The sequence below is a fragment of the Leuciscus leuciscus genome, assembly GCF_965113295.1.
Source record: "Leuciscus leuciscus genome assembly, chromosome: 25".
Taxonomy (NCBI): domain Eukaryota; kingdom Metazoa; phylum Chordata; class Actinopteri; order Cypriniformes; family Leuciscidae; genus Leuciscus; species Leuciscus leuciscus.
This window is the reverse complement of record NC_138724.1, coordinates 28,933,351-29,077,529: the sequence shown is the minus strand read 5'-3', so window position 1 is coordinate 29,077,529 and position 144,179 is coordinate 28,933,351. Positions and strand designations below refer to the sequence as shown.

General features: G+C 38.7%; 5 protein-coding genes and 4 long non-coding RNA genes across 26 annotated transcripts in view; 3 read left to right on the top strand and 6 right to left on the bottom strand.

Annotated features, from left to right (window-relative positions):
- The window catches only part of LOC309491232 (coronin-2B-like), a gene marked incomplete at its 5' end in the record, with an annotated part of 13,249 nt that extends 1,376 nt beyond the window's left edge, over window positions 1-11,873 (top strand). The window contains 10 exons of the mRNA XM_082160703.1: window positions 2,638-2,754; window positions 3,025-3,174; window positions 3,640-3,804; window positions 4,612-4,728; window positions 4,833-4,937; window positions 5,450-5,546; window positions 7,801-7,913; window positions 8,591-8,681; window positions 8,916-9,049; window positions 10,733-11,873. Of these exons, the coding sequence (XP_082016829.1) occupies window positions 2,638-2,754; window positions 3,025-3,174; window positions 3,640-3,804; window positions 4,612-4,728; window positions 4,833-4,937; window positions 5,450-5,546; window positions 7,801-7,913; window positions 8,591-8,681; window positions 8,916-9,049; window positions 10,733-10,852 (1,209 nt within the window). The 3' untranslated portion in view covers window positions 10,853-11,873. The remainder of the gene's footprint in view (window positions 1-2,637; window positions 2,755-3,024; window positions 3,175-3,639; window positions 3,805-4,611; window positions 4,729-4,832; window positions 4,938-5,449; window positions 5,547-7,800; window positions 7,914-8,590; window positions 8,682-8,915; window positions 9,050-10,732) is intronic.
- Window positions 11,874-29,520: 17,647 nt separating this feature from the next.
- Window positions 29,521-36,246, bottom strand: LOC309491302. The gene is made up of 2 exons (XR_014203004.1): window positions 35,644-36,246; window positions 29,521-33,470 (listed from the first exon to the last, which is right to left on the bottom strand). It is a non-coding gene; the product is annotated as an uncharacterized lncRNA (long non-coding RNA).
- A 760-nt stretch (window positions 36,247-37,006) lies between these two features.
- LOC309491228 (uncharacterized protein) lies at window positions 37,007-41,500 on the bottom strand. Its single transcript, XM_082160699.1, has 3 exons — window positions 41,200-41,500; window positions 41,025-41,111; window positions 37,007-40,883 (listed from the first exon to the last, which is right to left on the bottom strand). The coding sequence occupies exons 2-3, from the start codon at window positions 41,101-41,103 to the stop codon at window positions 39,463-39,465; spliced, it is 1,500 nt and encodes a 499-aa protein (XP_082016825.1). The 5' UTR covers window positions 41,104-41,111; window positions 41,200-41,500; the 3' UTR covers window positions 37,007-39,462.
- Window positions 41,501-42,939: 1,439 nt separating this feature from the next.
- On the bottom strand, window positions 42,940-97,593 carry LOC309491220 (GTPase IMAP family member 7). 12 transcript variants are annotated; one of them, XM_082160681.1, is made up of 4 exons: window positions 97,471-97,593; window positions 97,295-97,381; window positions 92,562-92,570; window positions 42,940-43,829 (listed from the first exon to the last, which is right to left on the bottom strand). In XM_082160681.1, exons 2-4 carry the CDS (start codon window positions 97,371-97,373, stop codon window positions 43,108-43,110), a joined length of 810 nt encoding a protein of 269 aa, XP_082016807.1. In that variant the 5' UTR covers window positions 97,374-97,381; window positions 97,471-97,593; the 3' UTR covers window positions 42,940-43,107. The 12 variants fall into 12 exon arrangements, 11 of the variants coding, with proteins under 11 accessions (XP_082016807.1, XP_082016815.1, XP_082016806.1 ...); XM_082160685.1 differs by lacking the exon at window positions 42,940-43,829 and adding an exon at window positions 77,148-78,677 and having other exon boundaries at window positions 92,559-92,570; window positions 97,471-97,588; XM_082160689.1 differs by having other exon boundaries at window positions 97,295-97,556.
- LOC309491305 lies at window positions 44,315-58,173 on the top strand. The gene is made up of 3 exons (XR_014203009.1): window positions 44,315-44,403; window positions 54,001-56,466; window positions 58,050-58,173. It is a non-coding gene; the product is annotated as an uncharacterized lncRNA (long non-coding RNA).
- On the bottom strand, window positions 47,162-72,188 carry LOC309491219 (craniofacial development protein 2-like). 4 transcript variants are annotated; one of them, XR_014202969.1, is made up of 5 exons: window positions 72,111-72,188; window positions 71,936-72,022; window positions 63,946-69,066; window positions 54,030-54,116; window positions 51,689-53,612 (listed from the first exon to the last, which is right to left on the bottom strand). XR_014202969.1 is itself a non-coding variant. In XM_082160678.1 (3 exons), exon 3 carries the CDS (start codon window positions 48,758-48,760, stop codon window positions 47,453-47,455), a length of 1,308 nt encoding a protein of 435 aa, XP_082016804.1. In that variant the 5' UTR covers window positions 48,761-53,612; window positions 54,030-54,116; window positions 63,946-63,978; the 3' UTR covers window positions 47,162-47,452. The 4 variants fall into 4 exon arrangements, 3 of the variants coding, with proteins under 3 accessions (XP_082016804.1, XP_082016802.1, XP_082016803.1); XM_082160678.1 differs by lacking the exons at window positions 71,936-72,022; window positions 72,111-72,188 and having other exon boundaries at window positions 47,162-53,612; window positions 63,946-63,978; XM_082160676.1 differs by lacking the exons at window positions 71,936-72,022; window positions 72,111-72,188 and having other exon boundaries at window positions 51,381-53,612; window positions 63,946-63,978.
- On the bottom strand, window positions 82,005-85,161 carry LOC309491285. Of its 2 annotated transcripts, XR_014202983.1 has the most exons (5): window positions 84,408-85,161; window positions 83,347-83,427; window positions 82,537-82,702; window positions 82,226-82,281; window positions 82,005-82,125 (listed from the first exon to the last, which is right to left on the bottom strand). It is a non-coding gene; the product is annotated as an uncharacterized lncRNA (long non-coding RNA). The 2 variants fall into 2 exon arrangements; XR_014202984.1 differs by having other exon boundaries at window positions 82,005-82,281; window positions 82,542-82,702.
- A 40,778-nt stretch (window positions 97,594-138,371) lies between the features above and the next one.
- avpr1aa (arginine vasopressin receptor 1Aa) overlaps window positions 138,372-144,179 on the top strand; it is a 43,063-nt gene continuing 37,255 nt past the window's right edge. For all 3 annotated transcript variants that reach the window (XR_014202974.1, XR_014202975.1, XM_082160727.1), the window contains exons 1-2: window positions 138,372-139,548; window positions 141,732-144,179. The exon at window positions 141,732-144,179 is cut by the window's right edge. Coding sequence is in view for 1 of the 3 variants with exons in the window: in XM_082160727.1 (XP_082016853.1) it covers window positions 138,678-139,548; window positions 141,732-142,042 (1,182 nt within the window). In the remaining 2 variants the exon portion in view is untranslated. The remainder of the gene's footprint in view (window positions 139,549-141,731) is intronic.
- Window positions 143,915-144,179, bottom strand: part of LOC309491320 — a 3,260-nt gene continuing 2,995 nt past the window's right edge. The window contains exon 2 of the long non-coding RNA XR_014203025.1: window positions 143,915-144,179. This exon is cut by the window's right edge and continues 518 nt beyond it. This is a non-coding gene — a long non-coding RNA (uncharacterized lncRNA).

The following is a 144,179-nucleotide window of genomic DNA, read 5'->3' as shown; positions in this document are numbered from 1 at the left end:
CCAACTGAAGCATAATCTTACTGTGCATACTAAACTAAAGTGCATACTAAAACTAGTTTAACTAACCAAGTGAAGCATAATCTTACTGTGCATACTAAACTAAAGTGCATACTAAAACTAGTTTAACTAACCAAGTGAAGTATAATCTTACTGTGCATACTAAACTAAAGTGCATACTAAAACTAGTTTAACTAACCAAGTGAAGCATAATCTTACTTTGCATATTAAAACTAACTAGTTTAACCAACCAACTGAAGCATAATCTTACTGTGCATACTAAACTAAAGTGCATACTAAAACTAGTTTAACTAACCAAGTGAAGCATAATCTTACTTTGCATATTAAAACTAACTAGTTTAACCAACCAACTGAAGCATAATCTTACTGTGCATACTAAACTAAAGTGCATACTAAAACTAGTTTAACTAACCAAGTGAAGCATAATCTTACTGTGCATACTAAACTAAAGTGCATACTAAAACTAGTTTAACTAACCAAGTGAAGCATAATCTTACTGTGCATACTAAACTAAAGTGCATACTAAAACTAGTTTAACTAACCAAGTGAAGCATAATCTTACTTTGCATATTAAAACTAACTAGTTTAACCAACCAACTGAAGCATAATCTTACTGTGCATACTAAACTAAAGTGCATACTAAAACTAGTTTAACTAACCAAGTGAAGCATAATCTTACTTTGCATATTAAAACTAACTAGTTTAACCAACCAACTGAAGCATAATCTTACTGTGCATACTAAACTAAAGTGCATACTAAAACTAGTTTAACTAACCAAGTGAAGCATAATCTTACTGTGCATATTAAACTAAAGTGCATACTAAAACTAGTTTAACTAACCAAGTGAAGCATAATCTTACTGTGCATACTAAACTAAAGTGCATACTAAAACTAGTTTAACTAACCAAGTGAAGCATAATCTTACTTTGCATATTAAAACTAACTAGTTTAACCAACCAAGTGAAGCATAATCTTGCTGTGCATACTAAACTAAAGTGCATACTAAAACTAGTTTAACTAACCAAGTGAAGCATAATCTTACTGTGCATACTAAACTAAAGTGCATACTAAAACTAGTTTAACTAACCAAGTGAAGCATAATCATACTGTGCATACTAAAATTAACTAGTCTCTAACCAATCAACTAGAGCATAATCGTACTGTGCATGCTAAAACTAACTACTCTGATCAGCCAAACGAAGCATAATCGTACTTTGCATACTAAAAGTAACTAGTTTGACCAATCAACTGAAGCATAATCATACTGTGCATACTAAAACTAACTAGATTTACCAACCAAGTGAATTATAATCGTACTTTGCATACTAAAAGTAACTAGTTTGACCAATCAACTGAAGCATAATCATACTGTGCATACTAAAACTAACTAGATTTACCAACCAAGTGAATTATAATCGTACTTTGCATACTAAAAGTAACTAGTTTGACCAACCAACTGAAGCATAATCATACTGTGCATACTAAAACTAACTGGTCTGATCAGCCAAATGAAGCATAATCGTACTTTGCATACTAAAACTAACTAGTTTAACCATCCAGCCAATTAAAGCATTACTGTGCCAAGGTTTTGATCTTAGTACCATCACAGTAATGTTGTTTAACCAGAGATCATGTGCAAATGCCACTGGAGAGACAGTAGTAATCCATAAGCGTGTGTGTTCAGACACGTGTGTTCAGCGTTTGGAGGATGTATTGATATCTATGTCAGGCAGGGAGTGAGAGATGGAGACACATGTGACTGGTACAGACACACAATCAGTCCTCTGTTAGAGTTCTGATACTAGTTAGTTCAGTCCTCAAGCATACACAAACTCTACTGAAACAAAAGTCATATCAGAAATGTGTTTTATGGAACTAAAGACGGTGTAGTGAATTAAATGCTTTTATTTTGGGTAGTGTGGCCGCTCAGATTTCTGTAGAACCACAATGGATAGTTTGTTTGTAGCGTCACATTGTGGTAGAAATAAGAACTGCAGCCAAGAACATTTTTATTTAGTTTTACAAGTATTTACATATGTAAATAAAATTGAGGCAAGTTGTTACACTTTTACTAGTGTATAATTTTAAGATATATATATATAATTTATTTGTAAATATGAAATATCAAGCCATCTTGTGCAGCATATGTGTTTTTAAAATATGTTATTGCCAATTAAGTTTTTGACCAAAGTAATCCATAAAACAAAAGCAAAAAAATACTCCTTGAAATATAGAAAAAAAGAAAAACATAGCATGCAAAACTAAATCACACCATTGTTTTGATCAAAAGAAAGTAATGAATAATAATAATGGCTAAATTTACAGCAATTAAAACGTATGTGACAACTTGCCCCGACTGTTATTGAGTGGCTCTTGTCTTAATGTAGGTCAGTGTTGTTTTATGTTCACTTTTTACCCAACAGATAAAAATTCCATATGATGATATTGAGTTTTTGGAGGATAAAATACACAAAAACATATTGTAATTTAAGCCAACTAGGCCTTAACTGTCACCAACATACAAAACCACAGCTAGAGAAAATGTTTGACTCAAAATTCTCATACCTTTTCGGTGTGACAAGTTGCCCCAGTCTAAATATGAGCTCATTTTCTCTCAGCCAGGGCGAATAGACCCTCATCACCCAAAGGTGTGTGGCCACCAGGGCAGCGTGATGGACATCAAGTGGAGTCCGTTCATGGACAACATCATCGCGTCCAGCTCTGAGGACTGTACGGTGAGAAATAACCTGCTTAATCATGCTGATAAATAATGATGCCAATGCAGCCTTGACCAGGGACACATATAACAGGGCAAGGCAAGGTTATTTATATAGCACATTTCATACACTATGGCAATTCAAAGTGCTCATCACAAAATAAAAGCAAGGAAAATTAAAACAGTTATAAAATGAATTAAAAGAGGATACATAGATAAACTTCTCATCTGGCATCTAATAATATCTAATAACACTGAAGTAAACCTTGCCTTGGCTTTTGAACCTCAGGTGAGGATCTGGCAGATTCCTGAGGGCGGTCTGAGGAGGAACATGACCGAAGCTCTGATGATCCTGATTGGCCACAGCCGGAGGGCGGGGCTTATTGAGTGGCACCCCTCCTGTAGCGGGATCCTGCTCAGCGCCGGATACGACTGCAAGGTGACCGAGACCAGTGTTGCGGGAAACGCATTACAAGTACTTGAGTTACGTAATCAGATTACTTTTTCAAGTAACTAGTAAAGTAATGCATTACTTAAGTAAGTAATTGCATTGAGTTACTTTTTCAAATAAGTAATGCAAGTTACCCCCCCCCCCCCCCCCCCCCATTTATTGACTGACAGCTCTCGTCCCAATGTTGCAGTGCAGAGGCGTTGTGTGTGAACATGATGTTTATTGTAGTTCTAGACTAAATGTGTGGAAGTAACGCAAAATTAACGTAATGCATTACTTTTCTTGAAAAGTAACTAAGTAACGCAATTAGTTACTTTTTAAGGGAGTAACGCAATATTGTAATGCATTACTTTTCAAAGTAACTTTCCCCAACACTGACCAAGACAACTGGAACTAACCCACAGAGAACTGAACGACTCAACAATAGTGATATTTTTGTTGTTGACGTAACAGATTCTGATTTGGAATCTGGAAGAGGGCGTGGCTGTGAAGATGATTGACAGCCATCCAGATGTTGTCCTCTGTATGTCCTTCAACACTGATGGAAGTTTACTGGCCACCAGCTGTAAGGATAAAAAACTGCGGATTATTGATCCACGTTCAGGGAAAGTTCTTCAGGTGAGTGCAGATGTCATATATATATATATAAATATATATATATATATATATATATATATATATATATATATATATATATATATATATATTTTATATATATACAATTTTAATTTAAAAAAATATATTTATATTTTATTTTTAGATTATATATTTTAACTGTACATTATATTTAAATGAAAAAAAATTGTTTAATTAAATATATTTTGTTGAAAATAAATGTTATTTTTGCATTGTTCTGATTTGGTGTCGCTGAATTATCATAGGCCTACATATTATTGTTTTTATAATAAATATAAAAAAATATACAGTATCTATATTTTCATTTAAATAAAGAAAAATTCTATTTTTCTATATATTTATATATATTTATATTTTACAAAATGTTTTATAATTTTATAATTTTTTATAATTTTATTTTAGAATTGAATTGGCTTATTTAATATTGAAATATAAATATGAATGTTATATTATAGTATAATTATATATTACTATTATGACTTTTTATTAGAATATTAGAATATTTCCCAATTAATCAAACACTGCTTCAGGTTTTTCGAGATATTATTCATGTAAAAAGAAATTACAATAAAAGAAATGGAACAAATAAAAACACAAACATTTTGATTTTATTTTTGTGCATTTTAAAGAGCACAATTTTTTTTTATAAAATACAAAACTAGCCAAATTAAAAAATTTAACTAATAAATTAATAAAATTATATTTATTTTAAATCTTAAATTTGAACTCTACATTATATTTTAACCGAACCTGTTTGCTTAGATATATATAATTTGTACATCCAAACAGGAAGCAGACTGTAAGAACACGAGAGTGAACCGTGTGGTGTTTCTGGGTAATCTGAAGCGTGTCCTCACCACGGGCGTCTCCAGGTGGAACACCAGACAGATTGCATTATGGGATCAGGTAGGGTCTAACTGGTTGACAGCCTTCCAGTCATCGTCCTCTATGTCTCTAGGCTGATTAGAATAAGTCAACAGATTAATCTGGACATTTGTTTAAATATGTAGGAGGACCTGTCTGCACCCATCATGGAGGAAGAGATCGATGGGCTGTCGGGTGTCCTCTTCCCGTTCTATGATCCCGACACACACATGATCTATCTGGCCGGGAAGGTGAGCGAGCCAAGTGCAAATATTGTTTTTAAAGTGCTTTTAGTGCAGAAGCTATTTACACAAACTCCGCCCACAATCGTCTGAAACCCATCTGAGGGTTTTATTGTGCATAAAAATTAAGAACATTTTCGAAAAGTGGACATAAAGTGCCTAACGGTGCCTGAAAGTGTTTAACGAGACAGGGACAAGTAATGTCCCAATTAAAAAGGATTTTAATTTTATTACTGTTAATAATGTGCGTTTATGTGCGCAGAACAGAAAACAGTGCACTAGTCGTCTCGCGCTTGAAATCACATTTAAAATCACATTAAAATACACACAAAGGAATCAATGAGAGGAATCAACATTTTTATTTTATAACATGTATCCGGTTCCTGACCTCAAGTATTCGATTCTGATTCCCAACCCTATACACTGAGTATATTGCATACTGTTTAATAATGTACTACAGTACACTGAGGTGCAAGAACTGCATGTGTAATCTGACTGTGGAGATGGTCTGGCGTCCACAGGGTGACGGAAACATCCGATATTACGAGGTCAGTCCTGAGAAGCCGTTCCTGCAGTTGCTGATGGAGTTCAGGTCTCCGGCTCCTCAGAAGGGTCTCGGTGAGTTTCTGCATCACCAAACGCAGGACAGGAGGCTCAGACAGCGGCACCGTTCGGGTTACATCGAGAAATGCAATTTTTTTGTTTCAAATAAAGATCACGATTCTGATAAAGTCAGAATTGCGTGATAAACACTCACCTAAAGGATTATTAGGAACACCATACTAATACTGTGTTTGACCCCCTTTCGCCTTCAGAACTGCCTTAATTCTACGTGGCATTGATTCAACAAGGTGCTGAAAGCATTCTTTAGAAATGTTGGCCCATATTGATAGGATAGCATCTTGCAGTTGATGGAGATTTGTGGGATGCACATCCAGGGCACGAAGCTCCCGTTCCACCACATCCCAAAGATGCTCTATTGGGTTGAGATCTGGTGACTGTGGGGGCCATTTTAGTACAGTGAACTCATTGTCATGTTCAAGAAACCAATTTGAAATGATTCGAGCTTTGTGACATGGTGCATTATCCTGCTGGAAGTAGCCATCAGAGGATGGGTACATGGTGGTCATAAAAGGATGGACATGGTCAGAAACAATGCTCAGGTAGGCCGTGGCATTTAAACGATGCCTAATTGGCACTAAGGGGCCTAAAGTGTGCCAAGAAAACATCCCCCACACCATTACACCACCACCACCAGCCTGCACAGTGGTAACAAGGCATGATGGATCCATGTTCTCATTCGGTTTACGCCAAATTCTGACTCTACCATCTGAATGTCTCAACAGAAATCGAGACTCATCAGACCAGGCAACATTTTTCCAGTCTTCAACTGTCCAATTTTGGTGAGCTCGTGCAAATTGTAGCCTCTTTTTCCTATTTGTAGTGGAGATGATTGGTACCCGGTGGGGTCTTCTGCTGTTGTAGCCCATCCGCCTCAAGGTTGTGCGTGTTGTGGCTTCACAAATGCTTTGCTGCATACCTTGGTTGTAACGAGTGGTTATTTCAGTCAAAGTTGCTCTTCTATCAGCTTGAATCAGTCGGCCCATTCTCCTCTGACCTCTAGCATCAACAAGGCATTTTCGCCCACAGGACTGCCGCATACTGGATGTTTTTCCCTTTTCACACCATTCTTTGTAAACCCTAGAAATGGTTGTGCGTGAAAATCCCAGTAACTGAGCAGATTGTGAAATACTCAGACCGGCCCGTCTGGCACTAACAACCATGCCACGCTCAAAATTTCTTAAATCACCTTTCTTCTGACATTCAGTTTGGAGTTCAGGAGATTGTCTTGACCAGGACCACACCCCTAAATGCATTGAAGCAACTGCCATGTGATTGGTTGATTAGATAATTGCATTAATGAGAAATTGAACAGGTGTTCCTAATAATCCTTTAGGTGAGTGTAAAGTCAAAATTGCGAGTTATTAAGTCAGAATTGCTTGATATAGTCGCAATTGCGAGATATAAAGTCAGAATTGCGAGATATAAAGTCTGAGTTATAAAGTCAGAATTGCGAGATATAAAGTCTGAGTTATAAAGTCAGAATTGCAAGATATAAAGTCAGAATTGCAAGATATAAAGTAGCAATTGTGAGATATAAAGTCAGAATTGAGTTAAAGTCAGAATTGCGAGATATAAAGTCTGAGTTATAAAGTCAGAATTGCGAGATATAAAGTCAGAATTGCGAGATATAAAGTCTGAATTGCGAGATATAAAGTCAGAATTGCGAGATATAAAGTCTGAGTTATAAAGTCAGAATTGCAAGATATAAAGTCTGAATTTCGAGTTATAAAGCAGCAATTGTGAGATTAAAAAGTCACAATTATCTTTTAAAATGTTTTATTCTGTGGCGGAAACAAGCTTTACTCACACTATTCTGAACAGACAACTAAACAAAATAACATGTAATTTCTGACTAAATGTTAATTGCTGCAGTCTATTTAAAATGTTTAATTAATCTGAATGAATTATATAAAAAGGTGGGTTGAGTGAATGATTCAATGACTCACTCATAAAGACTTCACTTGTTTCATTACTGGATGAATCAGCGTTTTTAACGAATCTCTTGAGTGAATGATTCAATGACAAATAAATTTTTTAACAGTCACTTGACGCCACCTACTGGTGTAATGATGTAATGGTACAATCGTTATTTGAAGCGACAAGTTATTTTCAAAAGGTGATTTGCTCTATTTTGATCGTGTTTTCCCACCTATAAACTCTTATCCCAGTACTTCTGTGATCATATAAAGGTGGAGGTGATAAGTCACGGGTCGGAGGTGAACGAGTCTGATCTGATGTTTTCCTGCAGGATTGATGCCCAAGCGCGGGGTCGATGTGGGCGAGTGCGAGATCTTCAGGTTTTATAAGCTGGTGACTCTGAAAAATATGGTGGAGCCCATTTCCATGATCGTCCCGCGCAGGGTGAGAGGAGCCACGACTTATAACATGGGTTTATCTTTAACAGACACACACACACACACACACACACACACACACACTCGCACACACTCGCGCACACACACACACACACATGGAAAATTCCATCATCCATGTCTGTGTGCGAGTGTGTGTGTGTGTCTGTGTGCATGTCTGTGTGCATGTCTGTGTGCAAGTGTGTGTGTGTGTGTGTGTGTGTGTGTGTGTGTGTGTGTGTGTGTGTGTGTGTGTGTGTGTGTGAGTGTCTGTGTGCGAGTATGTGTATGTGAGTGAGTGAGTGTGTGTGTGAGTGAGTGAGTGTCTGTGTGCAAGTGTGCAAGTGTGTGTGTGTGTGTGTGTGTGTGTGTGTGTGTGTGTGTGTGTGTGTGTGTGTGTGTGTGTGTGTGTGTGTGTGTGTGTGTGTGTGTGTGTGTGTGTGTGTGTGTGTGTGTGAGCGTATATTTATGACACAACACTTCTCTGCTATTGACGGGATCTGTTCTGTCTTCTGATACACTGCATGTTCAGGCCATGAAAGTTTTGTGAAAATGATCAAAAATGCTGGCGGGGAAATATTCCAAGTCACTGAAATGAAGCCATTACACACTAAAGATCTTCTGTGATGTGTGTGTGTGTGTGTGTGTGTGTGTGTGTGTGTGTGTGTGTGTGTGTGTGTGCTGCAGTCGGAGTCGTTTCAGGAGGATGTGTTCCCGATGACGGCGGGAGCAGAGTCGGCTCTGTCGGCTGAGGAGTGGCTCAGTGGGACCGACAGGGGTGACGTCTCTATCCTCAAATATATCAGGGAATAAATGCAGAAATGAGCATGATCTGAGTTCATTAATGCACAGATGTGTGTGTGTGTGTGTGTGTGTGTGTGTGTGTGTGTGTGTGTGTGTGTGTGTGTGTGTGTGTGTGTGTGTGTGTGTGTGTGTGTGTGTGTGTGTGTGTGTGTGTGTGTGTGTGTGTGTGTGTGTGTGTGTGTGTAAATGCATCTGTGTGTTTGTACAGGGCCAGTGCTGATTTCTCTTAAAGAAGCGTATAAACGTCCAAATCCAGCAGGACTCAGAGCATCGAGACGAGACAGACGCACAGTGAAGGGCATTGACTTACTGCAAAACACTTCTCCAAACACAGACAAAGAGGTGTGTGTGTATGAGTGTGTGTGTGAGTGTGTGTGTGTGTGTGTGTGTGTGTGTGTGTGTGTGTGTGTGCGTATGTGCGTGCGTGTGTGTGTGTGTGTGTGTGTGTGTGTGTGTGTGTGTGTGTGTGTGTGTGTGTGTGTGTGTGTGTGTGTGTGTGTGTGTGTGTGTGTGTGTGTGTGTGTGTGTGTGACCTCAGTGCAGATCATGTAGCCCAATATGAGATTATTGGGGTGTTTTTCCCAGGAGAAACATCTGTCAAGTCAAGTCAAGTCAAGTTTATTTGTATAGCGCTTTTCACAATACAGATTGCATCAAAGCAGCTTCACAGTATTAAATTAAAATAATACAACAAAGTTTGTTTCAAGAGGAATTTATTGATTGATAAAATTAAATTAAATATCCCCAAAATATCCCCAACTGAGCAAGCCAAAGGCAACAGTGGCAAGGAACCGAAAAACTCCATCAAGTGACCTAATGGTGTCCTAAAACTCCATCAGGTGCCTTAATGGAGAAAAAAAAAACCTTGGGAGAACCCAGGCTCAGTCGGGGGCCAGTTCTCCTCTGGCATTGGATAGAGGCCGGATTGTAGTTTGAACTGTAGGATTATATGAATGCCTGGCTGAAGAGATGCGACTTTAATCTAGTTTTAAACTGGGAGAGCGAGTCTGAGCAACGAACAGTATCAGGAAGACTATTCCAGAGTTTTGGAGCCAAATGTGAAAATGCTCTCCCTCCTTTGGTGGTTCTGGATATCCTAGGTATGACCAAAAGCCTTGAATTTAGTGATCTTAAAGAGCGCGATGGATTATAGGGTGATAGAAGATCCGTTAAATAGACTGGAGCTAAGCCGTTTAGGGCTTTATAAGTCAGTAGCAATACCTTGTAATTAATACGGAACTTTATAGGTAACCAATGCAGTGATGATAAAATCGGTGTTATATGATCATATTTTCTTGATCTCGTAAGAACTCTAGCGGCGGCATTTTGGACTAACTGTAGCTTGTTTATTGAGGATGCAGGACAACCAGCTAATAAAGCATTACAGTAATCCAGTCTCGAGGTCATGAATGCATGAACTAACTTTTCTGCATCAGAAACTGATAGCATATTACGTAGCTTAGCAATGTTTCTAAGGTGGAAAAAGGCTGTTTTTGTAACATAAGAAATATGATTTTCAAAAGACAGGTTGCAATCGAGTATAACACCCAGGTCTTTTACTGTAGAGGATAAAGTAACAGGACATCCTATGATGTTAAAGTTGTATTGTGCGAGGTTTTGTGGGCGGTTTTTTGAACCGATAAGTATTACCTCTGTCTTGTCTGGATTTAATAAAAGAAAATTACGCGTCATCCAATCTTTTATATCTTTAACACACTCTGTCAATTTGGAAAATGTAGCGTTTTCATCCGGCCGTGATGAAATATATATTTGAGTGTCATCAGCATAACAATGGAAACTAATTCCATGTTTCCTTATAATATTTCCAAGTGGCATCATATATATTGAAAATAACAGGGGGCCTAATACAGATCCCTGCGGCACTCCATAGTTTACTGGAGTTATGATCGATTTTTCTCCATTTAAATAGACAAAATCTGTGCACTTCTCCACTCTCTGTTTAAGCTTTAGATGTCTAGAAGGGAGAGTGAGAGATCTGAGAGATCGTGTGTGTGTGTTTTCCAGCTGCTGAAGACGGTCCACCGGCAGCAGGACGAGCTGAGGAAACTCAAACATCAACTCGGAGAGAAAGACCAGAGAATCCGACAACTGGAGCTGGAGCTCAAGAACCTGAGGAACACGTGACGACAAAACAGCCGCTATCACGAGCTCTCTGAGGAAATAACTGTTTTATTATGATTTTATGGATTTATTTATACGTTATTGAAGATGGATGTGATTTTTTTGAAGTGCTAGTTCTCCCCAAAAATTTTTTTCGGTCATTATTTACTCACTCGTATGCTGATATTTTTACCCTGCAAAAAATGCTTTTCTTACTCAGTATTTTTGTCTTGTTTCCAGTCCAAATATCTACAAATTCTTAAATCAAGATGCATTTACTAAAGTAGTAAAATAAGCTACCATGTTATGTCTTGTTTTCTGGGGGAAAAAAATCTAAATGAAGTGAGTTTTTGCTTAAAACAAGAAAAAAATTCTGCTAATGCAGTAAGAAAAATAACCTTGTTTCCGTTTGAATTAAGTTTATTTTTCTAACCCCACTGGCAGATCATTCTCATTTCATTTTAATGAAAACAACACAAAAATACTAAGTAAGAAAAGCATTGTTTGCAGTATACCCTGGAATTGATATCTTAGAGTTTTGCTGTATTATTTATTTAGCATCTACTTTAATTATAGGCTATTTTATAATATTATGTTACACATTTTCATTTCTCGTTGTGTTCCACAGAAGAAAGAAACTCATACAGGTTTAAGATGGCATGTTAGTGAGTAAATGATGAATTTATGAATTTCAGATTTTGGTGAACTGTTCCTTTAAGATACAAATGTACAAATGAAGTCTTTGATGTGTCCATTCACAAACATTTGTTAAGAAGCATATGTATTGTATGTTTAATACTTGTATTTGTACAAAATGTATGTTGCTTGAGTACAAAATATATTGTTAAGAAGCAGATTTGCTTATGAAGTTCTGCCAGAAGATGGCGCTAGAGGAAAGCACAAACTGCAAAGACCTTCATCTCAAACTCTCAATCTGCTCTACAAACACATATGTTCATTCTCAATGATTGCGTTTGTCTTTATTGCCGGCGTGTACATATATATTTGTAAGTATGACATGTTTACCCTAAGAAATTAAATATTGCTCAACCACATTATCATGGAGTCTTTTCCTTATTAGTCTACTAGTTGTTTTACTCTCTCCACTAATGATGCAACGTGTTTTTCGACTACTTTTCTGAAAGCTGATTAGTAATGAGTAGTTGTGTAAGCCCAAACCAGGGCTGATTAATGAGATCACATTTCAAATGGTAAACTTAACTATAATCCACATAAACTGCCAAGAAAACAAAACAAATATGTTGAAGTACTAAATCAAGGGGCCACTAATCGAATAAGCATTCGGTTTCTTCAGTACAAACAGTGACTCATTCATGTTTACTACAAATGAGTTCAGGAGAATTTGTACTGCATGTGGGGAGATTTATTTCTTTTTTAAATGATCCGTTAGTAAACTACGACCAGATTGTTAAAGTCCCCCTGTAATCATTTTATCCCTTAAAACTCATCTTTGATCACCAAAATTACACATTTAAATGTTTTTTTCCTTGAAAAAAAATTCTTTATGCCTTAAAATATCTTGAATGTAACTCGACACCCTTGCCTCATTTAGTATGCGCGGTTCTATGAATATGCAAATGAGCCCCGCCTCCACTCACTCACTCAGCTCAGAGATCCACTGGTTGACGATCACACGTTGATCTGATTGGTTACAAGGTCGTTTGTGACGTCAGAAACACCAGCGATTTCAAAGCGTGTGTTTGAGACTGTCTTTGGTTCACTGCAGTTTTAAGGAGAAAATACTCAGCAATGCTGTCGACTTATGAATTTACACATGGTTTGTCTGAAAGCATATTAAAAACACCACATAGACACATAAACAACATTAAAAGCTGGATTTTCACCACAGGGCGACTTTAAAGCTGAGAAGAGAAAATTACTCACTCAAAGAAAAGATCCAAAAGCTCTTATTACCTCCAGGATCCGTGGCCTGAATGTGGATCTCTCACCTCATTTACAATGAATGACAGATCCTCATAAACAGTGATGAAACGTCTGTAACCTCCCACAGCATGTGTCCTGAAAGCCGCTTTGAGAACATCTGCCAAAGATCTGCAGAAATGTCAATGATAGAGCTCCGGTTTCACATAAAACTGTGAAATTTCTGTCATTTGTCTCTCTGTGGCCAGAATGAAATCACCTCCAGTTGAATATTTTGAGGCTGGAATCCAATATCAGAAGATGAACATCAGCAATATCTTTTATTCTCAGAGCTACCATGAGATCAGGGTCATTAAGTAAAGCTAGGAGTGCATTGGGCCTTGGGATATGAAATAAAAATGTTAAAAGTAATGTTTCAATGTGAAATATTTTCCTTACTTTATTTTTGCATTCCTTTTCTCTTTAGAACACAAAAGGATTTGCATGATAAACAGACAGAAATAACTGATAATGGTAATTTGCTGAAGAATAAAGCCTAATGTTACTATTCCTTTTATTTGTGGTGTTATTTTAGCATGTAAACATCCAGAGATTAACGACCTGAGATACATTTCTTTGATAATATTTCCGCAATCATGCCACAGTGAATTTTCTATCCGCTCTTTAGCATTATATATTTAGCAATGCCAGATCGCGAATGAATCACTATTTGGATGTAATCGCATGATGTTTTCTGTGGCTTCTCACAGCATAACATAAGTTAGAAAAAAATTATTTAAGCAGTTTATTAGCCACTCAAAACTCTGTTTTGCATTTATACCGACTGCCTAAAGGGACATGGTGGTAAAATGTGAGGTGGGAGGAATTTTTATGTTTTTGCGTTTGCTCACAAAAGTTTTGCGTTCCACAAAAAAAAAAAAAAAAAACGTTGACTAATTTTTCCTCCCATCTCAGATTTTTCCCCCTTCACCATGCCATTTTAGGTAGTCCGCACATTTTAGGCTATATCCAAATATTCAAAACAGTTAAAAAAACTGTCAAAATGTGCCAAGTACTAAGAAAGCACGATAAGTCGTTTTAACATCATGCCATCAAATTTATTGATGTGGTATATGTGGTAAAAACTGTTTGGTCAATCGACACGAAAATCCATAACTTTTTGCTGGCATGGTCTTAAGATGAAACAATTAGATTTTGGTGCAAATTGGACCAACGGTCTAGTAGGAGTTCAAAAAAGTAGGTTTTTAAAGAACATCAAGATGGCGGACAGGAAGTTTGGTAGGCCTATCTATGTTTTCGGCATAACCCAATCTTTACAATAGGCTAATTTAAATAAAAGTGATCAGTAGCCTATTTTTTGAAATTTCACAATAACTTTTGACCACAAGGTGGCGCTGCCCTGTGTTAGGGGTTAACAGTTTAGGACCCAAGGACCAGATGTTTAAAAGAAGGCCCGGAGTCAGAATTATAATAAATTGAAGAAAAGTTTTACTGAAGATAGTTTGCAGTTTCATCAGCAGAAGTCAGCCTCAAGACACAGCAGTTATACCATTTCCAAGGTCTAAGCTACGCTAAGAAATAGATAAACATAGTAATTTTCCATGCATATACAGATAGACTGAAGCATATCTCCATCGATTATGCAGCTGACACTCGGACCCTGAAGTCAGGCACGTCGTGATTTGGGTTTCTGGGCGCCAGCATGTCCCAAACAACAACTCAGTCAATCTCCAATAATGCTAGTGATTCCTTAACCTGCAACCAAGAAGACTAACACACACACACACACACACACACACACACACACACACACACACACACACACACACACACACACACACACACACACTCACACACACACACACACACACACACACACACGGTTCCAAGGTTGGATTTGGCCAGGCTCTAACTATAAACAGGAGTCTCGTCTCAAAACATCAAGATAACAAGCTCTTTCTCTCCAGGATAGGAAACTTTAGTCTAAATGGAAAATATAGGCTTTAACTGAGAAATAGTCCCTTAAACTATAGACTTCAATGACCCCTTTTTGTTTTAACACGTTGAAGACCTTTCTCAAACACAAAACAAGTCCCTATTTCATTTCTGGAAGCCGGGCTAAATAAGCAAGCACTGTAACTGCATTCAGATATCAAATACAGACATTAGAGAATACATGAGGAGAACATTTCAGTGATCACACTGGTAACTTCTATAACAAAGTAAAATCTCCAGGGAAGTAATTCAACTAATTTGATATTTATAAGGAAAAATATTGATTAATACCTTGATTATAATCACTCATTACATATACATTGAAGCAGCAGTGGATTCCAATCACCTGAGTATCTTCAGGGCATGGTGCCGAAGACACATACAGAGTTTCGTACCGATACGCCAATATATTCAGCATTTTATGACAAAATTCAAAATGGCCGATATAGGAAGATTGGGTATTGTTCAACTCTCTGTATGCTTTTTTCCATATCTCCTGACCACTAGATGGCACTGTGCTGAAACTGTGCAGGTAGCCTACGGTCATAGTTGTCATAACACACACCAAGTTTGGTCAGGATACGCTAAAGCGTTGCCGAGATATAACCTCACGTTAATTTTGGCATGATCTTTGCCAAATTCGTTCGTGCGTTATTCAAGAATCAACTTGAATTCCATAACTTTTTGTCAGCATGGTCTGAAGATGATCTGGTTAAATTTTAGTCAATTTTGCAGGAATGGAATCGTCTTGGGCCACGCAATCAGAGGAAAAAAATATTTTGTTTCTCGCGGTTACGGTTCAAAAGTTATTAATATTAACGTGAGTGCAAGTTTGGACAGTTGGTGGCGCTAGAGAGATTGAGTTAGAGACTCCAAATTTGCTATGGTGTCAGTTCAGACTGTCCTCTATCTGTGCACCAAATTACATTACTTTCCTCCAAGCGATTCAATGGGCTCCCGAGCGGAAGAAGAAGAAGAAGAATAGGAACACTAGCGATTGCAAAAGGTGCCATCACACCTTCAGTGCTTGATCCTTAAATATGGGGGCACTTTTTAATGGGATACTGATGAAAGGCTAGAAACTGGAAGTGTTGCTGCTTTAATATCGTTCAGGCACACATTGTTCTGCTTTCCAGAGTTAATATGATCATTGTCGGCCAAGAAAAGGACACTTACATTGCTGTAATCGATCTTCTTGACTGCAGAAGATGTCATGATGTCTTCGTAATGAGTTAGTGAGCTTTTAGTTATGAGACGGTCTGGATAATGGCTTCATCTGTTCTGAGGGACAAAAAAAAAAAAAAAAACGAAGCCATATTGTTCATGCATAAATGTAGGCAGAGCACTTCATTTTCTGTGAAAAATTATTGAAAATGTGCGATGGCCAGATCGTCGGTGACTTGATCTGCTTACATTCGGCCGGTTTGAAGATTACGTGAATGTTATCAGTGTCATTAGACGTCTGGTAATGGCAGCAATAATGACCAGAGTGACTGACGCATTGCATCATGGGAATCTGTTCAGACCCAGCTAGACAGCATAATTGAAGTAATAAGCTTAAGCAATATCAATCTCAGCGACTGTTGAAGGCGCTGGAGGAAAGATTAATGTCATCTCAGTCTTGGGAATAAAAATTTGCCTCATCAATCTAAAGCGAAAACATACGCATTATATTTATGCAGTTTTTTTTGTTACTTTTTTCTTCTTTAAGTTGCTTTAAAGGACAATTTCTTTCAAATCTATTGCACAAACATTCTTTTCTTGACTTCCACATTCGTTATCATGCGTGTCGTCCTACTATTTCACAAGCATCCAAGAATATGCTAATCTGCATATGAGCCTATAAAGATCATCTCACCGCCTTCAAATTACAAGCTGATGAAATAATGACGGTTGCGCGTCATTTAATTTGATTGTAGTTTGATTCAGATGTTCTCAGAGTTTTCTGATTTGATTAGCCGTGCCATTTCTGAGACGTCGAGTTAAAATGTCATGCGTTTGTTCAACTTGCATTTAAAGTTTATACACTTTCTCGTAACCCCTTGCATTATTAGCAAACCATCTTTAGGTTTATTTGAAGGCCGTTCAGCAGACCTGTCTTAAAAGTGAATATGAGGTGCTTGACACTGTGTAAAATAGTCTATGAGGTGCGAAAAGGTTTTACTGGGAATATTTTCAACAGCCAAGGAAGAATGACAGGTTAAGTCGAGTTCAACAGGCTGTTTGAGGAATTTCTCAGTAGGTTGATACTCTAAGACTAGAGAAATGTTTTGAATTTGATGTTTCTTGGCAACCATCTCTTAACGTTTGGTTGTCCAACAAGTTTATGTGTTGATTCTTGGCTTGTTTTTTTTTTTTACAAAGTTTAAGTTACATAAGCCACATTCTAGGAAAGTCCAAAAGGGGAAGAGAGCACTTCCATGTAAAAACATATAGCTCAACATTTCCTTTAAGAACTTCTCCAGTTTTCCTGTTTATTTGACGGTTTTGAAGCGGTGCATTTTAAAACTTTTTGACATTTTAATTTTTTTGCTGTTGAATTATTATGCATTTTGGTTTATTTACAGACGTGAATTCTCTCACTGGAATTTTAACGTCTTTTAACTTTCTAATCAAGAGGAAATCAGATTCCACATGGAATTCTTGAAGGTCGAGTCGATTCCACAGTGTCGACCTCGTCGTGATGACGTCGGATGAACAGGGAGTGAGGCCTGAAATATCCCTTTTCCAGGCATTGTGCTTGACGGCGTTCGCTTTGAATTCAGGAATGTGTGGAAGGATGTACCTTTAACCAAGTATATACATTCCAAGTTTCAGACACGGATGGACATTGTTGTCCGGTGGCCACTATTGTGTCTTCTACAGTTTGCGCTGTTGAATCGATATCGTCCGTCCTAATAACCTCTCTGAACTTCATTAAGTCCTGAACGGATGTGGCACAGCTTCAAATGCGCTTTCATAACTTTGTTAGATCTCTTTTGTGGCTGGTGGCTCGTCCATAGATGTGCTATTGATTTTAATCAATGTCCAAAGTATAAAATGGCAAAACTCAAGTCTGATGGGAAACGGTGCATTATATGACCTCAGCGTGTTCTTTTTGGGATGTAATATTGCATCATGAGCCGGGAAACATTTCAGAATGTCTGTTAATCTATTTTATATCTATAATTAAATACTAATATTTAATAAAAACGGGGTTTTGGCTGCTGCCAGTGCCAGTTAATTTCTCTAAACATGTCAAGGCTTATTCATTTCAATATTGAAGCAATCAATTATGATGTTCCTGTTCACACTGTACCAGGGACGAGTTGAATTTCAATTAAATAAAAGGGAAGAGAGCACTTTGTGTGTTTAAACACGTCAACATTTCCTTTAAGTAAAATAACTTCTCCGGTTTTCCTGTTTATTTGAAGGTTTTGAAGCTGTGCATTTTAAAAATGCATCAACTTTTGGACATTTTCAGTTTTTACGACGTCACTCAACTGTGTGAATTATTATGCAAACTTCACCAGTTTGGGTTTATAATATTGCAACATGAGCTGGGGAAGTTTTATTGGAACATTTCGGAATGTCTCTGGTAATCTATTTTATATTATCTATAATCAAATACTAATATTTAATAAAAAAAGGGGGTTTTGGCTGCTGCCAGTGCCAGTTACTTTCTCTAAACATGTCAAGGCTTATTCATTTCAATAGTGAAGCAATCAGTTATGATATTCCTGCTCATACTGTACCAGGGACGAGTTGTATTGCATTAAAATATTCAATAATTAAAAAAACATGCCAGCCAATAGTTCATTATTAATATTATTATTATTTATTTGTTTATTTATGAGGGTTAGAAAATGTATAATTAAATTAAATTAATATTTATAATATTTATTATATGTATTGTATTTTGTTTTATTGCCAAGGTCTTAATTTAACTGGAAGGAAGTTTGCAAGTTCAGATTTTTTTTCCTAGTGTGAACTCTTACCTCAAAAGATCAAGGACAAATTGAAAACCTTGTTATATGAAAAAAAGAAGGAAAAAAAAGCCATTTAAATTCATGTTAACTTATGTAAGTGGCATTTAAAATTCACACTTTGCTTTTACACCAGACTCACTGATATATCACGCCATAACAGGAGAACATAATATGATTAGTTTCAGTTGATACCTGCAAAATGAAATAAAGGGAGCCTGGAGCTCCAGCTGTGATTTACGGAGGTGAAGGGGGCCTGTGATTTATTATGCAGGCCACGGAGGAGAAAAGAGCATGCTTTACATGCAGATGCTGTTTTGCAGGGGAGGAAAACGGTGCTGGGCGTAACAGACGAGTTTATCAATCACCACTGTGCCAAAGCGCTGATGAGATCGAGTCTGAAGTGTCCACGAAACACCTGTTATTGCAAAAAAGCCATGTTTGCATTATAATACAGAATCAATGCAGCTTCTGAGGTGAGACATAAACACTAGTGAGGCGACAAACACACAAGCAGTTAAAAATGGATTGAAACTTTTGATACTCTTAGTCTTACTGGTGGCAGAAGTGATTTCAGTGGCTTCTTCGGCATTAGTAAAGTGATGTTGCACAATGTGTTGTAGTAGCTGCCAGTGCCTACATAGGCCGTAAATTAAGGCATTTTAGACCATCAAACAATTAAAAACATGCTGGCCAATTCGATTTGAGTACTCTGGTGCCCCTACGGCTATAAACACTTGTATTTCATGGCACTAAAACATCCAAAGCCATTTTGTAATATTAAAGCAGTCATATTGTGATTTATTTTTATTGTTTTATTATTATTTTATTAGGGTCGGAAAATGTATTGAATATTAATTAAATATTAAAATATAAAATGTATGTACTTAGTCAAGATTTTGGGTCTGAATTTAATTTACAATTTAAGTTAAGTTAGGTTGTACAATTCTTGCCTCATAAGATCAATGAAAACTTGATTCCTCATTATAAGGAAAAATAAATAGGACGAGGACGAAGTGAGATAAATGTTGTTTTGCACCGCACTGTAAAAATTTATTTCGGAAAATTGTGGAAACTAACAATTACATATTGGCTCAATTAATAAATTACTAAATAATATCCCCATACAAAAAGATGATTGTACTAATCATAGCTTAATGTCTTCACTTAACATTTTAAATGTACATTCACCGAAAATATTTAATTGTGCTCCTCAGTCACTCTTTCAAGTCGAAGTGAAAAATCTGTTTGCAGAACAAGTCCTACATCCAAAACATTGTGTAGCGCATGCGCATAATGCGCCAGACGAGGAAAATCGTTGGTGCGGAGAATTCAAATGCGGATGCGCGGGAGCGCGAGTGAAACCGGACCAGCCATGCTGAAGACGGGAAAACATATCGTCTCAAGTTTAAAGACATTATGGTGACTATTGAGCTATATGAGCATTGGAATTATTCAGTAAAGTTTTACTTTAGGACCCGGTATAAAGTTTAAAAGGCATTTTGTAAAAGAGCATTTATGACCAGACATTATTTGAGGATTTATGTCTTTATACATGTTACTTATTCAAAATAAAGGTGTTTTAGCATAACATCTGGTGCAAAAATATGAATGCAGCATCGATTGCCATTGAAAATGACTTTAATTTGAGTCTGAGTATGAATCCAGACTCATAAGACTGAATAAATCCACTTTGAACTTTCATTCTGTGAAAATGGAAAAAAGTTTATAAAAAAAAAAACTGAATACAAGACAGATTTAGTGTCTTGCTTTAAATCTCAGAGATTCCACAGAGATACCACAGAGATGATGTAGACTCGAACCCAAAGTTATAAATACTGACAAATTGTGAGAGACAGAAAGCTGATGTCACGTGTCCTCTCTCAGTCAACCATGAAATCACACAATAAACACTCGTTTCCTCACGCTCTTCTTGTTTTTCTTCTCTGTTTGCGCTTGCTGGCCTCAGTAATGACTATTCTAAGCACGAAACCCCATTCCACGGTGAGGTCAATGTTCCTCAGAGAGGCACTTAGCAACTGCGGCATGCTGGGATACAGTACGTGTGCAGTGAATATTAACAGCTGTGTCTGCTAGTCATGTGGTGTTCTGAGAATGAGGTTCAACAGGCTAAAGTTGTGTACACCAACCTTTGCAGATGTGGTGAAGTCTGCTAACCGGCCACAGATCAACCATGTGACCAACGGCAGGACAGCCAGGTGAGACAGCCAAAGAAAATGAGAGAAAACAATACAAGGGCCAATCACACAGAACACCTCAGCAACCACCCAGAATACCATAGCAACGCCTTGGCAACCATCCACAACACTCTTGCATGATGATGGTAAGTTTTGAATAGGCAAACAGCACTGTTAAAGGGTTAGTTAACCCAAAAATGAAAATTCTGTCAGTAATTACTCACCCTCATGTTGTTCCAACCCCTGAATAGTGGAATAAAGTTGTTATTTTTGTTTTTTTTCTGCGCACAAAAAGTATTCTCGTCGCTTTATAAACTTAAGATTGAGCCACTGGAGTCACTTGGACTATATTAACGATGTCTTTAATGCATTTTCTGGGCCAGCAAGTTATAACGTCTTTAGAAGCCTATGGAGGAGTGAGACAGCTTTCAGATTTAATCAAAAATATCTTAATTTGTGTTCCGAAGATGAACGAAAGTCTTACGGGGTTGGAACAACATGAGGGTGAGTAATTACTGACAGAATTTTCATTTTTGGGTGAACTAACCCTTTAAATGTTTAGATACTTATATCTTACCACGCATGCACTCTTTCATTGTAAAAACTAAAAGTGTTGTGTTGGAATTCATACTCATCTTCAGTGAACATTAAGCCCCGCCTTCTTTGATCTGATTGGTCATTATTTTGACATTGATGAGCACTGATCATTTTTTTATTTTTTTATTTCAAACAAAATAAGTTACATAGTCAACCATTTAAATCTGTATTTACCCGTTCAAAACAAGCGTGCCGCACAAGTGCTGAAAAGTGAATCCAAAGCGTCTAGATCGCCCCCGGTGGCTGGTCCCAGTATAGCTCAAAAACTCCTTATTGTTTTACCTTTTTTGTTAAAGGGCTTTTGTATTAGTCTTCGCACGTTCGCTTTGTAAACAATTGGGCGGTACTTCCGTCTACGTCCAGCGTGACCTTTCCAACGTGATTACGTAATGCCTGGTGCGTCGCAGACCAGCACAAGACGAACAATTGTGGTTAAAAAGTATATACATTTTTATTTTATTTAGAAAATGACTGATCGTTTCGCTAGATAAGACCCTATTTCTCGACTGGGATCATGCAGAGCCCTTTGAAACTGCATTGATTTGGACTTCAACACTTTGGTTGTCATTGAAGTCCATTGTGTGGAGAAAAATCCTGAAATGTTTTCCTCAAAAAACTTGATTTCTTTTCCACTGAAGAAAGACAGACATGAACATCTTGGATGGCATTGGGGCGAGTAAATTATCAGGAAATTTTCATTTTGAGGTGAACTAATCCTTTCATTTCGACTGTTTATTTCACACAGTAAACTTTGTGCTAGCCGTTTCTGTGGGAGTGAGTGCGGACCTTGATATCGCGACTCCACACACACTCACTACTGCGCAGAATCAGGTGCCATATCAGCGCATGATGTCAGCACCATATTAGGGACTTTGGCGGCTTCAATTTTCACCAATGGAAGAGAGTGAAGGATCGTCGTCCATCTTTTTTATGGTTCAAAATGATGTTGGTGTTGATTACAGAACCAAAGACTAAAAGTAACCTAACCTCAAAGTGCAATATGATTACTTATTTATTATTGGCACCAACAATAACAACATATTTCTGGTTGAAATTAAATTAAAAGTACATAATAACCGGTCGCAGTTGCTCAGCAGAAGGAAAGTTGTGCAGATGTTCTCATGCCGGCTGAATGAAATGTGCTGCACATTGACTCATAAATCATGCCGTTCATATACAGCTGCTCGTGTGAAATGTAGCAGGATCATTTTTTAACACGGAGTTTAGGTTTGTTTGTCGAGGTAGTGAGATGGACGTCATATATTACACTGTGAGAAAAATGTGTGTGTGTTTCTTTGAGCGTTATAGCGTAAGTATAACCGAGTTTTCCCCGACTCTGCCTCAAGGTGGACTTTATCATGAGCTTTCTCACGTTGCTTTATGAGACAGCGCATGATAAACGAGAGCTTTCCAAGGGAAACGCAAATCTAATTTATCCCCGACAGGCAATCTGAATGACCGCGAGCCCTTCCGCTGAGTCAGGGTAGACTATCGCTCACAGATTATCAATCAGGTAGTAATAGATTCCCATTTCTCAGAAATACACAGCAGTCTATTTGAGCCTCTCCATGTCATATGCTATAGGCTATTACACAACCATCTCAATGAAGCTTTGAGGATCTGTGCATTAACGTGTTCATTTTTTTGCCTTATTCAATTGCTCATGTTTTCTAGACTTCAGACATTTATGCATTATGATGAAAGCGACCAAAACCAGTGACCTCAGAAGCTTGTTTTTGTTTTACCAACACCTATAAGCACTTGGGTAAATCACATTTGTAATATGAAGCTAAAAAAAAAAGTACTAAAATATGAAAAAGTGGTGATTTCTGTACCTTCTTTTAGGTAATTTGAAAGACAGTGTATTTCTTTATTTATTGTCCTTGCAAAGAGATTGATTCTTCAAAGGTGGAAACTGGACATTGTGCCAATATTATTGAGCATTATTCATATTGAGAAGTTACAATTTATTAACAGTGACAAGCTAGATATATTTTGGAAAATTTGGAAGCCTGTATTTCCACTTGGGAATTTGATAACTTTATACTGGTTTTTATATTGCATTATATTGTAACTCTTGTACGTAACAAATATATGTAACTCTTAATTTATATACCTAACTCTTGGTATCTTGTTATGGTAGTATTTTTATTTCTTTTTATCTTTTATCAGGGATATTTATCTGTATCTAGAGTTCCCTTATTGTTATATATTTGGTATACTGTGCTATTGTTTCCTTTTTGGACCTTTTTTTCAGAAAAAACTAAACAAATGTCGGTAACGCTTTAGATTACAGCCCGGAAAGTACTGCGTAATTAAATTGAAAGTACAGTGTAACTTTTAGTAATTACAGTGTACCTATAAAGTACTTACGTGTAAGTATAGGGGAACAATACGTAAAGTCTTGGAGATAAAGGTGTAACAACCAGGAAAATACTGCGTAATTAAAACAAAATTACAGTGTAACTTTTGGTAATTACAGTGTCCCTATAAAGTACATAGGTGTAAGTATAGGGGAATAATATGTAAAGTTTTGGGAATAAAGGGGTAACAACCAGGAAAATAACAAATTATTTAGGCAAATTATTTAGACTGTAAGTATTATGTAGTTACAGGGTAAGTATGACATTGCGGGCTGTAAATTAAAGTGGTGCTTCTTACCCTCTTGTTTCATGTAGTTACAGGGTAAGTACAGTAAAAACACATGTACACACACACAATCTGACATCACTTGGAAAACCTTTATTTGAAAAACAACTTATTTCAAAACAGATTTACAACATATTACACTTCTTATTCTTTATTATTTTTTTAAAATCAACTTTTCATTTCAAATACTAAAGTCCTGACAGAAAGTAGCATGTTTTGTCCTTTTTTGTTTCTCTTGCATGGCTTCATCCTCCTCTTGGTCCTCCTCTTCTTTTTCTATCGTTCCACTGATTAGCCTAATCTTAAGAAGGAGTCTTTTTCTATTCTGTATTATGTATTAAAAGAAAATACAGTATACCCAGAAATGTTCTCATAATTTACTCATCTTTTCGCTACCGACCAACTGTCACCAGCGAGTGCATGAGAGTCGGCATCACAGGGTCGGCTTGAATGGCTTCGCGTTTGGTGAAGCTTTAAGCGTCCATTGCATCCTCGCGGGAGTTTGATGTGAAACTCGCGCGAGAACTGGTGTCTCTGTTCTTCTGCATGGTTTGTTTTTCATTAGTATTATCTGTTATTGTTTGTATTGTGTTGTGAGCAATAATAAAAACATTAAAAAAATAATAATAATTCGACACTCGGTTTTTCGGTGCGCTTACGTCAAGCTTTAAATTTTCAAGCGTAAACTTACTCAACCCTCTCATGTAGTTGGTGAGGACATTTCTGTACTGTATTTTCTTTTAACAAATAATACAGAATAGCAAGAGACATGTCATGGGATTCCTTCTTAAGATTCATCTGTGGAAAGAAAGAAAAAGAAGAAAAGGAACAAGAGGAGGAGGAAACCATGCAAGAGAAACAAAGTGCTGTAAATCCATTTTGAAATAAGTTGTTTTTCAAATAAAATTGTCCGAGTGATGTCAGATTGTGTGTGTACATGTGTTTTTATTGTACTTACCCTGTAACTACATGAAGCAAGAGGGTAAGAAGCACCACTTTAATTTACAGCCCGCAATGTCATACTTAACCTGTAACTACAGTACATGGAATACTTACAGTCTAAATAATTTGCCTAAATAATTTGTTATTTTCCTGGTTGTTACCCCTTTATTCTCAAAACTTTACATATTATTCCCCTATACTTACACGTACGTACTTTATAGGGACACTGTAATTACCGAAAGTTACACTGTAATTTCGTTTTAATTATGCAGTATTTTCCTGGTTGTTACACCTTTATTCCCAAGACTTTACGTATTGTTCCCCTATACTTACACGTAAGTACTTTATAGGTACACTGTAATTACCGAAAGTTACACTGTACTTTCCTTTTTAATTACACAGTACTTTCCGGGCTGTAATCTAAAGCGTCACCCAAATGTCATATTAGAAAACGAAATAATGTAAAAAAAAAAAAAATATATATATATATTGCCCCCCCCCCCACCATCCGTAGAATATTGCACACCCCTTTGCTCTCATAAACACCCCTAACCTCGATTTGTCATCTAAAACACTAATGCATATGGAAAAACTCATCAAGCACCAGAGCTTGACGTCCCTGGACTCCCAGCAGACATTTCATATGACATTGCAATTTGTCTCCGGGACATGAAGCTAATGGTTGAGCATTTAGCGCTAATATGAGATGATGTTCGGAACAAGCAGGTGCATGAAACGTTCTGCCCTCTGATCACCAAAACAAACCCAGAGCAGATGGCTAATGCCAGACCGAACGAGACTGACACACGAGATCCCATCGTCAATGTAAGTCTGTGGGGTTTTCTTTTTAACGGGTTGCATCTTTTATTTTTTTACCCTGTGATGTGTGATTCAATTCAATTCATATTTATTTGTATAGCACTTTTCACAATACACATCATTTCAAAGCAGCTTTACAGAAAATGCATGAGTCCACATTATAATAGAGTGATCTGTTATCAGAGGTAACTTTCTTAGTTATGCATTTCAGAAATGTACATATATAAAATCACAGTTAGCTAAAAATGTATTAATTTAAACAATGTAATAATTTAAGGCAGAAACAATGAGCTCATTGAGGTAATGGATACTTGTTTGTTAAGAAATGATTGACATTTAGAAAAATGTAGCATTGGTGCATGTTGATTCATCATCTGAAGTCAATAGTATACAGCCATGCTTTTCTTTATATTACTGGGGGAAATTATTAAGGGATGGAAGCTGAGTTTAAACCACTCAATATGTGGAAGATAAACACCACAATAGTGTTTATATAACAAAATATCATTAATATGACCTGACGTCCCCCTTGCATGCATGCAAAACACCCAGGAGACATCTTCACCATTTCCACATGGAAAGAAGTATAAAGTAGGAGCCGCCACATGAGCAAGACATGCACACAGATGGAGGAAAATATGCTCAACAGATGGAAAAAGTCAAAAATGTGTAAAACCGACTGGGAACTGACAGTGTCCCATGAAGCATTTGTACCGCGTCTGAACTTCAAAGAAGCATCTGGATTGGCCCAAACCTCCTCGGAGAAACACGTCCTCAGTGGACGTTTCAGTGTCCAACGTCATGTCCACTGTGCAAAATAAAACATCAGCTTACCAGGGAATGAGCAGCTGAGATGAGGATTTCACATCAGGGGTCAATCTAATAAAGCCTGTCAGGAACATGTTATAGGTTACATTTCAACCCTAGATGAGTTATATTTTGCAACATTTATATAACAATTAACCACATGCAATTTGATGGTAATTAATTGATTGATTGATTACTTTATTGTCCCCATGGGAAATTTTCTGTTACTTGTGTTTCAACATGCGTACACCCAAAGAACCAACAATATACATAAATATAACCCCCCCCAAAAAAAAAGATTCATCAGAAAACTCTACTAAAAACAACAACAACAAAAAAACACTACCTTTCATTTGCGATAAGATTCCAGCGACAAATAATTCCACACTAAATGCGATGCGACTGCAAGATGCGTCAAAATCAATCAAAACCCACAGCCAATCAGAACAGCGTGTGGGCTGAGCCAGCCAATCAGAACAGCCTGTGGGTGGAGTCAGCCAATCAGAACAGCCTGTAGGTGGAGTCAGCCAATCAGAACAGTGTGTGGGCGGAGTCTCGCAGCGAGTGCGCGGCACCAGAGAGTAATCTTGACGGCACTCGCAAGAAAATGTATAAGTAGCTACACAATCAAATGCACAAATATTACACCATTTAAACATTATTAAAAATACATAGGCTACTGAGTTACTAAAACAATCTTTGTGAAAGAATACACTTGTTTGTTCACAGTTTGGACGTTCTTGTTTCCATTTGTTTAATTTCAAGATCTGAGGTGAATTATCCATTGTTGCTTTTACAGCTTCAAAGCTGGAGCACTAAATGATATTCAAAGTCACATGACACGCTTTTAACATTAAATAAAGCACATAAACAGCGCCTGAGATTATCATCGCCACACTTTGTGTTTGTTGTTCCAGCGCGACGTCAGAAAAATTGAAACCGTTTCTAAAATAGAATCGACGCGTGTCGCCTTTTATCGCGGCGCCGCGGCGCGTGTAGTTGGGACACGGTGTAAATCTCTGACCCGATTGTAATCTCTCAAATTTATTAAACAGAGGATGCCATATGATTTTCATAGCTTTACTAAGGCATTTGGTTTGATAAATTTGTTCTAGACCTATTCGAGCGATACCAAGTAGTTTACTTGCAAAACTCAAAGCTAATGCAACGATCAAACAAACAATGTTTGTTCCAGGCTACGTGTCATAGTACGAGTCCTCCAGGGCACTTTTGGTTTTCCCGAAAACAGCTAATCTGAAGTGTACATAATCTCAGAGAGCATCACTGCTTCACTGAAATTAGACATTTGTTTGGTTGATCAAGCATCTCCGCTAACCTAGTTTAGCATCTCATGAGGCTTGATCCGCTCCAGACTGACATTCTGTCAGAGGAGCTTCTGTTTGGGCTCAGATAGGAAAATAAAACATCAAATGTGTTTACAATAAAGTTCTGCCCCGTCGATCACAATAATGAAACCGGAATCTAATTTTCTATAATGCATGATTTTTTTTTTATTAACCATTTTGATACTGTTTTAAGCTGATTGTTTATTTTACTTTGCTCATTTTAGAGTCGATGTGAAATCAATCAACACATTTATGCATCGTTTCATCATTGCTTGCTATTCCAGGAAAGAAATAAACAATTTTTTGTCTTCATAATATTGTCATCAAAATGCAACAACATGCACCGCCTCTGAAAAAACTTTCCTTTTCCAATGATGTAATAAATCTTTCTTAACCACCTTCATAGAGACACTTTGACCATCCAATCAGTTCCTCAAATCAAGTCCCATACTAAATTTTTTTATATTTTCAATATTTCATATTGAGCTCACCGTGAGGTTACTTGAAGAAACCATCGACCACCATCTTATTTTAAATGGTTGTATACATATTTTAAACTAAAATGCAATTTTTCTCAAAGTTACAGTTTGATATTGATCATATTTCAGTCATCAAAATATGTCAACTGCACGTCATGTTTTGTTTTGAAATGGAACGTTTTAAAAACATCATGACGGAGTTATTGTGACGCTCAAATCGTGATTTTAACGGTGAAAGACTGTAAAAATGCTTCAGTTAAAAACTGTTAATTGGTAAATAGAAAGTTTCCTTACTATACACGGTAAACAACTGTGACAGATCTAACGGTACATTTAATGTAATTTTACAGTAAAATACCGTTACATGTACAGTTTTTGGAACGAACAAGTCATTGTATTATTTACAGTGAAAAAACTTAAATTGGCATTCCCACAATTCCCTGCGTGACGCATCACATTTGATGTATTTTTGTTGAAATAATATGTTTCTTCATAGTTTTCTTATTTTTTTCTAATCAGTTATGGCATTAGGGTTTTATGTTAGATTTAATGTTGTTAAATTAATGTTTATTGCATTTTTTTCTAAAATGTCATGTGTGTTACCATGATGGTGATCAGTGTGTGTGTGAATGAGACTGTGCAGCTTCTATATATTAGTATTAACTTTCTTGTGGAAGCGCTGCTTGTGATGAGCTTTATTTCATCATGTGATTATCATCACCCCTGTGATTGGTGGTTGTCAGTGTATTATATAAAATGGGCAATTATATAAAACAGATATTAATATTTCAATTAGTCAGTAAATTAACATTATACCAGATAATTAAATATGGTTTATTACTGTATATTTAAGTAAAGTCTGTATAATCAAACATTTTGCTACCGTATTTTTTACGGTAAATTTCTGGCAACCACAGCTACCAGTTTTTTACCGTAAATTTAACAGATTTTTATTTTTTTTACAGTGTATAGGCAAAACGCACAAACAAATAATTATCTTTGTATAGACTTTAATACGTAACACGAGTTATACAACCACACAACCATAAGACAATAACAGACAAAGGACTAAACTGAACAGGGAGTATACAGTATATGCAGGGGATAATCAAACATTAAATAAGATACAGCTGATGATAATTACAGGAACATAAACACCGAAACTAAACTGGAAACATGAAATAAAGAAATCAGAACAGAATATCAAAATAAGAGTCCATAACTGTGATTTTTACAGCAGTTTTTATCGGGTGGGTTTTGATCCACAAACCTACACAACACAACAGGATTTCTGATCGTAAATATTCACCATTTTGGATATTCACGATTTGAGATTGTGCATCCCCGATGCAATTACTCTTAACACACATTGTGAGGATAATCTGATAAGATAATCAGTAGAACCATCCTAAGGACTGTCGGATTGCCTAAAATCGTCCGATTATCTTGTAGTGTGTGAGTGCCTTGAGCTGATGAAAGGTTGCGTCAAATTCTCTGAACCATTAAACAGAATTATAACCCATGTCCTTCACAGGAATGACCGTAATGCGCTTTGATTTGTGCAGGAACCTGGAATGAATTTGGGAGGTAAAGATTGTAAGAATTAAGAAGCCATATAAAGAAGCACGAGAGCTCGGGCTTCAGCGATGTGTGTGAACATCTGAAGGAAATTCAGTGGGCAATGATACGTTAAACAGGGTTTTGCAGAGTAATCCAACTCTGCATGATGTTCTTAAAGACTTCACATGAGGAGATGATTAGCAGGACGTTATCCGGTATAGATGGAAAACCCAAAGGAATGTTGTTCCCATTCAATGCTGAGAAAACTGGCAAAAACTGTATCTTATTACAAGCTATCATGCTGTAGGTAAAGTACATTCATGTATATATATATATATATATATATATATATATACATACAGTCAAACCAAACTTTATTCAGACACCTTCAACGTTTCTCACATTATCACAGTTTATTCGCTGTAATTTCTAAAATGGTAATTAAATATGAGCAGAACTCAGTTGATATTTGACTGGTTTTGTCCGTCCTTCTGTTAGACTGTCTCACACATGAATTATGTTGAATATCTGTCAGCTGTTAAATTTAACTACACAATTAGATAATACCAGTTTAGCTCAACCAGTGACCAAGCAATGCTTCATTTTGTTCAGTCTGTGTGTAAAAAGAGCATTAGCAATTAAAGACAAAACACTTCAGCAAAACATGATCAGGTCAAAGTGTCTGAATCATTTATGGTCCCAAATTTTAATAAATTTGACAGGTAGTCTCTGTATGAAGAATTATTGTGTATAATATGTCACAGTTTGCTTTATTTTGCTCTCCTCACACATAAATGGACTATAGTGTTCTGCACACACTAGTGAAAAAAAATCATTTTTGGTTTGACTGTATATATATTAACATATAAATGAACTATACATTTACAGCTCGTGTTTGAATCGCTGTGTAAACACAAAGCTATGATTTCCCACCATACGTCTCCTTCTGAGGGTTGGAACTAAAACCCAAAATAAATATAAACACTAAATCAAATTGTGAACAAGCAAAAGCCTGTTGAGGAAAAGCTTGTCAAGGGGGTCAAATAAATCACAATCATCTGTGATTTATGATCAAAACCTCTCAAGAGATATGCGGTTCAATTTCACAAATAAACACCAGAAATCTGATAGTATCAAATGAATTTGCCCAACACATGTTAATGTAGAAAAATACATTATTATTTTGTTGGCTAAAGGCAGGGCTAAAAACTTTTGAGTTACGCTTGGAGTGAGAATTATGGATGGGGGGGGGGGGGGGGGGATTCTGATCTTGATTCAATATGGAAAATAAATTAATTTGGCTAAATATCAGGTACAGTATATTCAAATCTCTGTCAACTAATGCTGTAAACATACAGGGAAACCTGTCAGCTGCTAGTATTATTATTATTAAAGGTTAAAATTTCTCATTCTTATACAATGTGCTTTTTTATAATAATGTTATAATACTTTTTTAATGATATGAGAGTAAAAAATATAAAAAATATGTAATATAGTGCATATATTTAGCAAAATGCTCATCTCTGGAGTTATTTTTCTATCTAACTAACATGCTGTATGGTCAAGGCTTTAAGCAACATTTAAAAGCGCTTTCATTCACGTCTTTCCGCTATTGAAACACTCATTGAACAATGACACATTTCAGTCAGTTTCTTCAACATACCTTCTGATGTTCATTCATGCTTATTTGGTGCTATAACTAGTAGTAATAAAGAGGAACAGAGATTGATTCACGTGCCGCTTGAGGCGCTACAGCGATCTGTCATGCCACATTAAAGAGCGCCAAAACTGTATTTATTGTTAAAATTTTGTAATAAAATTGACAAAATCTGAATTCACCACACTGACCAACAGAAAGCTGCTTTATGTGTGAGCTGAGCTTCATTCATCGTTACACAATGGACCGTTTTTGAACATTAGCAAAGTTCTGCTAGCTAATGACCGCACCTTAAGACACAAAACAGAGCAATTAGTATAGCCAAAATTGCATTTTCAGATCAATTAAATTCTAAACGATTCTGTGTCAGAGGTGAGTGTGTAAGTAACGGCAGTCATAGAGGCTACAACTAAGAGGTTATTATGAGAGTAAGTAAACATCATTTATTCAGTAAAGCAGACACTAAATACAGTGGGGAGAACAAGTATTTGATACACTGCCGATTTTGCAGGTTTTCCCACTTACAAAGCATGTAGAAGTCTGTAATTTTTATCATAGGTACACTTCAACTGTGAGAGACGGAATCTAAAACAAAAATCCAGAAAATCACATTGTATGATTTTTAAATAATTAATTTGCATTTTATTGCATGACATAAGTATTTGATCACCTACCAACCAGTAAGAATTCCGGCTCTCACAGACCTGTTAGTTTTCTTTAAGAAGCCCTCCGGTTCTCCACTCATTACCTGTATTAACTGCACCTGTTTGAACTCGTTACCTGTATAAAAGACACCTGTCCACACACTCAATCAAACAGACTCCAACCTCTCCACAATGGCCAAGACCAGAGAGCGGTGTACAGCTTTCAAGCTGTACATCAGGGATAAAATTGTAGACCTGCACAAGGCTGGGATGGGCTACAGGACAATAGGCAAGCAGCTTGGTGAGAAGGCAACAACTGTTGGCGCAATTATTAGAAAATGGAAGAAGTTCAAGATGACGGTCAATCTCCCTCGGTCTGGGGCACCATGCAAGATCTCACCTCGTGGGGCATCAATGATCATGAGGAAGGTGAGAGATCAGCCCAGAACTACACGGCAGGACCTGGTCAATGACCTGAAGAGAGCTGGGACCACAGTCTCAAAGAAAACCATTAGTAACACACTACGCCGTCATGGATTAAAATCCTGCAGCGCACGCAAGGTCCCCCTGCTCAAGCCAGCGCATGTCCAGGCCCGTCTGAAGTTTGCCAATGACCATCTGGATGATCCAGAGGAGGAATGGGAGAAGGTCATGTGGTCTGATGAGACAAAAATAGAGCTTTTTGGTCTAAACTCCACTTGCCGTGTTTGGAGGAAAAAGAAGGATGAGTACAACCCCAAGAACACCATCCCAACCGTGAAGCATGGAGGTGGAAACATCATTCTTTGGGGATGCTTTTCTGCAAAGGGGACAGGACGACTGCACCGTATTGAGGGGAGGATGGAGGGGACCATTTTATGATAAATTGATTGGATGTTGAAATTGTAGTTAAAAATAAATAAAGAGGTATTGATGAAACAGCTGAAAAGGAAAGTTGTTTTTGGACGATATTATGGAATAACATGCACCGATGAGTCATTCACAATAATAACATGAATTAAATATATTTTCAACAAATATTCAATGAAGAATGTTCTCTGTGATCTTCCGGTCTGAGTTTAGGTTCCTCCATCCGTGCAAATCTTAAAAAAAAAAAACAAACAGAACATTACATTACATCGCTTGAAATAATAATGCATCCTAAGGGAAAGAGTGAATAAAGCTGTGAAGCCCAAAGTAAACATGCAGGAGCTGCTTAGGGACAACAATAAAAACTTGTATCAACAATTAGCTCAATCTGAATATGAAGCTCGGCGCTGCAGCGAAAGATTGATTCCAGATGGAGACTAAAGTTGAGAGTAAGCTTATGGAATATTATATTCCCCAGAACGGTGATGGACAGATATGTAAACACGATGCCTAACACATTTCCAGCTGTGTGGTGTATCCAGAGCGGCTGGCAAATTCCCGTCCGAATTGTTTAGATGAATTCCCGAACCCCCTCTCATCCTAAAGTGTTGGAGATGTTATGTAACCCTGAATTATGACTTCAAAGAAAGGCATAAACTCAAATACACATTCTGAAGAATTCCAAAATATTACACGCATCACTTTTAAATGCGTTCAAAGAAATTTCTCCCATAAATCTTCCAAAATACTTTTTATCCAGACACATATCACATCTCAAACTAAGTTAGAGATTCTAAGTGTGCTTTCAAATCAAAGGTTTTAGGATGAGGCACTGCAGGAAAAATCTCAAATCCTTACTTATAAAGCCTTTCAACAAAATGAAACAATAGTTTTGAATCTGGCTTTATCCAATGTTCAGTGAAAATTATGCAAATTAGTGCATATTTAACTAGATAATGCAGAATTTGCATATTTAAACATAGTATTAATAAAACTTGTAATACAAAAAATGTGTGCAATTTTTTTATGTAATCAATAACCTGAGGAAATATATCAATTTTCTACCTTAAAATGCTAAATTTGAGTATTTTATTATACATTTTGGTTCAAAGCAGCAATAATGTGCATGGTTTAAAAGGCAGACTAACTCCAGAAAGCATTTGAGCTCCACTAAACGTCATGACCGATATTTCCAGACACATTTGTCTTTATGGAATTAGGCTAATCCTGATGTTTATTTGATTTATCCGTAATGTTGCATGGAGACTGTGAGTGAGAGGCTTCTCGCCACGATCATCCCGCGTTTCTGTTTTAATAATCAGAAGCTTCTGGCTCTGGAAGTGGAATAAATTCTTTGCCAAAAGGAACTCAGCAAATTTTATCAAAAAAACGTAAGCAAAGTTACACATCTGCTGTTTAAAGACCTCCTCAAAGATGATATTTTTTTTTCCTACATGAGCACATGTTTGCACAATTAATGCCAAAAGAAATGCATTTAATCAGAATGCACGGCTACTTTTGAATGGCTGTCGATGAAGAAAAAGCTTTGTACATGCATGATAGTGTAGTTACGACATCGACCAGCAGGGGCTCAAAAACATGAGCAAATCTTCAGATCTTCAGATCTAATCTGTTAATCTGTTTCTAATGCGAGATGACTTTAAAATGAACTCCGTCTCCTCAGATTCAAGCAAGTGTTTCCGAGTCATTTCTGTCAGAATGAATCACATGAGATGAAATGATGGAGAAAGATGATCCTGAAGCTAACATCTTACACACATTTGCTACACTCATCTGTTTGGACGGTTGGTGTTTAACGCTCAGGATGGATTGGTGCTTAAAGCAGGAAAACCGAGTAACACGGGAAAAGCAAACACCTGCGGATCAGCTTAAAATAACATGGAAGACACTGATCTGAAGTTTCCACAGAAGACACTGAGATGTTAAACTGGGTATTCAGGGAACATTCAGAAATAACATTTTCATAACTTAATGGGAACGCCTGCAAAACGTTCTTAAGAATAGTTCTTTGAATATGATTTCCATATTCATATGGGATTTTTACTCCAAGGGAACATAGTGTTACCAGGGTAAGTGCAAAAAAAAAACTAGTTTCATTAAATATACCTGAAAATCCCACTGTATTTGTATTACCGGTACTTATGAAATTATAATAAGAACAAGAACATTACACTTTTGTTTCATCTATTTTAAAAACTTCATGACTTTATGTATTAAGCTTAATAGCCCCAATCTGTTTCGCTGCACTGTTGCTCTGGGCCCTGAATGTTACTTTAATGAGTCATTAAAAACATCTCTAATATCTTAAATCTTCAATATTAAAAACGCCTGAAGCACCCGAGACAAAGGAGGGAATAATCTCAGTGTTCACGGTTCGTAGCTCACCTCTGAACATTGGCTTTTTTGCACCGCCTCGACAATCCATTATGGTTTGTGGTTTCTTTCAGAGCGACCTCTCGACCTCAGAAAACGGATCCTGTGTGTGAGAAGAAGTGTTGCTCTCGGGAGCTGAGAGTTTTATAAAAGCCATAGATCTTCATGTGTCTTCTGTAAATCACAGTGTCTATTTAGCGTTTAGCTCAGAGATCTGTGTGAAAACACAAGCATGTGCAGTGAGACAACAGTTCGTAAAAGATGATTGTGCAACAGTTTCCAACTTCCGATTTGGTTAAGGTTCATTGAACTCTTGAGAAAACAGGTTAACCCAAAGTGGTTTGCTGGTTTTACCAGCCAACTTTAGTGCCCTAAACCTCAGCAATACACCAAAACAGATCAGATTAACCAGGCAAGCAATAAACACTTCAGGCTGTTTTTTTCATCACAAAAAATCAATATGACTTCAACAACACACCACAAGACTTTCTTCTTCCACTATGAAGTTTCCCCCTTGAAAAAAAATAGGGTTTTATGTTTGGGGTCGGCAAGAAGTCTCTTCAGCTCACCAAGGCGGCATTTATTTGACAAAAAATATTTTTTTTTTGTTGAAAATGACAGATCGTTTCGCGAGATAAGACCCTTATTTCTCGACTGGGATCGTGTCCAGACTTTGAAGCTGCATTTTGACGGACATTTGAACCTTCATTGAACATAGGTATAGTTGGTTGCCATTGAAGTCCATTCTGTGTAGAAAAATCCTGGAATGTTTTCCTCAAAAACCTTAAATTCTTTTCCACTGAAGAAAGAAAGACATGGATATCTTGGATGACATCGGAGTGAGTAAATTATCAGTAAAAATTTTGTTTGAAAGTGAACTAATCCTTTAATAGACTTTGCAGGTATAGGCCAAGATAAAGGGCATTACCATAATAAGCCCTAGAGGTAACGAGTGCATGGACAAGCCTTTCTGCATCAGCAAATGAAAGAAAAGGCCTAATCCTAGCAATATTCCTGAGATGAAAAAAATGCAGATTTTGAAATCCTCTTGATTTGTGCATCAAGTGCCAAGTGAGAGTCAAAGATAACACCAAGATTGCGAACTTGAGATGATGGGAATACTACATTATTTTCAAGGTGTAACCTGACATTTCTAGCATTACATGCAGCTGCAGGGGAACCAACCAATTATTTTGTGAAATAATATTACAAAGTAAATCAGCTGTTTTCTATGTGATTGTAACAGAGACAGGGATGTACGTGTACCAATTGCCACAAAGAGGCCCCAAAGATGTTCGAGCAGTTGTAGCTCCACTGCTTTGAATATACCGGCCAATGGAGGCGTAAAAAAAAAAAAAATGAAGTGACGTGCTGATGAAGTCAAAAGTTCAGTGTTTATTCCCAAAAAGTGAAAAACAAAGATTTTCCAGTAAAGTGCAAATGATATTTACATATTTACATGAATCAAAAAAAAAAAAAAAAAAAAACTGTTCAAAGTTAACTGCAACCAAAGACCAACCAAAGACCAACCAACTCACTCTACGAGCTCCTTTCAACCAAGCGGCAACATTCTAATCTGAAAAATGAAGCCTACCCGGAAGTGTGAAAAACTGCAATACATCGAAAATCCGCTAGGGGCAGGTCCCAAAAGGGAGCAAATGTCCATACACCCCCATGTTAAAATGTCCGTTTTCACAGCATAAATTCATGTTTTTACAGGTTGGTCCCATGGACTTTTATTGTATTTTTCGATAGTTTCCGAGTGCCTGACAAGTGTGAGGGGGGTGAATTTTTTTCTAACTCGTTAGTTTAGATCGTATTTAGATATAAAATGTATGACAAATAAGGGCGCGATTGACAGCTTGATTGACAGCTGACAACGAGCATAGGCTGCGCCGAGTGGAATTCCTGAAATTTGACGTCTCGGCCATGATCTGACACAACACATCATACCTGTAAGTTATCCTTTCTGAACATTTGTATTGAAATATGGCGGCGCCCATACCCCCCATAAACGGCCTCAAAACCGTTCTTCAGAAGTCTATGGGTGACATCACAGACGCTTTGTCCATATTTTTTACAGTCTATGCTTTCAACACTGAGAGGCCCTCTTAAAAAGGATAAGCCCCTCCCACTTGGACTAAACCATTTAGTAACTAAAGGTAATAAAGAAATTTAAGAATTTTTTTTTTATAAAATTATCTAACAGTAACAAAGACATAAACTGTTAGAATAATACTAAAATATACAAACATTGGAAACAAAACAAACTCAATTATATGTTTAACAATGTGTAACGAAGAATCAAACAGAACATCATCTCCCCCTCAGACATAAGAACAATTAACTGTGCCTTCTATTGGAGGGAAACAGAAATGTAAAAATGGTGGCAGTTACTGTGACCGGGTTTCGTCTGTTTGGTATGGGAAAATGTTCCAGTACGTAAGTATGAAAATTTATATTATGCAAGTGGATAATTGAAAACAATAAACATTTAACATGGTAACCGGTCTTGTTTGAGTTCTTGATACAATACATAAATCAACATAGTGAAATTAATGACTCAGTAAATGTTAAGCTAAAGAAAAAGGAGACGATGAGGACAGGAACAACACTCAACCAATTCACAATCATTGACACACACATATCTGCGTTAACTGGTGTTAAAATTTGCGCAAAACAAATAATGTGTAATGTTAGTATGAAAAGTGTATGTATGCATAGCATGTTCTCAATCTAGTGTCATAATAAAAGTCCTTTCACAAAACAAGAGTCTCTAGTCACGGAGCCCCACTGTGACAGTGAATATATAGTGAAGTGTAATTTATTCCTGTGATCAAAGCTGAATTTTCAGCATCATTACTCCAGTCTTCAGTGTCACATGATCCTTCAGAAATCACTCTAATATGAGGATTTGATGATCAAGAAACATTTCTGATGATTATCAATGTTGAAAATAGCTTAATATTTTTGTTGAAACTGTGATACATTTTATTTTTCAAGATTCTACGATGAATAGAAAGTTCAAAAGAACAGCATTTATTGAAAATTGAAGTATTTTGTAGCATTTAACAATGTCTTTATGGCCACTTTTGACCAATTTAATGCAGTCTTGCTGAATAAAAAAATAAAAAAACATATTTTTGAACGTTAATGTAGTAAAGATGTCAAGCACCATAAAATCTCATCTATAACCATCAAACTGTAACAACTGACCAGAGAGGAAAATCATAACATCAAAGATATTTGCCAAATATAAAGCATATTCATGAAGTATAGTAAAATATTAATAGAGGCCTGTCTAACGGAAAACAAAAATTGTTTACTTATTTTATTTTCCATTGGCCAATTTTTTTCTGCTTGTTTTAAGCATAAATCGAACAAAATCTAATGAAAAAAACTTCCAATGAGGCAAGAATAAATATTAAATAAATATCAAAGGAACGTTACGGGTTCAATACAAGTTAATCTTAAATGATTAAAAGACTTCATTTCAATTCATCTTCATTTATCACTATTTTTGGCACTTCATAGACGGAAACCAAACATTTATGCATAACAAATGAATAATAATTCTGCCTGGCAACAGTTCAAAAAGCATTTTCACATTATGAAACACTTAATCAAAGTGTTTTTAATCAAAAACATTGATCAAATCTGGCGCAGGACCAATTGGACGGACATGGCTTGAAATCTGCCATTTTTGCACATGGGCACTGAGCAGCCAGATTGAGCCAATCGCCTGAGCCGTATACACCATGTGACTAATGACACTGCAGGAGCAACAATGATTGGCTGAATCCACACCTACTGTGTCAGTGGAGAAAGATGCTATTCACAGTTATGTCCAATTATCATTAAAGAACCCCACAGTAATGCTGGATAAAACAAGTACGAAACCAAAAAGTATTCTATACATACTCTAAGAAAACTCAACAACATCTCTAACGGCAGAGCAACTGAAGTAATTAACACACAACCACATGGAAAAAACACTAAAGGTTTAAGTAACTCAACTGCATTCTCCTGCTTGTTGGGATCTAAAGTGTTAGATGCAATTACAATCGTGATTATGATCAGAATTATTGAGAGCATCACTCCAAAAAGAGCGGCGATCACAATCACACACAACATCGTGAGTTCTGCACCAATTGCGCAAAACCAGAACAACAGGAATAATTCTCTGACGTTCATTTTTTTTAGCTCAAATGATAACTTTAGAAATGCAAAAGCGCCAATTGCGACTCCAATAGAAGCAAAGCATGCAATGAAAACATCAGAAAAAGTCCTTATGCTGGCGATTGATCCAAGCGTCACTCCTAAACCCACTGTAAAAAAAAACTCTGTTCGGATTTTTCCCTTGTTATTTAACTTGCGCATCGGTAGATATTTAATAAAGACAGCTGCAACTGTGGAGCACAGAGACAAATTTAGTGCAAAAGCAACATGTGGACCCAAAGCATTTCTAGTAGATGCCATAAATATCACAAGTCCAGCTAAAGTAGCCTGTAATTTTAACATTTCGACCTTCCTTTCAGTAGCCAGAACAACTACAATCATTGAAATGATCAGACTCCATCCGACTACTCCTAAAGTGTCAGACACTGCAGATAAAACCTGATGTTCTTCAAGTTTGCCCCCTATTTCTTTTAGTCTTTTCAAAAGCTCCAGCCTTTTGGATTCTAACTGTTGTTTCTCATTCAATACTGAGTAAAATCGGTGAGCATTGAGCCAAACTAGCTTGTCTATTTCCGCTACAAGAGCTGCTGTTTGAGCAGGTTTGGGTTCAGAGTCTCTGATCATGTGAAATCTGCCTCCACATGCGTTGATCATTTCTCCAGCGATCCCTCTGGACGCTCCTGTCAAACGTTCCTGGTGATTTTGGTGCAGAAGAACAATGCAGTACTGAAGAACTTCTGCTCCCAGCAGCTCCTGGACTCGTTTCACAACATCACACTCTTCTGATTCTTGATCTTCCAGATTCAGGAGCATTAAAACGGCGTGAGGTCCAGGAGACGAGAGAAACAGCGCTGTTGTGAAGCTCTGTCTCGCTGTGTCGTCCTCACAGAGGTTTGGTCCAGTGACCAGCATCATTCTACGACCCTCGTCTGTAATTACTGGAGTCTTTACAATCTCTCTGTCCTCCTGTCCACCGTCTTTCCTTCCTGACAGAATATCTGCAGCGCTGAATCTGGAGTCGCCTCGCATTCCCACTATCAGGATCCTCACTTCATCATCATCATCATGAGAAGCTGAAGAGAAAGTTAAAGATAAAAATATCAGAAAATATGATATGAATTAAAAGTGAATGATCTGCTAACTTTATTTAATAATGCATGCATTAGAACAGTACAGAGCAGATGTACATTTACATGACATCATTTGTACATTACCTTCAACGTGTATAGATGTGATGTGAAGTGCAAGGATCAGTGTGAAGATCCATTTTGGTTCTGTCGTGTTTCGTTTCATTTTTCAACCTGGAGAGTAAAGCCACTGTTAAACTATGAATTTAAAATGTGATCTTACCATATAGCATAACCAAAACTATGAAGCATATTTACTTACAGTATGATCGTTTCATTTAACAGCACTGACAGTGAAGTTGTATCCTATTTTTTTGCTTTCACTTTTGATACTCGCGTGACTCGCCTGAAGTCATATCCTGGACCACTCATAATGAGTAATGATATAATGCAACCAAGGTCGATCAGCTTGGGAGAGATGAGTTTTGAAACAACATTTTTATCGAGTCTATTATACAACACATATCAAAACCGAAGGTACGGGAAGAATAGACTAGTTTTATATACTAAAATCCAATCAGAACATTCATTTCAGCCACACGGCATGTTTCCTAACCAATCATATTTCCTGTTTCAGCTCAAGGGGCGGGGCTTAAGAGTGTCGCTGTCAATCACTGGCGTCCAACTGAACTCTGGACTGTTGAACTCGCGTCAGAAAAATACTGCGGTAACCTGGTAAAATATTACTGAAATACCTTTGTTTGACTATACATTTTGGCGTATTCTGACTGGGGAACACCGTCACTTACAATATTTTGCCAGTGTTGTCGTGTATTTTTTGATACATGTTTATAATCAGAGTAGCGATGAAGATTCGCTAATTAATGACTCTTTGAGTAGTAACGTTAATGATCTGTTTGGTTGGTGATTCAGTCTGAATCATTCGGATTGCTCACTTATGAACCGAATTGTTTGTAACAGGTTCTCAGCTGTAGGACACAAATATAATATTGACCTAATACAATCCAAGCCAGCAATGGGTCTTTTTTTATTTTTATTAAGTTCAACATCTGCAGGTAAAGACATTTTCAAACAAAACAGTTTCAGTTCACAAAAGCATTTAAAATACCATGACTTTACCATGTTTTGGACATATACATAAATACCATGCTATCAGAATAATCAGGTGATCAATTATATCTAACCACAGTATTGCGATCTCTGTACCATATTACAGCCACAGTAAATTGTTTGCTTAATGTCTTTGCTGTCGTCATAAAATTATAACACATCACTATTATTAGCCATATTGTGGTCAATAGTTTTTTTCCTGTTATATTTACGAATGTAAAATATATATGTATTTGTTGTGTCTATATTATAAACACACAGACACACACACACACACACACACACACACACGTTGTCATTTGGTGTTGTTGTTGCGGTTTCTTCTCCAAATTATTAATGCTCCTAAAGATAATGCTGCATAAAACAAGTAAGAACTGACTAAGCTTTCAATAATTACTTTGAAAAAACTCATCATCGGCCCTAAAATAAGAAAGACTGAACCAATGAGCACAGAACCACATGAAATAAACAGTGTAAGAACAGTAAAACCAATCACTTTCTCTAGAGTTTCAGGCTTTAAACGCCAATATGCCACTGTAAGCCCTGATATTAGGAGCATTAATGTCATTGTTACACCAAGTAGAGCAAACACAGTCACAAACCCCATTGAAAGTGTCGCCCCGATGATACAACACAGAAATGACCCGAGCACAAAGACTGGAGATTCACAACTCTTCTTTTCATTGTGAAATATGAATGCATAAGCCCCGGCTGTGACTCCAGGAGCCGCGTGACACGCGATGAGCACATCTGACCACGACCTGACGCTGATGATTGTCCCAAAGACCAGAGATGAACCCAGAACAAATGGTACAGATGTAATTGTTGCTATGCAAAGAAGTATTGGAAAAAAGATCATATATAATACTGAAACCGCTATGGTTTCTGAAAAGTTTAGACCGCTGAGTCGCTGACAATTCTGTCAAAATTAAAATCTTTGATTACTCTGTGGTCTATTGTAAATATAGTTGCAATTGATGTTATCAAGGCCAAATTTAGCGGTACAGCAACATCTGGACTCAGAAAATGGCTTAGATAGACCATAAACAATTCAAGCGCTGCAAATTTTGCCCCAAAATTAAACATTTTGTCATTTCCTTCAGTGTAAAGAGCGGTAATTGAAACTGATTCCAGCCGCTCCTCCTAAAGTGTCATATATTACAGACAAAAGCTGTTTTTCCTCATTTACATTTTGATCGGCCTTTTCTGTAAGGATTTTCTCAATTTCTTCTTGTTTTTTCAAAAGCTCCAGCCTTTCTGAATTTAACTGTTGCGTCTCATTCAATACTGAGTAAAATCGGTGAGCATTGAGCCAGACTAGCTTGTCTATTTCCGCTACGAGAGCTGCTGTTTGAGCAGGTTTGGGTTCAGAGTCTCTGATCATGTGAAATCTGCCTCCACATGCGTTGATCATTTCTCCAGCGATCCCTCTGGACGCTCCTGTCAAACGTTCCTGGTGATTTTGGTGCAGAAGAACAATGCAGTACTGAAGAACTTCTGCTCCCAGCAGCTCCTGGACTCGTTTCACAACATCACACTCTTCTGATTCTTGATCTTCCAGATTCAGGAGCATTAAAACGGCGTGAGGTCCAGGAGACGAGAGAAACAGCGCTGTTGTGAAGCTCTGTCTCGCTGTGTCGTCCTCACAGAGGTTTGGTCCAGTGACCAGCATCATTCTACGACCCTCGTCTGTAATTACTGGAGTCTTTACAATCTCTCTGTCCTCCTGTCCACCGTCTTTCCTTCCTGACAGAACATCTGGAGCGCTGAATCTGGAGTCGCCTCGCATTCCCACTATCAGGATCCTCACTTCATCATCATGAGAAGCTGAAGAGAAAGTTAAAGATGAAAATATCAAATTGAACAATCTACGAACTATACACAGTGTTTGGACTCGCTCTGATATAATGGTTCATGTAAAAAAAATTGGGTTTAACACTCTAATGCATGGTAATTTATTACAATGTTTATTTTTTAAAAGAAAATATTTAGTTACCTACATTTACATTGACTTACTGAACATTACATTACAACCCTAAATGCAACGTGTCCACTACAGTGGTCAGATTTATTTTTAGGTATCGAAAGTAAACTACAACAAGTCTGATAATTATTTTAAAAAACATTATATGCAAGACTAATTATATTGCTGTTTTAAGTAAAAAGAGAGAAATGCATGCATCAGAACAGTATAGCTCCGCATTTGCATTGTACATTACCCTCAACATGTATAGATGTGATGTGAAGTGTAAGGATCAGTGTGAAGAGCCATTTTGGTTCTGTCGTGTTTAGTTTCATTTTTCAACCTGGAGAGTAAAGCCACCGTTAATCTGTGAATTTAAAATGTAATTTTACCATATAGCCTAACCAAAATTATGAAGCATATTTACTTACAGTATGATTGTTTCATTTAACAGCACTGACAGTGAAGTTGAATCCTGTTTCTTTGCTTTCACTTTTGTTATCACACTTCCTATTTCCTGCAATGAACCAGTGTATTGCTACTTCCGATACTATCGCAACGCAGTCAGAACTAGTTCTGCTTTATCTGGGGATGCCCATCCTGAGGCAACTAGAGAGTACATGAGCTCCAGTTCTTTTTCTATTGAAGAATGTTTGTTAAATGGTCTTTTCAAGTATAAATAAATATAGTTTGTACATGTACGTATATGAATTTATAGTGATATTGAGTGTATATAGATAAGTCCCTTTTTAAATAAATAATTATTAAAAAACTCAGTGTGGAGGACATTACCAGTATGAGTGTGTGCATGTTTACATGTTTGAACTTATTGGTTTTTCAGGTAGGTTTCCATACAGTCAAACCAAAAATTATTCAGAAACCAGAAAATTTTATATTTTTTTACTAGTGAGTGCAGGACACTGTGTATACATGTATGTGTGTGTGTATGTGTCTGAGATAGACCAAAAAACAATACAAGTACAGCTAATTTTGCCCCAGAATTCAAATATTTTTGCCTTGCTTTAGTGTAAACTACAACATCACACTCTTCTGATTCTTGATCTTCCAGATTCAGGACCATTAAAACGGCGTGAGGTCACCCTGGATATCACCCTGTAGCCCAAGACTGTTTGCCCACAGAAGCTAAGCAGGGCTGAGCCTGGTCAGTACCTGGATGGGAGACTCCTGGGAAAACCAGGTTGCAGTTGGAGGAGTTGTTGGTGAGGCCAGTAGGGGGCGCTCACCCTGTGGTCTGTGTGGGTCCTAACGCCCCAGTGTAGTGATGGGACACTATACTGTCAAATGAGCACCGTCCTTCTGACGTTAAACCGAGGTCCTGACTCTCTGTGGTCATTAAAAATCCCAGGATGTCCTCTGGAAAAAGAGTAGGGGTGTAACCCCGGCATCCTGGCCAAATTTGCACATTGGCCCCTGTCCATGGTGTTCATTATATATTGTTGGAAACGTGTGTGTGTGTGTATTCTGTGAATTTTAAAAAGAAATTTTAACCAGAAAAATCTAAAATCTATTCCCAAAATCGTGCAGCCCTATAGTTTCTCTTGATATCAGTATGTTCAGTTTTTTCTTTTTTTTTTTTCTTTCAGGGACCAGATGCAACTGCGTCCTGCTGACTTCAACATTCACATGAGTCTCTGTACATGAACATGGTAAAGTGAAAATCAAACACCTTGGAAATGAAAGGTATGTACAATGTTTTTAGGAATGGCACAAAGGTCTCTGTCTTTGGATCATTGGTTTCAATGTGCTCTTTTGTCATTTGTATTTTTGGATTGTGTTGTGTTGTAAATAAATTAGGGCTGGGAATCGATTAAAAAAAATTAACTAATTAATTGCACAATTTCTGTAATTAATTGCAATTAAAGGAGAACTCTGTAACTCTAGCGAACTCTAGTCACTTCTTCGCTGATTTTCCCTTTTGTTGTCGCATGTTTTCCCCACGAGCTCCCTCTACAGCTGTGGGGGGGGGCGTATATTTCACAACACAGTCGTAAAAAACTCACTTGCGGCGGCCTCCTCCCCCTCTCTACCGCTGCTCATGTGCGTTTGTTTTGATCGGAGCAAGCCAACTGTATCGTGTGGAGCTATGTCTACCGAGGTGGGTCATCTGGTAATACATCATACATGCGTGTGTGTTTATGTCGAATTGCCGTAAAGCAATTTGTGGTTCGCGCTCGTTCTCTTCTCGTTCTCGGTTCTCACGAGACTTCCAATTTCACTTTGCCGGGACGGCAGTGCGCAAGTTGCAAGGTTGGTTTTCCGCCTGGGAACGCTGGGGGGAGCGGGGAAAGTCACCAATATCACCAGAACAGGTTGTTTAACCATCCAAATGATTTCTAGACAGTTTTATTAAGTTAAAAAAGTTACCAAGTTCTCCTTTAATTGCGCTTCCCCCAAGCTTGTAATCATCAATATTTAAACTTAGAATCACCTAATTAAACAACACAGGAAAAAAAGGGAACAGAAAATAGCCCTATATTAAAATATTAAACATCAATATATCAATATATTATTCTTTTTCAATAATCAATCAACATAATCAATTTAACAGATTATTATTATTATTATTATTTTATTAATTATTAAAACAAAATATAGTCCTACAAAGCTATTATTACCAGAGCATGTGATCAGAGCAGGTCATTTTACCATTGTTGCCCAGCATGGCTATACCAGCTCAGCAAACAGAAGTCAACAGAGAAATTTCACGTTACTTGAGTGGACTTTACTTTTCCAGTGCTTAGTACATGATTGAAGCCTTTGGGCCGTTAACGACAGAGCCGCCGACACACACACACACACACACACACACATGGAACGGAGAGCTCGCCGCTGCTGGGCCATTAACGACAGAGCGAGCCGACACACACACACACACACGCGCGCGCGGAGCACAGAGCGCGACGCACATACCGAGCGGAAAAGACCCGCTCATGAAAGCTGCCCGAGAATGAAACCTGACCGCCAAACATGGAGGGGCGGGACGGCATATTTCGGCCTTTTTAATAGCAGACGCAACAGGAAATCATTAAAACGAGGCAAAAAAAAAAAGTGCTGCGTCAATTGCGTTATTTTTTTTTAACGCGTTAAACATTTCAAATTAATCGCAAAGATTAACGCGTTAATTCCCCCAGCCCTAAAATAAATCCAAACAATCTAAAAGCCATTCTTTTTTAAATCTCCTCATTCTTTGTGCAAGGTTGCTCTGAATGACAGGGCCTGATCGCTCCTAATAGGGCAGTTAGGGGAGTGTCTTTGTCTTTCTCAGGTGTTAAAGCCTTACATATTCATGAGATGATCACGCCTCTTCGCATATGGCTTTGTCACACAAAACACGTCTTAGAAATTTTAAATCAATATATTGTCTTTTCATACAACATTACCATGTGCGCAGCTTTGACTTGACTTCAGCCATTGTTTCAGACCTCTGTTAAAGCTGATCATGTCTGTCTGCAGTTTTAAGTCAGTGGGCAGAGAGTTCCTCTGTCCCTGAGTTTGCCCCCTCTGATGTGTCCAGCTCGTCGTACAGCTCATCGAGGTGCTTCGCTTTTCGCCGCAGACTTGAGGGTCCTGTATCGGTCGAGGTCAGCGGGCTGTCGTGTTCGGAACCAGTTCTTGTAGGCCATCTTCTTTGCCTTGATCGCCACTTGCACTTCTTCAGTCCACCACCAGACTGCTTTGTCGATAAATCTTCTTTCTGGCTTCGTCTTACCAAGGATCTGAGTGGCAATGGTGTGGATTTGGGTGGTAATATCACTCCACATGGCCTCTGCTGGTTGACAGGGATTGATGTTAAGGCCGCCAAAGGCTGCTGCCAGCTGGCTCTTGTGTTCACTCCACTCCACTTCCACCACTTGATTCGTTCAGGCCCCGTCTTGCGCACCTGGGGTTGCCGCTGTAGGTTAAGGTGCACATCAAGGATGAATGGTCGATGTTGGGGACCAATGTTGTCCGATGGGATCACCTTGGTGTCAGGGGCGAGCTTGAGGTCACGGTGACGGAGCATCCAGTAGTCGATCTGTGTCGCGATTTCACCGCTGTTGTAGGTGGCCAAGTGGGTGGGCCTCTTCTTGAAAAACTTATTGGCGATGGCGAGGTCGTGGGCCTCGGCGCAGTCCAGGATGCGGTGGCCATCGTCGTTACGGGTACCATGCCCCCGTCCACCATGTACTTGTTCGTAGCCATGTCTCACTGATCCTACGTGCCCATTTAGGTCTCCACTGATGAACAAGTACTCCTCTGGTTTCACAATCCGCAGATGTGCATCCAGGTTTTCCCAGAATTCATCCTTGTCCTCGTCGGTGCAGCCAGTTTGGGGGACGTAGCAGCAGATGACACGGATGGTGATTGAGCCGGAGACAATCTTGATGGAAATAATGCGGTCCGAGATGTTCGAGACATCTGTGATCTGGTTCCGGAATTGCTGATTGACGGCCACTGCGACTCCATTTCGCTTCGGGGTAATACCGTAGTAGATGAGTTTGTATCCTTCGCCAATGTCCTTGGCTTTTGCACCCTTCCATTTCGTCTTTTGTATGCACGCGATGTCGATGCGGCAGTTCTTGAGGACGTCAGCCAGTTCGCGGCTACGTGTGAGCAGTGTGCCGATGTTGATGGTGGCCAATCGGATCCTTTGGACTAGCTTCTTTAGCCTGCCCCGTCCATGGGCAGGGAGCCCTAGCTCACTTCCCACGCCATCCAGGCGAAGACGGCGTGCGTCACCTACGGGGAACGCCCTAGCTTGATCGGGTACTCGAGATTGTGCTGCCATTTGATGCGACCAAAATCACCCAGCCGATGTGTCGCTCCATCTGTCGCTGGGACCAGAGCCATTGTTAGCCGAGTGCCGAAGCTCTCGTTTCCAGCCGCCGCCACGTGGAGGAGATGGTTGGATTTTGGCTGGCCCCTGTCCATCATGGCCTCCTAATCATCCCCATATACTGATTGGCTTCATCACTCTATCTCCTCTCCAGCAGTAAGCTGGTGTGTGCGTGTGTATGTGGTGGGCGTTCTGACGCAATATGGCTGCCGTCGCATCATCCAGGTGAAGCTGCACATTGGTGTGGTTGAGGAGATTCCCCCTTCCATGTAAAGCGCTTTGAGTGTCAAGAAAAGCACTAATTAAAAGTAATTAATCAGGATTCTTACATCATCGTCTTGAGAAGCTAGACGGGAAAGGTAAAAATTTAAATATCGGGGGTTAATCATAAAAATGTTTGGATATGTTTGTTTTTTTAATGAGAGGAACGATCATGGTCTTATTGCCATCATCATGGATTTAAAGCAACACTAAAGACCTCTTCGGTCGCCCTACAGGTTGGAAGCAGAATTGTCCATTACCGCTGTCGTAAATAATTTAGCATACCGCAGCCTACCGTCGCACGCACGCTCGCTGTTATCCAGCACCGGCACTGGAATGAACGATGTCCACAGACAAGGTAGAGTATGTTGCATGATTTTACGAAAGTATGATGTATTGCGACATCAGAAACGAAGAAAAACAAAATAATGACTATTGTAACGCTTGCCGTAAAGCAAGTCAAATTTGTAGTTTCTTATGTCTCATTCGAACTACAGAAACGCGACCCGATCTGGCAAACTTGCATAGTGCGGTTATAGCAGATATAGGGCCGCAAAGCCAATGCAGAAGTGCCTTTCACCCTGTTACGACTTGATGAACCACTGATACGATTTTGGAAACATTATTTTAAGGTAAAAAATAATCTTTAGTGTTGCTTTAATTCCCAGAGAACACACAGACTGATTCTTAAAGGATTAGTTCACTTCAGAATTAAAAATTCCTGATAATTTACTCACCCCCCGTCATCCAAGATGTTCATGTCTTTCTTTCTTCAGTCGAAAAGAAATGAAGGTTTTTGAGGAAAATATTCAGGATTTTTCACCATATAGTGACTTCAATGGGGTCCAACGGGCTGAAGGTCCAAATTGCAGTTTCAGTGCAGCTTTAAAGTCTCGACACGATCCCAGCCGAGGAATAAGAGTCTTATCTAGACAAACCATCTGCCATAAAAATACAAACAATTCTATAGTTTTTAACCACAAATGCTCATCTTGCATGTCCATGACTTCACACATTATGTACAGTAATCACATTGTTTATCTCATTTCTTTTGCCATTAATCGTAATAATCCAGTTAGATTTTTGTATGCACAAGGAGTCCGACAACAGCTGGTATGTTCCACTCGGAGATCTGATCTCACCATCATCGAGTCCATCTGGGATTACATGAAGAAACAAACTACTAAATCCAGAAGAACTGCTGGAACGTCTCCAAGACGCTTGGAGAAACCTTCCTGCAAAGCTACCTATTAAACTATGAGGAAGTGTACCTGGACAAAAGCTGTTTTAAAAGCAAAGGGTGGTCATACCAAATATTGATTTGATTTAGTTAATAATAGAAGTTAACTGATAAATAAAATCTATTTATGACATGATTTTGCAAAGCATCCTCATTTTGCAGAATTTTTACACAAGTGCCTAAAACTTTTCACAGCTTTGCAGGAAGGTTTTTTCGAGCGTCTTGGAGACGTTGCCGCAGTTCTTCTGGATTTATTTCTTCATGTAAATCACAGACAGACTCGACGATGGAGAGATCAGTTCACACCGACTGTTGTCACTCCTTGTGCATACAAAAATCTCACTAGATTAGAACAATTAATGGCGAAACGAATGTTTGGAAATGTAAACTGACATTTCCTACTGACACACTACAGCAAAATATAAAAAATAACTGGCTTAAAAACATTTTTTGGGGTGAAAATGTGCCTAAGTAGTGTATATACAGACTTTTGCATGGACACGAGAAACTTTTCCGTGCTTGAGAAACTATTCACGTGTGCACAGGAACTTTTTGCATGTTTACACATAAAAATGTCTAGTTTTATATATACTACAACCTATTTCCTTTGTGCGTCCCTACCATCTTATATGAAGAAAAAGAGAGCCTATGCACATGAATTAATAGAAATCTAGGCCTATTTGCTAAAAATTTAGCTTTCTTTGGTAATACCTCTAATATCATAAACTATCGATCAACCATCACACGAAATGGGCGGATGGCACAATATGGCTGTGTGCATTGTTCTATTTGCCAAGTTCCAGGTCTATAAAAAGACTGGTACTTTAAAAAAAGTGGCCAAAATAAGGCTTTCGTTAGGGCAGTACATCATATTTCAAGACCTTAGTTCTGCTTTAACGCATTTTCTGTGGCGGCCAAGAAACCACACCGCGAATTGGGCTGATGTTGCAATAGGTGACTCAGTGTGCATTGTCTATGCTAAGTTTAAAGGGGTGGTTGATTATGATTTCACTTTTCTAACTTTAGTTAGTGTGTAATGTTGCTGTTTGAGCATAAACAACATCTGCAAAGTTAAGTTTTGAAAAAGTATTTTACTGAGTTTATACAACATATTAAAACCGAAAGGCACGGGCACAATAGACAAGTTTTATATCCTCAAAAACATATCAGAACATTCATTGCAGCCGCGTGGCATATTTCCTAACCAATCATATTTCCTGTTTCAGCTCAAGGGGCGGGGCTTGAGAGTGTCGCTGTCAATCACTGGCGTCCAACTGTTAAGCGCGCGTCAGAAAAATACTGCGGTAATCTGGTAAAATATTACTGAAATAAATAGAATAGACAAATAGAATATTTACCGAATACAATCCAAGCAGCGATGAAGGTCCTAGTTTTATTAAGTTCAACATCTACATGACTATGAATGACTCTTGCAGGTAAAGACATTTTTAAACAAAACAGTTTCAGTTCACAAAAGCATTTAAAATACCATGACATTACCATGTTTTGGACATATACATAATACCATGCTACCAGATTCAGGTAATCAATTATTGCCATCTCTGCCACAGTCTTTTTGAAAGAAATTGTTTGCTTAAAGTCTTTGCTGACATCATAAAATATAGCACATCACTATTAGTAGCCATCTGTGGTCAGTAGCTTTTTTCCTGTTATAAAATACGAATGTAAAATATTTAGGCTTATGTATTTGTGTGTATATTATATAAACACACACACATACACGGTGTCATTTGCTTTTTTTGTTGCTGTTTCTTCTCCAAATTATTAATGCTCCTAAAGATAATGTTACATAAAACAAGAAAAAACTGACTAAGCTTTCAAGAAGTACTTTGAGAAAACTCATCATCAGCCCTAAAATAAGAAAGACTGAACCAATGAGCACACAACCACATGAAATAAACAGTGTAAGAACTGTTAAACCGATCACTTTCTCTAGAGTTTCAGGCTTTAAATGCCAATATGCCACTGTAAGCCCTGATATTGACAGCATTATTGTCATCTTCACACCAAGTAGAGCAAACACAGTCACAAACCCCATTGAAAGTGTCGCCCCAATGATACAACACAGAAATGACCCGAGCACAAAGTCTGGAGATTCATTACTCTTCTTTTCATGGTGAAATATGAATGCATAAGCCCCGGCTGTGACTCCAGGAGCCGCGTGACACGCGATGAGCTCATCTGACCACGACCTGACGCTGATGATTGTCCCAAAGACCAGAGATGAACCCAGAACAAATGGTACAGATGTAATTGCTATGAACACCACTCCTACTATCAAAATACCTGCTATCAAATCCCCTATGGTATTGCTGGAGTTTGGACCGCTGCTACTTTTGCTAACCTTAGAATCTTCGATTACTCTGGGGTTTCTTTTAAATATAGTTGCAAGGGATGTTATCAAGGCCAAATTTAGCGGTATAGCAACATCTGGACTCAGAACATGTCTTAGATAGACCATAAACAACACAAGTGCTGCAAATTTTGCCCCCAAAATCAACATTTTGTTATTTCCTTCAGTGTAAACAACAAGAGCGGTAAATGAAACAAGGGAAATCCATCCTATGATTCCAGCCGCTCCTCCTAAAGTGTCATATATTACAGACAAAAGCTGATTTTCCTCATTTACATTTTGATCTGCCTTTTCTGTAAGAATTTTCTCTATTTCTTGTAGTTTTTTCAAAAGCTCCAGCCTTTCTGAATGTAACTCTTGTTTCTCATTCAATACTGAGTAAAATCGGTGAGCGTTGAGCCGAACTAGCTTGTCTATTTCCGCTACAAGAGCTGCTGTTTGAGCAGGTTTGGGTTCAGAGTCTCTGATCATGTTAAATCTGTCTCCACATGCGTTGATCATTTCTCCAGCGATCCCTCTGGACGCTCCTGTCAAACGTTCCTGGTGATTTTGGTGCAGAAGAACAATGCAGTACTGAAGAACTTCTGCTCCCAGCAGCTCCTGGACTCGTTTCACAACATCACACTCTTCTGATTCTTGATCTTCCAGATTCAGGAGCATTAAAATGGCGTGAGGTCCAGGAGACGAGAGAAACAGCGCTGTTGTGAAGCTCTGTCTCGCTGTGTCGTCCTCACAGAGGTTTGGTCCAGTGACCAGCATCATTCTACGACCCTCGTCTGTAATTACTGGAGTCTTTACAATCTCTCTGTCCTCCTGTCCACCGTCTTTCCTTCCTGACAGAATATCTGCAGCGCTGAATCTGGAGTCGCCTCGCATTCCCACTATCAGGATCCTCACTTCATCATCATCATCATCATCATCATGAGAAGCTGAAGAGAAAGTTAAAGATACAAATATCAGAAAATATTATTTGAATTCAAATTGAACAATCTACGAACTAAACACAGTGTTTGGACTCGCTCTGATATAATGGTTCATGTAAAACATTTTTGGTTTAACACTCTAATGCATGGTAATTTATTACAATGTTTATTTTTTTAAAGAAAATATTTAGTTACCTACACATTTACATTGACTTACTGAACATTACATTAAATGCATGGTGTCCACTACAGTGGTCAGATTTATTTTTAGGTATCGAAAGTAAACTACAACAAATAATTATTGATAATGATAATTATTTAAAAAAACATTATATACAAGACCAATTATACTGTTGTTTTAAGTAAAAAGAGAGAAATGCATGCATCAGAACAGTATAGTTCAGCTTATTCATTGTACATTACCTTCAACATGTATAGATGTGATGTGAAGTGCAAGGATCAGTGTGAAGAGCCATTTTGGTTCTGTCGTGTTTAGTTTCATTTTTCAACCTGGCGAGTAAAGCCACTGTTAATCTGTGAATTTAAAATGTGATCTTACGATATAAGCAAAGCTATGAAGCACATTGACTTAAAGTACGCTCGTTTAATTTAACAGCACTGACAGTGAAGTTAAATCCTGTTTCTATGCACTTCCCATTTCCCGTAATCGAACCAGTGTATTGCTACTTCCGATACTATCGCAACGCAGTCAGAACTAGTTCTGCTTTATCTGGGGATGCCCATCCTGAGGCAACTAGAGAGTACATCAGCTCCAGTTCTTCTTTCTATTGAAGAATGTTTGTTAAATGGTCTTTTCAAGTATAAAATAAGTATAGATTGTACATGTACGTACAGTATATGAATTTCATAGTGACATTTAGTGTATGTCACTTTTTAATATATTTTTTTAAACTCAGCGTGAAGGACATTACAAGTATGAGTGTGTGCATATTTACATGTGTGAACTTATTGGTTTTTAAGGTTTCCAGATATGTATTAAAGCAGCGCTATGCATTTTTGGCAATTTCTTCACTGTTTTCTCACTTTTTGCTCGCGGTTTTCTCTATAGAGCTCCCCCTACAGCTTCGGAATAGATATTTGACAACACTGTCGTCAAAACTCGTTGGCGACTCTCCCCCTCCCTTCTTCTCCCTCTGGTCATGTGCATTTGTTTTCAAAGAAGCCGGCGAACGCACGGAGCCATGTCTACTGAGGTATGTATGATACACAGAAGGCTAGCATATAAATGTTTAGATAGTGAATGTGTGCAGTGCCGTAAAGCAATTTGTTACATCGCGAGACCTGATATCACCAGAGGGGTAATCTTTCAGCCGAAACTGAAGCTTCCCCGGGCGCCACCATTGATTAGCAGATCATCACCTGCTGTTAGTATTCCACTGACTCCCATTCATTTTGGCGTCACTTTGACAGCGAATAACTTTACATCTGAGGCGTTTAAAGACTCCATTTGTCCATTATTTATTTCTAAAGAAACACAAAAATGTATAAAAGGCTCCATTACCTTGTATCTTACGTTATGGCCCCGTAGAAGCAGTTTTTGTAAAAATAGGCTAACGATTGCGTCATAACCACGCGACTCTCTGTCGCACAGTAGAGAGATTACTGTATGGACAGGAGGAGAAGCTCACGGGGAATTGGGGGACGTGGAGGCAAAATGACAAAATAATTAATCAGAATACTTAGCAAAAGTTTCTCCCGCTCCTAGCTCGTGGACACCTCCTACTCACACTCTCCGTTTTTGCAAGATTCGGAAGGGAATGATTCAGATTTCTCTCGGCACAGCTACTAGAAGACAGACGGGTTGCTCACGTCACATCTCATCAAGCTCAGTTTGAGTCTGCGCAGTACGCTCGACCATCAGGAAGTGAGAGCTTCTAATTGACTTCACTTTTCTCCGTTGAATCCAATGGGGTCGCTGTGTCCATTTCTCTTACTGTCTATGGATATCACACGATACTGCCTGACGCTGAGGGTGTTTTTTTCCGCTCACAGGCATTAGGGGGGTGCGAGTAGACCACCATTCAACCCGAAAAAAGTCACATAACCATTCCAATGACTCCGAAGCTGTTCAGTTAAGGTAAAAAAAAAAACCTGCATAGTTCACCTTTAAAAAAAGAAAAGGTCAAGTTTTCCAAGATCAGGGAGTCATCTTGCCACATTCTCTCAACTGTGATGTACCTTTGGGTAGATGTGATAAAATCACACCAAGGCAAACCAGTTGTTGCCAACTGGCATTGAACTTGCCATAAATACTTATGATTTCTTCTCAGTTTAGCCTGACCATTTCTGAATTTAATGTGTGTAGCTTCTGTTATATTGTCAACATTGGGACATTTCACTTCAGCTAACCCAAAGGGATGATCTTCAGTTGGATCATACACTTTAGTGTCAGGGCTAGCACCAAGGTACGGCACATCAGGGTGTGTAACACACCCAGAAGGTAACGCATTTACACTACAAAAGTCACTGTACTGGTGTAGGACTTCTGACTCAAGGTCAATATCCATTTTGATGGCAGATGTTATGGAAGCAGGACTCAGGAGAGGAAGATGGAAGTTAACAGGATGTTTATAGAGAATGAGCGGAATACAAGTAAGTGAGAAGTTTAATGATAATCTGCCGAGCGAGATACTGGCGGTGAACGGGAATGTTCCTTCTCACAGGCATGATGATTGGTAGATGAAGAGATGGATGGCAGAGCTGATGCACACAGGTGGGAACGGAGACACAGAGGAACGCTGGAGAGGGATACAGGGAAGAGAGAGAGACGAGGAAACACTGGAGAGGAGACTGGAAGAAGTTCACTGGAGATATCTATATGATCGCAGGAGGAAACAAGGTAAGTGTCCACTTCGTATAGAAACAAGACCAGACAATGAGCTGGGGTGAAGTGTGTGTATAGTGGGAGTGATGAGGGTGGTGATGAGGTGCAGGTGTGTGTGATCAGTATTCAGGAGAAGGAGTGCGCTGTGATTGGCTGGTATACTTCTCATAGTTAAGCGTGGCTAATGCATTTGCTTCCAGAGTGGATTCTCTAATTTGCTCTCGTGTTCTTCTTAACGATGCATGATAATTCTAGCCTGGAAATCCAGACCTAAATCGTAAAGATTAATGGTCTGGCGTCGACTAATGAAGCTCGGCCAGCTCGAGGGGCGGCACCAAGCATGCAATTGAAAATTTCACAGCACGCAATTGGATAACACTACGACCAATCACAACAAGCCCCATACGCTTAGCTACCAGCGGAGATAACTGGTAGATTAGACTCTCGCCGTATCCGGTCGGAAAAACAGCAAAAACGCCCTTCTTGCAAAGGAAGGATTCGAGCGCCGTCTTCTGTTCCTCTTTTAGATAAAAAGCCAAGTCTAACTCGTTCATTGTAGCGGCCAAAGCCGTTTCAAACAACTGGTGTTCATCCATCTTGCAATATTTACTAATGACTTCGACGTCACAGCGCTGTCGTCATCTCGCCTCTGGCCCGCCTATATCAGATAACCCGATGTGATTGGTGCAGCTCGGATACAAGGGCATATTTAATGAGCATCATTACTCTACGCCAGAGTAAATTCGCTGAGCAAATTCAGCTTGTGCTCTCACGAGAACTTTGGATTTCCAGGGTATGATAGTTCACGAGCGACCACCAAACTCTCAATATGATAATGATAACTGCGGACATAATTTATGTGTCTTTCTAATTTATAGTCATGTAATGGAAGTTGAGGGAATAAGAGGGCTTCAGGATGGATGCAAATTTCTCGAGATACTACATTGATAAGAGAGAACTGAGCCATGAGGAGCTGGACCAAATTTCAAATCCACTAAAGTCATGTTTGAGAGGCCACACAAGATTTTGCAAATACTTAATCTCCAACGGACAGCTGGGTCTGGATGGGGTCCTGATAATACATGATCAAAGGAAGGATCAATTTCAAAGGAAATGTCATTACTGCTGACTGACTAGATTTATTAGAGACACTCAGTATATAAATGCCAAATGACATTTTAGTTTATTAAAGTGTGTGGGTGTGTATATATATGAAGACTTCAGATGCAAAAGCCTCTAAGTGCCATCTGAAATTTTCTTCTAGAATGATCATTTTTATAAAGCTTGTATATTTAAGTTATTTCACTTAAATGACAATTAATAGGTCATTTGCATTGCCATTTAAGTGAAATTATTTAACTTAAATATACGAGCTTGATAAAAATGATCATTCTAGAAGAAAATTTCAGATGGCACTTAGAGGCTTTTGCATCTGAACTCTTCATATATATATATACTGTATATGTATGTGTGTGTGTATGTGTGTGAGATCCAAAAAACAATACAAGTACAGCTAATTTTGCCCCAGAAATCAAATATTTGTGCCTTGCTTTAGTGTAAACTACAACATCACACTCTTCTGATTATTGATCTTCCAGATTCAAGACAACTAAAATGGCGTGAGGTCCAGGAGACGAGAGATTCCCACACTCGAAGGATTCTCACATTCGAACATCATCATCTTGAGAAGCTGGACGGGAAAGGTAAAAATTGAAATATCGGGGTTAATCATAAAAATGTTTGGATATGACTTTAAGGGTGTTTTTTTTTAATGAGAGGTTCATGGTCTTAATGCCATCATCATGGATTTAATTCCCAAAGACCCGTTGGACCCCACTGAAGTCACTATGGAGAAAAATCCTGGTTTGGTAAATCCTTAATTTTTTTTTCGACTGAAGAAAGAAAGACATGAATATCTTGGATGTTGTGGGGGTTCATTCTGAAGTGAACTAATCCTTTAATCTGAATGTATGTCACAATGAATATGTGAATCTAACAGCATTTAGTCATATAAACTTTAAATGAAAGGAAAATTAATAAAAATCACCAAACTACATAGAGGTAAGCTGATACTAACCATCTGAAGATATCATATGAATCGCAAGAATTGATATAAGGAGCAACTTTTGGTTTTGTCGTGGTTAATTTCATTTTGTAACTCAAGGTCTGTTTCACAAAGCAAGTTGAGCTAAAATCATTCCATTGTTTCACAATTCTATGAACATTCTGTAAATTCCGTATTTAACTAACTCGTGAAATATCGATTTAAATACATTAACTCAGCAATAAGGAATATGAGAGGACTGTTTGAAAGAAAATATCTGAATATATAAATGCACTATATTAGTTTGTATAATTCCACAACAAACTTAAAAAACTTGAAATCCTAGTGATTTCAAAGGCTTAAACATCTGAAAACATTGCTTTGTATTATGTGTTTTTAATAAAATATCTAGTTTACATTTTGGCAACTAATAAGCTTAAGATGTTCTTTTATATAAATAAGCTTTAAATATTTGAAATAATATTTGAATATTAATAGATGTTTTGATCCAGAGTTTTAGCAACAATTAAAACTTAGTCACTGTTTGTGACTTGAACTGATGCAGTCTGCCTTCTACAAGTTACTATTAACAGTAATGCTGCATAAAACAAGTAAGAACTGACTAAGCTTTCAAGAAGTACTTTGAGAAAACTCATCATCTGCCCTAAAATAGAAAGACTGAACCAATGAGCACACAACCACATGAAAAAAACAGTGTAAGAACAATCACTTTCTCTAGAGTTTCAGGCTTTAAACGCCAATATGCCATTGTAAGCCCTGATATTAGCAGCATTATTGTCATCTTCACACCAAGTAGAGCAAACACAGTCACAAACCCCATTGAAAGTGTCGCCCCGATGATACAACACAGAAATGACCCGAGCACAAAGTCTGGAGATTCACGACTAATCTTTTCATTGTGAAATATGAATGCATAAGCCCCGGCTGTGACTCCAGGAGCCGCGTGACACGCGATGAGCACATCTGACCACGACCTGACGCTGATGATTGTCCCAAAGACCAGAGATGAACCCAGAACAATTGGTACAGATGTAATTACTGTGCAAAAAAGTATTAGGGGAAAGAAAATATCTGCTATTGAATTTCTGTTTCTGCTCAAATTAAAATCTTCTATTTCTCGGCTGTCTCTTGTAAATATTGTTGCAAGTGATGTTTTCAAGGCCAAATTTAGCGGTATAGCAACATCTGGACTCAGATCATGTCTTAGATAGATCATAAACAACACAAGCGCTGCAAATTTTGCCCCAAAATTCAACATTTTGTAATTTCCTTCAGTGTAAACAACAAGAGCGGTAAATGAAACAAGGGAAATCCATCCTATGATTCCAGCCGCTCCTCCTAAAGTGTAATATTTTACAGACAAGAGCTGTCTTTTCTCTTCATGATCATCATGAGAAGCTGAAAGAGAAAAGGTATAAAGATAAAAATATCAGAAAATATTATTTGAATTAAAAGTGAATGATCTACTAACTATATACAGTGTCTTGACTCGCTCTGATATAATTGCTCATGTAAAACATTGGTTTAGCCTAACTGTACGTTCACACCGCCGCCGACTTGAGCTGCAAAGAAGCTCTGGCCGCCCTGTCAAGGACGCTTGTCAAAAAAGTACGGGGAAGCTTGTTGACGCTTTGGCCGCTCTGAAGTCTGTCTCACACCATGAAATGTAAACAGAAAAAAAACCAAGCAATACATTGACACTAGGAACCTTTTATAATGACAGCATTTGTATAACCGTTTTGGTCCCATTTGGTCGGGGGAAAAAATATTTTGATTAATATGCGCGAGGGAGAGAGAGCAAGACGTATTGTTTGAAGACGTTGAAGGTGAGTGCGCGCGCGCGGCCGGGGCTCTCTCTCTTTTGTAACTGGTCCCTATATGAAAATAACGTCATATCATAAATTATAGGAAACCCAGCAACAGCGAATATCAGTTTCTCCTCCATTTTCTCGGAACTAATGTTTTGGTAGGAACGAAAGTTTACATCGTATGCTTCTCCGGAATCAGCCAGCGCGAAGGACGTCTATATTCCGATTGGTTGCTGGCGTTTGCCGCTGCTTGCCGCTGAACCGCGTCATAGCTCATTACCATAAAGTTGAGATACTTTCAACTTTCTGATTGACGCTCAAAACGCCCAAAACGCGACGCCGATGGATTTGACGCTCCTTGCAGCTGAGAGAAGCCAGCTTCCATTGAAAATGAATGACTTCCGGTAACTTTGGAAGCTCAAGTCGGCGGCGGTGTGAACGTACAGTTACTCTTTAATGAATGATCATTTATTACAATGTTTTTTTGTTTTTTTTTACAAAACATTTGCTTACAAATTTCTACTGACTTACATTAAATCCCCAAATGCATGGTGTCCACTACAGTGGTCAGATTTATTTGTAGTTATTGAAAGTAAACTACAACAAATATGATAATATTTTTAAAATCATCATGTAGGCTACAAGACTAATTATACTGTTGTTTTAAGTAAAAAGACAGTTATGCATGCATCAAAACAGTATAGTTCTGCATTTGCTTGACATTGTACATTACCTTCAACATGTAGCCTATAGATGTGATGTGAAGAGCAAGGATCAGTGTGAAGAGCCATTTTGGTTTTGTCCTGTTTAGTTTCAATCTGGAGAGTAAAGCCACCGTTAATCTGTGAATTTAAAATGTAATCTTACCATAATTCTGAAGCATATTTAATTACAGTAGCCTATGATCGTTTCATTTAACAGCACTGACAGTGAAGTTGAATCCTATGTTTGATTTCACTCTTGATACTGATCGAGTGATTCCCCAGATATATTTACCATTGAGTCGTATGTCCACTTATTCGGTTGTTAAGTCGTGACGTAACCACTCTCCGATAATACTCTTTCCGGGTCCAAAGTCCAGGTCCTCTCTACCTACCTACCGCTTTCGCTAGTGTTTTGGTTATTATTGAGTGTTTTTACAATGCCGCAGTGCTGTGTCCCGTGTCCCGAGCTAACTCACTTCAACCTCGTAAATCTTCTTTTTCATTGATGCCTGGACTCTACCCTTAATTATGCCACCTGAGTGATGAGCTACACTAACCACTCTGTTGGTGTTAAAGGAATTTAAACCCTTTTTGACCGCCAATGGTGCCTCACTAAGAAGGACGTGATCGTAAATAAATTTACAGGTTCCACCGTTGTTATTTCTGGACAAGAGGAGCGCTTGGACCCAAAACGTCACGTGTGACGTCAGACTTAACAATCGGATAATAAGTAATCATATAATGCAACCAAGGTCGAACAGCTTGGAAGAGATGGGTTTTGATACAGTATTTTCAGTGAGTTTAGTTTACAACGCATATCAGAACCGAAGGCACGCACGCACGACAAGTTTTATATACTATATTCAAAAACCAACAAGAACTTTAATTTCAACTGCTCGGCGGTTTCCTAACCAATCATATTTCCTGTTTCAGCAAAATGGGCGGGACTTGAACATGTCGCTGTCAATCACGTCTACTCTGGAGTCTGGACTACGAGCAGAGAGAGCGCCCCGGCCGCGCGCGCGCACTCTCTCACGTCTTCAAACGACACCAGGTCGAGCGCTGTCTTGCTCTCTCTCCCTCGCGCAAAATTTAATCAAAATCAATTGACACGATAGTAAAAGGTCGGAAGACCGCAGTTTCACGTGGAGCATTTCTTACGCAATTGACACTTTTTACACGCTCTCACGCCACACATCCATTTTCTCACGCACAGAAAAATTGCGGAGCAAAGAGGTACTTTTAATATTAAACTAATTATCAGCTCTTAGATTCTGTCAATTTTATTACGAAATTCAGACAAAAATACGTTTGGCGCTTCACCGATCATCTGTTACTTTTTTATTTAAAGATGCAGTACAACTTACCGAATATCGACCAATTAGTGTTTTTCAACCGGAAAGAGGTCAATATATTATAGCAGGAGAACAATTATGTCACATAACATTACATTTACCTCAGGAAAGCCATTAAATGACCATAGCATGTTAATTGAATAGAAAAAAATAGCTAGAGAGGAGATTCTGCTGAGCACTATATTACATATTTATTATATTTTTACTTATGTCATTAAATAATTGTTATTATAACAAAAACTGCATATTTAATTTAATTTGTTATTTTTAACCTTTAATAATACCAGCAGATTGGGCCCTCTATGTTTACAGCATTAGGTGAGATTATTTTTTTTAAATAAAATTTAAAATAAACATGTATCCAAAGTAGTCAATATTGAATCAAAATCGGAATCAAATCACAAGAATGGAATTGAAATCTTGCATTTTTTGGTGCCTCTAGCTTGTCTATTTCCGCTACAAGAGCTGCTGTTTGAGCAGGTTTGGGTTCAGAGTCTCTGATCATGTGAAATCTGCCTCCACATGCGTTGATCATTTCTCCAGCGATCCCTCTGGACGCTCCTGTCAAACATTCCTGGTGATTTTGGTGCAGAAGAACAATGCAGTACTGAAGAACTTCTGCTCCCAGCAGCTCCTGGACTCGTTTCACAACATCACACTCTTCTGATTCTTGATCTTCCAGATTCAGGAGCATTAAAATGGCGTGAGGTCCAGGAGACGAGAGAAACAGCGCTGTTGTGAAGCTCTGTCTCGCTGTGTCGTCCTCACAGAGGTTTGGTCCAGTGACCAGCATCATTCTACGACCCTCGTCTGTAATTACTGGAGTCTTTACAATCTCTCTGTCCTCCTGTCCACCGTCTTTCCTTCCTGACAGAACATCTGGAGCGCTGAATCTGGAGTCGCCTCGCATTCCCACTATCAGGATCCTCACTTCATCATCATCATCATGAGAGGCTGAAAAGAAAGTTAAAGATGAAAATATCAGAAAATATTATATGAATTAAAAGTGAATGATCTACTAACTGTACAGTGGTTGGTCTCTAATATAATTGCTCAAGTAAGCCATTTGTGGTTTAACCCTCTGATGCATGTATTTGTGGTTAAATGGACATATTTGCTTACCTACAAAATGCCATTGACTTACATTAGGCCTACATTACAACCCTGAATGCATGGTGTCCAGTACAGTGGTCAGATTTATTTTTAGTTATCAAAAGTAAACTACAAAAAATGATGATATTATTGAAGAAATGATGCACAATATTTTTTCCCCCAGAAAAAAAAAGAAAAGAAAAAAGAGAGAGAAACGTCTGATTTAATAATGCATGCATTAGAACAGTACAGAGCAGATATACATTTACATGACATCATTTGTACATTACCTTCAACATAGATGTGATGTGAAGTGCAAGGATCAGTGTGAAGAGCCATTTTGGTTGTGTCCTGTTTAGTTTCATTTTGATGATCGTCAACGTTTTTCAACCTGGAGAGTAAAGCCACTGTTAATCTGTGAATTTAAAATGTAATCTTACCATATATCCAAAATTCTGAAGCATATTTACCTACAGTATGATCGTTTCATTTAACAGCACTGAGGCTATAAATTCAGTCCATCGTGCCGTCAAAGTCTTAGGTTAAATCGACTGAAGCGATTCCCTGACCAAAGCACAAGCACGGCGAGTTACGCAATACTCGTTCCCTCATCTCAGGGAACTGAGGTTACGTTAGTAACCGAGACATTCCCTTTCGAGAGGTCTCTCCTATTGCGTAAGTAGCTTACACTATGGGAACCCCCTTTGAAACGCTGTGCGTGCTTGACTTTGCTCTAATAAAGCCTGAGGCAAAAGCCTGAAGCCCTAAAGAGTAAAGTATGAACCAAATAAGCCGGTCAGTGACGGGCTTCATAAGGGAAAAGGGAGGAGTGGGCCTAATGAGGGCCAAACCTTAAATGATATATAAGTAATATATATGATGTATAATATATACAAACTAAGTTCATGTAAACAGGACCGGATAATATCGGGCCCACGTTTCATGGGGTATTGCGATACACATTGCGATAGTCCACACAAAACCATACCGAGCCGTCCATTTTAGGAACTAAAACTATCGGGCTCGCCCAGTCACTGTGGGACTCCTCAATTACTCCCATCTCCAGCATTGCCTCTAATTCCGTCTGAACCACTTTTTTTTTTGTGTTCAGGCAACCTGTACGGCCGGCCGCGAACCACCACGCCCGGCTCTGTCTCAATATGGTGCTGAATCAGATTAGTACGACCAGGCAGGGGCGAAAACACATCTGCAAACTCTGTTTGTAATCTTGTGATGTCAGTGAGCTGCGAGGGCAAGAGGTGATCCCCCCCGGGGCCAGGGTGAGATATTTTCCTTTGATGATCGCTTCTGGCTCGAGATCCTCCTCTCCGCTCACTACCGTCGCAAGCAACACTGACTCCTCCTCACTCCATTTTTTTAGGAGGTTGAGGTGGTAGATTTGCCGTGAATCGTCTCTGTCTGTTCGTATTACCTCATAATTGAGATCTCCTATTCGCTGTGTGACCTCAAAGGGTCCATGCCACTTCGCTAACAATTTGGAGCTGGAGGTTGGTAGTAAAACGAGCACTTTATCTCCCAGTGCAAACTCTCGAAGCTTAGTTCCCCTGTTACACAGCCGGCTTTGTCTGTCCTGAGCCTGAAGCAAATTCTCCATAGAGAGCCCAATGTATGGAGTTTTGCTCTCAGGTCCATGACATACTGAATTTCATTTTTGCTATCTGAGCGTCCGTCCTCCCAAGTTTCTTTTAGGACTTTAGGGGCGGCCGGTGGGTTCACCAACTGACATTCCCGACACGACGCGCACCATCTGCGCACGTTCTCGTGAATGCCCGGCCAAAAGAATCGGATCATTAGACGATTTAACGTAGCTGTCATCCCTAGATGCCCCGCCATCGGATTACAACTCCGTGGTACTAACAATTGGGTTGTATCTTCCTTTGTCTGAGTGTCTTGGGTCACTCGATACAACCTGTCTATAATAGTGGCAAAATAAGGATAGGAGAGCGCACGGTCAGGTTGGAGGATCTGCCCGTCGATGGAACGGACCCGTTCAAAAGCATGTTTGAGCGTCTCATCTTGGGACTGTTCCAGGGGAAAGTCATCGTGACTGGAGAGGTTTAGCCTCGCCAAGCCACTCGGTTCCTCTGGAACAGTCCCGCTGGGTTCAGGCACAGCCTCTCCAACCTGGGCGCTCGCCCCCCTTCCCCGCCTTCTTTTTTTCCCAGAGGCATCCGCTGTTAAACATCCCAATAACTGTTTAAAAGCTGGCCAATTTCGTTCCCAAAATTAACGGATGCCGGATGCGCGGGCTAACTGCCACCTCTACACAATGGTTTTGTCCCCTAAATTTAATGGTGATGGCTTTTAAGGGGTATTCCACTATATCCCCGTGCACACACCTCACCTTAACCATGTGGCCCGTATCCAATGCCCTGGATTGTATCAGGCTTTGATGGATGGAGGTCTGGTTACAACCTGAATCCACCAAGGCCTGATAGGTACCCCCCTTAATACTCACAGGTATCTGGTATAACCCGGCTTGATCGGGGGTATGGTATGGTAACCCTCGTTCCCTGAGTGAGGGAACGGAGACGTCACGTCGGTAGGAGTTACCAACGAATTGGGATCACGCTAGGGAGACCAATTGCCTTCGAGTGAAATTAAAACGAGCCAGACATATGGTAACCCTCGTTCCCTGAGTGAGGGAACGGAGACGTCACGTCCCGTCGCCATGGTTGCTGTACCTTCGCGGAGGACCGGACACCGTTCGGCTCCTCAGCGTAAAACGATTTGTGTATGCGCTCGCTTCCGCCTTAATACCCGCACTGGCAGGCGGGGCGCGGAAAGCAAATGTTGCATGCCAATGTTCATTGGCTCGTTTTAGTTTCACTCGAAGGCAATTGGTCTCCCTAGCGTGATCCCAATTCATTGGTAACTCCTACGAAAAGGGAACTAACATTTCTAGCATTACAGGCAGCTGCAGGGGTACCAACCAATTATTTTGTGAAATAATATTACAATGTAAATGAGCTGTTTTCTATGTGAATATATATTAAAGTGTAATTTATTCCTGTGATCAAAGCTGAATTTTCAGCATCATTACTCCAGTCTTCAGTGTCACATGATCCTTCAGAAATCACTCTAATATGATGATTTGATGCTCAAGAAACATTTATGATTATTATCAAAGTTGAAAACAGCTTAGTATTTTTGTTGAAACTGTGATACATTTTATTTTGCAAGATTCTACAATGAATAGAAAGTTCAAAAGAACAGCATTTATTGAAAATTGAAGTATTTTGTAACATTTATACATGTCTTTATGGCCACTTTTGACCAATTTAATGTAGTCTTGCTGAATTGAAAAACAAAACAAAAAAACAACAACATACTTTTGAATGATTAAAAGAAAGAGACTTCATTTCAATTCATCGTCATTTATCACTATTTTTTAGCCTGGCTAACGTCAGACCTCGTCTCATTGAGACGTGGTCTGGGAACCACATGTTGATTTTCTCGTATTTGAGGCGTGGTTTACGAATGCCCAGAGCCGTTTATTGGGCGCTACGAATGTCTATCAAATGCGCCTGTACGTACCTCATAGCCAATCGTTTCAATTATACCAGATGACGTATGTAGAGCGACAGAAATTCGACGAGGAAGAAGACGAAATAAACTTGCGTTCTAAACTACTTAGAACACTATCTAAGGCTGCATCGAAAGGTAACTTCGCGTCTGATGCCATGTTGGATCCATAGATATAAACAAACTGCTTCGGTGTGTCGCATAGACGTCGTCATCGTCTTGCTGCTCCCTCCCTGTTCTGTGATTGGTTCCCTTTTTGAGGGGAAAATCTAGTCCATGGTGTCCAGGCTGCCTAGCAGCATGAATAAAATCGCGCTGCGCCCAAGGCAGCATGGGGAAACCCAGGCTAACTATTTTTGGTAAAACAGATCAATCCGACAGAAAATCAGAACAGAAAATCCGAGAACACAATAATACCCAGAGAGAAGCGATCCATTCGAGTGTATTCTTCACATTCATCACATCTGGCGCAGGACCAATTGGACGGACATGGCTTGAAATCTGCCATCTTTGCACATGGGCACTGAGCAGCCAGATTGAGCCAATCACCTGAGCCGTATACACCATGTGACTAATGACAATGCAGGAGCAACAATGATTGGCTGAATCCACAGCTACTTTGTCAGTGGAGAAAGATGCTATTCGCAGTTATCGATGTCCCATCCTCATTAAAGAACCCAACAGTAATGCTGGATAAAACAAGTACGAACCCAAAAGGTATTCTATACATACTCTAAGAAAACTCAACAACATCTCTAACGGCAGAACAACTGAACCAATTAACACACAACCACATGGAAAAAACACTAAAGGTTGAAGTAACTCAATTACATTCTCCTTCATGTTGGGATCTAAAGTATTTATGATCAGAATTATTGTGAGCATCACTCCAAAAAGAGCGGCGATCACAATCACACACAACATCGTGAGTTCTGCACCAAGTGCACAAAACAAGAACAACAGGAATAATTCTCTGACGTTAATTTTTTTTAGCTCAACTGATAACTTTAAAAATGCAAAAGCACCGATTGCGACTCCAATAGAAGCAAAGCATGCAATGAAAACATCAGAAAAAGTCCTTATGCTAGCGATTGATCCAAGCGACACTCCTAAACCCACTGTAAAAAAAAACTCTGTTCTGATATTTCCCTTGTTATTTAACTTGCGCATCGGTAGATACTTAATAAAGACAGCTGCAACTGTGGAGCACAGAGACAAATTTAGTGCAAAAGCAACATGTGGACCCAAAGCATTTCTAGTAGATGCCATAAATATCACAAGTCCAGCTAAAGTAGCCTGAAAAATTAACATTTTGACCTTCCTTTCAGTAGCCAGAACAACTACAATCAGTGAAATGATAAGACTCCATCCGACTACTCCTAAAGTGTCAGACACTGCAGATAAAACCTGATTTTCTTCAAGTTTGCCCCCTATTTCTTTTAGTCTTTTCAAAAGCTCCAGCCTTTCGGATTCTAACTGTTGTGTCTCATTCAGTGCTGTGTAAAATCCGTCAGCATTGAGCCAAACTAGCTTGTCTATTTCCGCTACAAGAGCTGCTGTTTGAGCAGGTTTGGGTTCAGAGTCTCTGATCATGTGAAATCTGCCTCCACATGCGTTGATCATTTCTCCAGCGATCCCTCTGGACGCTCCTGTCAAACGTTCCTGGTGATTTTGGTGCAGAAGAACAATGCAGTACTGAAGAACTTCTGCTCCCAGCAGCTCCTGGACTCGTTTCACAACATCACACTCTTCTGATTCTTGATCTTCCAGATTCAGGAGCATTAAAACGGCGTGAGGTCCAGGAGACGAGAGAAACAGCGCTGTTGTGAAGCTCTGTCTCGCTGTGTCGTCCTCACAGAGGTTTGGTCCAGTGACCAGCATCATTCTACGACCCTCGTCTGTAATTACTGGAGTCTTTACAATCTCTCTGTCCTCCTGTCCACCGTCTTTCCTTCCTGACAGAATATCTGCAGCGCTGAATCTGGAGTCGCCTCGCATTCCCACTATCAGGATCCTCACTTCATCATCATCATCATCATGAGAAGCTGAAGAGAAAGTTAAAGATGAAAATATCAGAAAATATGATATGAATTAAAAGCAGTGGTGGACAGTAACGAAGTAAATGTAATTCGTTACTGTACTTAAGTAGCTTTTTTGCGTATCTGTACTTTACTGAAGTATTTAAATTTGGGAAGACTTTTACTTTAACTCCACTACATTTCAAAGTCAAATATCTTACTTTTTACTCTACTACATTTTCAAAATCAGTCGTTCCTTTTTATTTATGAGTGGATAAAAACTTAACTGGTCAAACGAGCCACCTATCACAGTAGCCTACAACGTGCGCGCTTTGTTTTGAACTTGCCTTGGCTGTATCTACTAAGCGCGAGCCGTTAAATATGAGAGTTGCGACCAGACAGTATGAGGTTGCGACACACACGGCTTGTTCGACTTGAACCGGCGCTGCACAGACCGATCAGTTTATGACATCAAAGTATAGAGCGAAATCGCGAGAGTGATTGAAAAGCATACAGAGCCGTCTACTCTCTAATCGCTCTCGCGGTATTTTAATGTCATTCACCGACTGGTCTGTGCAGTGTGCAGCGCCAGTTCAAGTCGAACAAGCCTACTGTGATCTCCCCGCCGCGCGGTCATGTGATTCGTGTAGCTATCAATAGGCTTGTTTGAAATTAGCAAAATCTGCGCAGAATCGATCACTGGTGATCAGCGCGAGATGCATGCCGGTTAGAAATGTGTCCGAGTGCGGTCCGCCTTGCTCTGGTGTCATGCTGACGTATGTTAAAAATCTCTCGCGAGCGCAAGGCGCACCTGTCGGATTCTGCAGTCGAGCGCAGTTGCTCTCCACTGACTGCGCTGATCAAAAGCATGATGGGAAACGACTTGCTGACGACACAGCTTGATGTTCATTGGTTTAAACAACCGTGATGTATTGTTCTCTTTTAAAATGTTTGATTTTGAAACTCTGATATCATGTTTTATGTGTATACGTTATGTGTGAATATTCCCAAACGACCTAACAGTGCAATCACTATGGTTTATGCAATGTAATTTTTATTAAAAATAAAAACAAAAAAACACATGTCTGTATTAAAGAAAAAAAGACTGATAAACATGTATTTGGAATGGAATTAAATAAGTAGGCTACTTTGGGTGTTTTGTTCATTATATTTATTTTCATATAAAAGCAACAGAACTTAAATTCCATCCAATTTATTAGCAACACTGGGCACGAGCGTGAATCCGGTGAATCCCGCGATATCCGTCTTTGATCTCACAGGTGTCAGATCCACTGCGAGAAGAGAGATCTGTCTGGCTTGCCTGCGCTTTTTTCACTCCTCCTCTCACTGCAGCCGCCTACTCTCGCCTACATTTCAGGCGAGGCAAGGCGCATCTCAAACAAGCCTATTAGTTCCAAACAAATCGCGTTGCCAATAATTTTAAGCGGGGCAGAGAGCAGCAGTTATTATTGCAGCAATTATCGGTAAATATTGACGCATAATGAACATTGCTTATTACGTTGACACTAAAATTACTTGCATATAATAGCATTTTTTTTTCTGGGGAGTAGCAGAAGCACTGCATTAATACGTTTTGGTGTTTAATTTGGGAGGGAAATTGGCTGCTCCCATAACGTAGAATATAATATGTGTGTGTGTGTGTGTGTGTGTGTGTGTGTGTGTGTGTGTGTGTGTACCTGTTTTTCTATCCCGGTGGGGACTTCAACCTGAATGCACACAGACTCATGGGGACTCGTGTCACAGTGGGGACCTAAATAGAGGTCCCCATGGGTAAACAAGCTTATAAATCATACAGAATGAGTTTTTTTTGGAAATGTAAAAATGCAGAAAGTGTTCTGTGATGGGTAGGTTTAGGGGTAGGGTTAGTGTAAGGAGATAGAATATACTGTTTGTACAGTATAAAAACCATTAAGTCTATGGAGAGTCCCCACAAAGATAGTAAACCAGACATGTGTGTGTGTGTGTGTGTGTGTGTGTTTATTTAATGGCATTGTGCAGGTTTATGTGAATGTATCATAACATTAGGATGTTTATAATTATGACCATAGACGCTCGTGAAAAATATATACAGTAAATACTGTAAATGTATTATACCTTATGGAAACAGTCCCCTTCCGTCCAAAATTAAACACACAAAAAATATTCAATTCAATAAAAAAAATAATAAAAAAAAAAAAATATATATATATATATATATATATATATAGACTAATTAATGTCATTTTATTAATAGATTGATGTGCCAGGAGTGACATTAGAGTCTTCACGTAGACTGAGTTAAGCAAGAGTCTTGTGACAAAAATTATAATAGGACATTATAGCCATAAAAAAATCATAGTACTTGGATACATAAGTACATTTGAAGGCAAATACTTTTGTTATTTTACTCAAGTGAATGTTTAAAGGCAGCACTTCTACTTTTACTTGAGTAATATTTTACCTTGAGTATCTTTACTTTAACTCAAGTACATGGTATGTGTACTTCGTCCACCACTGATTAAAAGTGAATGATCTACTAACTTTACAGTGGTTGGTCTCTAATATAATTGCTCAAGTAAGCCATTTTTGGTTTAACCCTCTGATGCATGTATTTGTGGTTAAAAGGACACATTTGCTTACCTACAAAATGCCATTAACTTACATTAGGCCTACATTACAACCCTGAATGCATGGTGTCCAGTACAGTGTTCAGATTAATTTTTAGTTATCAAAAGTAAACTACAACAAATGATGATATTATTTAAGAAATGATGCACAATATTTTTTCCCCCAGAAAAAAATCAAAATAAATAAGAGAGACACGCGTGATTAATAATGCATGCATTAGAACAGTACAGAGCAGATATACATTTACATGACATCATTTGTACATTACCTTCAACATGTATAGATGTGATGTGAAGTGCAAGGATCAGTGTGAAGAGCCATTTTGGTTCTGTCGTGTTTAGTTTCATTTTTCAACCTGGAGAGTAAAGCCACTGTTAATCTGTGAATTTAAAATGTAATTTTACCATAAAGCCTAACCAAAACTATGAAGCATATTTACTTACAGTATGATCGTTTCATTTAACAGCACTGACAGTGAAGTTGAATCCTGTTTGTTTGCTTTCACTTTTGATACTCACGTGACTCCCCAGGCATATTTAGCACTGAGTCATATCCTGGACCACTCATAATAAGTAGGGGAGAGCCGGGACAGTTGAAACACTTTTAAGATTAATGTTGTTTTCTAAGATAAGATTTTTTTTGTGATCAACAACTCACATATGTGTTCTCTTAGTATCATGTGTTATTCGGTACAAATATAGAATGATTTAAGTAAAATTTGACTTTGAACGGTAGTTGTGCTTTGCATTCCCACTATCAGGATCCTCATCTTTATCCTCTTGAGAAGCTGGAAGTGAAAGAAGGAATGCAAATGCAAAGAAGTAAAAATGGGGTAATAAAGGTATGCTCTTTGAAAACAAGTCTTATTGTATTGAATTTTGCTTTTATTATGCTTTTGAATTTTGAAATTTATACAGGAAAACAAGACCAATATTCTTATTCAAAAGAAGGAAAGTCAATTAGGTTTGGGAATGACATTAGAGTGAGCAAATGAAGACAGTCGTGGGTTATTATAGATATACTATTTATTAAAAAAATTTGAAACATTAAAGAGAAGGTACATAACCTTCTGCCTGTACAGACATGATGTGAAATGCCAAAATCAGTGTAAAAAGCAACTTGGGTTTTATTCATTTAATTGTACAGCCTAAAGAATACATGTAACCAAATGTAACTTTGAACATCTGTAACTCGGATTACCCAGATCAACGAAACTGGAAATGGCAAGACATTTGTCATATTTTTTACTTACAGTCAGTTTATTTAGAAACACTGTAATTGTAGTTCCCTTTCGTGGTCACTACGAGTTACGTCAGTGACGACGAATGGGGTTTCGCTTAGAAAGCCTATCACCTTCGAGTATATAAAACGAGCCAATGGCAAAGAAATGCCATGGGTCTGCGGAATTTGCATAGCGTAACTCCGCCCCACCTCGTGGGTATATAAGGAAATACGCCGGCAACATGCAGATATGTTTTCGCTTCGGAGCCAAGTATTCACTTCACTCCACAAGCCAAATCTGAGATCTTCTCTTCACTCTTCGAGACGAGCTTCTCTCCAGGTGTTGGTGTGACAGCGAGTTCCAGCAAGTGCACATTCCCTGCTGATCTGTGCAGTGATCTGCCAGTGTTTGTGTGTTCATCTCCCTGGTTGCTTCAACACTCTGCGGAGTCTTTATCCTCTCACAAAAGAGCTCGCATGTGGCACGTCTTTTTAAAGATGCCTCGCCCGTGCACTTCTGGTTGCGGTTGCGTTGTATCCGACTCTGATGGGCACAATCGCTGTCTTGCGTGTCTGGGCATTGACCACGCTAAGGCAGCGTTTGTGGATGAGTCATGTTCCCATTGCGGGAACATGACCATCGCATTGCTTCAGTCAAGACTCAATGATCCCGTTCGAGGGAGAGTCCCCTCATCCACACCCCGATCTACCTCCTCCACGAGAGCTGGTACTTCGGCTGGTGGCCAGGGTGACCTGAGGGTGACGGTGTGGAACAAAGCGCAGACTCTTCCACGCTCCACACCCCCCTCTCAAGCAATGCAACCCGAGAGCGTCCCAACGGAGCCCACGGCATCATCTTTCGGCGTGCTGCGGATCTCTTTTGGCGCTCCAGAGAACGATACAATGTCGATTGCTGCATCACAAGGTGGGCAGGAGTCCTCGGGAGATGACGATTCGGCTGTTCTGCCGCCTTTGGGCATGCCAGCATTGCCCGAGTCTGATCCCGAGCTGACGGCCATGCTTTCCCGGACAGCTGCAGCCATTGGGCACGAGTGGTCCCCGCCACCCGGCCCTGTGCGCTTGCGGCTGGACGATTGGTTTTTGGGTGTGCCTCCACCCAGCCGTCGGCACAGAATCCTCAGTCTGCTCGCCGCCGAGGGCGCCCTCCAGCGGCTCCCGCATGGCCCCAGCAGCAGCCTTCACCCGAGCCGCGTCGTGGAGGAAGCCGCAGGAAAGCGCCACAGCCCTCTCCCGCCCCGGGAGATTTTAGCAGGGCCACTCCTTCCCCCGGTGGGGAACAGCAGTGGTTTTCCCATGACGAGCAGCACCCTAATTTGGTCAAAGAAAGAACTGACACACCCATCTCTGAGCACACAGAGTTCTCGGACGACAGTGCGCGCCGCTCACGTGCCTCGCCACTCTTGTCCCCCTCTGTCGCCAGACCCCTGCCAGAGCACGCCCCCGTGGAACGCTGGTCCTTCCCTGGCCTCCTCTGGCAGGATGCGGCTAATGACCGTGCCCCCACACCGGGTCGCTACGCCGCCCACGTCCGGGCCGGTCATTCCGCCTCGCTGCACCACCGAGGGTATGTCTGGGGTTCGCATGACCCCGCTGGTACAGTTCTTGGGAGCCTGGCTAGAGCTTCCCAGACTGTCCCACTGGGTCGCGAGAACCATCAGGCTTGGCTACGCGATTTAGTTCACGCGTGTCAATTGCCTCGAGTTGCTGGCAGTAGGTCTGGCTCTGCACCGCTTCCATACGTTGCTCAAGAACCAGCACGTACTAGTCCGATCAGACAATACCGCGACAGTAGCGTACATCAACCGACAAGGTGGTCTATGCTCCCGCTGAATGTCGCAACTCGCCCGCCACCTCCTAATATGGAGTCAGAAGCATCTGAGGTCGCTTTGAGCCATTTACATTCCAGGAGACCTGAACTGTGCAGCCGACAAGCTCTCACGGTTTCAGCCTCTCCCTGGAGAATGGAGACTCCATCCCCAGACGGTTCAGCTGATTTGGGATCAGTTCAGGGACGCACAGGTAGACCTGTTTGTCTCTCACGACTCGTCCCATTGCGACCTGTTTTATTCCCTGACCGAGGGCACGCTCAGCACGGATGCACTGGCGTACAGCTGGCCGCGGGGCCTCCGCGAGTATGCGTTTCCCCCAATGAGCCTTCTTGCACAGGCCCTGTGCAAGATCAGGGAGGACGAGGAGCAGGTCATTTTGGTTGCGCCACACTGGCCCACCCGGACCTGGTTCTCCGAACTTGTGCTCCTCGCGACAGCACCTCCCTGGCCAATACCCCTGAGGAAGGACCTTCTTTCTCAGGGACGGGGCACCCTGTGGCACCCTCGTCCCGATCTTTGAAACCTCCATGTGTGGCTCCTGGACGGGACGAGGCAGATTTGAGTACCCTACCACCAACGGTGGTGGCTACCATCACTTCCGCTAGAGCATCGTCCATAAGACATGCCTATGCGTTGAAGTGGAACCTCTTCGTCAACTGGTGTTCTTCCCATTGTGAAGACCCCACGAAATGCCCGATCAGTGTCGTGCTTTCCTTCCTGCAAGAAGAGTTGGAGCGAAGGCTGTCTCCCTCCACCCTGAAAGTGTATGTTGCTGCCATTACCGCACATCACGATGCACTTGAAGGTAAGTCTCTGGGAAAGCACGACCTGATCATCAGGTTCCTGAGAGGAGCGAGGAGACTGAATCCTCCTCGCCCTCCTCTCATACCCTCTTGGGACCTCTCAGTTGTGTTAACTGCCCTGCAGAGTGCTCCCTTTGAGCCTCTGCAATCAGTGGAGCTTAAGTTCCTGTCAATTAAGACAGCGCTCCTGGTTGCATTGGCCTCCATCAAGAGGGTAGGGAACCTGCAGGCATATTTGTTTGACGAAGCGTGCCTGGAATTCGGGCCGGCTAACTCTCACGTGATCCTGAGACCCCGGCCTGGATATGTGTCCAAGGTTCCCACCACTCCCTTTCGAGATCAGGTGGTGAACCTGCAAGCACTGCCTTTGGAGGAGGCAGACCCAGCCTTGGCACTGCTCTGTCCAGTACGCGCCCTCCGTACTTACGTAGACAGAACGCAGTGTTTCAGGACCTCAGACCAGCTCTTTGTCTGTTATGGTGGGAAGCTGAAGGGAAAGGCTCTCTCCAAGCAAAGGTTGTCTCACTGGATAGTGGACACCATTGCTTTGGCATACCAGCAGCAAGGTCGACCATTCCCCCTTGGTGTGAAGGCCCACTCCACCCGGAGTGTGGCCTCCTCTTGTGCTCTAGTGCATGGCGCCTCGCTAACAGACATCTGCAGAGCTGCAGGCTGGGCGACACCTAACACATTCGCGAGATTTTACAATCTCCGAGTGGAGCCAGTTTCTTCTCATGTACTCGCTTCAACCAGCCGGTACTAGATTCTGCTCAGGTGTCTTTGCTTGCTCACCATTCCTCTCCACGGACGGGATACGTGCGATATTCTCCTCAGGTCAGCCTCCCCGGTCAGCCTTTCCCTTGGCAAGCCACCTTGCCACCCCTGGGGTTGAAATATTCCACCTGCGGCTGGACACCCCAGTGATACTCCATATGCAGCCCCCTCCCGGGTCATATGTGTATTCTTAAATGAGGAAAACCGTCGTCACTGACGTAACGTCTCTGTTCCCTACTCAGGGAACGAGGGTTACAAATGTAACCGAGACGTACTGTTCTGTCTTTTGCTTTGCTAAGAATCTTGTACTCGACAATAATGTAAATGTTTGACTAGACACTAAACCAGTATGACAGGTTTTTTATGGGCAAAAGGGTGATCGGTTCTGCACATCTCAAACATTCTGTCAATTCCATGTTTGATATTCCAAATTTGTGACTAACTCTGGATCATGTTCACATGAAGGTGTGATGTTTAAAGAGAACAGCCAATCGAGATGGTGAAACATAATTCAGCTTATTTCAGTTCACTGCTGAAGATCTAGAGATATTTTGAAAAAATATGAAGGATTTAAATGCATTAACTCAGCAAGAAGGAATATGAGAGGACTGTTTGAAAGAAAATATCTGAATATATAAATGCACTATAGTAGATAGTTTGTATAATTCCACAACAAACTTAAAAAACTTGTACTCCTAGTGATTTCAAAGGCTCAATATTCAAATATTATATCAAATATTTTAAAGCTTATTTATATAAAAGAAAATCTTAAGCTTATTAGTTGCTAAAATGTAAACTAGACATTTTATTAAAAACACATAATACAAAGCAATGTTTTCAGATGTTTAATAGATGTTTTGATCAAGAGCTTTAGCAACAATTAAAACTTAGTCACTGTTTGTGACTTGAACTGATGCAGTCTGCCTTCTACAAGTTACTATTAACAGTAATGCTGCATAAAACAAGTAAGAACTGACTAAGCTTTCAAGAAGTACTTTGAGAAAACTCATCATCAGCCCTAAAATAAGAAAGACTGAACCAATGAGCACACAACCACATGAAAAAAACAGTGTAAGAACTGTTAAAGCGATCACTTTTCCTAGAGTTTCAGGCTTTAAATCCCAATATGCCATTGTAAGCCCTGATATTAGCAGCATTATTGTCATCTTCACACCAAGTAGAGCAAACACAGTCACAAACCCCATTGAAAGTGTCGCCCCGATGATACAACACAGAAATGACCCGAGCACAAAGTCTGGAGATTCACGACTAATCTTTTTATTGTGAAATATGAATGCATAAGCCCCGGCTGTGACTCCAGGAGCCGCGTGACACGCGATGAGCACATCTGACCACGACCTGACGCTGATGATTGTCCCAAAGACCAGAGATGAACCCAGAACAAATGGTACAGATATAATTGCTGTGCAAATAAGTATTAGGAGAATGAAAATATTTGCTATCAAATCCCCTATGATATTTCTGGAGTTTGGATCACTGCTACTTCTGCTAAAATTAAAATCTTCTATTTCTCTGCTGTCTCTTGTAAATATAGTTGCAATTGATGTTATCAAGGCCAAATTTAGCGGTATAGCAACATCTGGACTCAGAACATGTCTTAGATAGACCATAAACAATTCAAGCGCTGCAAATTTTGCCCCAAAAATCAACATTTTATCATTTCCTTCAGTGTAAACAACAAGAGCGGTAAATGAAACAACGGAAATCCATCCTATGATTCCAGCCGCTCCTCCTAAAGTGTCATATTTTACAGACAAGAGCTGTCTTGTCTCTTCTGTTTTTAACGTTTGTGTCAATACGGAGTAAAATCGGTGAGCATTGAGCCGAACTAGCTTGTCTATTTCCGCTACGAGAGCTGCTGTTTGAGCAGGTTTGGGTTCAGAGTCTCTGATCATGTGAAATCTGCCTCCACATGCGTTGATCATTTCTCCAGCGATCCCTCTGGACGCTCCTGTCAAACGCTCCTGGTGATTTTGGTGCAGAAGAACAATGCAGTACTGAAGAACTTCTGCTCCCAGCAGCTCCTGGACTCGTTTCACAACATCACACTCTTCTGATTCTTGATCTTCCAGATTCAGGAGCATTAAAACGGCGTGAGGTCCAGGAGACGAGAGAAACAGCGCTGTTGTGAAGCTCTGTCTCGCTGTGTCGTCCTCACAGAGGTTTGGTCCAGTGACCAGCATCATTCTACGACCCTCGTCTGTAATTACTGGAGTCTTTACAATCTCTCTGTCCTCCTGTCCACCATCTTTCCTTCCTGACAGAATATCTGAAGCGCTGAATCTGGAGTCGCCTCGCATTCCCACTATCAGGATCCTCACTTCATCATCATCATCATCATGAGAAGCTGAAGAGAAAGTTAAAGATAAAAATATCAGAAAATATTATTTGAATTAAAAGTGAACTATATACACGGGTTTCTTGTATACAAACAATACCGGATGCGCGCGCATCCAGGAGGCAAAAAACCGCTATCTGTTATGCCGAGTTCTGTAATAAAAGAATAAAATAACATTGTAATTAACGTAGATTTCGCATTGTTTGTAATTTTTTGTTGACTCAATAATAAACTGCAATTTCAGAGTTGGATCTGTTTGTTTGTGTTTCATATTTATAACATTATGTAAAAAGTCCAACTGTTTACGAATCAAAATCCGGACATACTGTGATGCATGTATGAATTATAATGTTAGACTAAGTTAGTAATGTATTAGTCAATGTTAGCAGTGCAGCATCGCCCGAATTTGCTTTTATATAAGTTAACCTTGTTTACGTTACTTTACGACCTGCAACATTTCATGACTTCACACATATAACGTTACTTACTGTAAATCAAAGATTTGACGATGGATTATGTGCTGTCATGAGCACATACTAGAGTTTAACTGCTCAACCAGTTATGAACAGTGAAAAAAATACATGTTTATTTTTTCAAACAGCTATTTAGATCGCAAATTTGACATTTAGTATACCAAGTGTGTAGTATACTACAAGAAAACATTCAAATAAATGCTGTTCTTTTGAATTTTCTATTCATCAAAGAATCCTAAATAAAATATGTCACAAAAATAAGCAGCACAACTGTTTTCAACATTGATAATTATCAGAAATGTTTCTTGAGCATCAAATCATCATATTAGAATGATTTGTGAAGGATCATGTGACACTGAAGACTGGAGTAATGATGCTGAAAATTCAGCTTTAATAAATTACACGTTTTCTTTTTGAATGCATTTTAAAATGTATGTTCCAATAATATTTCATAATATTCCTGTTTTACAGAATTTTTTAGCACAAGAGACTGCTTTCAAAAACATAAAAATCTTACCAACCCCAAACTTTTGAACAGTAGTGTATACATGGATTTCGAATAAAATAATTATATATATCAGGCCATACAATTGCTGGCCACTTGTCATCCACAATCCAAAGATCGTCATGTATTGCGTAGGGATCCGGCAAGATCTCACCATTGCTGAGAGTAAGTTTTTTAATATTATCGCCACGTTATATGTGTGAAGTCATGAAATGTTGCAGGTCGTAAAGTAACGTAAACAAGGTTAACTTATATAAAAGCAAATTCGGGCTCTATAGATTCTGCACTGCTAACATTGGCTGTTACATTACTAACTTAGTCTAACATGATAATTAGCATTTTGACTTAGCGACAACACCACCACTATGCTACTAGCCTACCCTAAACCCTTAACGTTACTCTGGTACGAAGGCCGCGGGTCTTTTCTGCCTCCTGGTTGCGTGCGCATGCAGTGATGACGTCGCCGAGAAATCCATGTATACAGTGTCCTGACTCGCTCTGATATAATTGCTCATGTAAAACATTTTTGGTTTAACACTCTAATGCATGGCAATAACATTATGTTTATTTTATTTTTTTTAATAAAATATTTGCTTACAAATTTCTATTGACTTACATTAAATCCCCAAATGCATGGTGTCCACTACAGTGGTCAGATTTATTTTTAGTTATTGAACGTAAACTACAACAAATATGATAATATTTTTAAAAACATTATGTACAAGACTAATTATACTGTTGTTTTAAGTAAAAAGACAGTAATGCATGCATCAGAACAGTATAGTTCAGTATTTGCTTGACATTGTACATTACCTTCAACATGTATAGATGTGATGTGAAGTGCAAGGATCAGTGTGAAGAGCCATTTTGGTTCTGTCGTGTTTAGTTTCATTTTTCCAACTGGAGAGTAAAGCCACCGTTAATCTGTGAATTTAAAATGTAATCTTACCATATATCCAAAATTCTGAAGCATATTTACCTACAGTATGATCGTTTCATTTAACAGCACTGACAGTGAAGTTGAATTCTATTTGTTTGCTTTCACTTTGTTTTGATGCTGATCGAGTGATTCCCCAGACATATTTACCATTGAGTCGTATGTCCACTTATAATAAGTAATCATAGAATGCAACCAAGGTCGAACAGCTTGGAAGAGATGAGTTTTGAAACAGCATTTTCAGTGAGTTTAGTTTACAACGCATATCAGAACCGAAGGCACGCACGCACGACCAGTTTTATACTATACTTTAAAACCAATCAGAACCTTCATTTTAACCGCGCGGCGGTTTCCTAACCAATCATATTTCCTGTTTCAGCAAAATGGGCGGGACTTGAACGTGTCGCTGTCAATCACGTCTAACTGAACTCTGGACTGTTGAGCGCGCCTCAGAAAAATACTGCTGTACCCTGGTAAAATATTACGGAAATATCCTTTTTTGACGATCAATATTATTGTATACTGACTGGGAAACACAGTCATCTACAATATTTTGTCAGTATTGTCGTGTATTTTCTGACGCATGTTTGTTATCAGAACTAAGTTAGCGATGACGATTCGCTAATGAATGACTCTTTTGAGTCGGTTCTATTGAATATCAGAATGAACTCTTTCGGATGCTGTTGCGGTCTGAATCATTTGGATTGCTCACTCACGAGCTGAATCGTTTGTAACAGGTTCACACTCGGTACATTAACGGGATACTGTAGGTGGAATATTTACCTACTACAATCCATTACAATCCAAGCCAGCGATGAAGGTCTTTATTAGACATTTTCAAACAGAATAGTTTAAGTACACAAAAGCATTTAAAATACCATGACATTAGCATGTTTTAGACAAATACCATGCATATACCAGAATAATCAGGTGATCAATTATATCTACACTGTAAAAAATTTAACGTAAAATCAACAGTAACTTACTGGCAACAAATATCCAGCAAGCTTCAGTATTTTATTCCACGGTAAAATTACTGTAAATCTGACAACAGTACTTCACAGCATACCGTATAATAACTTACAGTATATTTATACTGTAAAATTAATTACAGTTCTTGTTTTTGCACTGTATTTTAAAATACAATAGTTAACAGCATACTGTATAATAACTTACAGCATTTTTATGCTGTAAAATTAATTACAGTGCTTGTTTTTGCACTGTATTTTAAAATACTGTAAAGTTACTATGCAGTATAATTGATTATGGTATTTTTATATACACACAACATATAACCAACTACAATCTGTTACACGCTTAAAAGAATGAAAGCTAAAGGCGTGTATGCAAAAAAAATTCACACAGTTATATTACTGATTATTAGATGTTATGTCAATTATGACAACACACAGAAGTCAGTTTAAAATTCTTTATTAAAATTTAATTCATTAAACTAGAAACACTCCAGACTTGGCGGGGCCAAGCAAAGAGCGAAACTCATCCTCAGCACGCTGCAATCTCGAACAACTGTACACGCTGAAAGAAATGAAAAACATATTCAACACTGCATAGACGTACACAGAGAGATTACTTTTATGAATTTTAGTGCATTATTCAATAACTGAAAATGACTTACCTCTGTTTTTAATGTAGGAGCAAAACTCATCCTCAGCACGCTGAAATCTCGAACAACTGTACACAATGAAAGAAATGAAAAACATATTCAACACTGCATAGACATACACAGAGAGATTACTTTCACAATGAATCTTCTTTCTGAATGACCCTGATTGATACAATTAAGGTAAAAATGCTCCTGATTAAATGTAATGCTGGTATTTCCCATTAAAAGCAAATGAAATATTGAAATTAGACTTTTGTTTGTTGATACCTTAATTACACTGACTAATCTTTTCTCTTTACTGAATAAGTACTTAAAAGTCTTACCTAACTCTAATAATTCTGCCAGTCATAATTGGGGAATTCCTTGATGAAGTTGGCAACATGTGGATTCAGGGCCCTGCTTTTACGTTGCACCATCCTGCCACTGTTATGGCTCTGCTGAAATTTGGCTCTGCATTTTGTGTTCTCTGGATTTATCCTCACCAAAAACCTGTAAATAGAATATTTTTAAATATACTGAAAAAGCCATTTGCTAAAAAAGCCAAGTTTAAACGGATACTCCACTTTAATATGAAAATTCAGTCATCATTTACTCACCCTCATGTTGTTTCAAACCTGTATGAATTTCTCTCTTCTGCTGAACAGAAAGGAAGATATTTAGAAGAATGTCAGTAACCAGACAGTTTCTGGTCCCATTGACTTCCATAGTATTTTTTTTTTTTTTACTACTATGGAAGTCATTGGAGTCCATCAACTGTCTGGTTACTGACATTCTTCTAAATATCTTCCTTTCTGTTCAGCAGAAGAGAGAAATTCATACAGGTTTGAAACAACATGAGGGTGAGTAAATGATGACTGAATTTTCATTTTAAAGTGGAGTATCCCTTTAACACAAACAGTGTTTGCTACATCTCAGCTTTGGAACATAAAAATAAACTTCTAACGCTAGCATGGGTTTGAATGACCATAGTACTTCACTGTAGATAGGGACATCCAATTATAGCATTTGCAAAATCTTGCATGAAAATCAGTCATAAGTTGGTCACACTGGATAAAGTGTTCACTTTTCCAGTACTCAACATGATCTGCTGATGCCAAACAGTATGATTTTTTTATGGATTCACCACCAGTTACCTCTGGATGAATTCCAAGCTTGATAGATGGCAGATGTGAAGTCATCCTGAGGGTTAACTGACTGGATGACCACCTTTCCTTCTAAGCAGAGCAAAAACAAATTTCAAAGATAAAAAATTACAAGCTAACAACTAAATTGCAACTTAAAAATATCAAAAAAGTTAACATATATTTTTTGTAAATGAAATCATTGAATGCTCATATTAATTATTCAATCCGTGCATTTCATTTATTACGTAAAAAGGTGGCTAGCATGAGCATTTTAAGAATATAATTGTTTTACAGCTGATTTCATGTCTCTATGATCTTTGAGTTCAATAGAATTTGAATCTTACATACATATTACATACATTTACATTAGAAAGGAGTATTTTTAGCAACATTTTGTATTTAATGTGATCTTAAAAATTAGAAAAGGTTAGACTTTTTAATTGATTTAAAGAGCTAATAAAAAATCTGATATTTAAAATGTCAATTTGTGCCGTTCTGAAGGACTTGTGGATGCCGAGACGCGGGAATTCATTCGGCGGGACTTTCACTGCCTGTGTATTCACTTTAAGTGTGCATCGCGTACTAACGTTATAAAATGTATAATATGACTAATAACACTGTGGTTGTCCGTTCAATTCGTGTATAACATAACTTACCGGTAGGGTTAGGCCTATGTTATAACGTTAGCAGCTATATGTTAACATATTGTTGTATGAGGCCTCGATCGCGACAGGCAACACGCACACGGTGTAAGTTAGCTAGCCTAAGTTACACACAAGTGTTCAGAAACAAGAACATTTCGATTACTTTGTTCCAAACTTGAAAATAATAACTGACATTAACATCAAACCTTGTGATAACTAGTATTTGGCTAACTGGCTAACGTTAGAATGTTCGTGTTAAAAAGCTAATTAACGTTACCTTAACATTAACGTTACCTTTATATCAAACTCACCACCGATTAGGATACTTAACAGTTAATGGTAAAACGGATATATCTTCACATTTGTAGTGGTGAAACATTTAGAAATACAAATTTTTAAGATTTTGAATACAATTTTACATCTTACCTGGCTAGTTCTTGCTGGTTCTGCGTGCTCCGTCCTCGAAGTCTCAGACACTCAGTCAGGATGAAATGGAAAATTCGAGTGTGACAGCTGACGGTTAGATGATTGGTTGCCAGGTGTATATCCCGTGCGATTTGCTCTTTATGTAATTAAGTGTGTAAATAGAAAGCAAAATAATAATAATAATAATAATAAATCATGGAAATCGATTTTTATCTATTTTACATTGCCTATATTATTGATCATTGGATGGGACTACATCTCCCATCCAAAAAATTTTGTCTATAATAACCTTTGAGATTAGTTGGGTTTGTGACTAAATCTGGCAACCATAAAGAAAAAAAGAAGAAAAAAACACCCAAGCAAATTTAAACTTTTTTTAACTATACTAAATGCCATAATCTATGGGTTACCTTATGAAACGATGTATTATAAAATTCCTAAGATGAAATAACCTCAATAAACCAAAAAATGTCCTCTGTCGGGCTTGTCTGTTGGAATATTACTGTCATCAATTTAACAGGAGTATAAGAATTACTGTACATTTTCTTCCCCCCCACCAAAGAAAAGCATAAATTGACAGCAACTTTACTGTAAATAGTTATACGGTGACAAAGCTGGAAATACAGCAAAAATAATGTAAAAGCTATAAAATTGACAGCAACTTACTGTAAACTGTTTCTACAGTAAACTTTCACTGAAAATACAGCAATAATACTGTGAAAACAACAGAAATCATTTACAGTGTAGGTAAACCACAGTATTGCGATCTCTGTTCCATATTACTGCAACAGTAGTCTTTTTGAAAGAACTTTATATGCTTAATGTCTTTGCTGACGTCATAAAATTATAACATCACTATTATTAACCATTTTGTGGTCAATAGCTTTCATATTATATAGGCTATGTATTTCTGTGTATATTATACAACACATATGCACACAAGCACACAAACACTCATACACACACACACACACACACACACACACACACACACATACACACACAAGCATCAGCCATAAAATAAGAAAGACTGAACCAATGAGCACACAACCAAATGGTAAAACCAGTATAATAACAATTAGGAACTGAGTCAGCGGTTTGTTTTTTAAATTGAAATGTACCATTGTAGATCCTAATGTTAACAGAATTATTGTCATCTTAACACCAAGAAGAGCAAATAACTCATTCGGGTGATTCTCTGAATTGGGTGCCCTTCAAGTCCCCCAAACATACTTCAAAGATTTTCAATTGAAGGAAATCACAAAATGCATTTTAACGCTGTCAATTAATAGAACCAGGTGCCTTAGCATTATAATGCAACACAATGGTTTTTTTTTTTTTTTTTTTTTTTTTTTTTAAAGATAATGAATTGCCTAAGTAGTAGACAACAAGCATGTTTGCATGTCCTCACTAACCATCATTACATTTTCACTGAATATCAAACAAATAAAAAGTGCAATTAATACCAAAATGTTGCTGCTAATATAATCATTATGTTGGTCTACTTTAACTAAAATATACATGTATATATAAAAATACATTAATTATATATGAAATTGCAATATTTATACACGTCCTCCAGTTTGTTTTCAACCCCGTCACGCCATACTATTTACCCCCCTATAAAAATAATGGATCAATCCCTGTGGCATCACACCCAGGCAGTGACATCACACAAGTCTCTTGAAGAACATGCTGCAAATAAAGGCAAGTGTCAGTATCTTTTCTTACCTATATTTCATGTTTTTTTACTGTCAGATTAAGATTGTCAGGCTCAACATTTCAACTCTGTTATATGACTAAATGATGGTAAACAACGGTTCAAGAAGAATTAAATAATAGTTTTGCAAAACATTAACATTTTATGCTGTCCTAAATGTCATGTGGTGCTACTGTCTTAGCTAAGCTAACTGTCTTAGCTACTGTTAGCCAAAAACTTCAACCCCGTCACATTCAACCCCGTCACATTTTTTACTATAGCAGGGTTGAATTGTTGTGACAGGGTTGAATGTTTGACACTTCTCAGTAGATTACTCAATTGTAGACTTCTTGTATTGTGATGTGAACTGTCAGAAATAATCGATTATGGTATTTTATGTTCAATATTTTCAGACATCCCAATGGCAAAAACAGCAGCAGAGAGGCAAAGACAGTACAGAGCAAGAAAGGATTCAGACGCAGAGAGAAGGGAAACATATCTCAGGAGTGAGCGTGAAAGGTGGAAAAGGGACAAAGAGATAGGAAAAAAAAATAAAAATAAGCAATCTGGGTGACAGAGCTAAACGATATAAGCGGAAGATGTGGAGGGATGCTAAAAAAAGACAGAAGAAGAGGGAAGCTTTAAGGAATAGCGACATAGCGACTCTGCTGCTGTTTTTGCCATTGGGATGTCTGAAAATATTGAACATAAAATACCATAATAAATACCATAAGAAACCCTGTAATTGTAGTTCTGTCTTTTGCTTTGCTAAAACTCTTGTGCTCGACAAAGATTTAAATGTTCGACTAGACACTAAACCAGTATGACAGGTGTTTTTGTATGGGCAAAGGGTGATCGGTTCTGCACATATTTTGCTCATCTCAAACGAGTCTATTGATTGGCTGATGACATCACAAGAATGTCATCAGTCCATTTCACAAACTTAACCCCTTCTCCAGCACCACCCATGTTGTCAAGTGGGGCATAAATGACCCAAAATAAAAAAGGTTTCTGTTTATAAATAATTCAGAATAGACACAATTCCAACATATATTTAAAAAGCCAACACTTGAGAGTTCACAGTCCAAGACTCAGAATTGCTCAGTTATTAATATGGAGAAGCTCAAACATAAAAAAAAACTAATAACAATACATATTTTAAATAAAAATGTGATGTGGCCGTAATGTAGCAACTTAGAAACACAATGAAACTGAAGTCACAAGCGTGGTCATGCTCCATTTCAGATCTGAGGATGTTATCTCTAAAACTATGAATTTTATGAAACATTTTCTAAGACCATATCATGTGAGTTTTTAGAGAAGGCTGATAAGATGCTAATCAAATATTTAATTGTCCGGTAAACCCACTTGCACTCTATTATCTAAGGTCTGGTGAGGTGAACTGCCCCATTCATGTTTCTAGAGTTCTCACTCGACAAACCTTTCACACCTCTCACCTAATCTTCATTATTCTTTTGTTTGTTTTCAGCCATTATTAGCATTTATTCTTGCATTACAAGGTTTTCCCATAAAACATTTTGATCCTACTATACATTTTTTCTTAAATATAACTTATTTCTAGAAAAAAAAAAGCATATTCTTGGGACCTTATGTGAATTCTTTGAACAAATTAGTTTATGGAATGGAACAGAAAAGCTCATGGTGCGAATGTGGCATTAGAGCTACAATTTACATCAAGCTACATAACCCAATTTAAAACATTAAAGTCCTCCTGTGGTGAAAATCAAGCTTTTAATGTTTATGTGTCTATGTGGTGTTTTTAATATGTTTTAAGACAAACCATGTGTAAATTCATAAGTCGACACCATTGCTGAGTATTTTCTCCTTAAAACTGCAGTGAACCAAAGACAGTCTCAATCGCTCACAAACTACCCTTGTAACCAATCAGATCATGAGGGGGGCGGAGCTTTAGCATATCATTACTATTCTCCGAAGAAGGAGAGTCTCAAGAGTAGCCAGGTTTTCCCTGTTGATATGAAAAATGGGGTACTTTTAACAATATAGCGAATTCATTATTTATATGATGTATATTATGATGTTATAATGAACTAAATGCCTTTCTCTACTGATGTTCAAAGATTTTCTAAAGATCGCTATTGATTGTTAGAAGGCAGACCGGTTTGGTTTAGTCTTGGTTAATTTCATTTGACAATCTGAAGAGAAAGCCACAGATATAATTTTTTATGGTTGACTAAGATAAACATATTTACGGTATGTAAGATCATAAACTTGTAGAGAAATCTCATTAGGCATTTTATTGCTTTCAGATTTGTTTTACATAGCGGATAAGTTAGTGTGCAGTCATTGTTATGAGCAGGTGATGGAAAAAAATTAAAAATAAAGATCTTGAACTGATTCTGCAGTAGATGATCGAACAATGTTGAATCTCTTCAGTAATTGGATAGTTTATTCTTATGTCTAAAGACCAAGAAACATCTAATTACTTGTGAAGTAATTGTTTACATTATGTATCTATGCTACTTATTATAAATTGATACTCCAAATGTTCCTGCGTTTGGGAGGAACTCTAACACTGTCTTGATATTGTCGTGTATATCGGCTTTAAAAAGACGCTGTATTCTTTGTATACTGTGTTTCATGATATCAACAGTGCTTTTGATGTAATTCTCTCCAAATCAGCCGATTAGCTAAAGCTTCCCATGTTCGTTCTTTTCCACCCTTAGACTAGGAGACTAGGACTGACTTATAATATAAAAATGTATAGTAATGATTGGTTGAAATCATTTGGAAAGTGAAATCTCCATGAGTGGTAGTTTTTTAAGGAATAGGCTAGTTAACCCAAAATGTAAATTTGTTCTTATTTATTCACCCTCATGTTCTTCCAAATATGCACTACTTTCTTTCCTCAGTCGTTTTTTTTTTTTTTTTTTTTTTTTGCTGACATGAACAGTTACGAGAAGCCATTTTATTTAAAACAAAGTCATAAACTCTCAGTTTGTAAACAGTCTTACATTTCTGCACTGTAAAACATAATTAATCTCTGTCACTACTGAGTGAACACTTAATGTACAGCAATATTTTAACTGAGTCTCAGTCTCTGATCAGCTGATTGGTGGGTTTTGATGAGACAACAGTAAACTAATAATATTTGTTAATCGATAAGTGCAAGTTTCATACTGTCTATTTTATATTTATTTACAGTTAAATCTCCAGATGAGGAAATCTGATCTTGAAATCATAACAGCAACATGATCTTAATTATTTTCAGGAAAACTGCATTGGTTTCACTGCAGAAGAAGTAAGTGGTCATTTGTCAGATGTTTTCATCCAGAGCTAAAGGGTCATAGCAACAATTATAACTAAAATATATACATAATAATCTGTTATTCATGATTTAATTGCTGTTTGTGACTTAATCTGATGCAGACTGCCTTCTAAAAATTACTATTAACGAACCAAACAGTAATGCTATATAAAATAGGTAAGAACTAGCCAGTTTTTCTATAATTACCTTGAGAAAACTCATTACCAACTCTAAAATTGACCAAGTGACTGAACCAGTGAGCACACAAGAACATGAAAAAATCTATATAAAATATACAGTTTTGAGCATTTCATTCTTTAAATAGCGATACACTATTGTAAATCCTAATATTAGCAGCATTATTGTCATCCCACCAAGCAGAGCAAACACATTCACAAATGCCACTGAAAGTGTCGCCCCAACGGTACAACATAGAAATTACCAGAGTACGAATAATTTATGGCTAATAATTGTATTGAGACATGAATGCAAAAGCACCGACTGTGACTCCAGGAGCCGCGTAACACGCGATGAGCACATCTGACCACGACCTAGGAGACCAAGGAGACAACACAGATAATACATTTCACAGAAAGGTTTAATGACTGGTGGCAGAGATCGAGTAAAATCATCAGGTGAGTGTTCTGAATGAAGATCGGTTGAATGAACTTAGCTGGCTAGTAATTGTCTCTTTGTATTGCAGGTGCTGAGATCGCAATGGCTGAAGATGATTGGATGATCTGAAGTTGAAGGATGACGAAGGTGAATAGTCTCAAACGTGAGATGAACAGGTAAGAAGCCGGGTAAGTTGACCAGTAGTAAACAACAAGACTAGACGATTGTGTTAGAGGAGACTACATATGTAGTGTGTGCTAATGAGCTGGTGCTGGATTAGTGTTCAGGTGAAGCTGATCGAGTGTGTGGAGCTGAAGGGTCTGGTGATGATGATGGTGTTGCATCCGTGACACTTATAATGTTAGTAAAGGTTTTTTTATTTTCTTCTCACCATAACAGCCATAATTCAGTAATACATTACACTTTACCACCCCGTTTCAGATCATCTGAATGAAAAACTCAGTTTTAGGTGCTGCTTCTCTTTTAAGATATTTACATTAGAAATAAGTATCACCATGCCAAGTCATAGCATGTGCGAGACTGCAGACAATATCTAAATGAGGGAAACAGGAGAATATGTTTGAGCGAATGCAATCATTTACATCAGACAACAAAAACCTCAAAAAAAAAAAAAAACATATCATCCATAACTTATGTGAAGCACATAAGAAACTATTAAACGACTGAAATAACAACGAGAAAACACAGTTTTCTGTAGACTGAAGTAATGGCCATTTAACAGATTTGACATTATCCAGAGTGGCCTTTGTTCATTTGTACAAACTGATGTTTTAGCAGATGTTAGCAGCCGTTCCAAAGAAAAACATGAAGAATTTCAACACAATTAGTTATTGATTAAGAGTTATTCCTCATTATAGTGACTTTGATGTAAAAGGAGTTTGTTTGAGACTTTCAGTAGTAAGTAAATGAGATCTAAACAAAGAGTAAATATTAAGAGAATTTTGTAATTTATGTTTTTATTTATGCAGCATTATGTAGTTAAGTGTCTAAATATATTTTTTAATTGTGTATTTAAACACACACACACACACACACACACACAACAATTCCAACACAGAATACATCATTTGAGATATGGTGTATATGGCATTGTGATATAAATATTTCAAATGTTAACATAAGATCAAAATCAATATCAGCATTAACTTGTTTTGATCCAAAGTCAATCAGATTATTTTGTGATGTAGTCACTAATACCGGCTTCAAATTACTGTAAAAATATATTGAAATGATACACTGCATAAAAATGAAATGAAAGAACCAATAAATACACAACAGCATGGAAAAATCATGAAAAAAATAACAAACTTTACAGATTCTCTCTTTAAATGGGAATACGCTATTGTAAATCCTAATATTAGCAGCATTATTGTCATCTTCACTAAGAACAGAGTAAAAACAGCCGCAAACCCCATTGAGAGCATCACTCCAACTGAACAAAACAGGAATAACTTGAGTGCAAACACTAGAGTTGTCCGAGTCTGCATCTGATCTGGGTTAATGGAATAAATTGTGCATAAATGAGCCCCGAATGTGAGTCCAGGAGCCGCGTGACACGCGATGAGCACGTCTGACCACGACCTGACGCTGGCAACTGTTCCTAGGGTCAGTCCTAGACCTGATATGAACACTATACTGGGAAATGCAAAGATCATGATTAAATACATTATGATTTGATGTCCGTGTCGAGAATTCGATAAGTCATAGTATGTCACTGCAATTGTGAAAGATGAGAACATGATCAAATTAAACGGAACGGCAACATTTGGATTCAGAATGTTTCTTAAAGTGACTGTAAAACTAACAAGTGCACCCAGTATTTCTCTAAAATAAAAATGTTCATGCTGTCCTTTAGAGAAAATAAGTAGAGCATCCAGTAAAATGAGTAAAATCCATCGTGCAATTTCGACTGAATTGTCATATTTTAGTGAAAAGAGCTGATTTTCCTCATGCACATCTTGACTCATCTCTTCTGTTTTTAACGTTTGTGTCAATACTGAGTAAAATCGGTGAGCATTGAGCCGAACTAGCTTGTCTATTTCCGCTACGAGAGCTGCTGTTTGAGCAGGTTTGGGTTCAGAGTCTCTGATCATGTGAAATCTGCCTCCACATGCGTTGATCATTTCTCCAGCGATCCCTCTGGACGCTCCTGTCAAACGCTCCTGGTGATTTTGGTGCAGAAGAACAATGCAGTACTGAAGAACTTCTGCTCCCAGCAGCTCCTGGACTCGTTTCACAACATCACACTCTTCTGATTCTTGATCTTCCAGATTCAGGAGCATTAAAACGGCGTGAGGTCCAGGAGACGAGAGAAACAGCGCTGTTGTGAAGCTCTGTCTCGCTGTGTCGTCCTCACAGAGGTTTGGTCCAGTGACCAGCATCATTCTACGACCCTCGTCTGTAATTACTGGAGTCTTTACAATCTCTCTGTCCTCCTGTCCACCGTCTTTCCTTCCTGACAGAATATCTGCAGCGCTGAATCTGGAGTCGCCTCGCATTCCCACTATCAGGATCCTCACTTCATCATCATCATCATGAGAAGCTGAAGAGAAAGAAGGAACACAAATGCAAAGAAGGAAAAATGGGGTAAGAAAGATATGCTCTTTGAAAACAAGCCTTATCATCGCATTTCATTTTGCTTCTCTTTTTATGGATTTATACAGGAAAACGAGACCAATATTCTGATTCAAAAGAAGGAAAGTCAATTAGGTTTGGGCATGACATTAGAGTGAGCAAATGAAGACAGTCGTGGGTTATTATAAATATACTAATTAAAAAATTTTTTTGAAACATTAAAGAGAAGGTACATAACCTTCTGCCTGTACAGACATGATGTGAAATGCCAAAATCAGTGTAAAAAGCAACTTGGGTTTTGTTCATTTAATCATACAGCCTAAAGAATACATGTAACCAAATGTAATTTTGAACATCTGTAACTCGGATTACCCAGATCAACGAAACTGTAAATGGCAAGATAGATATACACACACCTAAAGGATTATTAGGACCACCATACTTATACTGTGTTTGACCCCCTTTCGCCTTCAGAACTGCCTTAATTCTACGTGGCACTGATTCAACAAGGTGCTGAAAGCATTCTTTAGAAATGTTGGCCCATATTGATAGGATAGCATCTTGCAGTTGATGGAGATTTGTGGGATGCACATCCAGGGCACGAAGCTCCCGTTCCACCACATCCCAAAGATGCTCTATTGGGTTGAGATCTGGTGACTGTGGGGGCCATTTTAGTACAGTGAACTCATTGTCATGTTCAAGAAACCAATTTGAAATGATTCGAGCTTTGTGACATGGTGCATTATCCTGCTGGAAGTAGCCATCAGAGGATGGGTACATGGTGGTTATAAAGGGATGGACATGGTCAGAAACAATGCTCAGGTAGGCCGTGGCATTTAAACGATGCCCAATTGGCACTAAGGGGCCTAAAGTGTGCCAAGAAAACATCCCCCACACCACTACACCACCACCACCAGCCTGCACAGTGGTAACAAGGCATGATGGATCCATGTTCTCATTCTGTTTACGCCAAATTCTGACTCTACCAGCTGAATGTCTCAACAGAAATCGAGACTCATCAGACCAGGCAACATTTTTCCAGTCTTCAACTGTCCAATTTTGGTGAGCTCATGCAAATTGTAGCCTCTTTTTCCTATTTTTAGTGGAGATGATTGGTACCCGGTGGGGTCTTCTGCTGTTGTAGCCCATCCGCCTCAAGGTTGTGCGTGTTGTGGCTTCACAAATGCTTTGCTGCATACCTCGGTTGTAACGAGTGGTTATTTCAGTCAAAGTTGCTCTTCTATCAGCTTGAATCAGTCGGCCCATTCTCCTCTGACCTCTAGCATCAACAAGGCATTTTCGCCCACAGGACTGCCGCATACGGGATGTTTTTCCCTTTTCACACCATTCTTTGTAAACCCTAGAAATGGTTGTGCGTGAAAATCCCAGTAACTGAGCAGATTGTGAAATACTCAGACCGGCCCGTCTGGCACCAACAACCATGCCACGCTCAAAATTGCTTAAATCACCTTTTTTTCCCATTCTGACATTCAGTTTGGAGTTCAGGAGATTGTCTTGACCAGGACCACACCCCTAAATGCATTGAAGCAACTGCCATGTGATCGGTTGATTAGATAATTGCATTAATGAGAAATTGAACAGGTGTTCCTAATAATCCTTTAGGTGAGTGTATATATATATTTTTTTTTACTTACAGTCAGTTTATTTAGAAACACTGTAATTGTAGTTCTGTTCTGTCTTTTGCTTTGCTAAGACTCTTGTACTCGACAATAATGTAAATGTTCGACTAGACACTAAACCAGTATGACAAGTTTTTTATGGGCAAAAGGGTGATCGGTTCTGCACATATTCTGCTCATCTCAAACATTCTGTCAATTCCATGTTTGATATTCCAAATTTGTGACTAACTCTGGATCGTGTTCACATGAAGGTGTGATGTTTAAAGAGAACAGCCAATCGAGATGGTGAAACATAATTCAGCTTATTTCAGTTCACTGCTGAAGATCTAGAGATATTTTGAAAAAAATATGAAGGATTTAAATACATTAACTCAGCAAGAAGGAATATGAGAGGACTGTTTGAAAGAAAATATCTGAATATATAAATGCACTATAGTAGATAGTTTGTATAAGTCCACAACAAACTTAAAAAACTTGTAATCCTAGTGATTTCAAAGGCTTAATATTCAAATATTACATCAAATATTTTAAAGCTTATTTATATAAAAGAACATCTTAAATTTATTAGTTGCTAAAAATGTAAACTAGATATTTTATTAAAAACACATAATACAAAGCAATGTTTTCAGAGGTTTAATAGATGTTTTGATCCCGAGCTTTAGCAACAATTATAACTTAGTCACTGTTTGTGACTTGAAGTGATGCAGTCTGCCTTCTACAAGTTACTATTGACAGTAATGCTGCTTAAAACAAGAACTGACTAAGCTTTCAAGAAGTACTTTGAGAAAACTCATCATCATCCCTAAAATAAGAAAGACTGAACCAATGAGCACACAACCACATGAAATAAACAGTGTAAGAACTGTTAAACCGATCACTTTCTCTAGAGTTTCAGGCTTTAAACGCCAATATGCCACTGTAAGCCCTGATATTAGCAGCATTATTGTCATCTTCACACCAAGTAGAGCAAACACAGTCACAAACCCCATTGAAAGTGTCGCCCCGATGATACAACACAGAAATGACCCGAGCACAAAGTCTGGAGATTCACGACTAATCTTTTCATTGTGAAATATGAATGCATAAGCCCCGGCTGTGACTCCAGGAGCCGCGTGACACGCGATGAGCACATCTGACCACGACCTGACGCTGATGATTGTCCCAAAGACCAGAGATGAACCCAGAACAAATGGTAAGGACATAATTGATATCCACGTAAACAATAGAAGAATGAACATATTTGCTATCAAATCCCCTATGATATTTCTGGAGTTTGGATCACTGCTACTTCTGCTAAAATTTAAATCTTCTATTTCTCTGCCGTCCATTGTAAATATAGTTGCAAGTGATGTTATCAAGGCCAAATTTAGTGGTATAGCAACATCTGGACTCAGAACATGTCTCAGATAGACCATAAACAATTCAAGCGCTGCAAATTTTGCCCCAAAAATCAACATTGTGTTATTTCCTTCAGTGTAAACAACAAGAGCTATAAATGAAACAAGGGAAATCCATCCTATGATTCCAGCCGCTCCTCCTAAAGTGTCATATTTTACAGACAAGAGCTGATTTTCTTTATGCACATCTTGACTCGTCTCTTCTGTTTTTAACGTTTGTGTCAATACTGAGTAAAATCGGTCAGCGTTGAGTCGAACTAGCTTGTCTATTTCCGCTACGAGACCTGCTGTTTGAGCAGGTTTGGGTTCAGAGTCTCTGATCATGTGAAATCTGCCTCCACATGCGTTGATCATTTCTCCAGCGATCCCTCTGGACGCTCCTGTCAAACGCTCCTGGTGATTTTGGTGCAGAAGAACAATGCAGTACTGAAGAACTTCTGCTCCCAGCAGCTCCTGGACTCGTTTCACAACATCACACTCTTCTGATTCTTGATCTTCCAGATTCAGGAGCATTAAAACGGCGTGAGGTCCAGGAGACGAGAGAAACAGCGCTGTTGTGAAGCTCTGTCTCGCTGTGTCGTCCTCACAGAGGTTTGGTCCAGTGACCAGCATCATTCTACGACCCTCGTCTGTAATTACTGGAGTCTTTACAATCTCTCTGTCCTCCTGTCCACCGTCTTTCCTTCCTGACAGAATATCTGCAGCGCTGAATCTGGAGTCGCCTCGCATTCCCACAATCAGGATCCTCACTTCATCATCATGAGAATCTGAAACCATCATGCAAAGAAAAAAATGAGGCAAGAAAGGTTTATTCTTTGAAAACAAGCCTTATGCAATTTTGATTCTCAAGTAAATTGATCTTGTGTAAGGATTTTTTGAGATAAAAATGAGACAAACATACCGATTCAGAAGAAGGAAACTCATATGAGTTTGGAATGACATTAGACTGAGTAAATGAAGACAGTTGTGAGTTATAGGTACAATATTTATTAAAATTGTTTAGTTAAAGGGGTGGTTGATAATGATTTCACTTTTCTAACTGTAGTTAGTGTGTAATGTTGCTGTTTGAGCATAAACAACATCTGCAAAGTTACAACCCTCAAAGTTCAAAGCAAAGGGAGATATTTGCTTTTAAAGAAATTGTTTTTTAAGGACTACAACAAACGGCTGGTAGAGACTACACCACATTCCTGCCGGGTAAGTGACATCACCAACCCTAAAATTTACATAAACCCCGCCCCCTGAACACGATTTATAGATTACCAAGACAGAATATGCTAACCAATGACTAGAAGATAACTCACATAAGCTACATAAATTCATCAACTAACCATTCAGAAATGTCCAGTTGCTTCTACATGTTTCACTTCTTCTTGAGTCTCTCCATCATTGTCTGAATCCGGTTTGAACATAAAAGGCTAAACGTTTTTGAAATGTTCAGTGCATGTCTATGTGAGTGCAGCTGTTGAAGCTCCGCCCCTTGCGCCGGGAGCAGCAGCTCATTTGCATTTAAAGGAACAGACAATACGGTGCGTTTTTGCTCACCCTCAAAAATTGACATGCTATATAAAAATATCTGGGGTATTTTGATCTAAAACTTCACATACACACTCTGGGGACATCAAACAGTAAACAGTAAAGAGCAGGTACATTACCTTCTGCCTGTACAGACATGATGTGCAATGCCTGAATCACCGTAAAAAGCAACTTGGGTTTTACCATGGTTAATTTCATCGTACAACCTAAAGAATACATGTTGCCAAATGTAACTTTAAACATCTGTGACTCGAACTACCCACATCAACAAAAGTAGGTAACAGTTTTTACTTACAGTTAGTTTATTTAGAAACGCTGTAAATGTAGTTCTGTCCGTCTCTTGCTTTGCTAAATCAACTGTGCTCAACATGGGTTAAGATGTTCGTTAAGATACTAAACCAGTGTGACAGGTTTTTTGTGTTTGTGTGTGTGTGTGTGTGTGTTTTGGGAATTGGCTCAGCTCCAGACTGCTACTAATAGCCAGGTGTGGTTTAATGAATACAAACTCTGGTGCGATTGCTCTGTTAGTGCTGTTCATCTGAATAAGTGTGAACACTGCCATCCGAACCCTGGTGCCCCTGAAAATGTGGGTCTCGATCCGCTTCCAAACAAACTCTGGTGCGGATCGACTGAAATATTAACGCAGCATGGACCGAAGGCATCTAACGAACCAAAAACAGGTTGTGGTGTCACCAACGAACCCATTTAGCCTAGCACACAGCATTGCTTTGGATTTTCGGTAAGCAGTGTTGATGAAATTTACTTTTAAAAGTAATGCATTACAATATTGCATTACTCCTTAAAAAGTAACTAATTGAGTTACTTAGTTACTTTTTCTAAAAAACAAATGCGTTACATTACTTATTCATTTTGTTTCTCACCTTGGCTGGGCTTGCTTGTTAGTTTTTTTAATAACAACCAAAAAAAGTTTTATTTTTGGCATATGCAAAGGCCCTTTCACGCCAAAAGTGAAATGAATAAGACTCAGAATGAAGGAAATGCTAAATCATTCCTGTACAGTAAAGAGCGCAGCTCAAACAAACCTTTCAGGTCTGCTAGCATTCTGGATTGCAGAAGAATAGGGGACAATAGAGATGTCAGTCAATAAATGCAACCCTCTACGAGTCGCCATTGGCTAGAAAATTGTTTTATTTACTTGCCAGACTTTTTACTTTACATGGATTGCAAGAACAGTGCAAATGAAAAATTCTACATTAATATAATATAAGATATACATTTCTAATACTATTAAAGTCAAGTAAACAGTCTGTAATAAAATAAGAACAAATAATCAAACCATTTGCAATAGCACAAATAAACAACAGAACATGTTGATGCAAATGAAATAAACAGTGCTTTTCAGGAAGATATAACAGTAGTTAGATACACATTAGGAAGATTATGTACAGAAATTGTATAAAGTAAACAATAACTGCATAGTCTTCACTGTATAAATTAAACATCCTTATTAATTAATCCTTGTTAAAGTTACAAAAGTTATTCAGTGAAGAGCAGTTAGTGATTTTTTTATTTGTGGTTTGTTGTTTGATTAGCATTAGCAGGAATATTAGGCTGCTGTCACTTTAAGAGTGAATGCACAGATCTAGTATACTGATACACATGCGTCTACTTTCTCAACTGTTTACGTTCACTTAACACATAACGGACTACGCTTACTAGGATACTCTCCAAGACGGGCATTTTGACATCATTTTGTGTGAAATATAAGTGCAAGAAGACATGAAAGAGAACTCAATCTGGTGTGCCTTTCATGTGCAGTTTGTGCACACAAAACTTCTCACACAGCACGCGAGTTATCTTTCTTGGCGAGGCTTAAAAACGCGTGCAAATGACAAACTTTCATGACGACACACACATCACTGGTCCGACCAGGACAGGTACAGTTCTGTCAATGAGCCCTGCATGAGCTCTCTCTTTCTCTCTCGTGTGTGTGAGAGAAACAACAGAGGGCAATGAATTTATATCTGTGCTAAACCTCTAACTCAAGTCCAGGCAACTAAACATAGAATTTACTAGCCATTCGCTAATTAAAGAAATTCTTTAGTCACCGCATGTGAAATTTGTTCACATATGCGAGTGATTTATTCATATTGCAGAGGGTTGAAATGTGAAAACAATATTGCGTTACTTATTTGAAAAAGTATGTCTGATATTTTGCTGTAAATTTATAAGTAATGCGTTACTTAAGTTACTTGAAAAAAGTAATCTGATTACGTAACTTGCACTACGTAATCCCCAACAATGCTGGTAAGTTCCATTGCAAAATATACGTCATAGAAGCTGTTTTTTGTTTTTTATCTTAAGGTTCAGTGTTAAAAATGACATTGTGAATGTCAGCGAACCAGGACTAAATGTGTCATTTTCTTTTTTTAGTCCCAACTAAAAGACCGACAAGTGAACCGAACTACAGTACAAGTGTTACAGAGGAGGCTCCCGTACCGCCTCCTCCGCACCACCGGAGGGATCCGTCTCCAGAATATTAACCATTTCCTACCGAACTCAAATTCCCATCATGCCTCTCACCTGGGACTGATTGCGCAACACACCTGCACCTCATTTACACACACACATAAAAGCCACTTCCACACACCACTTCTCTGCGAAGTGTTGATTTTCCCTGGCCATCATTTCTGAGCGGTATTTCCCGTGTTTGCGTTGTATTTCTGACCTTAGACTGATTACCTCGTTTTCTGATTGTTCTCTGCCTGCCCCGACCTGGATTGTTTACTGGACCTTGTTTATTGGTGCCTGCCTTGACCTCTGCCTGTGACCCTGATCTTCTCTGTGTTTCCTCCATTGCCCTGTCTACTGTTGATTACCTTGCCTGTCCGATTATTCTAATAAAAGCTGCAAATGCTTCATTACAACAGCATGAACACAGCCTATCAGAAACCATTTTCATTGGTCAAGCCCACCAAGATTCTTCACATGTTGTTTCAAATCTCTTTGCACACAATCCCCAACCATACATTATATATTTGGCATGAGGCAATCACACATCTGCTCTCTCCATGGTGAGGCCTTGCAAACATTTACGTCATATTAACAATCTATGAAAGCTGCTGCAAATAATTTTTTAAAGAATTATGACTCTAGTTTCTCATACGTAATGTCTTAAGTTCTTTGAGCAATATGTTCTTCAGATTTACCCAATTTTATGCATGAAAGTGACACCGTCCTCCTTTCGGCTTGTTTTGGACATCATCTTGAGACCAGATTGTCCTGCCAGGTTTGTTCAGGATGGCTCAGGCAACTCTTTCTGGCCTGAGGGCAACTCTTTCTTCATCACCTTATCTTTACATAATCCAGACAGTCATGCTGTTGGCCAAGGTCAAGATGTCTTCTTTGCTGTTATTACAACATCATTGTTCATAAATTTTGGGTGTTTGTGTTGGGGTGTTAGCTTGCGAAACAATCCAAAGCAAACCCTGAAGTGTTTAACTTCAAGATGCGCTTTTATTTTCTTAAATGAACTGGAGTGATTTAAAATCTCAGTGCCAAGCAACTGTAAATCTCAAGCTCTGAGCCAAGATATTATCTTTCAATGCTTCTGTAGAAAAGCCAGAGTGTCCTGCCCTAGACCTTGACATTTTCCCCTCAGAAATGAATGGGAAGAATTTCCTTACCGCAGTTGCGTCTTCTGGCTCGAAGCGGAGACTCAGCAGGGGTCTCGCTTTCCTATTACACATTTCCAAGACTTTCATTCTTTAACGGAAAACTGGGTCGTGAACTGATTGATGTTTGTTGAGCAGTAAAGAAAGGTCTAATCACTTTTTAATCATTTCAGAGCAAGTATTTCCAAACTATTTATTCAGCTGAACCGCTTTGACTCCTTGTCCTAAGCAACCACGATAAAAGGTTTCTTTTCCATGTTAATCAAGAGTTTTTGTCCTAATCAGCTGTGACGCCCAGATAATGTCAGGTACTGATTATGTGCTTTATTTCATGTTAAAAAGCATCTAATGTGAGTTTGAATATAATTTTGCATGACTTTAATAGCCATTCTGAAAGCAACAATGGATATTTCACCTCGGATCTTACAAATAAATTAAAGGAAACAAGAGCGGAAACTGTCAACTCAAGGTGAACAAACAAGCTCATTCTATGACAAAGAAGGTTTCAGTCACTCAGTATGTATATTTAATGTTAAAATTGTGTAATATTTATTCATTTGATTTTGTAGGACTTATCCATTTCTTTGTGAGTGTAGTAGGCTTGCAGAGAGACTCCGCCCACACGCTCTTCTGATTGGTTGTGATTTGTGATTGATTTGGTTGCGAGTACAGTGCGCTAGCAGAGAGACTCCGCCCACACGCTCTTCTGATTGGCTGTGATTTGTGATTGATTTGGTTGCTAGTACAGCACGCTAGCACAGAGACTCCGCCCACACGCTCTTCTGATTGGCTGTGATTTGTGATTGATTTGGTTGCTAGTACAGTGCGCTAGCAGAGAGACTCCGCCCACACGCTCTTCTGATTGGCTGTGATTTGTGATTGATTTGGTTGCTAGTACAGCACGCTAGCACAGAGACTCCGCCCACACACTCTTCTGATTGGCTGTGATTTGTGATTGATTTGGTTGCTAGTACAGCACGCTAGCACAGAGACTCCGCCCACACGCTCTTCTGATTGGCCGTGATTTGTGATTGATGTGGTTGCGTGTGCAATGCGCTAGCAGAGAGACTCCACCCACATGCTCTTCTGATTGGCTGTGATTTGTGATTGATTTGGTTGCGAGTACAGTGCGCTAGCAGAGAGACTCCGCCCACACGCTCTTCTGATTGGCTGTGATTTGTGATTGATTTGGTTGCGTGTACAGTGCGCTAGCAGAGAGACTCCGCCCACACGCTCTTCTGATTGGCTGTGATTTCTGATCGATTTGGTTGCGTGTGCAGTGCGCTAGCAGAGAGACTCCGCCCACACGCTCTTCTGATTGGCTGTGATTTGTGATTGATTTGGTTGCGAGTACAGTGCGCTAGCAGAGAGACTCCGCCCACACGCTCTTCTGATTGGCTGTGATTTGTGATTGATTTGGTTGCGAGTACAGTGCGCTAGCAGAGAGACTCCACCCACACGCTCTTCTGATTGGCTGTGATTTGTGATTGATTTGATTGCGAGTACAGTGCGCTAGCAGAGAGACTCCGCCCACACGCTCTTCTGATTGGCTGTGATTTGTGATTGATTTGGTTGCGAGTACAGTGCGCTAGCAGAGAGACTCCACCCACACGCTCTTCTGATTGGCTGTGATTTGTGATTGATTTGGTTGCGAGGACAGTGCGCTAGCAGAGAGACTCCGCCCACACGCTCTTCTGATTGGCTGTGATTTCTGATCGATTTGGTTGCGTGTGCAGTGCGCTAGCAGAGAGACTCCGCCCACACGCTCTTCTGATTGGCTGTGATTTGTGATTGATTTGGTTGCGAGTACAGTGCGCTAGCAGAGAGACTCCGCCCACACGCTCTTCTGATTGGCTGTGATTTGTGATTGATTTGGTTGCGAGTACAGTGCGCTAGCAGAGAGACTCCACCCACACGCTCTTCTGATTGGCTGTGATTTGTGATTGATTTGGTTGCGAGGACAGTGTGCTAGCAGAGAGACTCCGCCCACACGCTCTTCTGATTGGCTGTGATTTATGATTAATTTGGTTGCGAGTACAGTGTGCTAGCAGAGAGGCTCCGCCCACATGCTCTTCTGATTGGCTGTTATTTGTGATTGATTTAGTTGCGAGTAAAGTGCGCTAGCAGAGAGACTCCGCCCACACGCTCTTCTGATTGGCTGTGATTTGTGATTGATTTGGTTGCGAGTACAGTGCGCTAGCAGAGAGACTCCGCCCACACGCTCTTCTGATTGGCTGTGATTTGTGATTGATTTGATTGCGAGTACAGTGCGCTCGCAGAGAGACTCCACCCACACGCTCTTCTGATTGGCTGTGATTTGTGATTGATTTGGTTGCGAGTACAGTGCGCTAGCAGAGAGACTCCACCCACACGCTCTTCTGATTGGCTGTGATTTGTGATGGATTTGGTTGCGAGGACAGTGCGCTAGCAGAGAGACTCCGCCCACACGCTCTTCTGATTGGCTGTGATTTATGATTAATTTGGTTGCGAGTACAGTGTGCTAGCAGAGAGGCTCCGCCCACATGCTCTTCTGATTGGCTGTTATTTGTGATTGATTTAGTTGCGAGTAAAGTGCGCTAGCAGAGAGACTCCGCCCACACGCTCTTCTGATTGGCTGTGATTTGTGATTGATTTGGTTGCGAGTACAGTGCGCTAGCAGAGAGACTCCGCCCACACGCTCTTCTGATTGGCTGTGATTTGTGATTGATTTGATTGCGAGTACAGTGCGCTCGCAGAGAGACTCCGCCCACACGCTCTTCTGATTGGCTGTGATTTGTGATTGATTTGGTTGCGAGTACAGTGCGCTAGCAGAGAGACTCCACCCACACGCTCTTCTGATTGGCTGTGATTTGTGATTGATTTGATTGCGAGTACAGTGCGCTCGCAGAGAGACTCCGCCCACACGCTCTTCTGATTGGCTGTGATTTGTGATTGATTTGATTGCGAGTACAGTGCACTCGCAGAGAGACTCCGCCCACACGCTCTTCTGATTGGCTGTGATTTGTGATTGATTTGGTTGCGAGTACAGTGCGCTAGCAGAGAGACTCCACCCACACGCTCTTCTGATTGGCTGTGATTTGTGATTGATTTGATTGCGAGTACAGTGCGCTCGCAGAGAGACTCCGCCCACACGCTCTTCTGATTGGCTGTGATTTGTGATTGATTTGATTGTGAGTACAGTGCGTTCGCTGAGAGACTCCGCCCACACGCTCTTCTGATTGGCTGTGATTTGTGATTGATTTGATTGCGAGTACAGTGCGCTCGCAGAGAGACTCCGCCCACACGCTCTTCTGATTGGCTGTGATTTGTGATTGATTTGATTGCGAGTACAGTGCGCTCGCAGAGAGACTCCACCCACACGCTCTTCTGATTGGCTGTGATTTGTGATTGATTTGATTGCGAGTACAGTGCGTTCGCAGAGAGACTCCACCCACACGCTCTTCTGATTGGCTGTGATTTGTGATTGATTTGATTGCGAGTACAGTGCGTTCGCAGAGAGACTCCGCCCACACGCTCTTCTGATTGGCTGTGATTAGTGATTGATTTGATTGCGAGTACAGTGCGCTCGCAGAGAGACTCCGCCCACACGCTCTTCTGATTGGCTGTGATTTGTGATTGATTTGATTGTGAGTACAGTGCGCTTGCAGAGAGACTGCTCCCACACGCTCTTCTGATTGGCTGTGATTTGTGATTGATTTGGTTGCGAGGACAGTGCGCTCGCAGAGAGACTCCGCCCACACGCTCTTCTGATTGGCTGTGATTTATGATTGATTGTTGCTGGAATCTTATCGCATCATCTAGTTAAAACACAGTGTGAGCTAAAATATTTACTTGATGTCCCAGTAAAAATTTTATCTTTTTTTATTTTATATTTATATAAAAAAAAAGTTATTAATTCAATAATTTAACAACACATTCGCAATCACGGTTCTCGGATGTCAGTTAATGGTCACATGACATGCAAGTAATTTATTTGTAGTAATTGTTTTATTTTCTTTCTTTTTTTCTTTTTTTTTATTGATTTATTTTAATTCTACATTTGAATGATTTACCTATTTATTAGCTTTCCATTAGCCTACAAAACCCAGTTTGTGAAACCATGCTCTGAAGTTTTCCTTATTTCAACTTTCTTCCTAATACTGACTTTACTGCAGAACTCCTTGCAAACTTTCCGAACTGCTCCAAAAGTTATTTGGCTCTCCATTTGGCATCTTATTTAGATAGCTGGTCGTAAATGACTCAGCTTGTAGTTTCACGGTTCAACAGGCAGCAGATTTTGTCATTTCGCTCAGACACTGATGGCTGATCATGTGGGAATTTAGGAGACTTTTTGCCCAGTCGAGGGAAAAAAACAGATGATAATTCAGCAGCCACCAGTCAGGTGGAAAAACAAACTCCTTCCTTTCGGCACCTCAATCTCATCCCTTGACCCTCTCCCCTTCAGTCATCATTTACTCACCCTCATGTCGTTTTCTAAACGTGAAACACCACAGGAGAATTTTTTTTTAAGAAAATTCATAGTGATGATGGTCTGCCAGGCTCCAAAAAGCACCATAAAGGTGTCATAACAGTAAATACTGCACTGTTCTTTAGAAGGCATGCTAATTATAAATTCATATCATGCTTAATGTGAGGAACAAACACAAATTCAGGTTTATTGACTGAAAATCATAGCTCTGATGTGTCTAAGGTGCAGGTTGGGACTTCAGATGCATTGTGAGTCCAAATGCAATTAATAACAAACCTGATGTGACACATTTTGCAAATTAGAATAATAATTTTACAGTTGTTTTTTTATAAAATGTTTTTCTTCTTCAGAATGGTAAAAAAAAAAATCATGGACACGATTAGAACAGGTTAAATGGACCTGAAAAAAATAGTCACACTTGTGCTCCTCGTGGTCAAAAAAGAGTGACAAATTTCATCTAGTGGAAGCGTTCGGTACTGCGGCCAAACAAAATCTGACTGAAAGCTCATTTTTTGAGGTATCAGGCTCACATTTTGAACACAACTTGTTTAGATTTATGGCTTTGATCTTCTCACAGTTTTAGAGTAAAACATGTTTTTGAAAATATATATTTCATATAAAAATTTTAAATAGTATTTGTGCAAATTTTTCATATCAATAAACGTAAAATTGTGTAACTTATAAGTTCACTTTTTTAAAGGTGCATTGTGTGATTTTTAGTGGCATCTAGTGGTGAGGTTGTGAATTGCACCCAACAGAAGTTACGGTGGCCGACAGGAAGTGATGTCGTCGTCAGAGACAGCAGAGAGGAGCCAGTTCAGCAATGAGCTTTCCTTACAAAGATAAATTAATTAGGTTTATTATTCGAATATTATTATTACTTGTTCATCATTGTGTCAGTGTTTTATTCGCTGACTTTAGCTGAAGCTTCTTTACACGAAGAACAACATAGTGACGAAACGCGTTTGTCCGTTCAGGGCCACCGTAGAAACATGTGGATGTAAGCGGACCCGCGGTGTATGTAGAGAGAAATGGCTCATTCTAAGCTAATAAACACATAACGGTTCATTATGTAAGGGTTTATACACCACTGAAAACATAGTTATGTATATGATATTGCATTTCTGTCTACAGATCCTCTGAATTATTACACAATGCACCTTTAAAACATTTTCACTTCAGCAATAATCTGCCAAGAGTCGTCTTTGAAAAGAGATCAAACTTCAGTCTGTTTTCTCTAAAGCATTCAAGATTTACCACAGTTTAAGTTGTAAATTTAATGTTCAGGTCTATGCTCAAAAACTGAATAAATGGATTATAAATACTGAGTAAATATGATTTAGTACCATAAAATACCCTAAAAATACAAAATATGAAATAAAACACATTATCGAACTAATTTCATCGAATTTCATCTGTCATTTTTGACCAACACGCAAAGAGCACCTTTAGGTTCACTGTAAAGGATGTGCCACTTGTATATGAGTTAATAGGTTACTCGTTGGAGAATTTGCATACATGTTATGTTATTTATTAGACTTTTTTTTTGTGCATTTTGTTCAATTAAAAATTTGTATAATGCATTGACACACACAAAAACCTCCATGGACCAAAAAAAAAAAAAAAGTGCTGAAATCTTGATTGAAAGTGAGTTTGTTTCTCTGTTGCCTAGAGCCTTTAACATGTGTTCAATGACTAGTGAGATCGCTGTGACAGTGAAGCAATTGAAAGTCAATTTGAGCTGGAGGAGCACGTCTCTGTCTGAAGATACGGGGCGGGAGGTAATATTGACTTTTCCAACAGCTGCAGATTCATCTCCATAAAAGAGCACGCTGACTGGCCCCATGGCCTGATCAGAATACATCATTTTTACAGCTTTGCATATAAAGACGCAGGAAATGAAAAATAGGCATAAATCGCAGTGCAAGTTTGCTATTCAAGAGTTTGTTTAAACAAGACAGAGAGTTCTCAAATGCTAGTTTAACATCAAAATGGGATTGCCGAAGTGTTTTGAGTGGTTGCTTAATGTGTTTCTATGTGGTTGCAACACCTCTAATTTTTGAAGACAGTTCAAGTTTTTCATGATTTTCACACGGTCGGGTCACATATCTGAGATGCGTGAATCACAAATCATTTATTTCAACCTTATCTTTCCTTCTCAAGAAAGTACATCCAGAACTTTGACTTGATCTTTTGAGTGATTAAATACAGCACGTAAGTCTCCAGCGGTTAAAAGTCTGTGTTCTTGCAGACTTTGAAAAGCATTATTTCGTTCGCTCTTAAATGAAGCAGACAGCAGGTCAACTGCTCTAACGCTGACATTCTTTGAACCTGATATTGTTCGTTAGAATGATGTGTGGAAACGACTTTTCTGGCAATTTGGGCCAATTATGCAGCATGAGTCGTGTCAGTGTGAATCAGCACTGTGTCGTGTCTCATGATTCAGCTCCAGCGGATCAGATGTTGTTAGTGTGTTTGGTTTGGCTGTTCTGTTCAGAGGCAAATCACGGTTTTGATAAAACACCTTTATAGTGTCTTTTTCACAAATTAAAGCCCTATTCGGACGGGACTAGTTTAACATGGAGAGGTGGGGTAAAGGCATTATCACCAGAGCTTCTCTGTGATTTTAGTCCCGTCTGATTGTGCATCTCAGTGATCATCACGGACAATGTCAGTAAAGATTACGCCGACTTTTACCTTCAGTAAAAAGGTCTGGAAAAATTACCTCAGGTGACACTAATCCCGTACAAATAGACCCGCTGTAAATATATACGTAAATATTTTATAATTTCCTGTTTAAAAGTAGTTTTCCGCAGTTTTTCAAGTATGGAGACGCTTAAAGAAGCATCAGTTGTGTTCTAGTCGCTGGAACGAGTCTGTGGTAAAACTCAAGTGTTTCACACACACCATCAGATCAGAGAGAAGATCGACAGCACTTGTTAGAGGCACGAAACATCTTTTAGCGTTAGCAAAGTGCCTATTACCAACACAATCCAATCTATAGTTAATTAATACATAGTTCGACCGGACATAACTGGTATATATATATAAATATAGGTTATATGTGTTTGCGCACGTGATATCAGGAAGCAGCGTAACACACACATGATGACAGGAGTGACGGCGGTGTGTAAATCGAGTTACTCTCACACTTCTGCTAGTTTACTGAGATCTCTTATCCCGTGCGAATTGGCCATTAATATTACAGAAGTCCTGTGGTAAAATTACATTACTCCATCTACCCTGGTAAAGCTAATCCCGAATAGGGGTTAAGTGTGACTTTATCATTATCATCTCAAATATTTTAAAGTGAAATAACAATAGTCCATACATGTCAAGGACACAATTCACCACAAAATCAAAATGATAAAATACATATTAAAAGAAAAAAAATATTTCTGTTTTTATTTTGTGTACAGAAAAAAAACCCTATTTTTAGGGGGTGAACATTTATTTAGTCCTATTTTAGTTCTTTATTTAGTTTATTTAGATTAGATTGATTGGGCCCTATCTTGCACCCGGCGCGATTGACTTTTCCCTCCACAGACGCACGTCTGTAAATTAGGGAATGAACTTGCGCTCCCGGGGGCGGTTCAGCGAAAAGAGGAGGCGTGTTCCGGCGCAAACGTTCCCTGGTGCTATTTTGCAGGTTTAGAAAACAATTCCGCCACAGACCAGGAGAAACCTAGTCTAAAGCCAGTGGCGCGTTATTCAGATGCTATTTTAAGGGCGCGTGCTTGGCCATAATGTAGCGTGTGCACAACGCACATACACTTTGCTCCTCTCATCTACACACAGACGCAGCAGTTCACATTTTGCAAACCATACATAATTACAAGGAAAAATATTCCACATGAGGGAAATCACTGTGATGTCCATGAAGATGTGAAAAAATAGGCATAAATCTAGCTTACACATTTACCCAAATTATCATACGCCTGTTTAACCGAAGCTAATTTGGGTGGGTTTCTCCATCCCCAATGTCACTTCTCTGTGTTTTACGGCCCTGACGAGAACGTCGGTCTCCTCGGCTGTGAACCGCTCCTGGCAAATCCGCCGTTATAATAGCAATCCGCCATGGAACAAGCGCGCCTGCTCTTAAAGGGAATGTGAGATGTTGCTCAGTATTGTACAGCAGCAGCGAGTCTTATAGCAGATCTATTCCGCCAAAACCAAACATATCAACATTGTCATATCCATTTCCATTCCGAACAATCAGAGAGTTGTCATGACAGAATTGCATTAACACTTAATTTAGGTTGTCTCTGTTCATACATTGATTTGATATAAATTCGTTTGTCACTAGATACATTTTTCAGGGGCTATTTGGGTTGTATAATGTGATTTGTAAAACTGGACTGCTGATGTAGGCTTTTTTAATTTTATTTTTTATCTAATTATAGAACCTCAAAGCAGAATTTATTGAAATGCATTGAAATTACCCCTTTTTTTGTGCCATTTTTGACTATTGGTATTGATAATGTAATTAATTCAGTGCACATCCAGTGACTAACAGGAAAATCATCTGTCAGAGGATGACTGAATCTGTTGCTGTGTTTAATTAAAATATCACACCCCTGAAACCCTGTTTAATTATGAGGGGTGAATTGTTCTTTATGATGAGAATCAGTGCCTAAGTGTGACTCATACTTAATCATCTCAGTAATACCAGCCACAGTATAAAATCACCTTAGTTAACACATAATGCCATTATGAGTTTGATCATTAATGTCTGCAGCATGAAAGAATCACTGGGATGAGGGTTTAATGAATTACATCTCTCACATGTATTGCTTAGATAGATAGATAGATAGATAGATAGATAGATAGATAGATAGATAGATAGATAGATAGATAGATAGACAAATGAATGGATAGATAGATAGATAGATAGATAGATAGATAGATAGATAGATAGATAGATAGACAGACAAACAAATGAATGGATAGATAGATAGATAGTTAGATAGATAGATAGATAGATAGATAGATAGTTAGATAGAGATATATATATAGATAGATAGATAGATAGATAGATAGATAGATAGATAGATAGTTAGATAGAGATAGATAGATAGATAGATAGATAGATAGATAGTTAGATAGAGATATATATATAGATAGATAGATAGATAGATAGATAGATAGTTAGATAGAGATAGATAGATAGATAGATAGATAGATAGATAGATAGACAGACAGACAGACAGACAGACAGACAGACAGATAGATAGATAGATAGATAGATAGATAGATAGATAAACAAATGAATAGATAGATAGATAGATAGATAGATAGATAGATAGATAGATAGATAGATAGATAGATAGATAGATAGATAGATAGATAGATAGATAGATAGGTGTGTGATAACACTTTTACAATAGGGTCCCTTTATTAGTTTATGCATAACTAAAATTAACTAATAATGATCAATTAATTTGTTATCGTACTTATTAATCTTTATCAACATTCATTGTTTGTTCATGTCAGCTCATCCATTAAATAATGTTAAAAGATACAACTTTGATTTTAATAATGTATTAGTGTATGTTAAAATTATCATCAGCTAAGATTAATAAATGTTTTATCAGTATTTTTCAATGTTAACTAATGCGACCTTATTTTAAAACAAAATAACACGTTTATGCTTATAGGCAGAACGCACAGATTTATGTTTACAAAATACTTTTATTACAATGAAATAGTAACACTTGGATGAGGTCTAAATGTACACTTCTACCTTGTATAGGCTATAGCATGCAGATATATTGTTTGCGTCAGAATGGCCAGACGTGTTATTTAGGGTTGAACGTAAAGAGGCCGTCAAGTGCAACACCATGTGACTCTCTCACACACGACACATGTTTAACATCTTCCAGTAAGGCCGATCGTTACAGTCATGACATCGCTGATCAGGTGACATTTGACGTGACCCTAACGAGGACTCTGGGAGCCGTCTGGCGCGCTGACCTGCAGTAATGAGGTAGGAAGATTGTCATGGCGGCTCACAAATGTCTCAAAAGATGGTTGAGAATCTCAGGGGAACGTGGGAAATTTTAAATTGCATTCATTGATTTTTTTTCTCTTTCCCATCAGGCATTTACCTCCTCCGCCACTTCGTGATTTATTATTTGTCTGATCCAAGCGCAGAATGTCGGTGTATTTCACTGGAAGATACGCTGTAAACACCTGTGCAACACACTGAAGTATCCCACAAACTCTCTCTCCTGACATTCCTTTACAGAACTCATATTCAACTTTAATGATGAACATGCGACAGAACCAGTCCAAAGGCGAGTCTGGTTGAATTAAAACCAGTTTGAAGCCAGAGATCACTCCCCTGTCCTTCGTGTTTCGAGCAACTGCTTTGAATAGTCACGATTAAGGAATCCTGAGTGAATCTGGAGTCAGAAAACGAGGCAAGTGCAAAGCTGTGCAAATGTGGTTCGGATTAAACACAAAATATGAAGACGACGTTCCTGAAAGCAGCATTTAACATTACAGTCGTGGGATTTTTGTGAACTTTATAAACTCTAATTCGAAACACAGTGCATTTGTTTGTCTGTAATAATATTGTGGTTTTGATTCCAGTCATGGAAGAACTCATTATTATGTGGCTTGGACTCGTTCTCTCAGCACAAGCGTACAGGCACACGATACCACAGAGAATGTACCTTTAAATTGTTGTTTTAATATTACGAAACATCAAAGGAACATAAGATCATTAACCCTTGATCAACCCTTGTGTGACGAAAGCCATTTGGATTTTTTAACACATTTCAGGATGAAATAACACATGCACGCTTCAGCAGAGAGTGCTTCATGCCTAAGATGATCAGATTTACAGTGAACAATAGTTGCTGTGTATTAACCCTGTATGTTTTTTGTTGTTGTTGTTGTTTTTTTTACAGAAAATTTCACATTATGAATTCTAAGGCGAGCTGGGAAATTGAACTTTATCTGGGATCTTGGCCAAACTAGAAGAAGGGGAATTATCATATAACAACAAGTTCGCTGATGACTATAATGGACATGGGAAGTAGCTGCTTATACTGATACTATGTGTTACTATTAAAAAAGCCATCAGAAATCACACAGCGAGGTTATTATAGAGTTTTTTATATTTTACAAGTCAGATTAGTTTTGATTGTTACATAAAAAAAATACATATTTTATGGGCAAATTCCTGCATTGTTTTTAATTGTTTTGCATCGAAACCATTGTTAGTTAGGGTGACCAAACGTCCTGTTTTCCCAGGACATGTCCTGTTCTCACGTTTTGTCCTGGCCGTCCTGGCTGTTTTTTATAAAGTGATGAAAATGTCCTGGTTTTCATTATTTTTCATTGGGCCATTAAGCGTGTACTTTAAATAAACACTTGCCTTTGCACACAAAACATATGAAACCGGCTTCGGCTTCGCCCCGTCTTATTATAATCAGCGTGTTCCTCAATCCGCAGCGACAAGCAGAGAGCACGTCAGAATACAGAGGCCTGTGTGTGTGTGTGTGTGTGTGTGTGTTCATCTCAGCCTCATTGGTCTGTCACTACTCGTCAATGTCAGATATTTTGAAATGACCAATCAAATCAAAGTAGGCGGACTTTACGTTCACAGAATTTTAGCAGCGTGACTCAACGCTTCAGTTTACGGTCAAGTGCGAGATAAGTTGTAAGTAGCTAACAGCGTAAAAAAAAAAGCCCAAATGTAAATTCACAGATGATTTACAGAGAAAATTCCAGAATGCATGAACTGCAAAGCTGGCACGTACGTGTCAGTGTCTAATAAAGGTGCTAGCGACCTAGAAGCCCACATAAGGAAAGTATAGGCTACAAGAGAACATCAGGAGGACTTAAATATTTTTTTTACTGAAATAGTGTAGTAGATTTTTAATTTTAGTAGTAGATTTTTAACCTATGGCCATGAAAGTCATGTAAAAGGTGTTAAAAGCTAAACTTAAAAAAAATAAAAATTATAGTATTCTATTGTTGCGGGCCAAACATTGAATGGAAAGGATGCATTACTTTATGTATTAAAGTACAATAACATAGTTGCAAGGTTGTGAATGCATTTGTCAAGTATTTTTTGAGGCATTCACCCTCAACCACGCCCCCACCCCTTAACCACGCCTCCCCAAACCATGCCCCCACCCCTTAACCATGCCTCCCCAAACCACACCCCCACCCCTTAACCACGCTTCCCCAAACCATGCCCCCACCCCTTAACCACGCCTCCCCAAACCATTCCCCCACCCCTTAACCATGCCTCCCCAAACCACGCCCCCACCTCTTAACCACACCTCCCCAAACCATGCCCCTCCCCAAACCATGCCCCCACCCCTTAACCACGCTTCCCCAAACCACGCCCCCACCTCTTAACCACACCTCCCCAAACCATGCCCCCACCCCTTAACCACGCCCCCACCCCTTAATCACGTTTCCCCAAATCATGCCCCCACCCCTTAACCACACCTCCCCAAACCACGCCCCCACCTCTTAACCATGCCCCACCCCTTAACCACGCCTCCCAAACCATTCCCCCACCCCTTAACCACGCCTCCCCAAACCACGCCCCCACCCCTTAATCATGCCTCCCCAAACCACGCCCCCACCCCTTAACCACGCTTCCCCAAACCATGCCCCCACCCCTTAACCACGCCTCCCCAAATCATGCCCCCACCCCTTAACCATGCCTCCCCAAACCATGCCCCCACCCATTAACCACGCTTCCCCAAACCACGCCCCCACCTCTTAACCACACCTCCCCAAACCATGCCCCACCCCTTAACCATGCCTCCCCAAACCATGCCCCACCCCTTAACCATGCCTCTCCAAACCACGCCCCCACCCCTTAACCACGCCTCCCCAAACCATGCCCCCACCCCTTAACCACGCCTCCCCCAACCATGCCCCCACCCCTTAACCACGTCTCCCCCAAACCACGCCCCCACCCCTTAACCACGCCTCCCCAAACCACACCCCACCATCAACCACGCCCCCACCCCTTAACCACGCCTCCCCAAACCACGCCCCCGTACTCTTTTCTGAAAACTAAAATATGGTCACCCTATTGTTAGTAATTATAGATTGTTGAATCCAGATCTGATTCACTGATTGTCATAACCACAGCAATGTTTAAGAAGGCTTCAATGTGGCATTTTTATTTATGCAGAATAAAAACAGCTTAAAACGCAGACATTTTAAATACTCAAAAGCAAGAAACTGATTAAGAAGAAACTAGTACTTACTTTTCAAATGGATGCAATTTTACTGAAATAGTAATTGACAAAATAGCAATATAGTTAAAAAATCTGGCTTGTTGGTTAGATTAGCCTCTGTTGATAGATGACATAATTACTCAATTTAAGTTTTTTCTTTTCTTCTTCTTTTTTTTAAAGGTTTTGGCTCGTTTTCCACTCCTCACTATCTTTTTTTCTCTCGAACATGGTGGATGATGATGATGATAATGTTTTTATTTTATTTTATTAACATTAAAGACAGACAACAGCAGGAATATTAGGCTGCTGTCACTTTAAGACCGAATGCACCGGCCGAATATACTGACACACACCCTGGTTTCTTTCTCAACTGTTTACTTGTGACATAACCGAGAGAATACTTGCCGAGAAGGGTATTTTGACATAATTTTGTGTGTATGTGTCTGTTCAAGTGCAAGAAAACGAGAAAGAGGAATCAATTCGGTGTTCAAGTGCTGTCTGAAACGTTCTCTCTCTCTTTCTCTCTACGTGCGGCGAGTCATGATTTTCACGTCTTCTTCTGCATTTAAAATCCTTTGAATGTGTAAATTGGAAAGACAAAACATGTCCAAATTCAACAAACTTCGTTTTCATTTATGACTTAGCAGTTAATCCGTGAATCACATGCCTTTCGAACCTTGGGGCCCGGTCCATACGGATCAACTGCGATCCATTGCACTGCTATTAATTAATGAACACACTTATCATCATGATTTGTTACCAAAGATGAAGAAAAATCCTATTTGAGTAAGTAAATGTGTCTCTCCTCAAAAATGTTGGTACTCAAAAGCAATTCCCTCCACATTTTCTGCTGAGCATCGTTTATTTTTACCACGCATGCGCACCTGTGCTCCAGTTATGTGCACACCTGTATATATATATATACTGTAGCTAAAGTAAATCTGCATTCCTTGCAAGAGACAGCCAATCCCGGACCTTTCTGCCATCTGCATCCAATCAGAACAAAGACATGTGTACAACGGTGAGTTTGCTCCATTATACGTCACCATCTGTTTCAAAAGGATTCAACTTTGAAAGGACTAAGCCTAGAAGATTTGTCAGCATTGACACAAAACAGATGAGAAGCACAAGGAACATCAGTAAATCAGTTTGAATCCGGCCTGGAGCAGTTGCACACGTGTTATAGGTGAAAAGGACACCGCTTTGGCAAAACCAGCAAGCTGATTAACAGTGCAGGAATCCACACAGAAGGACAAACCGGGAGAGATTCCAAGAGAGCTGAAACTGGATTCACACACACACACACACACACACACACACACACACACACACAGATGATCAGAGATGTTTCAACATCTTGACACCCAGAGATTTCACATGTGTTGACTCTAAACCGCTTTGTGAATCGCAGAAATGGGCACGATGAGTGAAAAGAGGACACTCGTGGAAAAATTCAAACTATAGGTAAAGATTTTGCATTTAATTTACTCCAAGATAACAATCTTAACAATCATCATTTTCTCCCCCTCTTGACTTTCTTTCCACCTTGAATGACAAACATAAGATGCTGTTTTTGATGCAAAGAAAGTGCTTAGTGATTTACATAAAAAGCAGCATAACTGTATCGTAATAGTAGTGTCTTTGACCCGTGCATATTTTAACTCCTATAACTTCACGGTCACGACAAGGAATGGCATCACCATCCACTTTCCCTTTATTATTAGCAGTATTAAATCGAATTCGAATTTCTAAACGATTTGCAACAAAGTGTTTTGTAAGATTACACACAAATCCACTGTGTGAAAGTCTCTAACTTTATCTGCCATTGAACTAAGGTAAGGGTATTTACTAAAGCCCTGGTATTAAGAAGCGTTCGGTCGATCGGATCACGAGTGGACGACTCTAAATACAATCTTTTATTGTCTTAAACAATTTGAGCTTGTCTACTTTCTACCACTTCCAGAGGGAGTTGAAAACACATTTGACCGGATTGCTTTCGTAGTGTAAACGCTCATGTGATTGAATGTGTTCAAACAGCCACTAAAGACCGTCTTCTCTCCGTCTACTGATCTAACGACTAACATTATGGGAAGAGCTCGAGCCAGACGGGATTGAAACTTCATCGACTGAAGACCCAAGTTGGGTTTGAAGATGAAAAACATATCAAGCACAATGTTCTCTCCATTCCTGATTTCTCACACACAAACTCACAGCGTTCGTGATCTTGAGGCTGTCAGAGCAGAAACTAAAGCTGATGCTTTCTGTACGTTTTCCCGTCGTCTCCGGTCGCGTTCATTTGTGAATTGCAGGAGCTTATTTCGTCCATCAGTTTGAGAGAACTTAAAAAGCCTATACATTTACCCTCCCCTCGAAGAAATTAGGACAGAAGTGGTCGAAAGTGGACAGAAGAGACGGATTAAAACACCCGGTGTAAAAGGGAATGTGTCTTCCTCGTCTACTTATGATCCAATTGACCAAAACACATCTTAATACCAGCCTAACAGGGCCTAAACTGAGCAGAATAATGACACTATTATCTTCTGTAGAGCTGCTTTACAGCCTCATTTCATAATTGATTCAATTTTCAACTTTATACTGCTTTGAAACCATCTGTCTTGTGTAAATGTGACTTGACTTAAACTTTTGTTCCCTGCAGGAACTTCCTGACCCCGAGGAGTGCTTATCTGGTTTAAGTACTGTAATGTTGGAACAACATACAAAATAACAACATGGATTAAGCAACACACACTTTGGACAGAAAGCACGCTTACATCAGTGACATAAAAACACGGTAATATATTACTTAGAATTTCTAATGAACACTAAAACACATTGTTGGAAAGCCACAGCCATAAAAAGAAATCCGGACTGAAGATCTGAACTGAAATGACATAAAAACGCCACCGGAGTGAAGCTCTGAGACAGCGCAGATAAATCGTGCACGATGACACGCCACATGAGAGTCTGTTTCTGACCTTAAGTGTTCTTCTGAAAGGCTTGACATTCACTTGGCCTAGTTCGCTCCTCAGAACCACGACCTCCAGTCGCCCCGTACGTTGGTTTTCTCCAGAACGGAGATCGTTAAGTCTGGTTTTCAACTCTCACGGCACTGTTAATTCCCCAATCGAACCCTTAAGTGGGGTCGGGTTCACCCGCACAGACCACAGGCCTGAATTCAACAGTCCTGGTTGAAATACTTTGTGACGTGTGACGGAATAAAGAGGTCAGATCCTCTGGTCTGGTCAACAGAGATCAAACCCATTTCAGCAGCGAGACAATAATAAACCAGCGGGAGTCGTGCATTTAGACATGCAGCGATTTAGCTCTCTTAAATCCAGAACATTGTCATTTGATAATAAACCAGTAACACTTTATTTTACAGTGTCCTTGTTTCATATGTTGCATGTACTTACCATAGTAATAACATTAAATTATGCATAATTACATGCAATTTACCCTCATCCTAATCCTAATCCTTATAGTAAGTACATGTAGTTCATTAATATATTACACAGTACTTAAATATATAATTACACTGTAACAATATATAATTAAAGTGTAACCTGCTTTACAACAAGGTTCATTAGTTAATGTATTAACTAACATGAACTAACCATGAGCAACACATATGTTACTGTATTTATTAATCTTTGCTAATGTTAGTTAATAAAAATCCAGCTGTTCATGTTAGTTCACAGTGCATTAACTAATGTTAACAAATACAACTTTTGATTTTGATAATGTATTAGTAAATGTTGAAATTAATGTTAAACTGAGATTAATTAATGCTGTAGGAGTTTTGTTCATTCTTAGTTCACTGTTCATATGTTGACTAATGAACCTTATTGTAAAGTGTTACCTATAAACCTCATAATGCACCATTTGGAAAGTCAAAGTCAGAGTGCGAGAGATAAAGACTCCGGGTCAAAGACAGTGGGTCGAGTGCACTGAATATCTGTGCCACAGTGAATTCCTTCCAGAGTATTTTAATTGTCTGAAGAGGTTTGGAGAAGCTCAAGAGGTTTGTAGCCGTACGCCTGAGTGTCTGTATCAGGTGATAAATGCCTGCCAGAACTCATGAGATCAGACCAGTGGCTGCGTTTACATGCACAACTTGTGTTTCAATGGGACGGAATTCATTCTGATTGATGAATCTTGCAGTGTTTACATGAACGCTAAATGTGTGTGTTTATGTCACAAGCTTCAAATCGGAATTTATTTTTTTGAGTTTCCCGCTGTTTGCGCATAATAACTATTCTCCTAAATTGGTTCTTTATTTGTTTTAAACAGCGAGTAATATTTATCCATTTCTGGTCATAATTAGGAGACAATGAGCATATGTTCCTTGTTCATTGTTCATGAACACAATATGTTCACCGTTGTGCCACTGCTTATATTTATCACGCAGTAAAAATGCCTCAAAACCAGTCGTCTGTGGATGAGAGTCTGAAACCAGGACTGGTGGGATGTTGTCCTGCTTCACTTCACACACGCAGAGAAAGGAGGATTATAGGATGAGGGGAAACTCATTTATACGACTTTATTCAGCAGAAGAACCACTCGTTCAGCGCGTCACACGTCATTACACTATTTCTACATTATTGCACATGCGCAGTCCAAGTGTTTACATGTTCTCTCGATCGGATTAGAAAAGGAATAAACACCCATTTCAATCCGATCGAAATCTCATTCGGATCGAGCTCAATCGGATCGGATTTACATGAAGGCTTTTCAGTCCGATTGAGCCGCCAATCCACGGATTATTTGGTTGCATGTAAACGTAGCCACGAGGGACGTTTATTCACACTTCTCCATGCTAGTCTGATATTATAGAGGAACTAATATATAATTGAATGATGAAAGTGTGAAATCACACCTCCAAAAAGCGCAGTGTTTGATTATAAGCCCAAGCTTAAGTTTTCTGAGTGGTTGTTGTTCTTGGCGTTTCCTAGTTTTCTGCTTAGTTTTCCGGTTGAATGCTTTAAAGACCCTCCAAACCCCACGGATGAGCAGTTAAAGGCAGAGCTGAACAGGGTGTCAATGTCTTGAAAGTTTAATTTTACACAAAACAACAGCTTCTGAATGGAGGGACACGGGGCGATCGAGGCCCGAGGGGAACATGAGATTCGTCACGCTCTTTTTACAAACACGGGCTCCCATCGACGAGGTCGCGACCAGATGTTTGCTGTGTGTGTGTGTGTGTGTGTGTGTGTGTGTGTGTGTGTGTGTGTGTGTGTGTGTGTGTGTGTGTGTGTGTGTGTGTGAGAGATGGGTAGGTTTAGGGGTCGGTTAGTGTAAGGGGACAGAATATAGGCTACAGTTTGTCCAGTATAAAAACCATTACGTCTATGGAGAGTCCCCACAATAGTGAACCAGACTGTGTGCGTGTGTGTGTGTGTGTGTGTGTGTGTGTGTGTGTGTGTGTGTGTGTGTGTGTGTGTGTGTGTGTGTGTGTGTGTGTGTGTGTGTGTGTGTGTGTGTGAGAGAGAGAGAGAGCATGTTTCTGTATGTTCTGAAGGGGGCTGAAATGTAAACAGAACTGGTTTCTATTATAGGCAAGTGTAGTACTAAAATAGCAGACATCCGTCCTATAGTTCACTGTGAGAGTTCAGAGGGAAACCCGGGGAACATCAGGGTGGCCTGGGTTAAAAACAAGCCGTTGCCTCTTCCCTTCATTTCCTTTAAATGGACATTGATAACAATCATCATTTCACATTGATCTGAAGCCAGTGTTGGGAAGTTACTACTGTAACTAAAATGAGCCTTTCCAGTAACAAACCAATTTTCCATTGTTAGTTCGTTTGGTTGGTTTGTTTTAATGAACAAGTTCAGATGTTCATTGTTCAGGTGGTTCATTTTTGTTTATATATTAGGGCTGTCAAATCGATTAATTGCATCTAACATAAAGGTTTGTGTTTATATATATATATATAATAGAGATTTGTTGATATATATAATCGGATTGAGCTGATCAACAAACGGACGGGGAACTACGTCATCACGTTGAAAGGTCACGCCGGCGCCGGCAGAAGTACCGCCCCACTGTTTACAATGTGACCGTACGTAGGAGGATAGTTCAAATAGTATTGTTTGCTATTATATATATAGTAATAGTATTCAGTGAATATGAATATGAATAGTATATGAATAACATTCTGATGAATATGAATAGTAGTTCAGATAGTATTGCCGGCGCCGGCGTGACCTTTCAACGTGATGATGTAGTTCCCTGTCCGTTTGTTGATCAGCTCAATCCCAACTATTGAAGGTAAAAAGTCTATAAATTATATAATTTTTTTGAAAATGACCAATTGTTTCGCTAGATAACAACCTCTTCTTCAGCTGTGATCGCGTACAGCCCGTTTAAACACTTCAAAGACTTTTGAAACTGCATTGATTTGGACTTAAAAACGATGGTAACCAATGAAGTCCATTGTGAGAAGAAAAATCCAGAAATGTTTTCCTCAAAAAGCATAATTTCTCTCCCACTGAGGAAAGAAAGACATGGATATCTTGGATGGCATTGGGGTGAGTAAATTATTAGGAAATTTTCATTTTGGGGTGAACTAATCCTTTAACTAATGTTAACTAATGAACCATATTGTAAGTGTTACCGTAGATTGTTTGGAAGAAACGGGTCTGTTATCAGAACAAAAGGTCATTTAGAAGCAGATATGATGCCGAATGCCAAGGACAGACCCATGTATCCCATGATCCCCCTGAGTCCCAATCAGAGAGGACTTTCACATGACACTTTACATGCAGGACTCAGTTCTCCATAAGACTGAATCATCTTCCCTCGATCCGCCACCGTCCAAGAGCTGGTGGGGGGTTTTAAAGACTGTTTTACTTGGAACTTGTTCACGGAAAAGCCTCCCATTAAGTACTTTGAGAAAGATTGTTCTCAAACCCCTATGATTTATGTGGTCGTCGAGTCTTGAATGTAATTTTAAGTGGGATAAACGGAAAAAAAAGCTTCTTGGTTTTAAGTAATCTTTGAAATCTGAACAGGAATAGAGTTCTTGGCTTACAGTCTCACCGGATTGTTGCGATTCCCTGTTCATTAGAGTTTCCTTTGGTCTGAACCTCAGTGGGAAAACAATGTTTCGGGATACAGTGCATTTGATGATGTAAAAAAAAAAAAAAAAAAATCAAAGTATAAGTATCACAGAAGCATCATTGTTGATTTCAAAGGTTGAGGACTGGAAAAATACATGTGGGCTTTTGGTTTTTGTAATCCAAAACATTTGCATTTAATAAAATTAAATACAACCGCACATTTATTAAGGCTCAAAATCTGGACACTTAAAGGTTAAAATACTCTCCTATCCCAGTGTGAGAGTCAACTATAGTAAACCACTGGTGGTTGATTCCACTGAAATGTATAAACCTTGTGATAAAACATTGATTTGTTTGTTTGAACATCTCAACACGCAATGGTGTGAGTTTGGGGGCGGGACCATCTGTTGATCGACCAATGGAAGACGTGGTGAGTGTTCTTATTTTTACACTTCTGTTCTTCATCTTTATAAATGTTCCTCTACTTCCATCCGTAAACTATTCCATTGGCAGACGCTCAAAAGGAATAAAAAAATAATGGTGCTAATAAACTGTGTTTATCTCTCATGGTTTTGTCATGTTCACACGTCATCATACACCCACATCACCCTGAAATGAGATTTCTGGATTAAAAAAAGAGATTTCTGGATTTCCATGTTGGACGTCCGATGTCAGCTGGGATTCTACTGCACTTTTCCAAGTAGAAAATTGGAAATTCCAACTTTGTGATTTGACTGGGGACATTTCATTTATTATTCAACAATATTATTGATCTGCCTGCATTGACACCATTATATGAGAACTGAACTGGGGTGCGTTTCCCAAAAGCATCGTTAGCCAACTATGGTCGCAAGTTCTGTCGTTATCAGCCGTTCATCGAGTCGGTGTTTCCCGAAACTATCGTTCTAACGAACATTCACAAACAGCATCGCAGAGTTGTGTGTGTGTGTAACGACAGATCTCCTGTGGTTAGAAGCAGTCTCTAGTTTGCATGATGTGGACTTAATAAATCCTTATCTTGAGCAAAATAAGAAAGCTGACATTCAGTACAACCTGTGTCTTTATTTAAGATACATACAAATGTCATTTACGTCTTTTAGTTTGTCAAGAGATTTAAAGTGTTGTTTTTGAAGAGTGCGCGTGTGTGAACGAGCTGAACGAGTCTATGATTGAATCTGGAAATAAAGATGAAAGAAGAAGAAAAATGAGAAATAGTCCTCAGATGACATGTCTGTAATTTATAGCGAAACATCTATCATTAATTCGATCTCAAACTGTTTCATTAAAAGAAGTTATTACTCCAACACCTGCGTGACATCATAAACTAGCGTGGTTGAACGACCAGGTTTTGGGAAACAGTCGTGAGCTCATGACTAGCTAGTTGATTTCTTCAACGATGCATCGTAATATTAGCCTGGTAATCCAGACCTAAATCTGAAAGATTAATGGTCTGGCGTCGACTAATGAAGATCGGCCAGCTCGAGGGGCGGCACCAAGCATGCAGTTGAAAATCTCACTGCACGCAATTGGCTAACACTACGACCAATCACAACAATAAACACCATACGCTTAGCTACCAGCGGAGCTAACTGGTAGATTAGACTCTTACCGGATCCGGTCGGAAAAACAGCAAAAACGCCCTTCTTGCAAAGGAACGATTCGAGCGGCGTCTTCTGTTCCTCTTTTAGATAGAAAGCCAAGTCTAACTCGTTCATTGTAGCGGCCAAAGCCGTTTCAAACAACTGGTGTTCATCCATAGCCATCTTGCAATGTTTACTAATGACTTCGACGTCACAGCTCTGTCGTCTTCTGTTTAGCTCCGTCTATATCAGATAACCCAATGTGATTGGTGCAGCTCAGATCGAGGGGCATATTTAATGAGCATCATTACTCCACACCAGAGTAAACTCACTGAGAAAATTCAACTTGTGCTCTCGCGAGAACTCTGGATCTACAGTAGTTAAGCAGCGAGTTACGGCGTTGTTCGGAAACGCACCCCTGGACAATGACATCACGGTATATATTTAAATTAACTAAATGAATAACTTTTTTACAACAAAAATGAACCATCATTGAACTTACTTAAGCTGGACTGTGACGCTATTTTCTTCTGGAAACAAACTTTGTTGCATTATTTTCCACTTATCTCTGTAAAGCCTCTGTTGCCTTTGGCTTGCTCAGTTGGGGATATTTTGGGGATATTTAATTTAATTTTATCAATCAATAAATTCCTCTTGAAACAAACTTTGTTGTATTATTTTAATTTAATACTGTGAAGCTGCTTTGATGCAATCTGTATTGTGAAAAGCGCTATACAAATAAACTTGACTTGACTTGACTTGACTTAAGCTGCCTTGAAACAATCTGTATTGTAGAAAGCGCTGTATAAATAAAGGTGACTTGACTGGACTGGAATGCAATATGACACTAAAATCATATTGACGTCAATTATATGAAAGCCATTGCAAAAATGGTTCTGAAAAGCACCTGCTTTGATAGTTTATATCTAATGCAATGACCATTTTAAACCTGATTTGTGACCAAATATTTTGTGTAAAAAAAAAAATCTAATGAAAAAAATCTAATGTTTGCATTTCAAGTTACTTTTAATATATTGCTAGCACTCCTCTGTTTAATGTGCCACATAAAACCAAGTTCATATTTTAAAAATAAATGTCTCAGAGTTCAGAAATAGTTCAAGAAATTAAAGCCATTTAAATGTCATGCACAACCGGGTTTGCTTTGATATATAGAATCTGTACATGATAAGCAAACGCAGACCTGATGATCCTTCAGTAATCGCTGGACCATCCAAAGTTGTCATCAAGTTTGGGCATCACTAAAAAATGCTTTGAACTTATTTCCCATAATGTTTTATGTATGTCTGGATTATTTTCACATGTGGCTGTCTAATATCAGGTGTCACACACACAGTTACATAACTGTTCATATGCATACGTACAAGTACATGTTATATAAGGTCCATATCCGTTAGCGATCCATAAAATCTGTATCTTTGTTTGCAAAGTCGTGCGTATATCACAAAAGGAGCCCGTATTTAATAGATATATAAAACTTATATAACTGACTCATTTCTGAATAGCCTTTTATGAGTCTCATAAAAGTGCACATTTGATTTCTGATATTAATTTGAAACACACTTGCTTTTGCAGGTTAGCGTTCTTAATAGAGGACAACAGATGAAAAATAAAATCCCATTCGTTTTCACCAGATAAATAGATTTTTAACAATAAGGTATGTATACAGTGTTTAGCTTTGAGGTTAAGTGATTATATTAATATATATATATGTATATACAGTACAGGCAAAAGATTGGAAACATTACTATTTTTAATGTTTTTGAAAGAAGTTTCTTCTGCTCATCAAGCCTGCATTTATTTGATCAAAAATACAGAAAAAAAACAGTAATATTGTGAAATATTATTACAACTTAAAATAATAGTTTTCAATTTGAATATACTTTTAAAAATAATTTATTTCTGTGATGCAAAGCTGAATTTTCAGCATCATTACTCCAGTCTTCAGTGTCACATGTGACATCCAGTCTATCACATGATCCTTTAGAAATCATTCTAATATTCTGATTTATTATGAGTGTTGGACACAGTTCTGCTGCCTAATATATTTGATGAATAAAAGGTTAAAAAGAACTGCATTTATTCAAAATAAAAATATATTTTCTAATAATATAAATCTTCTTTACTATCAGTTTTTATCAATTTAACACATCCTTGCTGAATAAAAGTATTGATTTATTTCAAAAAAAGAAAGAAAAAAAATGACTGACCCCAAATTACTGACCAGTCGTGGATATTGCTGTTACAAAAGATTTCTATTTTTAAAACATTTGCTTCTTTTTTTTTTTTTTTTTTTTTTTTTTTACTTTTTATTCATCAAAGTATCCTAAAAAAGTATCACAGGTTATGAAAAAATATTAAGCAGCAGAACTGTTTCCAACTTTGATAATGAATCAGAATATTAGAGTGATTTCTAAAGGATCATGTGATAGACTGGAGTAATGATCCTGAATATTCAGCTTTGCATCATAGAAATAAATGATTTTTTAAAGTATATTAAAATAGAAAACTATTATTTTAAGTTGTAATAATATTTCACAATATTACAGTTTTTTCTGTTTTTTTGATCAAATAAATGCAGGCTTGATGAGCAGAAGAAACTTGTTTCAAAAACATAAAAAATAGTAATGTGTCCAAACTTTTGGCCTGTATACTGTATATATATATATATACATAGTATAGAATAAGGTTATCAAATCTGTGATTTATAGAAGTATACGCATTTAATTTCCTTGTAAAAGATTAAGAAATCTTATACACAAAAAAAATGTAGAAACAAAAATGGTGCTTGTAAATTTTTACGAATGATTGCAAAGGATTGGCAATTAACAAAAGGAATCAATAGTGAAATTTTGAAGCACTAAAAGAGTATTTTCTTATAAAAAATACTGCAATAATCTTTGCTTTATTTACATCGTCTTTTATTTACAATGTCTGTGATTAGTGAATATTTGTTTATTTGTTCATTTTTATTTTTACTCCATCCAGATGAAAATTTTATGTAGAATTATTATTTTTTTTTTAATAGTTTAAAAAATACTTCATTAAATACTACATTGCATTCATAAAAAAATATGTCATTAATCCTGGCATAACATTTCAGAATGGAGTGTTGATGGTGGAAAGATGTTTAGACATGCGTAATGTTGCTCAAGACCGTTTTTACAGCACCTGACTTTCATTAAAATACTGTACATGTACATACTGTAACATGATAATCCAGTCCCGCTCATTTCACGGTAAACATTAGACCATCCGGATCTGGATTTTTGTGATTCATTTTTCACTGTCTGGATCTTGACAGTAGAAAAACAAGTTTTCAGGTGCAAACTCTTGAGATCACTATAGAAACACACTATGATCTACAGAGTTTACCGTGTTTCCCTAAGAGTTTCTGTTTTTCCAGGACACATTCCCACAGGACAGAGAAATGACAAAAACACGATTTATTTTTCTCCTAAACATCAATGAGATCCAAACTGAGATTTCTCCTGCTCTATAATGTCCCGCTCTAACATGTTGTCTTGTTTAGTTCAGACATATGTTGAAATATGAATGTAAAGTGGGGTGTTGCATGATGATTTTAAGTCTTCAGATGTTTCTCCTGTGACACAGATCCCAGGAACCTCATACATCTCCTCTAGAGATCTTAATGTCTCAAACTTTGGTCAGAAAGTCTGCAAGCAGAATCAGTGTATGGGATCAGTTGCACGTGTGCTTCAGTGTCTCTGCATGTCGAACTGCAGCTTTCTTCACTAATGTTAGCGGTTTGTGACAAATAGCCGTATCGAATTCTGGAACATTGAATTAAACAAACAATGTTTTTCTCTCTTCCTCATTGTGTAACCATAGGACCTCTAGAGCTCGATTCGACATGCTATGTAAGGTGAACCATTAGCCCACCAGCGATGAGAGCCAGAGATATTGTTGTTTTATGAATTTATTTGATTTAGTAAATATAGATATAATTTGCATCTACATGCCAGAAGTCTTGTAGTGATTCTTTAGCGTCACGCTGCCGGTTTTATTTAATTTTGAGTTGTATTGAAGCCAAACACCGGCTGGATGCTGCAGTTTGGTCGGCTATGAGAATAAATAAGTGGAAAATATTTCGCAAATTTAAAAAAAAAACTAAAAAAAACATGATGAAATGATGTTTAAACAATCAATTCAAAAACAAGATGCAGGATCTGATTGTGTGCATGTCTGTCATACTTTACTCTGTACATTTTAAATATAATCAGTAATTCATGAGATAAAGTAAATGTCAGAAAATTACTTTTTCCCCACTAAAGAAAAAAATTCCCACAAATTAGTTTGGAATCATATATTGTCCACTGTTCTGTAATCAACATTATTGATGATGACATATTGATGTAAACTTTCCATTCAGTCTCATAGTTACAGTCAGGTACTCATTCACTTTTTACATCTTATCACATCTGATGTTGAAGTAGAGTTCAGAAATGAGTGAAGAAATGTGAGTGGTGAAAGCTGTGTGGTTGCTAGGGTATTCTAGATAGTTGCTAGGGTGTTGCTAGGTGATTGCTAGAGTGTTCTGGGCAAGGGCGTAGGTTTGGCCTCAGCTTTGGTGGGGACATCCCCCTCCCCCTCCCCCTGGAATGAGTTTTCTATATGTAATTAAATAATGAACAAATGAATAAAATACACACGTATATATGCATTCAACACAACAAATCCATTATTATTATCTATTATTATTATTATTATTATCCATGATTACAGTATTCCATTAATACTAAAATTGTATCTACTATTCTATATCAAATTCTATTGATATATTCTATTCTTAAATATTAAATTATTAGGCTACACTCACTCACAAATACATTACATAAATAGAATGTAGAAACGAAAAATGTCTCAGATCCACTGTTTATGTTGACTGCAAGATTCTAAGTTAAGGTCAGCTAATTAACATTCAGTGACTTGCTAACGTAGCATTCTATCATGATAGCGTGACTTCTATGAGTCTATCAGTGCTGCACAGCCTAATCAATACTCTTAACCTTAGTTGAAAGATTGCTGCTGCTAGGTTTAACTGTAACAACATGGTAACACATACTATCACCAATCAATACTATTTTCCACAGTAGAATCTGCATTTGAAAGCCTGGTCAGTCACTACTACTGCTAGTTTATTTGTGTGGCTAGTTATTTTGCCTACTTACACTCTGCTTTATGAAAAAGCTTCGTATGTCCCCTTTCTTCTTCTTGGGTGGCATAGCTGATCTATCTACAAAGTATAAAAAGTGGCAAAAAACGGAATATTAAAATGTTTTACTCTGGCCTTTGTATGTGGCAGAGAGACAGCCCTGGTAACTTACCGTCGGCGTCGTCGAGGCGCGCGCGCACACACACACACACACACACACACACACACACACCACCCGCTCGCTGCCAGTGCAAGCACAAAAGTAGTCCCGGCCCGCGCGTGTAGCCTGTCAGATACACCGCCGCCAATCAAATTACGGCGTTTCTTGTACTGTCGTTGTTTTGGCCGTTGGAATCGATCCAAATAGCAGCGCAAAGATCCAAATAGCAGTTCAAAGGAGCTTGCTAAATATTGGTGGGGACAAATTTGTCATCTCAAAATATTGATTGGGACTAGTACCTAGCGTCCCCCCCTAAACCAACGCCCATGGTTCTGGGTGTTTATTGGGGTGTTGCTATGGAGTTGTTATGTGTTCTAGATGGTTGCTAGTGTTTTTGGTGTTTCTTGGGGTGTTGCTATGAGTTGTATGTGTTCTAGATGGTTGCTTGAGTATTATGGGTGTTTACTGGGGTGTTGCTATGCAGTTGTTATGTGTTCTAGATGGTTGCTATAGTGTTTTTGGTGTTTCTTGGGGTGTTGCTATGCAGTTGTTATGTGTTCTAGATGGTTGCTTGAGTATTATGGGTGTTTACTGGGGTGTTGCTATGCAGTTGTTATGTGTTCTAGATGGTTGCTATAGTGTTTTTGGTGTTTCTTGGGGTGTTGCTATGCAGTTGTTATGTGTTCTAGATGGTTGTTATAGTGTTTTTGGTGTTTATTGGGGTGTTGCTATGCAGTTGTTATGCGTTCTAGATGGTTGCTATAGTGTTTTTGATGTTTATTGTGGTGTTGCTATGCAGTTGTTATGCGTTCTATATGGTTGCTATAGTGTTTTTGGTGTTTCTTGGGGTGTTGCTATGCAGTTGTTATGTGTTCTAGATGGTTGTTATCAGTGTTGGGAGTAACGCGTTACAAAAGTAATTAATTACTGTAATGCATTGCTTTTTGCTGTAACGCGGTAATGTAAGGCATTACAGGGGGGAAAAATGTAATATTTTACTCGGTACAAATGTCAGTAACGCGCGTTACAATGCATTGTTAGTTAACCCGGAATAAAGTGGTAGTTTTTTTTTCTTCATACAAATTCGCCAAAATCACCGCGAGATCAGCAGAGGAGAAACGTCCGCGCAAAATGTTTCACTTCCTGTAGTCAGACAGAGCAGAGATGAGTGAGCCTGCAGCTGATCTAACATCGGATTGCACATTCTCCAGATGGGCATATGCCCATTACTTTAAGTTTGTGAAAAATAAGGATATGAAGAACATCGTAGTCACATGCACTTTGTGTGTTACACCTAAAGAACTGTCAACTTCCCGAAATAGCACCAGTAATTTAACCAAACACTTACAGAGGTGCCACAGTCACGTTAAGTTAGCAAAACGGAAGCAAGCAGAGGATGACAGTGGCGATAACACGATGATGAAGCAGCCAAAATTAACGTTCTCCCGATCTGAGATACTACTTCAGCCTCAAGAGGTGAGGAGACTTGTGGCGGAGTATGTTGTTGAAGATATGCTGCCGCTTTCAACGGTGGAATCGCCAGCTTTTCGAAAACTCGTCAACAAGATCCCTGTCGCCACAAGCAGCAGCAGCAATGATGACAAGGTAAGCAAGGCTACCATTACTTAAACAGGTCAATTTTTACTGGACTACTGCTATTAGTTTACGTAGTTCTAGCCATCAGAACAGATACATAACGCCATTGTGAATCACGTCAATAGGCCTGTGTATTAAGATGAAATGTAGTCCAAAAAACCTCTGTTTAACACAATAAATCACATGATGCGTAGCGGTCCTGAACTTGAATTCAAAGGTTATTATCGAAATGTGGATGCACTGCCTGTTTTTGCCCCACATCGATTTATCTACTTATTTATTCGAAATTTGAAATATAATGTGGTGTCGAGCATTTTTGTAAGGGCTGTCCGTGCTGAATATGAACAACAATGAATATTGAAACACTGGGGTGCACTAGGCTACCTGTACTATGAGAACATTTACATTGAAAAACATGTCTCAAAAATGTTACATATGTATGCAGAGACTTTGGTCTTTTTTAAAAGGAAAGCTAATGAATTTATACAATATAGGCTACTTTCTAGATGCCCACTATCCATGACTAAGAAGAATGTGAAACATGTCGCATGTTTAATCACACTTAGAATGCAGCCTATTGTATAAGTTTTCTAGCTTTCTAGCTTTAAATAAGACCAAAGCTGGTTGCATTAGGGGTGTACATTGTAAGGCCCATTAGCTAATGTCACAATAATAATTAACACCTAATAATGAATAATAAATACACACTACACATTAGTAATATTTTGTGTTTTCTTATTATTATGACCGTTGAATTTGATATCTGGTTATTTTCTTATATTTTCAGCATGTACTTCCAAGTAGAAAAACCTTCTCAAAGGACTTGGATAAAGCATACACAGTCATGACAAGGGAACTCAAAAAGACCATTGAAGTACAGAACCATGTGTCCACCACCGCTGATCTTTGGAGCGCAAATAACAGAAGCTACCTTGGGGTCACAGTGCACTGGATCGACAATGAAAGTTTGAAACGGAGGAAGGCGGCAATAGCTTGTAGAAGATTCAGGGGTCGCCATACTTATGATAAAATTGCTACAGAGCTTGAGGACATTTTCTCAGAATATGGCCTAACTCATGACAAAATCATGGCATGTGTGACCGATAACGGTAGCAACTTTGTGAAGGCATTTAAGGAGTATCAGCATGCTGAGTCCGAAGAGGAGGAGGACGAAGTGGAGGAGGACAGTGGCGAAGAGGAAGTGCACTTCACAGACCTTCACAGTGTGCTTACTAGCACTGATGATGAAGATGCCCAGGTTGGGCTATGTGTACTGCCTCCCCACCACAGGTGTGCAGCCCACACACTGAATATAGTTGCAAACAATGAGGTGGATAAATGGCTTGCAACCAATCCAGAATCAAGAGCGATCTACCGTAGTGCTACAGCCAAATGTTCTGCGCTTTGGACAAAGTCCAGCCGCTCCACTGTTGCAGCTGAGTGCGTTGAAGAGGTTAGTGATAAAAAGTTGATTGTCCCCACAGTGACACGGTGGAACTCATTTTATGATGCCTATGCAAGAATCACAGAAATGCCTCTCACTGACATTAATAATCTCTGCACAAAGTTTCAGATTAAATGTATGAACGACAGGGAATACCAGTTTCTTAAGGAATACTGTGCCATTATGAAGCCTTTTACTGTTGCACTGGACATTCTACAGGGAGAGGAGACTTGTTTTTATGGCACGCTTCAACCAACACTAGAGGTTCTTATGGCCAAAACCTTGGCGCTTAAAAATGGTCTATCACCAATGACCACTGGGTTGCCTGACATTATTGTGGGAGCAATCAAAACTAGATTTGCTGCAATAATTGATTCCAAAGCTGCACTACTGGCTTCTGTCTCACTGCCCAAGTTTAAGCTGCGCTGGGTAAAAGAGGAAACCAGAAGAGACCACATCACTCTCCTCCTTACAACAGAGTGTCGCACCCTAACAGAGGAACCTGCAGCCCTGATGCCCGATCCCCCTCCACCTACTGCTGTTGCCCCAAGTGAGGAGGACTTTTTCTCTTTTGATGAACAGGTGAATGTCTCAGCTGATGCACTCATGTCAGTGGAAACAGAGGTAACATCTTACTTGAATTCTGCCCCTGTGATGGAAAGTCTTCATCTGTTTCCAAGAATAAAAAAAATCGCACTCCGTTACAATGCACCAACACCATCCAGTGCACCAGTAGAAAGACTTTTCAGTCTTGGCAGTCTTTTGCTCACCCCAAAACGCAACCGTCTTAGTGATGGGCGCTTTCAGCGCCTTCTTCTGATGCGCTTTAACAGATATTTCAGTCAAGTAGGTTAGCTGCCCACACACACACATGTCAGTTTTACAGGCCTTGCTTGACAATATGCTGCCTCTGTTTGTGTATTTGGTAGTGACAGTCTGTTTACATTTTTGTCCTGTATTGCTGTTTTTTTCAGGTTGGAGTTCAGACTAAAGTAATCCCTTTAAGGCAAATAGGCCGAAGCACTTAAATATCATTAAAAGCACTTTGTTTTTGTTATTTTCGTTTGAAAATGTGACTTGGTAGCCTCATATAGCTAATAGTCATTGTCTAGCTGTGATTTAAGAGGCTTGTGTTTTTTGTTGTTGTTGTTGTTTTTTATCTCTGGCCAGTTTTATTGAAGGCTACAATTTGCCATATGTTAATTTTAGTTACGTTTCTGAAATGAAGTCATATCTCTTAGGGCTAATCTTTTTTTTTTTGAAGCATAAACTGTGCCTTATGCTGTAAAACAATAAAGGCATAGAAATGCTCATTTTGTACTATCCTGTCATATCTTTTGACATTACGATACAATACAGTTCAATTAATGTTATTATGAATAGGCCTAAAGTTGCAGTATTTCTATCAGAGTTTGCCAGACTTTTTGTCTGTTCTTGCGATGATTGTGCCTTGTATTGCACCATGAGCCATCACTGTGGCTATTATATCTTACTGTTTTTAACCACAATCCAAGCTCAGTCGGATACCACATCACCTTCTACTGGATGTGTAATGAGCTAATTGAGCATCATGAGCTACATTTAGATTGCCAAATCCATATTTGCAGTTATTTTGGTGAGAGTAACTTAAAAGTAATGCAATAGTAGTGTAATGCCTTACATTTTAAATACAGTAATATTGTAATGTAACGAATTACTTTGAAATGACAGTAACAAGTAATAAATAACGCATTACAGTTTTGAAGTAACTTGCCCAACACTGGTTGTTATAGTGTTGTTGGTCTTTATTGGGGTGTTGCTATGCAGTTTTTATGTGTTCTAGATGGTTGTTATAGTGTTTTTGGTGTTTATTGGGGTGTTGCTATGCAGTTGTTATGCGTTCTAGATGGTTGCTATAGTGTTTTTGATGTTTATTGTGGTGTTGCTATGCAGTTGTTATGCGTTCTATATGGTTGCTATAGTGTTTTTGGTGTTTATTGGGGTGTTGCTATGCAGTTGTTATGTGTTCTAGATGGTTGATAGTGTTCTGGGTGTTTCTATGGGTGTTGCTATGCAGTTGTATGTGTTCTCGATGGTTGATAGGGTGTTCTGGTGTTTCTTGGGGTGTTGCTATGCAGTTGTATGTGTTCTCGATGGTTGATAGGATGTTCTGGTGTTTCTTGGGGTGTTGCTATGCAGTTGTATGTGTTCTAGATGGTTGATAGTGTTCTGGGTGTTTCTATGGGTGTTGCTATGCAGTTGTATGTGTTCTCGATGGTTGCTAGAGCATTGCTAGGTGGTTTATTGGGTCTATGCTGTTGTTAGGGCGTTGCTAGGTGTAAATCTGTGTGATTTTTCTAGTCCAGCAGGACACATGATTTGAGGAATCATTCATGTCTGGACCACTAAAGCTTCAGGACGACGCACACACTGACGTTTCACATATAATACGGGTTTGTTCAATCATTAACTCTCAGTATGAGTAAAATAATAGTTATTTTTGATTTAGCATCAGTATTAAAATATGCCCTGAAAAGCTTGAACTAATATGGAGTTGTCCTGAAGTCAAACATAAGGAACTGATTTCTTTGGCTCCGTCTTGAGAATAGACTCACACACGCTCTTCCCATTGTCCAGACTTTAACCACAGGACGCGCTCTTTCTGGGAATAGACTGTCTATGTTTTGTGTCCCTGTTCTGATGGGAAGTTCTGGACTCTTTTCACAGACTATGTGATGATTTATAGCTGTATTGACAGAGATCAGCATGAGTTCTCAGCACCGCCACCGGAACCGCAGAGATAATGCATGTGGTTTGATGACAGTCGCGGTTCTCGGTCATCAGAGAGTCATAGCAACACGTTATGTGCATCTCTTAAAGAAGGATATATCAAGAATATACATTAAGAATATATTACGACCATGATATTTATTAGACGGCAAGTCTTTATAATTCAGAAAAAATGTAATTATATTTTGCATAAAAAAAAATCATATTTTTGGGGCCATTAAGATTTATTTATGCATGTATTTATTTATTTATTTATTTTAGCCAATGACACTGAAGGACATTCTCCTTAAATTCTTATAACTTTAATGCAAAAAAAAATCTCATTACCGTAATCAAAATATATTAATACTTTTAAATTATTATTTATATGAGCATTAATTTAATTCAGTGTTGCAAAGACTACCATGATGTATTATTGCAAATACTATAGTTTTTGTAATATATTGTATGTACTGTATCTTTAAACAGTATATCATTGCATTATTTTTGTAACATATTGCATGTATTAAAAAATTATAAATCACTGTTTTTCACTTTACAACATGCGACTTGAAAGTTTTGTGTTACTTTTGAAGCTTGACGGATGTGATCCCTCTAAAAACAGCTGCATTCAGATCCACTTTCCATGGAAAAACAACAGCATACGGGTTTGGAGCGACGAGAAGGAGAGTAAATATAATGACAAAATTGAACTATTTTTAAAAACACATATTTTCTTCTTTGTGTTGTAAATTTTCCTGCCTCAAAGGGTTAAACGGACAGAGCGAGGGAGCTTTCGGCTGGCAGAGACACGGTGCGAGAGATAAAGGGGGAAAAAACAAGCAAAGTGAGGCAAATATTTGAAGAAGACCGGCGTACAGGATGGGAGGGGGATTTATAGGCTTTTATATCCACCTTTCCTAAATATCCCTCTTTACCTCTAAAAAAAGACAAGTGAAGAGGCAGAAAGGGACTAATGGGTGACTAACCTCGCCGGTAAACCCACGGAAAAAAGAAAGAAGGATGACGTTAGAGATCCAGTTGCATTACTGAAGCATTAATACAACAGTTATGAATCTCATTCTCAACCAAAGATGCATCATAATTATTCATTTTAACAGCCAGTTTCTATTATTAATATGATCAAGGTCTGCCAGTATGTGTTTTAACTCTATAACCTGATCTGATGCTTCTCAGCTGATCATGCACATGAGAAAAATACAATACAGAATGCAAATAATACAATGCAACTATAATAGCTTTATCCTCCTGGGACCCGGGAATAGACTTTAGTCCACTGTAGTGGACATTATATTTGAGTGAGTTTCTCTGACATCATACATGTCACATGTCACAGTGTCCTGTGAAGAGCACATTCAGGACCTTTCAGAGACACCAAATGTTTGGAGTTTCACCATGAAAACAGCTTCTCCTTGGTCTTTAAAAATGTCTGACATTCATTTAGTGATCAAATGTAGCACATGTATGGAAATATGATAATGTATTGTAATTATAATTTAAATCGGACTACTTTTCAAATTGTATTTCATAATCCAACATCTCAGGAAAACGTTATGGGGTTTCAAATCAGGCATTTTGGGAGACACAGTGAATATGGTGAATATGGCAAGTGAATATGGAAATTCTTAGAAATATTAGATATTATTATTAAAATGTTGCTAATTATTACTCCAATGATTACACTTCTTTTTTCATTAAATGTTGCTCCAAGAACACATTAATGTGCGCACTACAGTGTAGAGATACATTGCATTGAATGGGAATATTAATTTATGGCCATTTTACCCACATATTGCATAAAGTAAAATGGTGTATCAATTCATTCCGTTATATCTTTCATAACATAGTTGAGAATCATCTTTATACAAATTTTAGTTCAAATAAATCCTGAAACCCCAAAATGTATTGGTGATTGAAAAAAAAATCCCATTGTTTTTGCCTTTACATATAATTTCATCTCATTTTATTTTTTAAACAACTGAGTCCTGGTGTCACTACAGAGGACATAGCAGAACATATGAAGAAAATATCATTTTTAAATTATTATTATTATTTTTTTTTTTTTTACCATTTGTTTCTTATGCTCTAAACAATGTGATGACATGAAAAAAAACTAAATTAAAAAAAAATTCTGGGTCTCAGGAGGATAATATTAACTTCATTAATAATATGCTTCCAATATCTTTTTGTGTTTAATGTCAAAGATAATGCATCAACATGGACAGGCTGCATGCCTTATCTTCAAAACTCATGAATAAAACTGTACAAGGTAAAGAAATAAGGAGTAAACTGTTTATTTTAAAGGGCTTTTAAAAAATTCAGTGACATTTGAGGAATTTGAGAAGCTGAGAGTTACCAAACGATCCATAAATGCAGAAAATATACAAATTCATACTTTAGCAACAGTCTGGTCATATGCAGCCTTGCTTGTTTTATAGTGGATGTTTTTGTGTTTTCTCTTGTGCTGATTATTAGTTCAGGTTTGGTAAAGTCGCACTGTTGAAAGCTTCTGAAGTTTTATTTCTCATTGTCTTGATGAAAGTGAACATGTGCATCTGCCTCATCTGAGCGTGAACACAACACACACACACACACACACACACACACACACACACGCAGGGCGTAACACACACTGGAAAGAATGTGTTTTAGGACGCTAATAACAAATCTGCCTCAGTTTATCCGTGTTTCTTCTGTTTTCTTGTTAGATCCTTTTGTCAAATGCGCTTCATGTTCATGTGTGTGATTGATTTACTAATCAGAAATCCTGTTTTCACTTTTCTAGAACATTTTGTTTAGTCTTTGCCTGAGACAGCGACGGCTCTTCCCAACAATATTTAACACAAAATTCCCACTCTCTCTTGTTCTTGTTCGGTTTCTGGTTGCAGCAACGAGGAAACAGGATTTCAGTGCAGAAGACTTTATTAATAATAGAGCCGGACAGAACATCTGAACATTCACCGACACTGAATCTATCATCTATCATCTGTCTATCATATCTGTGTCTGTCTATCTATCTATCTATCTATCTATCTATCTTTCTGTTTATCTATCTATCTATCTATCTTTCTGTTTATCTATCTATCTATCTTTCTGTTTATCCATCTATCTATCTATCTTTCTGTTTATCTATCTATCTTTCTGTTTATCTATCTATCTATCTATCTATCTATCTTTCTGTTTATCTATCTATCTATCTATCTATCTATCTTTCTGTTTATCTATCTATCTATCTATCTATCTTTCTGTTTATCTATCTATCTATCTATCTATCTATCTTTCTGTTTATCTATCTATCTATCTATCTATCTTTCTGTTTATCTATCTATCTATCTATCTATCTTTCTGTTTATCTATCTATCTATCTTTCTGTTTATCTATCTATCTATCTATCTATCTATCTTTCTGTTTATCTATCTATCTATCTATCTATCTGTCTATCTGTGTATCTATCTATCTATCTATCTATCTATCTATCTATCTATCTGTCTATCTGTCTATCTATCTGTCTATCTATCTGTTTATCTGTCTGTCTGTCTGTCTGTCTGTCTGTCTGTCTATCTATCTGTCTGTCTGTCTGTCTGTCTGTCTGTCTGTCTATCTGTCTGTATATCTGTCTGTCTATCTATCTATCTATCTATTCATCTGTTTGTCTATCTATCTGTTTATCTGTCTGTCTGTCTGTCTGTCTGTCTGTCTGTCTGTCTGTCTGTCTGTCTGTCTGTCTGTCTATCTATCTGTCTGTCTGTCTGTCTGTCTATCTGTCTGTATATCTGTCTGTCTATCTATCTATCTATCTATTCATCTGTTTGTCTATCTATCTATATTCTTTTTTTATATTTTATTTTATTTTAGAGTGAAAGTAAGATGTGTTACATCAGGTGTTACAGTGTGAGGATATGTATGCTTCTGCACTGTATGGGAATGTGTCAAGGCGGATCTTCACATAAAGCAGACTGTAAGAGGGGTGTTTTCTCCAGGGTCCGGTGGGCGGAGGGTTATGTATGTTCTTGAACTATAGGACTGAATTGAGCTGTTGAACACCGGTGGGTTTGGCTCCGCGAGCCTGAAATCTGAGGCGGGTTTAAAAGGCATTGAGCAGAAGCACAGACAGTCGAGGAGAGACATTTGAGGAGCAGGGTTGCGCGGGCGTTAGATAAACTACTAATAACCTGTAGAGCCTCGGGCAAACGCAAAATGGGGATAACTAATGATTCAACCCTTGTGGGATTTAAATATACATCATTTTGGTTATTAACACAGATATTTAATCAGTAATTTTTAAGAGTAGCGCGCAACAGGACACCGGCGTTTCCATTTACGCACGGAAAGCGCGCACATTTGAACGCGTTGGACTTCTGTTGTTTTTGACGAGCCTTACAATGGGACACCCGAGCAACACATCGCACCCGGTTAACTCATCAGACCCGTACGGACGCGATGAAGAGGTCGCCAAAATCGAGATCGCGGTCCTCAGCGTCACCTTCGCGGTCGCCGTGATCGGGAACTGCAGCGTCCTGGTGGCCATTCACAACACCAAGAAGAAAACCTCGCGAATGCACCTGTTCATCAAACACCTGAGCCTGGCAGACCTCGTGGTCGCGTTCTTCCAGGTCCTTCCACAGCTGTGCTGGGAAATAACCTTCCGTTTCTACGGGCCGGACTTTCTGTGCCGGATCGTGAAGCACCTGCAGGTGATGGGCATGTTCGCGTCCACATATATGATGGTTATGATGACTCTAGATCGATACATCGCCATCTGCCACCCTCTGAAAACCCTCCAGCAGTCCACCCGGAGGTCCCACATCATGATCGGGGGCACGTGGATCAGCAGCCTGGTCCTCAGCACCCCTCAGTACTTCATCTTCTCCCTCAGTGAGATCCAGAACGGGTCTGATGTGCTCGACTGCTGGGGCCACTTCATCCAGCCCTGGGGACCCCGCGCGTACATCACCTGGATCACAGCTGGGATATTCCTCATCCCCGTGATCATCCTAATGACCTGCTACGGATTCATATGCCACAGCATCAGGATGAACATCAGATATAAGACCAAGAAGACTCCGAGTGATGGCGCGCACAAGAACGGGCTGATCGGGAAGAACTCCGTGAGCAGCGTCACCACGATCTCCAGAGCGAAGTTACGCACCGTCAAGATGACCTTTGTCATCGTCCTCGCTTATATCATCTGCTGGGCGCCGTTCTTTACCGTGCAGATGTGGTCGGTGTGGGACGCGAACTTCAGCTGGGCCGGTGAGTCAACCTCACCTACATGTGGGGAAACATCAATGCATTTAATGCAGGCAGAAAACACATGTTTTCCACATGTGGAAACTGGTGCAAAACCACATGTTTCCCATGTGCAAAGTATGTGCTCCACATGTGCTTGTGCTATAATCGCGTCCATATATATAATATAAATAATAAACATTATTATATGCAGATTATCATATTAATGCATAATGCAAGTGTTAAAAATGTAATGCACATTTTATTTTCATGCATATTTATATTTTAACTATTAAATATGCAGGGTAACACTTTATAATTACTTTCATTTAATTTTAATATTTTTAATTTAAGAATAAATGGTATAATGCTTCACATTATTGAATATCATTAAATATGTAGAATTAACAAAGAAAATGTTATTATTTTTGTTCATGTTTCATATTTGCATATACTGGATTCATGGTACAAAGTGAAAATGTGCAGTTGTGCTGATATGACCCTAAATATGCTGAACACATACATATTATTAAAACTATAACTTTAGTGTTACTAATATATTTTTGTAGTCTGATAAACACATCACTGTAAAAAGTGTAATGGTCAAAAAGTTATGACAATATGTTTCTTACATTGCTTGAACTGATCAAAATAAGTTACGCAATTAAAAATATATATGTTATATAAGATTCATTTTTTTAAAGCCAGGTTTATGTTATTTAAGTTAAAATGACTTAAACATCCAAAGTTGATTGTACTTAAAAATTTAAGGCAGCAAATGTCTCTTTTCAGAATCGTTTATTTTCTGTATCAAATTTAAATAGAAAACATATTGTAATCATGAGGCATTAATAACAATCAAAATGTCCCCTGCACATTTAAATACATTTTAACCAAAAATCTTAATAAAAAAGTGCATATTTTATATATGTTCATATTGTATCGTTTTAATATAATAAAATGTGTGCAAGTGCATTTAAAATCACAGCATCTTGGTGAAGCTTAAATTTAATGAGCAACAAATGGCTGCATATGGAAAGAAGTGATAATGCGTTAAATATAGTCTCTCTGATATGATTATAGTGATCATTTGAGAAATGAAGTCATGAGACCAGAATAGAGCGTCCAAGCAGAACATCTGCAGAGGCTTTATGATGTGTAAATCTGTCAGTCCACATGAGGTTATTATGGGATGTTTATTTAACCCAATTTCACCCCATCTTCACCTAATAGTCCGAGACAAATGGCTTCAGTCGAAAAACAAGTTATTAGTTTAGCCTCATTTATTTGTACTAATATCTGGCAATACAGTAGGCATAACTATGACTAAAAATGACTAAAAACTAAATGAGAAAATCTTTATTTATTTTTACACACACACACACACATATATATGCACAATTTTAAATCTCTTTGACTCTTGAAAAATAATAATGACACTGTGTAATATAATTATTGTATAAAGCATAGTTCAGCTCCTGGATGCTGATTGGCCAATGCAGTGACTTTAGAATCTGATTGGACGATGCATGTTCTAAAGTGTTACATTCTATATTAATAGCCATTGCTATGTTGCTTGCCAACCCAACAGAGAGACTAATGAACCGTGTTACTTGTGGAAAGGATTATTTTGATTATTAACATTAAAAGGACATCTGTGCATTACACGATTTAGCTTCAGGTGTTGTTAATACAGTCAGACTAAAAATTATTCAGACACCAGATATAATTTAATTTTTTACTAGTGGGTGCAGGACACTATAGGTTTAAGTATTTTAAGTAAACTTACATATTATACCCAATAATTCTTCATACAGAGACTACCAGTAACATTTATACAAATTTGGGACCATAAATGATTCAGACACTTTGAGCTGATCATGTTTTGCTGAAGTGTTTTGTCTTTAATTGCTAATGCTCTTTTTACACACAGACTGTACAAAATGAAGCATTGCTTGGTCACTGGTTGAGCTAAACTGGTATTATCTAATTGTGTAGTTAAATTTAACAGCTGACAGATATTCAACATAATTCATGTGTGAGACAGTCTAACAGAAGGACGGACAAAACCAGTCAAATATCAGCTGAGTTCTGCTCATATTTTATCACCATTTTCTAAACTATAAACTGTGATAATGTGAGAAGTGGTGAAGGTATCTGAGTAAACGCTGGTGTGTGTGTTCATGTGTGTGTTCATGTGTGTGTAGACTCTGAGAACACGGCGGTCACTCTCTCTGCGCTGCTGGCCAGTCTGAACAGCTGCTGTAACCCGTGGATTTACATGGTTTTCAGCGGACATCTCCTGCACGACTTCACACACTGCTTCCCCTGCTCCCATCAAATCCAGCAGAGCTTCAGGAAAGAGGATTCGGACAGCAGCTTACGGAGAAACACACTGCTCACCAGAATCACCAACCGAAGCCCCACGTGCAGCTCGGGAACCTGGAGAGACCTCGATCAATCCCCTAAATCTGACCGATCGGCCCCGGCTCCAGCTCCGGCTCCGGCCGGGACGTGATGCTCCAGGGAATGTGACTTTATTAACCATACTTTATTGATAGTTCGATAATGTTTTTTACTTTATTGATCTTTATTGATCAGCACTTTGGTGAGACTCTCGCAGACTCTCACGCCGGGTCGAGCTCTGGATGAGCGGAAATACACGAGCTTCATTTAAGCATCAACTGTTTCTCTTAAAGGGGTCATCAGAAGCAAAATTCACTTTTAGGCTACATGGTGTTTGCATATAGATGTGTTTGCAGTGTGTGGACACAACCACCATACAATCAGAAAAATCCATTCACTATAATCAAGCCGTTTGGGCTTTCTGAGCAATATGATGTCATAATGCTCATGCTCCGCCCACGACCGCCGTATTAGCATATTTCCTGTATTGCTCATTATCATTTAAAGAGACATGCACCGAAACGGGTCGCTGTGAACAGAGCTGTTTTTGAGGAGGTAAAAGGGTGTTGTTTTACACAACCATTGAGGAATTTTAACCAAAGTATGTTATAAACTTTACTTGAAGACCCTAAAGAATCACACCAACTTGTGGAAACTGGGCATCCGATGACCCCTTTAAATCTAAAAACAGAGTCATCCAGTAAGAGTACAGAGTATATGGAGAACAGCTCGGATCATTTGATGAGAAATATTTGACTTTTTATTGCGGTTTGAGACATTGTTGAGATCTCTTCGGAAACTTTCTGAAGTCTGTCTTTTTCTTTACTTCAGGTGAAGTCTTCATTGCTGTCGTCAGAGAGAAGTTTGAAATGATTAAGATGTTTTTAATGTTTTTGTAATAAGTCTCTTCTGCTCATCAAGGCTGCGTTTATTTGATCAAAAGTGCAGTAAAAATTCTGAAATATTATTACAATTTAAAATAGCTGTTTTCTATGTGAATATACAGTAAAGTGTAATTTATTACTGTGGTCAAAGCTGAATTTTCAGCATCATTACTCCAGTCTTCAGTGTCACATGATCCCTCAGAAATCATTCTAATATGATGATTTGATGCTTCATATTTTTGTGGAAACCGTGATACACTACCATTAAAAAAAAAAAAAAAAAACTCTTCATATCCAGAAAGGACGTATTAAATTGATCTAAAGTGAAAAAATATATATATTTCAAATAAATGCTGTTCTTTTGAACTTTAAATCCATCAAAGAATCTTGAAAAATTAAAAGTATCACGGTTTCCACAAAATATGAAGCAGCACAACTGTTTTCAACTGATAATAATCGGAAATGTCTCAAATCCTTATACGATAATGATTTCTGAGGGATCATGTGACACTGAAGACTGGAGTAATGATGCTGAAAATTCAGCTTTGATCACAGGAATAAATTACACTTTACTGTATAATCACATAGAAAACAGCCGTTTTACATTGTAATAATATTTCACAATTTTTACTGTATTTTTTTCTTGGTGAGCAGAAGAGACTCTTTCAAAAAACTTACCAGTAACGTATTTATAGTTGTTTATTGCATTGCAACATTTTACTTGAGGTTGTGTAATGCGCGTATATTCACGCCGCCGCATGTCATGCTTAACAACTCAATATCTGCAACCTCTCGCCCCGTGTTGCTTATATATATCATTGTCTATTATGGAAACAGTGGGAACATGGAAAACGCAGTAAATCTCCTCAGGGACTTCGGCACAATGAGTCCTGCGAGGCATTTCCTGAGATAAGCGTCTACTTAAGCCTGGCGCTCGGGGTGTGTTGGCCCAGACCGCGAGACCCTCGTGCCAAAGTAAACCAGACACCTGCTGCCAGACACTAACCCAGCGAGGATTTCACATTCACAGGACGCAGAATATAGCACTTTCCAGAGAAGAAATGAATGTTGCACTAAATAAACCATAGGAAACGGTCTGCTTTATGAAATATTAACGTCACTTTGGCGGCATGAAACCTTCCGGGCACGACCCGTATCAGATTGCTCTTATAAATATGTTTTCACATGCATGGCCAGGCATGTCTTTACTGTTCATCTGTCAGGTTTAGGACTCTTTTCAGGTGTTTTAATGTACATATGCGCTAAGATATTACAGGCTGTTTATGTATATATTAAAGTTATGAATAAATGCACAGCTATAACAGAATATAGGCTATTATTAAAATTTTGGGTGGCGCATTACAA

What these genes read in the sequence shown, in the direction of transcription:
- LOC309491228 (XM_082160699.1), bottom strand. Translation starts at nt 41,103, where the DNA reads ATGAAACGAAACACGACAGAACCAAAATGGATCTTCACACTGATCCTT. An exon ending in CACATCTATACACGTTGAAG is followed by an intron (nt 40,884 to 41,024) that starts GTAATGTACAAA and finishes CTTTCTCTTCAG; the next exon opens with CTTCTCATGATGATGATGAT.
- LOC309491220 (XM_082160679.1), bottom strand. Translation starts at nt 97,418, where the DNA reads ATGTTTAAAGTTACATTTGGCAACATGTATTCTTTAGGTTGTACGATG.
- LOC309491219 (XM_082160676.1), bottom strand. Translation starts at nt 54,108, where the DNA reads ATGAAACTAAACACGACAGAACCAAAATGGCTCTTCACACTGATCCTT. An exon ending in CACATCTATACATGTTGAAG is followed by an intron (nt 53,613 to 54,029) that starts GTAATGTACAAT and finishes CTTTCTCTTCAG; the next exon opens with CTTCTCATGATGATGATGAT.